Source organism: Bactrocera neohumeralis, unplaced genomic scaffold (assembly GCF_024586455.1).
Source record: "Bactrocera neohumeralis isolate Rockhampton unplaced genomic scaffold, APGP_CSIRO_Bneo_wtdbg2-racon-allhic-juicebox.fasta_v2 cluster09, whole genome shotgun sequence".
NCBI classification, from domain to species: domain Eukaryota; kingdom Metazoa; phylum Arthropoda; class Insecta; order Diptera; family Tephritidae; genus Bactrocera; species Bactrocera neohumeralis.
Genome location: NW_026089622.1, coordinates 4646250 through 4790428, shown reverse-complemented (window position 1 = coordinate 4790428; position 144179 = coordinate 4646250). Strand labels below are relative to the sequence as shown.

At 35.8% G+C, this 144179-nt stretch overlaps 3 protein-coding genes, 3 long non-coding RNA genes and 2 pseudogenes across 13 annotated transcripts; 4 read left to right on the top strand and 4 right to left on the bottom strand.

Annotated features, from left to right (window-relative positions):
- Positions 1-36367: 36367 nt before the first annotated feature.
- LOC126763940 (putative nuclease HARBI1) lies at positions 36368-38975 on the top strand (annotated as a pseudogene).
- Positions 38976-39485: 510 nt separating this feature from the next.
- Positions 39486-48735, bottom strand: LOC126763942 (transcription factor Adf-1-like). Of its 3 annotated transcripts, none has more exons than XM_050481719.1 (3): positions 48317-48735; positions 48060-48216; positions 39486-39936 (listed from the first exon to the last, which is right to left on the bottom strand). In XM_050481719.1, exons 1-3 carry the CDS (start codon positions 48450-48452, stop codon positions 39588-39590), a joined length of 642 nt encoding a protein of 213 aa, XP_050337676.1. In that variant the 5' UTR covers positions 48453-48735; the 3' UTR covers positions 39486-39587. The 3 variants fall into 3 exon arrangements, with proteins under 3 accessions (XP_050337676.1, XP_050337675.1, XP_050337674.1); XM_050481718.1 differs by lacking the exon at positions 48060-48216 and adding an exon at positions 39998-40154; XM_050481717.1 differs by lacking the exon at positions 39486-39936 and adding an exon at positions 47560-48000.
- LOC126763939 (putative nuclease HARBI1) lies at positions 45170-47023 on the top strand. Its single transcript, XM_050481715.1, has 2 exons — positions 45170-46277; positions 46334-47023. The coding sequence occupies exons 1-2, from the start codon at positions 46205-46207 to the stop codon at positions 46912-46914; spliced, it is 654 nt and encodes a 217-aa protein (XP_050337672.1). The 5' UTR covers positions 45170-46204; the 3' UTR covers positions 46915-47023.
- A 13481-nt stretch (positions 48736-62216) lies between the features above and the next one.
- LOC126763882 (uncharacterized) lies at positions 62217-121691 on the top strand. Of its 4 annotated transcripts, none has more exons than XM_050481630.1 (11): positions 62218-62343; positions 62405-62505; positions 62560-62860; positions 75269-75620; positions 75680-77086; positions 77147-77396; positions 111189-112295; positions 112351-112431; positions 112523-112698; positions 121091-121295; positions 121348-121691. In XM_050481630.1, exons 1-11 carry the CDS (start codon positions 62311-62313, stop codon positions 121586-121588), a joined length of 4254 nt encoding a protein of 1417 aa, XP_050337587.1. In that variant the 5' UTR covers positions 62218-62310; the 3' UTR covers positions 121589-121691. The 4 variants fall into 4 exon arrangements, with proteins under 4 accessions (XP_050337589.1, XP_050337588.1, XP_050337587.1 ...); XM_050481629.1 differs by having other exon boundaries at positions 77147-77420; XM_050481632.1 differs by lacking the exons at positions 111189-112295; positions 112351-112431; positions 112523-112698; positions 121348-121691 and having other exon boundaries at positions 62217-62343; positions 77147-77420; positions 121091-121195.
- Positions 102546-103161, bottom strand: LOC126764004 (uncharacterized). The gene is made up of 2 exons (XR_007667762.1): positions 103080-103161; positions 102546-103001 (listed from the first exon to the last, which is right to left on the bottom strand). It is a non-coding gene; the product is annotated as an uncharacterized LOC126764004 (long non-coding RNA).
- On the top strand, positions 103179-106516 carry LOC126763984 (uncharacterized). Of its 3 annotated transcripts, XR_007667736.1 has the most exons (4): positions 104220-104613; positions 105428-105648; positions 105720-106105; positions 106156-106516. It is a non-coding gene; the product is annotated as an uncharacterized LOC126763984 (long non-coding RNA). The 3 variants fall into 3 exon arrangements; XR_007667737.1 differs by lacking the exons at positions 104220-104613; positions 106156-106516 and adding an exon at positions 103179-103193 and having other exon boundaries at positions 105720-106017; XR_007667735.1 differs by lacking the exon at positions 106156-106516 and having other exon boundaries at positions 104444-104616; positions 105720-106017.
- Positions 113433-113635, bottom strand: LOC126764766 (small nucleolar RNA U3; annotated as a pseudogene).
- A 96-nt stretch (positions 121692-121787) lies between the features above and the next one.
- On the bottom strand, positions 121788-136512 carry LOC126763981 (uncharacterized). Its single transcript, XR_007667729.1, has 4 exons — positions 135879-136512; positions 130747-135745; positions 123540-130626; positions 121788-123484 (listed from the first exon to the last, which is right to left on the bottom strand). It is a non-coding gene; the product is annotated as an uncharacterized LOC126763981 (long non-coding RNA).
- Positions 136513-144179: the final 7667 nt, after the last annotated feature.

The window sequence follows — 144179 nt, the reverse complement described above, 5'->3', positions numbered from 1 at the left end:
TGATTACAGAAAACTAAACACAGTTACAACTGCTGACAGATATCCAATACCAGAGATAAGTGAAGTACTATCACAATTAGGAGAAAACCGAATATTTTCAGTAATCGACTTAAAAAGCGGTTTCCATCAAATTCCTCTTAAGGAATCTGACGTGGAGAAAACAGCCTTTTCAGTGAACAATGGAAAGTATGAGTTCACAAGATTACCTTTTGGACTGAAGAACGCCCCATCCATTTTCCAACGTACATTAGACGATATTCTGAGACAATATATAGGAAAAATATGTTATGTCTATATAGACGACATAATAATATTTAGCAAAGATGAAAAATCTCACTCAGAGCATATTGACAAAATTTTTGATACACTCCGTAAAGCTAATATGAAAGTACAAGCAGACAAATACGAATTCTATAAAAACCAAGTAGAATTTTTAGCATTCATAATTTCTTCTGCTGGTATTTCCACAAACCCATCTAAAGTAAAAATTATTGTAGATTTTCCATACCCCAAAACACTTAAAGACCTTAGATCATTTCTAGGACTTTCAGGATACTATAGACGTTTCATAAAAGATTATGCAAACCCCTCACAATTCTACTTCGTGGTGAAGAAGGTAGAATGTCAGAAATGTTTCCAAAAAAATCCAAATCCAATTAAACAATGACGCTAAAGCAGCATTTAATAAAATAAAATCCACATTAACATCGAAAGACGTCATTTTACAATATCCCAATTATAAAAAAGAGTTCGATTTAACAACAGATGCTTCTAAATATGCCATAGGCGCTGTCTTAGAACAGAATGGAAAACCCATAACCTTTATATCTAGGACATTAAGTAAAACCGAAGAAAATTATGCAGTTAATGAAAAACAAATGCTTGCTATTATTTGGGCATTAAATACTTTTAGAAATTATCTCTATGGAACGGCAAAAGTAGTAATCCATACAGACCATCAACCTCTCACATACGCTTTAAGCAATAAAAACAATAATTCTAAATTAAAACGGTGGAAAGGTATACTCGAAGAATATAATTACGAATTAAGATATAAACCTGGTAAAGCCACCATAGTAGCAGATACACTTTCAAGACCACTCGAAATAAATTCTTTATCAGTAGCCACACATTCAGATGACAGCTTTGTATTTAAAATACCATTCCCTACATACCATAGACATGTAATAATTAAACAAACATTTTCCTCAGAAAACCTAATTTCACTTTTTAAACGTTACTTAAACCCTTCGGTGATAAATGGCATATTTACTTCCGAAGAAATAATGGGAATAATTCAACAAATATACCCAATCCATTTTTCCAATTATAAAATTCGATATACTCAGATGAAAGTTGATGAAAGTTGATGACATTACGAACGAGGACATTCAAAACGAAACAATATTAAAAGAACATAAACGCGCACATAGAAACCGAGACGAAAATTCAAACAGGAACATTCCGACTGATACACAAAGTGGACATAGACAAATACCAGAGCGCACTAAACAATTTAAGTAATTCCATTAGAACTAAAGTTGAAGAAGAAAACCCACTCCTTCCTATCCTCATTAATGAACTAAAACTGACACAGACATACTTAAATAGACTAAAACCAAAGAGATTTAGGAAATCAGTTAACGAATTAGGAACAGTCTAGAAATGGATTGCGGGAAATCCTGACCACGACGACTTAATAATACTAGAAAATCATATTAATAATATAATTGAAAATAATAACGAACAAATAACAATCAATAAAGTAATTTTCGACAGAATAAATAAAATTTCTAAAACATCAAATAAAATTTTAAAAGAAGTACAAACAAATGAAGTTGTACAACATAATATTGCGATTGAAATTAAATATAAATTAAATATAATAAAAGATGAGATAATTAATATAGACTATGCAATACATTGGGCAAAAGCCGCCATAGTTAATTCTTATATTTTGTCAAATGAAGAATTAAATATATCACAATATACACTAGGGAAAAATAACTTTACACTAAATAATATTGAAGAATCTTCCGAATTAGCAAATGTTAAACTTGCACCAAATGAAACTATGTTACTATACATTATTGGAATACCGTTATCTAATAAAGATTTTTGTGAATCAATTGTGATAAAACCAATAAAAATAGAAAGGAATATAAATAAGATTCCATTTGAAAATGTAATAGCGTCTAAGAATAATAAAATATTTGGTATAAGGAACAAATGTAAAGAATATAATAGTATAAAAATATGTAATAACAAAAATATTATAGACATAAGCAACACTACCTGTGTCCCTCGTCTACTAAAGAGCAAACCGGCAGAATGCATTTTAATAAATAATCAGCACTTACCATCGGTAGAAAATATATCACCTGGCATTATATTACTAAACCAATATAACGGTACAGTAAAAATTGACAGCCAAAGTATACATCTTTCCGGATCATATGCAGTAGAATACCATAATTCCACGATGTGGATAGAAAACCAAACATACTCATTTAACGAAAAATTTACCAGCAAACCGTTAGCAGCAATTTTACAACCAAATAAACCATCGTTTCAAGAAGAAGAAATTAAGTTTGGAGATGATGAAGGAGCTTCATCTGAACAACACACATCATCTGGAAAAATTAAAAATAGCCCACACTGCAGCTTTAATTACCAATTTTTCGCTCATAATCATCTGCATGATGTGCATAATCGTAATTATCACCATTTTGAGTCTAAAAAATAAATGCAAAGCAAGTATAACAGAGCTATCAAATTACCATGTAAATGTTAATCTGAACGATCATAATGAAGTCAAAACACCTGAAATACCAACACTAGAAGGGTCAATAACTCTGACAGATCAAATGCAGCGAACAAACGGGGACGTTTGTTTTTGACGGCGGAGGAGTTAACACGAAACATATTCAAAATTATAGCTGACACTAATAATTTAATAAAAAATATAGCTGAGCTAATATTTCGCAATCAGAAATAAAGTTATAGCTGACAGCAATATTTTCGTCAACAACAGGAAGCGAACATCCGCCACGAGCCGCAAATGTGCAATTCCACAGAACTGCAAGTTACAGGACAGGTAGATTCAAGTTACTTTTAGCTTAAGAAGGAATATGTAAGTTAGTTGCAATTTAAAGTTTAATAAAGAAGGTCATACGGACCCAATAAAAATAAAAAACCATTTGACTAAAAGTTGACCCAATTTGGGGAATACCAATCGCTGTATCTTGAAGATTCAATTTGCACTTACACTCGCTCGAGTCTTTAAAAAAGAAAAGATGTCTTTTAGAATTTAAAATGTACAATTTATTTAAAATGATCTTTGTCTACAGAACAATAGTTTATTTAGCTTATCGCGTCGAACTGGTGGATCGCTGTCAGTCGGCGCGGGTGGAACGGTGTTGATTGAAGCAAGTGCGGCACCGTGTCGAAAAAAAGCAGAATCCAAAAATGGATGTTGATGTGCGAAATATAAAAAACGAATGTGTCCGCTTTCCCTTTTACCCATCATTTTAGTTGAGTGGGTTGATTGATGTAGAGGTGTGGTGAGTTGTGTTGAGTGGCAATGTATTAATATGGGGTCATCAGATGGTGAATTGAGCTGTCTTTTATTAAAGTGCGCCAGTTGTCCCGGATAGAGTGGGGGCAGGCTGAACTCATTTAAACATCCTGAACCCCCTAGGCGAATATTTTGCCTAGTATTCTGTATTTTGGCGTACTGCTGTTTGAGTAGCCGAGGCGCAGAATACATTCTGACAGCAGAGGTATTTGATGATGGAGTTTTAATATACTCTCGTTTATCCGGGTGTGCACACAACGGATTTTGATTTAAGCACAACACATGTATTTTGGATGCATTTTAATTTGCGTGCTGGTATTTGAGAAAAGCAACTTTATTTTGAGTTTGCGGTTTTGACTCATTATTTTGGCAAACAAAAGTATGCGTTGTTCGCTTTTGTTTATTTCATTAGCGGTTATTTGACAATTGTTTATTATTTGTCTGTTCTTTATTATCGGCTTATGAAGGATAGTAACCCCACGCCTGGCTCAGATATGCCAGAATTGGTACTCCGTAGCTCTGGAGTTAGGACTGTGACAAAGGAGGGATCTTGCGAAAGAGTTGCCGGTAATTGCGAACGGCTTCATTAGAATTATAATTTTTTAAGTGGTATGTGATTCTCACCAACTACCCCTATGAGAAGCGCTAATGTAGGTGCGATAAGACCTACCTTGCTACCTTTGCTTTTGTTAAGTCTAGGTGCGTCACAGTATTGCATTGGGAGTATGGTGATCCCTTAACTTGCTTTTGAGATTTTATTTATTTGAAAATTTAATCCTCTGTGGCGCAATATTGTATAAAAAGTGTCAGTTTTATTTATTTTTTTTTTTTTTGACTTTTTGAGACACTTTTTTTATATGTTTAATTGCGTATGCACTAATTTGACGTTTAGTACCGCGCCACATAGTTTGAGATTTTTTAAGCAGGTTTTTTGTATCATTATTGGCCAAAGCCATCCTAGTCTAGTGGTTGTCGTACGACGTACCGACCATTATATGATCGAGTAGTTGTGGCTTTAGAAAAGTCCTCACAATACTGATCTTCTAGAGTTTGAAATTCCCTTAATTGTGAATTAAGATGTTTGTTTGTATTGTACTCAACTTGAGTTGGTATGGTTGTGACTAGTTCGGTAACTAGTCCATTTTGTATTTCGCTGTGTAGCGTTTGCACTTTTTGTGCCTTTGAGCAACATGGTGTCTCTTGGCTATTTTTATAATTTTGTTTTTCGGGATTTGCTTTTGCAATTAAACCCGTGGTTCTTTTTGTATAAGCGCTTCTTTGGGGTGAGATGGGATATATGCTGTAATGAAGCATTGAATGATGTCCTTTGCGACAATAGATGCAATTGAATTTGCTTTTGCAATTTTTATATGTGTGCGCATGTGACAGGCAATTTGTGCAAAGTCGTTTTGACCTGACAAAATTATTTCGTTCGTTAACTTTTAATTTTTTAAACCTCTCGCAAGTTTTAAGTTTATGCCCTTTAGTTTAAGTATTTTGTGTCGACAGAATCGACAAACAATTAGAAACAGTGGATTGTAGTCTTACAAATTCTTCACTTGTTTCTTTCTTGATTTTAGGCAAGTTTAATAGTGTCGTTACTTGCTTGTCGACCAATATTCTTTTGTTTTCGTAACGTGCTTTTAGAGCTTCCCAAGCCAAATTGAAATTATCGTCATTAAGAGCGAACTGTTTTACTATTATTCCTGCTTGACCTTTAGTTTTGTATCTGAGGTGATAAAATTTTTGCGCTTGTGACAATTGAGGATGGTTTATGTACACGGCCGTAAACATGTCCCGGAAGGATGGCCATTCTTCATAACCTTCGTAAAAGGTTTCTGTTATAACATGCCGGAACTTGCCTTTTAACTGTCTATTTGTGGCAGCTCTACTGTACTGTGGGGAGTAGGTGCAATTGCATTTATTAGCTTTAATTGATCGGAGATCATAGCTTTGGTTTCTTCATACTGGTCTAAGCAGTTTTCGTAAATATCGTAAGCCGATGATTTGAAGTTGTGTGTATCTGAATCGTTAGAATCTAGAATGGCGTCATGAGCCGCTTGGAGGCGAGTCCAAAAGTTTTCAAGATTTTGAATTTTGATTTCTAATAGCGATTCAGAGTTTTAATGAATCGGCGAAGAGGCAAATCTAGTGCAGTATCTTGTTAACCTGTCACTTTGTGAAATGAATTTAACAACCTGTTTTGAGCGTGTAGCTCCTGCAGGTGTATTTTGATTTGTTGCGTTATTATTTTATTTGTAAATAATTAAATTTGTTTTTGTAAATAAGGCAATGGGGTATTGCTTGAAACCGAATACTCTTTTAGGTAAATAGAGTTTTGAACTTCGATTATCTTGCTAAAATAGTGTTAATTTTATTAACGTTTTATTTTTTGGTATTTTTAATAATATTTTAATAATTTATAATTGCGATAGAATTAGTTTTATTTAAATTTTTTCTTTTCTTCAATTAATTTATATTTCTTATGTCCTAATGTTGTGTAATTAGGCACACCCTAATACGTGTACTTGTATTTACATGCGTATGTATGTACTTATGTTTTGTGCGATTGAGAGCTCGCTGAGGAGATCAATGCGCTGTTTACATAAGTATGCACGAATTGTTTGTGTGCTTATGATTATGCTTTTTCTTATATTCTTAAGCAATTGAGAGCTCGTCAGAGAGATCAATTTCCTTTTTGTGTGCAATCCTGCTTGTTTTCGTTTGCCAAAGAACAAGGGGTATTGCCGGATATATTAATAATTTGATATGCCGTACCCAGTGTAGGGTATGCAATCATATGCTGTTTCGTAAATAAACTTATTTTATTTTTGTTTGGTAATTACTTGGCAGATTGTATGCCTTATGCTTGAGTATACTTGTACTTAAGTATATTTCTTCGCACAGGCGAGAGAGAGAGAAAAGGGAATGGAAAAAAGGTTTTCTCCTTTGTTAAAAATTACATATGCACTTTTGTATGTAAGTATGTGCATGAATAAAAATATTATTTTTTGCCATAATATGCAACAATAATAAATGGAAATTGGATACAACTCACTTTATCTTCCCGCAAGGGTTTTTTGGGGGGTATAATACATATGTGTATACATAAATGAGTTTTATCGCCAATCCCTGTTTTCCTCTTCTTCTAGTCTTCCAACTGGCTAGCTTCTTCGTTTCTCCTCCTGTGCTCCAGCTACCTTCTCGTACTTTTTTGTTTGTTTGTATGTATATTTGTTTTAATTGGTCGCGCCCGTTTGATCCGTTTTTGTGGATTTTTGTTGAACTTTATTGTATTTTTAGACTTCGCGCCCGATTTATGTTTCGTGTTTAGGTTTCGCGCCTAATTTGTGTTTAACTTTGTTGTTATTTATGTTTTGTTTTATGGTTTCGCGCCCATATGTCTGTTTGTTTTTTGTTGTACCTGTTGACTGTTTTGTATATTCTGATTTTTCATGTAATTTATTTTTATTTTTGTTATGGTTGGGTCACTGCACTATTTTTTTTTTTTTTGTTTTTTTCACTGCACCCTTTTATGGTGCTGTTTGTTTGTATATATATGTTGTATGTAAGCACATATGGTTCTGTTTTTTTGTGTGTCACTGCATTATGTTCTCGCACTTTGTTTTTTTTATTTTTGTCTTTTTGGTTGTATATAAGTATAAAACTTTTTTTCCTTTTTCGCAGTTTTCACCTAATTTATATATGTAGGTGTATAGGCATGTTTGTTTTGTTTTTGTTTTGGGGCACTGCACTTTTTTTTTTTTTTTTTTTTGTTAAATATTTGTTTTTTGTTTTGTTCGCCACTGCACTTCACCGCACTGCACTTAATTTTGTTTTAATTTATTTTCTTTAAAAAATCCATAGTACCTGTCACTATGGCTCGAAGGACCATGACTAAAAGTTGACCCAATTTGGGGAATACCAATCGCTGTATCTTGAAGATTCAATTTGCACTTACACTCGCTCGAGTCTTTAAAAAAGAAAAGATGTCTTTTAGAATTTAAAATGTACAATTTATTTAAAATGATCTTTGTCTACAGAACAATAGTTTATTTAGCTTATCGCGTCGAACTGGTGGATCGCTGTCAGTCGGCGCGGGTGGAACGGTGTTGATTGAAGCAAGTGCGGCACCGTGTCGAAAAAAAGGAGAATCCAAAAATGGATGTTGATGTGCGAAATATAAAAAACGAATGTGTCCGCTTTCCCTTTTACCCATCATTTTAGTTGAGTGGGTTGATTGATGTAGAGGTGTGGTGAGTTGTGTTGAGTGGTAATGTATTAATATGGGGTCATCAGATGGTGAATTGAGCTGTCTTTTATTAGAGTGCGCCAGTTGTCCCGGATAGAGTGGAGGCAGGCTGAACTCATTTAAACACCATTTTTTCGGAGCTATAACAAAAAGCCCGATAACTTATAGCTTACATGACAGACCTGTATAAATTGTTCAACGACATGAATCTCCAACGGCAAGGCGATAAACTAAATTTAATTAAAACAAAAAACGTCGTTGCTGCTTTCGCAGCTAAACTGATTCTACACAAAAAGAATCTGGGCAGACGTGACTTTCACAATTTTCCGAATTTATCAGTATCATGTAGTAACGACGAATTGTTTGCCTACTGCCAACATTTGGAAAACCTCCACATTTACTTCACCGAACGATACCAGGACATTTTGAACTTGGAAATACCAGACTGGGTGTTGGATCCGTTTTCAAATGTCAACACAGCAATGCCACCTCAGTTGGAAGAAGAACTTATAGAATTGGCGACAAACGAGGAAATAAAAATCAAGTTCAAAAATGGTTACCAAGAGTTTTGGCTACAAAAACCGATCTCGCAATTGTACCCTGGATTGTGGTCAATCGTTCAACGATTCTTGATAGCATTCCCATCGTCATATTTGTGTGAACGTGGATTTAGTGCTGTGACAACACTGCTTACTAAAAATAGAAATCGTTTGTTTGTTACCGAACGTGGCGACTTGCGACTGTTCTTGAGTAAATTGGAACCTGATATTAACAAACCTATTAAACAGCATCAGATTCATCCTTCACATTAGTTTTTATATATGGATCGATTATTTTAGTTTTATTTTTAATAAAAGATTCTGTGTTTTAATACTATAAAGTTGTGTTTCAATAATCATTCTTATTGGCAAGTCGAGCCCGTAAGAATTAACTTGAGACCTAAGCGCCGTTGTATGTTACCTACTGCGCTCAGGTTTCAAGTTGCTGGTTATAGTAAAAGTTTCGTTTAGAATTCTCCGTTAATATACATACATATGTATATAGGTCACAATAATTAATTTGAAGTTCGAGTGGTTTTTAAATCGGTGAAAAAATGGGGGCGCTAAAAAAATATTTATTCTCAAAGTGGGCGGTAGAAAAAATAAGTTTGGGAACCACTGGTGTAGTATGTCAGCATATATATCACTTCCTATGACGACATCGATTCGATCTGATTTATTGAATTTGGGATCAGTTAAAGTATAGTTTTTCCATTGTTCTACATCCCATTTAAACGATTTGTCTGGTTGAGCACTAGCTAATTTCGGCATTGAATGCTTCGTTGCTTAGGAATCTCTGCTTGATTTCAATGCTGATTTTAAATTTGGACACTCCCACTGTGGTATTTCCTAAACCTTGTAGTTCAGTTACTTCTCTTATTTTAGGTAAATTAAGTATTTGAGCTGCTCCTTCGGAAATAGTAGTCTTTTGAGATCCTTGGTCGATTAGAGGTCGCAGTATGACATCTGCTGCCTTTACTCTTATTTATGCTGTTGCTAGTAGTATCGCTGTTTCCGAGTGTGTTGTCATCATTGTGGAGGATTTTTTTGTGATATTTTCTTCATTTCCTTCTTTTCCTTTTTGGAATTAATTGTATGGCAATAAATTATGATGATTTCTTTCACACTTATTGCATTTTTTCTTATTACTACAATTGTCTTCATATACGGGATCAAGGCAAATGTAGCATGGCTTGTTGCTGGTTATGAATTTCCTTCGATTCATCGTAGTCAATGCCTGCAACTTTCTGCATTCAAAAATTTGATGCCCAGGTACCTTGCAGTATACACAATTTTTTTGCGCAGCTGTATAAAATGTAGGTGTTCGCTGTGGCTGCTTTTGATTGTTCCATTTAGCTGTTTTTCTGTCTCGTATTGCTTCTAGAACTTGATATTGCAGCTCCAAAAAACAGAAAACATCATCTATCACTTTTTTTACGTTCATCTCATATAAACGTAGACCTTCTTTGTCTAGTTTTCGAACCACCATCCGAGCTATGATGGCTTGTTCGTCGTCTAAATTTAAATTGAGTCCTTTTAAAGCGTAAATACATTCCTTGGTTGTATCCAACAGCTGTTTCATGCTTGCTGTACTTTCTCCATTTGCTGACGGTTGATCCAGTAGCCTGTCTATTTGTGCTGTAAATTGTAGTCTTCTATTCTCGCATCTATCCTGAAGAATTTGCCAAGCAGCTTCGTAATTTGTTTCTGTTACTGGTAGATGTTGAATTAATCTACCAGCTTCTCCACCTAATGATGTCTTCAATCGGAACATCTTTTCCACTTCAGTAAAGTGCTCCGAATTATGCACCAAACTTTTAAAAAGATCGCGGAATGACGAATGTTTCATTTCACCAAAAAATTTCCTGCAGTTTTATATAAGAACACATTTTTTGTGTTGTATTGTTCCTTTTTAATTTTTCTGTAAGTTTTTCGGGGGTAATTGTATATTTTTCTCGAAATCCCTCTATTTTGTCCTCAATAGAGTTTTCCCTTATTTCTTTTAGTTGGATATTTTGAGTCTCCAAATATGCTTCTTCTACATATTCAATTTGTATTCGAAGCTTGGTCTTGAATTCTCTCATTTGCTCGAGAGAATCCAGTTCGTTTTGCTCAATTTCGTCAAATATATTTTTGAGCTTTTTTGCACGCCGTTGATATCTTTTTTCAACGTTAGAAACAGCATCAGTTGGTTCGAACTGATTAGCTTGTTGCAAAGATCCAATCAGCCTCTTGCTGCTTACTGTTGAAGGACCTTCGGCAACATTTTGAACGTTTAAAATTTGATTGGAATTTTCCGTTATTTGAATTTTATGCTCATAGTAGTTTTTCGCAATGTAATCTTCTGCTTCTTGAGTTTCCTTAGCTATAATCTTGTTATGATTTGCTGTAAACTCTTTCATAATAGTCTGAATATGCTCAATACATTCCAGACATGAAGCTTTTCTAATTTTTCCGCTGCTCATTTGTCGGAAGTGCTGATATCGGACCACTATAATATATCGCTGATACAATACATACATACAAACTGAACGATCGGGATCAAGTTCTTGTATGGAAAACTTTTGCATTTGACAAGATATATTCACATAATTTGGTATAGATTATTTTCTAAGGCAACAATGTAATCTCCGAAGAAAATGTTCAGATCGGCCGACTATAGCATACAGCTGCCATACAAACTGAATGACCGGAATCAAGTACTTCTATGGAAAACTTTTGCATTTGACAAGATATATTTACACAATTTGGTATAGATTATTTTCTAAGGCAACAATGTAATCTCCGAAGAAAATGTTCAGATCGGCCGACTATAGCATACAGCTGCCATACAAACTGAATGACCGGAATCAAGTTTTGTATGGAAAACTTTCACATTCGACAATTTATATTCACGAAATTTGGTATAGATTATTTTCTAAGGCAACAATGTAATCTTCGAAGAAATTGTTCAGATCGGCCGACTTTAGCATATAGCTGCCATACAAACTGAATGATCGGAATCAAGTTCTTGTATGGAAAACTTTCACATTTGAAAAGATATATTCACGAAATTTTGTATAGATTATTTTCTAAGGCCACAATGTAATCTCCGAAAAAAATTTTCAGATCGGATTACTATAGCAAATAGCTTCCATATAAACTGAACACATAGTTACTAAAAGAAATGCACCTGTGAAGGGTATATTAGCTTTGGTGCAGCCGAAGTTAACGTTTTTTCTTGTTTCTTTTTAACACTGTACTTGTTGTTTTAGTCACAAGGACGCCTTTAACAATTTTTCGTTTTTTTTTTATGCTAGTAATGCTCTTTTTATTTTTAGAGGCTTATAATACTTGCATTTAAGCTCTTTCTTTAAAGTTTGATTGACCAAACGTATCCAGTTCAATATCCGGCTCGAAAGACCAAATGTACAGAAAAGCAGTCTTCAAATATCTTCTGTACCGTGAGAGTTCACTTTTATCTCTGATCTTCTTTATTAAAATTTCTTTCCTCTATATATTTCTTAATTCTAATCTCTTAACTATGTACATATGTATGTATATGTGTTTATGCTTAGTGTAGATATATACATAACGCATTTATACACATACGTACACACCATAGATATTCTGTTATTAGTTCCCTGCCAGCCACGGCTACCCACTTTTGTCAAATATTTCAATACAACTACACATTTTTGCTCTATGCACTAACACCAACGCACATTTTCGGGTTATTTTTTGTTTACCTAAAGGCGATGAAAAAAAGTTTTGATGTATTTGAATGAGTGCGAAGGAGAAAACATAATTGTCAATAGTGACAAAAGAAAATCCCAAAAAGGGTAATAAAAAACGATTGAAAGACGCATGTCATTCGTGCTCGTACAACAAGAAGGTAAGTAAGTGATTTTTATGTGATTTTTTTTTAATAATTTGCAAATAATTACTTCATTTGTTTTTATAGCATTGGAAATCAGAACTGAATTGTAAATAGCAGCAGCAGCAATATCATCAGAAGCAGCAAATATAAATTTTTACTTTGAAATTGGACTGCGCAGTCCAATATAATACGCAAAAATAAATACATACATACATATGTATGTATTTTATGCGTTTAAGGCGGCCTGCACAATCCAATATAATATGTGAAAACAAATGTTTGTTTTATATTTTAAATGATCAAATAATATTTATCTTTTCTTTCAGAGGTTATTATTATTTTTATTTCATTATTCTTTCTTTTCAGATTTTATCACTATTTTTATTTAATTAATCTTTGCTCTCAGAGTAAATTCTATTTGTATTTAATATATTTTATTTTTTCAGATAATATTAATCTTCTCTTTCAGATATTAATTATTTTTTTTAAATTAAATATACTTTTAGTTATATAAATTTTAATAAAATGTAGGTAAATATGTATTAGAAACAATAAAATTAAGAATTTAAAAATTAAAAAAGTTTTGTTTGAAATTTTAAAAGTAGGAATCAAGAAATGCAACCCTGCGTCAGCTGTTTAAAAAGAGATAATGCAACCCTGCATCAGCCGTCGGTTAGGGATATTAGAGCAGGACAGATATACTTTGTTATATGACACTGCTGAATGAGCGCAACAGAGATGTATGAACACATGTATATCTACGTGAGGGGAAAAGTGGCTAGAATTTTCACACGGCCTATGGCAATCTCATCACATTTTTAACCACTATACTACCTACTGTTTCACTGGTTTTTAACCGCTCGTGGCTGGCAGGGTTGCTGCTTGTGTACATTAGTATTTGGAGTATGTATGTTTGTATGTATTGTATTGTATTGTATTGTATATACTAATTTATGAGATTTATTCCAAAGGTAATGATTTTCACATTTTTATAAGCAAGTTTCATATTACAATTTTGTTGCTTACCATTGCACTTGACATTTAGTGGACTGTATTTTATTTTTATTTCATTTATTGTTTACATGTGTATATTTATGTATTAATGTACTTGTAATTCTATTTTAAGAAATAAAGTGTCATGTTCATGTATTTATGAACATTACATGTTGAATCCGAAGAGAGCAAATAAACTATATCCATAACAAATACCTCGAAAGCAGTTACACTAGCTACAACTCAAATAAGAGCAAACATAGCAGAAGGAGAAAACATATTGCTACGCGCACTTTTGGATCACGGATCACAAATAACCACTATATCCGAAGAGGCAGCACAGATATTAAAACTGCAGGGGATGAAAACAAAAACAAAACTTCGAGTAGTATGTAATGCATCAGCAAAAATATCTAATGGTAGAAGCCTTAATGATATCATGCCTGTGCCATTCAAAGAGACATATTCGACATCATACTTAAATGGAGGCTTTGGGAAGCCTGTTAACATCGCTGACGTTTAAAAAATGTTCAGGCAAATTAAAATAGCCAAAAAAGATATCACAGGATTGTAAGGCGTGAAAATAATATGCAAAAAATTGATGAATATGAGCTAACAACAGTAACTTACAGAACCGCTTCAGCACCATATCTAGCAGTACGTACATTAATTGAAATCGCTAAAAAGTGTCCAATTGAAAAGTTACAAAAAATATTTAAGAAAGACTTATAAATGGATGACCTTATGACTAGTGCAGATTCCTTAAAATAATGTGAATATATCCAACGAAACATCAGCAAACATCTTCAGTAATTTAGATTTCATCTCGGGAAGTGGTTATAAAATCAAAACAGCATTACTAATAACATGTCTAATACTGGAGACAATGAAGTCATACAAATATAGGAAAATGAAGCTGTAAAAACACTTGAACTGCATTAGAACCCACAATCAATTCCAATTTAAAATTAATTTGAAAAAATCAAAAATTATTACAAAAAGGAGTGTTCTTTCTCAGCTTGCACAAATATTTGACCCATTGGGCTGGCTTTCTCCCACAATTATAATTGCAAAGTTACAATAAATATAGAAATGAAGTGAGAACTTCCGCAATCTCAACCATACCTAAGAAGAAACTTATAAGTATGTTTGCAGTCATGATCTTAGCATTCCTTTACATGGCAACAAGTACTCTTGGTATGAACATACATATACATTCCTCAAGAAAGAAGTGCAACAGTGAGCAAACTTCCTGAATATAGTACAATTTACCTGGACTCACTTGGAAAAATGGATGTAGTCACATCTACCTGGGATTTGCTAAAATATTATGATCAAAGAATAAGATATAAATGGCAGCTATTATCCCCGTTTGAAGAGGCATGCAAATATTTAAAATGCAGAGCGACATCAATCCGACGTTGGAACCGATCGTGACAACTATAAAGGAAATAGCAGAAGACCATATAACTACTCATTAAATAAGTAGAATAGACGACAACGAAGAGCAGAGAAAGCTACGTGAAAGCATTGAAAAGATCAACAACTAATTAAAACTAAGTGAGTTAAATTAAGAAACCATAGCGGACATATATCTTTAGTGTTAGTAGTGATTGTAATATTATGTGTTTTAATACTATATTTCCGTTATAAATGTAAAGTGAATCATGCTCATAGAATTATTGTCAATATTCCCAGAATATAATATTAATAACAAAAAAATACAGTCCACTAATTTTAAATAATAATTTCTTTACCTCGGCAATAAGTGCAAATATCATTGAACATGCTTACTTATTTATTATCAGCAAAACCGAAATACTATTAAAAATAAATTTTTATTTTCAAACATACATATGTACATAAACAGACACATGCATTTACACGCAATGCGCATCCAATAATAATAAAAATGCATGGGAACACAAGTCATAAATTTACAGATGAGATGACATTAAACGCACACACATATCTAGTGCTGAGTGAAGTGGATGTGTTTTTTGAGCTCTTGGATTATTCGTGAAATAATCCTAGTTTTTTCATAGTGAAATCATACTTAATTTGGCTTTTGACTTACCGGAATTCCGGACGATCTAAGTGGATACAAAACCTAAAGAAATTGATAAGTACAATTAAATTTAAATAAAAAATTATTTCCAAATACCTGCCCCTTCGTGGCAAATTTCCAAATTATTTAGTTATGCTTTTTATTATTTCCCCTACTAACAGCGAATCAAACGTGCGCTTATTTTTTTTTAATTTGCCGCTTTGTTTTGATCAATCAGCTGTTCTCCGTTTTCGCTTTTTCGTTTTTTTTCTCCTTTTCGTTTTGCTTTTGGCTTAGGCATTGCCAACCATTGATAATTTAAATTAGGTGTTAGCAGCAGGGACTAAACGTACTCATTGACAGGTGTACCCAACTATTTTCTCACTGAGGTATGGCCTCTGAGAATAGTATGGGGCGTACACCAGAGAATCCTTTTCGGAGGAATTCTAAAATCCTGAGAACGCCCCCTAACGGCCGAAACGAGGAATCCACCGCTGCTGGATCAACATTTAGTGACGAAACTGCTGACCGGGCAAGCAAAAGTGAAGAGAAATCACTAAATAATGAATCGTCCAACTACTTTAAAAAGCTGGGTTGCAAAATAAAAGAGTTGGAAAATTTGATGGCTGGTCAAAGGCACGTAAACCAAGCTATGCGCGATTTATTGAGTACCATAATGAGCTTATATAACAAAGCCGAGAAACCGGAGAAGAAAATTATGACTGAGAAAGCAACACAGATTTCTCATATTTCTAAAGATTTGAATACTCCAAAGCGGATGCGAGAAGCATCGGGAGAAATACCCCGCACAAAAAAGCCAAAAAAGGCTACTGAAAATGTGCAACAAATGACCAGTGAGGTCAAGAAAGTAATAGATATTATGGGTCAACATAACGCATGCGAAAAATGGCCGATTCAAAAGAAAATAAGAGCGAAACCGGACGCCATCATAATATCGAAAAAGGAAGGTGCATCGTATGCTGATATTCTCCGGAAGATAAAAAGCGACAGCGGTCATGAAGAGTTGGGATCAAACGTGTCATATATACGAAAAACGATGAAAGGAGACCTGCTGATTGAGCTAAAAAATCAGGCGGACAAGAAAGCCGAATCATTCCCTCCCCCTTCTTAGAGGGAGCGGTGGGTGAAATGGCGCTGATACAGCCAAAAACTCATAGCGTCACAAATATACACCTGAAGAAATCTGTGAGGCGCTAAAAAAAGAGTGTGGAATCCAAAACCTGGAGAAATCAAGCGTAAAAAATATGAGAAAACCCCGCAGTGGCACACAGACAGCGCTTGTATGCCTACGTGCTCAGGATGCTAAAGCTGCATTAAAACTGGACAAAGTTAAAATAGGGTGGTCGAGCTGTCGCCTTCTCGCCGTACTCGCCTATTCCCAGATGCTATAAGTGTTTCCACCTGGATCACTTGGCGCGTAACTGCTGCAGTTTGATAGACAGATCTTCTCAATGCACACGTTGTGAAACCGCGGGTCATTTAGCAAAGGTATGCACCAACGTTCCGAGCTGCATGCTCTGCAAAGGGGAACACTCAGTATTGAACATGACTTGTCCCAAGTACCTAGAAATGAAGAAGTCTCTAAGAAAATGAGGATATTACAGTTAAATTTAAATCATTGCGCAGCAGCACAGGATTTTCTAGATCAGACAGTTACAGAAGATCGCCATACTAAGTGAGCAATACTCCCGGCGCCCGGAAAGCACATGGATTGCAGACAAATCCGGCAAGGCAGCAATATGGTCCTGCAAAGGACAGCCTTTTAAGACCAGTTACAGAGAAGCTCATAACTATTTCACATGGGCGAATATAGGGGAGATATATTTTGTAAGTTGCTATGCTCCTCCAAGCGCAACAATCACAGAATTTGAAGATTTCCTCTTCCTCCAATTGTAATAGCTGGGGATTTTAATGCATGGGGCAGCAGATATACAAACCATCGCGGGCGCCTAATCCAAGAATTCCTAAGTCAAACAAATTTAACAATAATAAACAGAGGAACGCAAAACACATACCAAAAAGGAAACAAAGGATCCAAAATTGACATTATGTTCGCAAATGATTCACTCAGCAGGCACATTAAGTGGACAGTGTCAAATATATACACAAATAGTGATCATATGGCGATTGTAGCTCAAATTTCGTACACCCCAGAGCCGGAACTCCTCAGCAGATACACTTCCCTTCTAAAGGAACCGATATCAATATCATCGGCATACGCCAGCAGCTGTACACTCTTATAGAAGATGGTACCGTCTCTATTTAGTTCTGCAGCTCGAACTATTTTCGCCAGAAGCAGGTTGAAAAAGTCGCACGATAGGGAGTTGCCTTGTCTGAAACCTCGTTTGGTATCGAACGGCTCGGAGAGGTCCTTCCCGATCCTGACGGAGCTTTTCGTGTTGTTCAACATCAGTTTACACAGCCGTATTAGTTTTGCGGGGATACCAAATTCAGACATCGCGGCATAAAGGCAGCTCTTTTTCGTGCTGTCGAAAGCAGCTTTGAAATCGACGAAGAGGTGGTGTGTTGGTTTCCTTTCACGGGTCTTTTCCAAGATTTGGCGCATGGTGAATATCTGGTCGGTTGTTGATTTGCCAGGTCTAAAGCCACACTGGTAAGATCCAATCAGTTTGTTGACGGTGGGCTTTAATCTTTCACACAATACGCTCGATAGAACCTTATATGCGATGTTGAGAAGGCTAATCCCACGGTAGTTGGCGCAGATTGTGGGGTCTCCTTCTTTATGGATTGGGCAGAGCACACTTAAATTCCAATCGTTAGGCATGCTTTCGACCTACCATATTTTAGAAAAGAAGCTGATGCATGCTCCTTATCAGTTCTTCGCCGCCGTGTTTGAATAGCTCGGCCGGAAATCCGTCGGCCCCAGCCGCTTTGTTGTTCTTCAGGCGGGCAATTGCTATTCGAACTTCTTCATGGTCGGACAAAGGAACGTCTGCTCTATCGTCATCGATTGGGAAATCGGGTTCGCCTTCTCCTGGCGTTGTGCGTTCACTGCCATTCAGCAGGCTGGAGAAGTGTTCCCTCCATAATTTAAGTATGCTCTGGGCATCGGTGAGCAGATCACCTTTGGGGGTTCCACCAGAGTATGCTCCGGTTTTGAAACCTTCTGTAAGCCGCCGCATTTTTTCGTAGAATTTTCGAGCATTACCCCTGTCGGCCAGCTTATCAAGCTCTTCGTACTCACGCATTTCGGCCTCTTTCTTTTTCTGTCTACAAATGCGTCTCGCTTCCCTCTTCAACTCTCGGTATCTATCCCATCCCGCACGTGTTGTGGTCGATCGTAACGTTGCGAGGTAGGCAGCCTGTTTTCTCTCCGCTGCGACACGGCACTCCTCGTCGTACCAGCTGTTCTTTTACACTTTCCGAAAACCAATGGTTTCGGTTGCAGCTGTACGTAAGGAATTTGAAATGCCGTCCCGCAGTTCCCTTATACCGAGTTGTTGACGAGTGCTCTCAGAGAGTAGGAGTGCAAGCCGCGTTGAAAATTGTTCGGCTGTCTGTGGTGATTGCAGCTTCTCGACGTCGAACGTTCCTTGTGTTTGTTGGCGAGCGTTTTTTCCTACACAGAGGCGGGTGCGAATCTTGGCTGCAACAAGATAGTGGTCCGATTCGATGTTAGGACCTCGGAGCGCACGCACATCTAAAACACTGGAGACGTGTCTTCCGTCTATCACAACATGATCGATCTGGTTGGTAGTTTTTCGATCCGGAGACAGCCAGGTGGCTTGATGAATCTTTTTATGCTGGAATCTAGTACTACAGATAACCATATTTCGGGACCCGGCGAAGTCAATCAGCCTCAACCCATTTGGGGAAGTTTCGTCGTGGAGGCTGAATTTATCGACCGTAGCGCCAAAGATACCTTCTTTACCCACCCAGGCCTTAAAGTCGCCAAGCACGATTTTGACATCGTGGCAGGGGCAGCTCTCATAAGCGCACTCCAAGCGCTCATAGAAGGCATCTTTAGTCACCTCGTCCTTCCTTGAATGGCGATCAGAGAACTTTCCTCACTTTCGTAAACTTCTACACATGACTCCATCCTCATAAACATTATAATGAGTTATTTTAAAAATAGAAGGCTAATTTGTGATACGAACGAAGGAGCCAAGAGCTACTCCATCTCAAGTGGAATACCCCAAGGGTCAGTGTTAGGCCCGCTGTTATGGAACCCCATGTATGTCGAGGTGCTAAGAAGGCAACAACCAAAAGATGTGAAACTAATAGCATATGCGGACGATCTCATAGTGGTAGCAGTGGCAAAACAATTAGTCGACTTAAGAAGCAAATGCAATGAGTGCGTAAATGATCTGCGGCACTGGTTCTCTTCTGTGAGTCTGGAACTGGCGGAGCAAAAAGCTGAAGTTTTACTCATAAGCACCAGAAAGGTACAAGAACAAATAGAGCTCACTATAGGGGAGTGCGAGGTTACTTCACAGCCGCAGCTGAAGTAGCTGGGAGTAATATTGGATTCCAAATTAAAATTTAAGGAACACCTGGAGTATTCTTCCAGTAAAGCAACCAAAATTTATAATGCTCTATCAAGAATGATGACCAATACAGGCTGTGTGCGTTCCAGCCGGCGATTCTTAATAGCGAAAGCAATGAGTTCCGTAATACTGCATGCAGCACCAGTATGGATACAGGCAATGAATATAAAAGCGTATGCTAAACAAATAATTGCGGTGGATAGGCTCCTTGCAATTCGAGTAATAAGTGCTTTCCGGACTATATCAATCGACGCTGCTGAAGTATTATCCAGTATGCCACCCATTGACATCCAGGGAGAAGAACTTGAGCGATTATATCAGCTATCAGCGCCTAAACCAGTAGCGGCAATATCAGAGGAGAGAAACAAAAGCACTAAAATGTGGCAAGAGCGGTGGAATTCCTCACCCAAAGGGCGCTGGACCCATCGACTCATACCGGACATCCACACGTGGATACACAGACGACATGGGTACTTAGACTTTTATCTGACCAAAATACTCAGTGGGCATGGTTGCTTTAGAAGCTACCTTTTCAGATTCCACAATGACATTAGTCCGTACTGTCTGACGTGTACAGAGTAGATAGAAGACTCTGAACATGTACTATTTAATTGCCCACGTTTCTCAAATACAAGGGAAAAAGTAAAAACTACACTCGGTGGTAGTTTTACGGTCGAGAATCTAACGACACTCATGTGTCAGTCGACAGATAAATGGAAAGCTGCTACCGAAGCGTCAGCATTCATAATGACATAACTAAGACATTTTCAACAGACAAGTCGTCCGTCAGTCCGCGTAATAGAGGAGACATAAATGTCCTGTCCCTCCCACGAAGTAATACCTAATCGGTGGTTCTGTGGGAGAGTCTTGCGTAGGGAGTGGGTTAGGTTTAGGGATTAAAGTTCCGCACCTCGGCTTTCGATGCTTCCCCCTACTATAAAAAACAAAACATGTATTGAATTGTACACTTGAAAACAACTCTGTCCTGCTCTAATATCACCAATCGACGGCTGATGCGGGGTTGCATTTTAAACAGCTGATGCAGGGTTGCTTTTTTGATTCCTACTTTAAAAATTTCTTAAAACTTCAAACAAAACTTTTTAATTTTTAAAATTTTTATTTTATTTTATTTTTTACATATTTACATAAAATTTCTTATAATTTATGTAAATCAAAATATATCTAATTTAAAAACCAATTAATATCTGAAAAAAATTTATTAAAGAAAAACATTATTGATGATGAACATAAAAGATTGAAAAAAGATTATAAAAGAAAAATATCTGAAAAAAGATTGAAACATAATAAAGGTTATTAATACCTGAAAATAAATAATAATTACATTGAATTTGTAATATCTAAAAGAAAAAGAAAAATTAATTGTATAAAATGATAATAATATCTGAAAAAGAAGATTAATATTATCTGAAAAAATTAAATATATTAAATAGAAATAGAATTTTCTCTGAGAGCAAAGATTAATTAAATAAAAATAGTGATAAAATCTGAAAAGAAAGAATAATGAAATAAAAATAACAATAACATCTGAAAGAAAAGATAAATATTATTTGATCATTTAAAATATAAAACAAACATTTGTTTTCACATATTATATTGGATTGTGCAGGCCGCCTTAAACGCATAAAATACATACATATGTATGTATGTATTTATTTTTGCGTATTATATTGGACTGCGCAGTCCAATTTCAAAGTACACACACTTATTTTCACATACTTATTTAACAATTTATATTTGCTGCTTCTGATGATATTGCTGCTGCTGCTATTTACAATTCAGTTCTGATTTCCAATTCTATAAAAACAAATGAAGTAATTATTTGCAAATTATTAAAAAAAAATCACATAAAAATAACTTACTTACCTTCTTGTTGTACGAGCACGAATGACATGCGTCTTTCAAACGTTTTTTTATTACCCTTTTTGGGATTTTCTTTTGTCACTATTGACATTTATGTTTTCTCCTTCGCACTTATTCAAATAAATCAAGAATTGAAACAAACTTTTTTCATCGCATTTAGGCAAACAAAAAATAACCCGAAAATGTGCGTTGGTGTTAGTGCATAGAGAAAATATGTGTAGTTGTATTGAAATATTTGACAAAAATGGGTAGCCGTGGTTGGCAGGGAACCCCATATCAAGCAGTATAAACAACCCTGCCAGCCACAGCTAACCACATTTCTCAAATATTTCAATACAACTACACATTTACACCAATGCACATTTTCGGGATATTTTTTGTTTACCTAAATGCGATGAAAAAAAGTTTCTTTCATTTCATGAATTATTTGAATAAGTGCGAAGGAGAAAACATAAATGTCAATAGTGCCAAAAGAAAATCCCAAAAAGGGTAATAAAAAAACGATTGAAAGACACATGTCATTCGTGCTCGTTCAACAAGAAGGTAAGTGAATGAATTTTATGTAATCTTTTAACAATATTTTGCAAATAATTACTTCATTTATTTTTATAGCACTGGAAATCAGAAGTGAATTGTAAATAGCAGCTGCAGCAAAATCATCAGAAGCAGCAAATATAAATTGTTAAGTAAGTACTTATGTGAAAATAAGTGTGTGTTGTTTGAAAATGGATTGCGCAGTCAAATATAATACGCAAAAATAATTACATATGTACATAAGTATGTATTTTATGCGTTTAAGGCGGCCTGCACAATCTAATATAATATGTGAAAGCAAATGTTTGTTTTATATTTTAAATAATCAGATAATATTATTCTTTTCTTTCAGATATTATTATGATCTTTATATAAATAATCTTTCTTTCACAGTCAATTATATTTGTATTTAATATATTTTGTTGTTTTTTCAGATAATATTAATCTTTTCTTTCAGATATTAACATTTTTTTTATTGAACATATGTACATATTTTTAATTCTGTAAAAAATCTGTATATTATTCTAAGACAAGGCGCTTATTTCCAGAGATCTACAAAACGTACAGAGACAAGTAATACATAAAATTAAAGTGTGCGATCTGAAACTTTGCACAAATTTTACAGATTTTAAATTCATTGAACCACTTTTGATATATTTGCGTTTAAAGTTCTTCAATTTTTACATTAAGCTAATATAAATAGCGCTTCTACAGAAAAGAGCATATATGTAAGAGAATGAATAATTACAAATGTTTCTGTCATTTGCTTTCGTGACACACATACGCGAAGGCGCAAGTGCGAATTCTAACAACAACAATGTTGTCTGCTCGGTAGCAAAATGACAATAAGCATAGATAACTTGATACGAGACTCTTTGGTTCGAGAGAGAGCTGTCAAAACTCGCATTTTTTATAACATTTGCCAATGATGCCACTGCAGAAAAATATTAACTTGGGTATTTAATAAATTATACAAAACACTAAATTAAACACTTTGAAAATGCATACATACATATATATGTAAATGCTAAAATGCAAAATCATTAATTAATTTACATAAACATTTATTTTGCCAAAATATGTTCGCACAGTTTCATTTCACACTAATTTCGTCAAGTAATTATAGCGCTGCTTTTCTGGCATCCCGCCTTTTTCACTAACTGCTGGTTGACGGCACCCTGATTGTGTTTTGTTGCCAGCTCAGAAAACAGATCAGCTGCAAGCGAGAGAGCAAGAAAAGAGATTCTAATCAAGTTATCTATGACAATAAGAGAATGACGAATATTACAAATTACAAATGTTTGCATGGCATTGGCATGTGCACTGGTACATACATACATATGCATGCGCTAAGACGCTATCTACGATTTGACATGCGCTCTCTTCTATGTTGCACGAATATATATGTACGAGCAAAGGAACACTGCGCTTTGACATGCGCACTCTACTTTGTTTTCACATACATACTTACAAAATCTAACAGAAATATTGTTGTCGGCGTTATTTTGATTAGAAGTGTTGTTGCGTTAGGTAAGCTTTGAGTCAGTTCAGTTTTCTTCCAAAAGTCAAGGCGGCTATTACCAGCGAATACATATATATTACATCGAATTTCAGTTCAGATTCAGATTAATTATTAAAAATAAAATGCCAAACCCAAGGCGAATTAGACGAAAAAGGAGTTTAATAGGTCGAAGAGAAGAGGTGATTGTTATAGATAAAAAGGAATTTTTAATTGTTAATGTATGTATGTATATGAATTGACCTGTTTTATTAGAGCCGTAGTCATACAGGATCTATGGCAAGTTATTTCAAAGCTGCCCTAAACTCCGTAGTTCTTCCGGAGTATAGTTCGCTTGGGGGTTTGACTAATATATGTTTACACTATAAAGCAAAACATTTCGGAAGTGAAAAGGTACCTGTACTTTTCATTGTTTTATATTCGTAATATATGTATATACATACTTATTGTCTTAATATTTGGTTGAAATTGTTACTAGGTAAGAAATGGCTTTACGACATGTTGTCATGGCGGAAAAGTTAAACTTCAAGAATTACGTGTACCTGAGTTTTTGAAAGCTGTGTTAGAAAATGATTTGAGCTCTTGGCGGTTACACTATTTGGAGAATATTCGGCAGCTAAATAGTTCGTTTGCTTTTGCATCATTCGAAGCGAAAATTGCGGAGCCTACAGGGCGCGGACCAAATTGCTTCCGAATACATGGATCAATATATCATAGGGTAGGCCCATTGCATGCAGGTCATCCTTCAGAATCCTCCTACGCCCAGCTGTTTATTCTTGACACGGATCAAGCAACTGATATAAGGGCACAACATAATTCAAACTGCGATAGGTATTTGCTGAGAGAAATCCACGAAATGCTTTCAAATATTAACCCCTTGGCAAATGAGTATAAGCATATGGCGCAGGTTGAACGCGAAGAGGAACAGAGGGCCAAAGAAGAAAATCGCAATGCTCGCCGAATTAGCATGATACTTTTGCTTAGATGGATTATTACGTGATATTCACCAAAATGAAATACCTTTTGGTGGAAAGGTTATTTTATTAGGTGGTGATTTCAGGCAAGTTCTTCCTGTGGTGCCCAATAGCTCACGCGCCGCTATAGTTAGTAATTGTTTGAAACGGTGCTCACTTTGGAAATTTTTTAGGTGTCTCAAACTCTCAACTAATATGCGTTCTAAAGAATCCTTATACAACAGTTTTCTTTTGCGTGTTGGAGAAGGTCGAGAGTTCTCTCCAGAGTCGAAAATCAATATACCAGAAGAGATAATTTTGCTAAATGAAAATTTAGTGGATTGGGTATTTCAGCCTCAGTCTGGTGTTATTAGTCAAAACCATTTGATGGATCGGGCAATTTTGTCTCCAAAAAAAGATCACTGTACGATAATAAATAGCGAAATAGTAAATATGTTGCCCGGTGAAGAAAGGGTATATTATAGCGTGGATACTGTCGTTTCTGAAGATCCTCAAGAGCAGGTCGGATTCCCTACAGAATTTCTAAACTCCCTTAATTTCAGTGGAGTAGCGCCTCATGAGTTAAGGCTTAAGGTTGGAACAGTTGTGATGTTAATCCGCAATCTTAATACATATGAAGGGTTGGTCAATGGGACTCGCTTGATAGTAAAAGCACTACATTGTAATTGTTTGGAGGTCGAAATTTTAACCGGTGAATCACAAGGGAAACAAATTTTATTGCGCCGTATAAATTTACAGCCCAGCGAATCAACACTTCCTTTTATTTTAAAGCGTCGCCAATTTCCAATAATTGTAGCATTCGCAATAACAATAAACAAATCTCAAGGGCAGACTCTAGCTAGAGTTGGTGTTTTCCTCAAGGAGGATTGTTTTACGCATGGCCAGCTGTATGTCGCATTGAGTCGAGTACGATCTTCTCAAGATATCAAAGTTAAGACTTACGACCAAAATAAAACCACTACGAATGTAGTTTTCCATGAAGTACTTGAATAAATTGAGTTTTTATAAAAATTTTTTTTTTACTTTTTTCATTTTAAATAACGGAGTCCCCCGATTATCGGGGGTTATTACTAGTGTTTATTAATAAAGAAAAATTGAAAAACCCTATAATGTATGTACATATAAGTATAAATGATCAGTATGTTGAGGTGAGTCGATTTAGCCATGGCCGTCTGTTCGTCCGTCCGTCCGTCTGTCTGTATATATACGAACTAGTCCCACAGTTTATAAGATATCGTTTTGAAGTTTTGCAAACGGCATTTTCTCTTCAAGAAGCTGTTCATTGGACCACTATAATGTATGGAAAACTTTCGCATTTGACGTGGTATCTTCACGAAATTTGACATGGATTACTGCTTAAGGTAATAATATAATGTCGGAAAAAATTGTTCAGATGGGATTAGCATAAAGCTTCCTTACAAACGGAACACATAGTTACTTAAAAAAATGCACCTGTGAAGGGTATATTCGGTTCAGTGCAGTCGAAGTTAACGTTTTTTCTTGTTAGTTATTTAAGACAATTTCCTAAAATAGTATATAAGAAATGAAAATACCAAATAAAAATCAGAATGAATAAATTCTCAGCTCATATAAGTCCTTTTTTTACCCCCACCAGCGGTAAGTTCTTCTTCTTCTTCTTTATTGGCGTAGACACCGCTTACGCTATTATAGCCGAGTTAACAACAGCGCGCCAGTCGTTTCTTCTTTTCGCTACGTGGTGCCAATCGGAGACTCCAAGCGAAGCCAGGTCTTTCTCCACCTGGTCCTTTCAACGGAGTGAAGGCCTTCCTCTTCCTCTCCTTCCCCCGGCGGGTACTGCGTCGAATACTTTCAGAGCTAGAGTGTTTTCATCCATCCGGACAACATGACCTAGCCAGCGTAGCCGCTGTCTTTTAATTCGCTGAACTATGTCAATGTCGTCGCATCTCTTGTACAGCTCATCGTTCCATCGAATGCGATATTCGCCGTGGGCAACGCGCAAAGGACCGTAAATCTTTCGCAGAATTTTTCTCTCGAAAACTCCTAACGTCGACTCATCAGTTGTTGACATCGTCCAAGCCTCTGCACCATATAGCAGGACGGGAATTATGAGCGATTTATAGAGTTTGGCTTTTGTTCGTCGAGAGAGGACTTTACTTTTCAATTGCCTACTCAGTCCGAAGGAGCACCTGTTGGCAAGAGCAATCCTGCGTTGGATTTCCAGGCTGACATTGTTGGTGGTGTTTACACTGGTACTTAAACAGACTAAACTATCTAAAACTTCAAAGTTATGACTGTCAACAATGACGTGAGTGCCAAGGTGCGAGTGCGACGACTGTTTGTTTGATGACAGAAGATATTTCGTCTTGCCCTCGATCACTGTCAGACCCATTTGCTTTGCTTCCTTGTCCAGTCTGGAGAAAGCAGAACTAACGGCGCGGGTGTTGAGGCCGATGATATCAATATCATCGGCATATGCCAGCAGCTGTACACTTTTATAAAAGATTGTACCTGCTCGAATAAGTTCTGCAGCTTGAATTATTTTCTTCAGCAGCAGATTGAAGAAGTCGCACGATAGGGAGTCGTCTTGTCTGAAACCTCGTTTGGTATCGAACGGTTTGGAGAGGTCCTTCCTGATCCTGACTGAGCTTTCCGTGTTGCTCAACGTCAGTTTACACAGCCGTATTAGTTTTTCGGGGATACCAAATTCAGACCAGTAAAAAAGAAAAATGCTGCAGCTCTAAGTTGTTCCTTCGCATTTTAAAATCCTAAAAATTTACGAAATTATTATATGTATGTGCACCAAATTTAATAGATTTGCAAAATTTCCTATTTTTCTTGGTTGTCTATTTCTTTTTTTTTTCTTGTTCAGCAAAGTGCTTTTCACTTTCTTTGGTGAGTTTTTTTGTTTTTGTTCCTGTGAAGTTTGAGCAAGAATAAACTCACAAAATAAACTTACAACAAGTCTCACAAAATAAATCTCACGGGACAGTTGTGAGGTTTTCACAGAATATAGCTATACATTTCGTATTGTTATTTCACACGTATACATATGTATTTATTAAAGTCATGACGAATTTTTCAACACTGAAGGTACTGAACTTTATCTGCTTCAAAGCAAAATTGCCCACAGTTGTGTACTAAATGTTCATTTGACATTTTCTTATTCAAACGACATAGTTGTATTGAAAGCCGTAGCACCTATGCAAGTTGGTGAAGAAATTTGCATATCTTACTTGGATGGGTGGCAGCTGGAGCGCAGCACACATTCGAGACAAAAAGTATATACATTTGTAGAATTTAACTTTTTAAGCAGTAGGGGATGTTCGAGTCTCAATCACTGCGGCAGTATAGCAAGGCATCATATTCAACGCAAAAATGTTGCAATATAAGTATCAGCTGAGTATCTGCAGAAAAACAACACTGTCGCAATATTGCTGCAGTTATTTGCTTGCTCGAACATCCCCGTAATCAAAACTTTTTTGTATGCCTTTGTAGGTTTAAAAAACAATCTATATTTTTATAAGTCAATGCCCTAAATGTCAATCGCATGTTACCGACCCCGATGAAATAAGCGATGATCAGGATGACGATATGAACATGGACGGTGACGATGAGAATATGTCGGATTAATGAACACATTTGTTTTATACATTTTAATATACATAATTAATACATAATGAATATAATAAATCATTGAATTTCCTTAGGAATTTGGTTGGGAAAGGTTAACAATTGAAATTATGACATTTTGTTTGGTTATCTTAATATAGGGAACCCATCTTAATCATTCCTGCAGAACGGAGGTAGCAGATTGCACAAACACATTGGAGCAATTCTAGCTATTCACCAACACCGTTACATTTTCTGCAATCTTCAATTGAATTTGAGAAAGTGCAAGTAAGAGAGAGAGAGAGAAAAACTATCGACTTTCTGGCTAATCGAAGTATTAATATGTTCAAAGATAAAAGGCGATACACAATTTTTCAAGAAGAGAAATTAATAACAGAAGCAGGAACAAACGCAATTTTAGGGCTTATTTTTGTGTTTCGAAATCCTTATTTCTTCAGTATTTTAATTTCGAATAACTTTTTTTAAATACTACGGATATATACCTATAGATAGAAATCAAGGCGAATTTTTTTAACTAAAACTTTTGAAGGTTAACAAGCTGAGAAAAACTTATAAACGTATATTGATAATTTCTTCGGAGATTGCATCGCTGCCTGCGAATATAATCCATGCAAAATTTTTAGGTAAACAAGTTTTCTATACAAGAAATTGATAAGAATTCGATTTTAATTGGACATCGGTTCGCGATTAATTTGTTGTCCGTTGTCAAATTGTAATTTTCTTTGGCATGCGTCGTTTACTAAATACTTATATTCTTGCTGTCGCATAACAGAACATTTACAGGACCTTATGGTGGATGATGAACTGAAAAATTCTGCTAACAGAACATCCCACGAATCTACTGAAGAATCGAAAGATTTTGATATCCTGTATAATAATAAAGTTAGGCAAAAGAAACATAAAAAAATTATGAAAATACTATTTCACAGTTGCTCCTGCTTGGTCTTTACTAAACCGCTGCCTTAAAAACTGTGCATGATTAAAGAGAAACTTTGCTATATCACCTATGACATTGAGATGGGACAGTGAGTAGCGTGGGAAACAATTGTGCTTGTCACCAATTGTTTTCATCTAACGAATTTTAATAATATAAAATTTTTTCCTTCCTACAGTTACCGTGATGCGTGATAAAGGTTTTGACACGCTATTCCAACCGCATTTAATAAACGTTGAAGAACAAGGCATCATTGGGTCAGTGTTTAACACGAGACAAACGGGCGATATCAATATATGTATGACTGTAATTGTACATGCATATCGTGCGTGTGTGGATAAATTAGCGGAAAGTTGTTGCAAATGATAATATGTAATAGAAAAAAATAAAAAAATTTCAAATTTACAGAAATCTAAAATTCATCTTGAAAGTCCCTTTCAACGAAAATATATGGTCTTTATCGAGGGCGTTGTTTTGGCTGAAATGGCAAAGGATAGCGATGTTGGATGTTATCTATTAATAACTTTGAAAATGAATACTAACAACCCGTATTTATAAAATTAATAATTCCTCAACCACTATGTATACTTATATGTATACATATGTATATATGTATATGGTATTAAATACTTTCATTAGGTTAAGTTAGTTAGTTTTGTACACAATATACTGAATTTGTTAGAAGTAACAAATGGGTAACAAATGTATATTTTATGGGTAACACCTACGTAGGTAGTTTAACGTATACAGAAGTGAACAATAACAAGTCACTTACACGTTCGCTAACAAATAGCCGTCTTGCATGGTTTTGTTTGGTTAGCAAAAATGCTAAGATAACGAAACAAAATGCTACGGGTAGCAAACAAAAGATTTTGCATACAATTTTTTAACAATGAAATCCATCTTGACCACCGTAGATAACATAATCGAATCATTAGCGTTAGCATATCATGTTAAATATTGTAGTCCTCTTTATAACAATTAGGTACTTATATAGTAAAGTATTATAGTTAACGTATTTTTTTTTAATTTAATGTAGATACTTTATCAAATACAAGAAAAATTTCATTCTTTTTATCCATTTTTGATATTTGCGAATTTCGAAAAAAAATTCTCAAGCCGGATCCATTCATTATTATTTTCATATTTAAATTACTTTAAACTAATAGCTCTAAATTAATTAGTTTAAAATATTATTGTTAAATTAGCTTACATACATACATATGTACAAGTATGTGTCTTAGGGCGGGTCGATTTAAAAATCGCCCATTGATCTATGGAAATCATATTCTAGGGATCAAAATAAGAAGCTGTGCCGAAGGAACCATCCTCTAAAACGAATTTTGATGTCCCCCAATTTGGGTCGAACTTTTGGGTAGGGGCAAATTTTTAAAAATCCCACTTTGACCCATTTAGAGTGCTCCAATCGAGTCCAAATGTATGACCAACCCCACTAACTTTGGACGGCCGATCCACCCATGCCAGTGGCACACCCCCTGGAACTCCCCTGGGAGGTTCCCCATACAATCATTTCAAAAAATCACCATTTTTGGCCTTTACATGAAAAAATCAGCTAAATGGCTATGTTTTCTCTTTGTTTTTATTTATTTATTTAGAATAATATCTATTTTTTCTCTTAAGACATTTATTTAGTCAGAACATATGTAAATGAAAAAATTAATTTAAGTGAGTTATAGAAAAGAAACTAAAAAAAATTGTTTGAAGTCTTTTTTACTTTCAAGTCTGGGCAATTTCGCACGGCTCTCTAATGCCGTCGCCATAACAGCCTCTACATTTTCCGGTATAACCCGTTTGGAAACGCTAGCTAGCAATTGAACATGTCGTTCCGTTCCTTGTATGTGTGATGGAATTTTTGGATCATTAAACGGTGGATCATCTTGATTTCAATATTCTTTCAATGTATTATTTTTTTCTGGAGCAGGAGGCATATATTGCAACTAAATTTTCTGAAAGCCGTCCACCACCTAAAAATATATAATAATAAAATAATTAAAAATGGTTGACAATTATAATAAATGAGTGATAGCAATAACTTACCGGAAGAGTTTCACAAGTTTCGATTTGACGGCTCAGTTTTCCGGTTGCCGATCTTGGTCCAGTGCTGGTTGATTTATCCAAAGCTTCAAACAAATGCCGAAACGGAAGTTCGTTGAAGTGTAGAAGGCAAACAAACCAATGCAATGGTCTTTTTTACAGCAATTCGAGTCGTCGTATAATTCCACCGTGTGGGCCAGTGTTTGTTGGCTCACCGTCAGTGCAATTAATGTTTCCAGTGATATATTTTAATCGTTGGAAAAACCATTTAATTTGGTTGTTTTGTATTCAGCGGTTTCATGTTCCAGTCTTACGTAACCAATCAATTCAGAATTGGGTTCTCTCAAAATAACAAGATGAGGTTCTTTTACCATCCTAGTATGATACTTCTCATCAATTTTATCTGTCGTTAAAGTATCATCTTTTCTGCCATCGAATGAAAACGCTAACAAATTGGTATCATCTAACCGTTTGCGAAGCACTTCTTGTCTGCGAACTTTCGATTTATCCATGATGAGAGGTTTCCCATGCTTATCTTTAATTTTAAAATCTTGCCAAAGATCGGTTCCCAATGCTGATGCTACTCTGTCAGGCACACCAAATCTGTCACATACCAAGGCAAAGTTAAAACAATCGTATCTCTCTGTGTATTGTGAACTTGTGCTTCTATCCATATCTTCCTAAACCGGTGGCGGTGCGTATGTTGAATCATCGGGATCTTGGTATGTAGGCATTTATGACATAGACGTTGCTCCTTGCTCTTCAGTTTCCATCATAAATGCATTAATTGTTAGTCTTTTCTGATTATGTTGATCGTGCATGAACTCTTTGAGGCGTTCGGGAACCCAGCCGCATGCACATGGAGCTGCCTTCAAATCGCATTTACATGTTCCAACGTAAAAAATTGTTTCCAGAGATTTTACATACTCTGTAAATTGTTGGGTGGTGTTTCTTCTCTTGATTTGCTCTTGATACTTGTCAAGCAATTTATTCAATTTATTACATACACTTTTTTCAGCATTATTTCCATACCAAGTTTTTCCCAAATTCCAATCAACTTATCTTGTACTTGAATAGTGAATGATTTATGGGAAAACTTTTTTGTTCTGTTTTAGCACGTTCGCATAAGTAAAAATAATATCTCAAGATATCCAGATGGGTTGGTAAATTAAGATCAGTCAAATCAGTAGACACACCAAAAACATTAACATCATGCTTGGGTATATGACTCATTGGGTTTTCGATAGTTGTTGATGTAGTTGCTTCATCTTGCGGTGTAGAGGATGGTGGATTCATTGTAAACTTTTTGATTTGGAATGGTCACTTCACTTATTATTTTTTTGAAATACCATAGTGGTTATTGCTTTAGTTCTCCTCACTTTCAGAGATAATAAGAATGAAATGGTAATTTCAATTCTATTTCAAAATTTGCCCCTACCCAAAAGTTCGACCCAAATTGGGGGACATCAGAATTCGTTTCAGAGGGATGGGAAGCCGCCAGAAACGATTATTTTACATTTGGCTCAAGCAGCTCACGACTTCCGGTTTTAGACCAAGTATCCTCTGGGTAGCTTAAGAACATATGTTCGAAGGCGAGCTAAAGTGAGAAGGCGAAATATCACCGCCGTCCAAGAAATGCGATGGACGGGACAAGGACAGAGACGAGTAGGTCCTTGTGACATTTACTACACTGGCCATATAAAGGAGCGCAAGTTTGGTGTTGGATTCGTGGTGGGAGAGAAACGCCGTCGCCGAGTACTACCGTACCGAGTAACGTCTAGCCACAATCCGCATCAAAGCGAGGTTCTGCAACATATCGCTGATTTGCGCCCACGCCCCGACGGAAGAGAAGGACGATGTGACTAAAGATGTCTTTTATGAGTGATTGGAGCACTTATGAGAGATGCCCCCGCCACGATGTCAAAATCGTGCTTGGCGACTTTAACGCCAGGGTGGGTAAAGAAGGTATCTTTGGCACTACGGTCGGTACATTCAGCCTCCACGACGAAACATCCCCAAATGGGTTGAGGCTGATCGACTTCGCCGGGGCCGAAATAAGGTTATCTGTAGTACTAGATTTCAGCACAAAAAAAATCATCAAGCTACCTGCCTGTCTCCGGATCGAAAAACTACCAACCAGATCGATCATTTTGTGATAGGCGGAAGACACGTCTCCAGTGTTTTAGATGTGCGTGCGCTCCGAGGTCCTAATATGTTGCAGCCAAGATTGATGGTATCCACATCGGCTTTCAAAACTCACAGTAAACGAGCACATGTACTTCAATAGAAAAGGCTACCATAGTATCAAAGCTATGATAGTAAGTTACTATTATAATATATTTCTTGAATATACATGTACATATGTATATTTGTTAAATTTTGTATTGTCAGATATGTGAACACACTTACAAAATTTTGGCTATTAACTGTCAATACGGTGGTGCAGCCCACGACTCATTTGTTTGGAAACACTCGGACCAGAGGGGCCAAGTAAATGCATTTTATAACTTCGTAACTAAATGCATTTTGACCATCACGTAGGAGGTTTACAGAGGACGTCTATCATAGAGCAGGTTCACGTTTCAAATATCGTAACTTTTCGAAGGGGTACTCGGCAGAGATGGAGGAGTCTCACCACAGACCAATTATGAGCTTGTTTCAACACGAAAATAACAGAATTGAGCATTTTCAGTGTTGAGTGGGAAAAATAATGCTAATTCCAATGTAAACAAATTTACTCCTACAGATACGTTTATTTTCTATGCGCAATCGACTCGGCATATAATTTATACATATATGATCCGTATATAAGTATTTGGCATCAAAGCATATACTTAGTACATAAGTATGTACATATGTACATACATATGTTACAATTTGCCTATGTATTTCATGATGATTCCATAAAATCATTAAAAATATATAATAGAGTAAGGTATGTATTATTACCCAAGTAATTAATATAAATAGATTTATGGTGATTAGTTTTAAATTTACACATTTACATTAAAAGTTCTTAAAAGATCAAGCGGTCGCACATGTGCTCATATGTATATAATATATGTATGCGTGCATGTAAACAAATATGACAGACCATACGCATAATGTTTGTAAATTTGCCGAGCTGGCAGTAGTGAAACACTTCCATCTCGACCGAGTTAGCGAAAAATATTTTTACGTTCTTCGCGCCGTGAACCAGGAATAAAGGGATGTTAAACTTATTCCAGTGTGATAGCGCCTCAAAATTAGTGTTTTTTATAACATTTTCCATTATGGCCAGATTGAACAAAATAACAATTTTTGGGCATTTATCAACCCAATACCCAACATTTAGTACGATTAAAAATTACTAAATAGTGGTTATTTATTATATGGAGGAACTATTTAAATCTTTTTAAAGAATATTACAACAACTGCCTTTTGTCCTTTCAATACCCAATAATAGGCTTTAAGCTTGTTAGCTCTCAATCATTAAATGTTTTTAATAATTTTCCATTGAAAATAAAACTATGATGCTTCAAATTACAAAACGTTTCATCAAATATCTTTAAATTTCAGAAATTATTTAATTTTCATTGTTTTACATTTTTTATAAGTGGTCTTGAACGATGCAACAAATCCCTCCGTTTACATATTTTTTGGTAAGATTTCAATCTGGTCGTCCCTCTTTTTCAATTGCTAAACGTCAAAACCTACTGAACTCGATTAGCTGTCAAAGTTCAGTAGGTTTTGACGTTTAGCAATTGTTCTTTCACTTCCAGTGAGAGAGGAGTTGGACATCTCTTTATCTCTGCCGTGAACATTCTCTATGATAGACGTTCTCTGAGGTTTAGCTAGGGATGGTAAACTCGATTCCGATTCTACTCGAGAATCGAGTTTTCTCGTAAAATAATCGATTTGTCGGAATCGATCTTCAGTAGTTGAAGTCGATTAAGAATCGATTTATGACATTCGACTTTACTATTAATTAAGTGACTAGTTTCAAGTTATACATAGTACATACGAGCACAAGAAAACTCGCGATTCTTAATTCTTGACGATAAATTTATTAAAATGGCGCCTAGAGCTGTATGGACTTACTTTAAAAAAATAAACAACGGGTCGAATGTCCAGTGTCACCAATGTGGAAAGCAATTAAAATATAATAATAGTACGTCTAGCTTAATCAAGCATCTCGAAAAATCACATAAACTTTCCTTAACTGCTTCTAATCCTAATCAAAATCGCACATTGAGTGAAAAAGAGAGTGACGATGAAATAATAAATGTCTCACAACCTAAAAAGGTAAATATATAGGTTTATATTTATAACCTTCAAATCTATACTGTTTTTCTTGTATTTTTCTTTATGTATATTTAAATGCCAGTTATTGTAATATCATTTAATTTATAGACCAAAAAATATAATTGTTTTTAATTATTTTTGTGTTCTATTTAATCGATTTGAATTATTCATTCAATTCATGCCTTGTGATTTAATAAATAAATTTTTGTTTTTTTAATTTAAAATCGATTAAAATCGAAAGAATCGATTCTTGCGCTCGATTAATCAATTCTTAAAATCGAAAAATATATAAAAATAATCGGAATCGAGAATTGATTCTGTAAACAATCTTTCCATCCCTAGGTTTAGTTCAGATTAAAGTTTCACACTGACATGGGGTCCAGGCCTACGATGCTTCCTCCTCTTGAAATGGAAAACTCTATTGTAAGTGTAGCAATATTCATTATACGAAAATTTCGAATGTGTAAGAGTGAGACGCACATATTGACAATGAATCCGTTAAAAATTGCCGCAAAAACCAAATTATTGGAAGAAGAAGTATTAAATATTTTTGAAATATTATTGAAATTTAAGCAGCTGCACATATTTTCTCGATAAATCTTATAACTCGCATTAGCAATCATTAACAATTGGGAAATTGCGATCAACACAAATCCGCCACCAATAGTAACAAATTCACAGGCTAATCGTGGATCCTACGAATACCATGCACCAATTCGACATATGTTAATAGATTTACAGTGGGCATTCGGAACCCTGGCGAAAAGGTCGCGTAGAATTTGGGTGAACCTGCTATATCTGCTATATCTAATTGCAGATAGAAATTCTTGCAGTTACATGAAATGTGCGTCGCTTAGCCAATAACAATGCATTAGTAGTGCCTTTGCCAGAATACAATCCAACAACACCATGCTTGCAAGATTATGTTAATTGTTCGTTTAATGGCCATGTATAAACAAACAGTTTTCCAGTCACTTCAATCCAGAATGGGTGAACACTTTGAACAACAATGGACCAACTTTTTGTACAGCAATTGCAATTGCGGTAAGTGTAATGTTCCCGAAAATTGTTGTAACATATTTCCAAGTGTTAAACTCTAGTTATGCATTCTTGACTCAACTCAGCTTCGAAAAAGGTGACTTGTGAAACGTAACTGCAATTATACTAAACACAGCGCGTAGAAATCAGCTGTTTTTGAATGTTGAGAGAGCACACAAATGTGAAACTTTACTTGATATGTGAAGCTTGTGAAAATTTAATCAATATTAAAACAAATTGTTTTGCTGAATATATTAACTTTAATAATGGATAGTGATTTATTCCATGAACTATTATATTTAAATATTCTTCGCCTTCAAAGAAGAAAAGTATTAAGAAGACGTAAACGCCGCTGGTCCGTTCATCCAGCAAATCGGGATAGAAACCCAAATGGTTTCTTCTGGAAGAACTTTTTAAAATTAAAAGAAGACGACCAAAAACTATTTGCTTTAACACGGATAAATCGGCCAGTATACAACCTTCTTTTAAATATCATTAGTCCGTTTTTAAAAAAACCAAAACAACAAATTGGCGTCGAGGAGAGAGTGGTTATAACTTTCTTCTTCTTCTTAATTGGCGTAGACACCGCTTACTTACTCGGCGACGGAGTCTCTGTCCCACCACGAATCCCACACCAAACTTGCGCTCCTTTATATGGCCACTGTAGTAAATGTCATAAGGACCTACTCGTCTCTGTCCTTGTCCCGTCCATCGCATTTCTTGGACGGCGGTGATATCAGCCTTTATTTTCACGAGGACATCAACCAGCTGGGCAGCGGCACCAATTAAGGGACCGGACATTTCAGGTGCATGCCCTGATATCGTTGTCCTTATTTCGTTTGCCATGGTCGTCATCAAAAGAGGGGTTTCTCATCCGAGGCTGTTTGTCGTTTTTCATTGGGGTAGGCTTTTTACGTGGCGGGTCCCAAACCCAGCGCACAACCCTATGCAGGGGATGTTTCGCCTTCTCACTTTAGCTCACCTTCGAACGGATGTTCTTAGGCTACCCAGAGGATACTTGGTCAAAGACCGGAAGTCGTGAGCTGCTTGAGTCATATGTAAAAGAATCGTTTCTGGGCACTCCCAAGTGAATGGCGATCAGAGAACTTTCCTCACTTGCGTGGACTTCTACACATGACCCCATCCTCCTTTAATGTAAGTAAAACAATCCTTGAAGTACATATATTCATTTAATTGTATTCTCATTTATTTTTGAGGTACCTCGCTTATGGAACACCTTTTGAGATCATAGCCTCGATGCATAAATTAGGGAAAACAACAGTGCGGAATATCGTACTTGAAACGTGTGAAATATTTTGGTTACACCTGTGCCCGATATACCTTAGCGAGCCAACTACCGCACAATATAAAGACATTGCTGCAGATTTTTTTAAAACTGTGGAATATACCCAACTGTGTCGGAGCAATTGACGGGAAGCATATAGCTATTATTCGTCCACAAAATTCAGGCTCGTTATTTTATAACTATAAAAAGTTTTATAGTATAGTTTTAATGGCATCCTGCGATGCTAGGTATACGTTCACCTCTGCCAGCATTGGTAGCTATGGCGGACAAAGTGACGGAGGTATTTTAAAAGATTTGCAATATTTCAATATTTACTTATTTTTATTTTATTTCAAGGTGTCTTTCAGCAAACTAAATTTGGTCAAGCACTCTTGGAAAACAAATTCCCACTACCACCAAGAGCTCCATTATGGAATGAATCCTCAACAGATTTTCCACATTTTTTTGTGGCCGACGGAGCGTTTCCATTGAAGGAAAACTTAATGCGACCTTACCCCGGTGCACAGCTGCCACGAGACAAAGCAATTTTCAATTACCGGTTATCCCGAGCTCGAGAGTAATCGAAAATAGCTTTGGTATTTTAACAGCTCGATGGCGTGTTCTACGAAAGCTAATAGACTTTAGCCCAAAGAACTGCGAAAAAATTGTGTTAACCTGCTTGGTTCTTCACAATTTTGTAATGTTGAATGACCATGATCGTTGGTATTGTCCAGATACATTTGTAGACACAGACACCGCAGACCATGGAATATTGGAGGGAGAATGGCGTGAAGATTTAGAGAGTGTTGGAGGTGCATTACATCCAATATGTACAACTCAACGCAATGCATCTAGTTTCGCATTCCGAGTAAGGGATTTTTTGGCAGATTATTTTATAAATCAGGGAGCGGTTTCATTTCAAGAAGATCGTATTTAGTGTATAGCAATGTTTGTGTATTTCATGCATTTGAAATATATATGTACATATTTTTATGTATAAAATTGTAATCTAAGTACCTTTATACTATACTTTTTGTTACGTTAACTTTTTTGTGATATTTTATTAAACCATGGATATATCTATAAATATTGTTTTATTTACTGAAAAAGATGGTAATTATCTGTATTAGGAAGATTACACAGGCATATGGCAAATGAATTCTGTAAAGTAATGCTTCTAACGAAAACATATATATTTTATTTACCGACAATAAATCATGATTATGACGGTATGTAATTAGTAAATAAGGCATAGGCCGTATAATCACAAGTACATACTTTAGGCAAAATAGGATAAGTTTTCCCTATCAAAACGCTATCATTCTTTAAAAATATTTGGTGAATGTTTTTTGCAACTACACAATGACAACAACCTTCCAATCATTAATCACTACCAACATAACCACATAGCACACAATAAATAAAAGACATACAAAATTAAAGAGTTATAAAAACAAATTATTTTATTTTTTCAAAAACATTCTTAAAACCCTTTTGAACATTTTTAAAACTATTTTAAAAAAAATTAATGTTTTGAAAATTTTAAAACTATTTTTGAAAAATGAGATACATTGTTGTTTCTTATGTCTAGGTAACAAGCGTTTTAAACATTTTTACATATTAATTCAATATATGTATAAAACAACAAACAAATGATTTTAAAATAAAAAAAAAATTATTCGGGTTCCGATTTAATAGCAAATAACGAATTTGTTAAAACTTGTATTGCTTTCATTTGCTTTACCTCGCTCATACCGTTCATGATAGAGGTCAACATAACACCAAACGACCTCACCGCCTCGCTGCAATTGCTCCTCTCTGCACACATGCTTTTGTATAGCTCGCACGCTTCTTTGAAACAGCTGTCGTCATCGCTGTTTGTTTTCTTGACTCTTTTCCGGATCGGAGTTGAAGACGACAACTCCGAAGGTGACGATAAAATAGTCGGAGAACTTTCAAAACTAAATGGCTCCAACAGCTCCTGCGAATACATATCTTCTAAAATGTTTGTGGTGCAGCGATTTCTGTAAAACGGAAATAAATATTTAATACGTATAAAATATTAAAAAAAAAAGATTAACTTACTGTCTGGGCTGTATATATAGTTTTAAAAAGCTCATATTATCGAACAATGGCCAGGTTTCGGTGTTACTCGCCCCACTTCCTGATGGTGACTCCATTTTCCTTACGTCCCTACTGAATCTCTCCCTTAGAGTCAGCCACCTCTTCGAACATTGCTCATCTGTAAAATATACCCAAGATAAACTATTAAATTCTATCTATATATATACATATATACAAAATATATTAAAATCTAATAAATAATAATAACAATTAATTACCAGTAGCAACTAGCTCCTTTGCCACGCTTACCCACGCAGCCTTCTTCTTGCTCGGCACCCGGTAGCCTACGCAGGCCTTGTTATACAAAATTTCACGCGCACGCACTTCTTCTATTAATTTTTCATCATTCATTGTGATTATTTCGATTATTTATTTCTGGCAAATTAAATTTAGAAAATTAAAAGAGACGATTAAAATGAAATGAAGCGTGCTATGTAAAAAAGCGAGGGAAAGAACCGAGCTGACACTCTCTGAAATGTCAAAATAAAGGGAGAGAGCAAAGATGCCACTCTCTGAAATGTCAACGTAACATGAAATTCTAAATTCAACAGATTTTCAATTCAAGTCAAGCGTTCGGTAATCAAATACATGCAAGGCTCATTAAACAGATCTTTTATGTGACAGTTCTCAAGTCTAGCTAGGTCAAGTCAAGCATGCATAACTGGAGCTTTAGTCTTTAGTTCATCATCGCGGAGGCTTTAAAGACATTAATAGGTATGAATAGCGCACATAGTCAGGGGTCGAATCGTAACATCCGTGCGTCAATCGTTTGAGGCGATTGGCATTATGACATACGATAGCAAACGGATCGTAATGTGTTTTCAATTCACAACAGTTTTTAAATTCCACATTGCTTTGGATCGTATTTTTAGGTCACAATAGATGTGGAACTGTCAAAACTGTTACAAAATATTCAATAAATTTGTTAGTTTAGATATCAATGGCTTAATATCAAGATGGATCCGAGTTTGTTTTTTTATTTGAGCTCTAGTGAAAGTGATGGGGATGAAAAAATAGTGCGGAGACAACTAAGAGATCTGAGCAATCCTTTGGCACTGCCGAATACAGCGTAGGTATATAAAAAATAAATGATGAAACCTCATTAACGAAGTTTGCTTTGCAGATTTTTAAAACGATTTCGTCTAACTAAAGAGACTTTTGAATATGTCCTAAATAATATATGTTTAACGCAATCTGACGTCAGAGCAGTGCCTCCAGTGCTACAATTGGCAACCACGCTCTCACATTTGGCTACCGGTGGATACCAGCACAGTGTAGGCAGAGACTATTTGATTGGGATTTGTCAAAGCACTGTTTCGAAGCTGACATCCCATGCGCTTAAAGAAATGGAAACGAAGTTGTGCTCACAGTTTATACGGTTTTTACCAGAGGATTCCCTTACGTGTAAAGAGTAGTTTGTGCAGCAATATAAAATTCCTGGAGGCAAATATACACTTTACTAAAATAGTAATATTACTAAATATAAAGAATTTTTAGTTATTGGGTGCGTTGATGGTACCCACATCGGCTTTCAAAACTCACAGTAAACGAGCACATGTACTTCAATAGAAAAGGCTACCATAGTATCAAAGCTATGATAGTAAGTTACTATTATAATATATTTCTTGAATATACATGTACATATGTATATTTGTTAAATTTTGTATTGTCAGATATGTGAACACACTTACAAAATTTTGGCTATTAACTGTCAATACGGTGGTGCAGCCCACGACTCATTTGTTTGGAAACACTCGGACCAGAGGGGCCAAGTAAATGCATTTTATAACTTCGTAACTAAATGCATTTTGACCATCACGTAGGAGGTTTACAGAGAACGTCTATCATAGAGCAGGTTCACGTTTCAAATATCGTAACTTTTCGAAGGGGTACTCGGCAGAGATGGAGGAGTCTCACCACAGACCAATTATAAGCTTGTTTCAACACGAAAATAACAGAATTGAGCATTTTCAGTGTTGAGTGGGAAAAATAATGCTAATTCCAATGTAAACAAATTTACTCCTACAGATACGTTTATTTTCTATGCGCAATCGACTCGGCATATAATTTATACATATATGATCCGTATATAAGTATTTGGCATCAAAGCATATACTTAGTACATAAGTATGTACATATGTACATACATATGTTACAATTTGCCTATGTATTTCATGATGATTCCATAAAATCATTAAAAATATATAATAGAGTAAGGTATGTATTATTACCCAAATAATTAATATATAAATAGATTTATGGTGATTAGTTTTAAATTTACACATTTACATTAAAAGTTCTTAAAAGATCAAGCGGTCGCACATGTGCTCATATGTATATAATATATGTATGCGTGCATGTAAACAAATATGACAGACCATACGCATAATGTTTGTAAATTTGCCGAGCTGGCAGTAGTGAAACACTTCCATCTCGACCGAGTTAGCGAAAAATATTTTTACGTTCTTCGCGCCGTGAACCAGGAATAAAGGGATGTTAAACTTATTCCAGTGTGATAGCGCCTCAAAATTAGTGTTTTTTATAACATTTTCCATTATGGCCAGATTGAACAAAATAACAATTTTTGGGCATTTATCAACCCAATACCCAACATTTAGTACGATTAAAAATTACTAAATAGTGGTTATTTATTATATGGAGGAACTATTTAAATCTTTTTAAAGAATATTACAACAACTGCCTTTTGTCCTTTCAATACCCAATAATAGGCTTTAAGCTTGTTAGCTCTCAATCATTAAATGTTTTTAATAATTTTCCATTGAAAATAAAACTATGATGCTTCAAATTACAAAACGTTTGATCAAATATCTTTAAATTTCAGAAATTATTTAATTTTCATTGTTTTACATTTTTTATAAGTGGTCTTGAACGATGCAACAAATCCCTCCGTTTACATATTTTTTGGTAAGATTTCAATCTGGTCGTCCCTCTTTTTCAATTGCTAAACGTCAAAACCTACTGAACTCGATTAGCTGTCAAAGTTCAGTAGGTTTTGACGTTTAGCAATTGTTCTCTCACTTCCAGTGAGAGAGGAGTTGGACATCTCTTTATCTCTGCCGTGAACATTCTCTATGATAGACGTTCTCTGAGGTTTAGCTAGGGATGGTAAACTCGATTCCGATTCTACTCGAGAATCGAGTTTTCTCGTAAAATAATCGATTTGTCGGAATCGATCTTCAGTAGTTGAAGTCGATTAAGAATCGATTTATGACATTCGACTTTACTATTAATTAAGTGACTAGTTTCAAGTTATACATAGTACATACGAGCACAAGAAAACTCGCGATTCTTAATTCTTGACGATAAATTTATTAAAATGGCGCCTAGAGCTGTATGGACTTACTTTAAAAAAATAAACAACGGGTCGAATGTCCAGTGTCACCAATGTGGAAAGCAATTAAAATATAATAATAGTACGTCTAGCTTAATCAAGCATCTCGAAAAATCACATAAACTTTCCTTAACTGCTTCTAATCCTAATCAAAATCGCACATTGAGTGAAAAAGAGAGTGACGATGAAATAATAAATGTCTCACAACCTAAAAAGGTAAATATATAGGTTTATATTTATAACCTTCAAATCTATACTGTTTTTCTTGTATTTTTCTTTATGTATATTTAAATGCCAGTTATTGTAATATCATTTAATTTATAGACCAAAAAATATAATTGTTTTTAATTATTTTTGTGTTCTATTTAATCGATTTGAATTATTCATTCAATTAATGCCTTGTGATTTAATAAATAAATTTTTGTTTTTTTAATTTAAAATCGATTAAAATCGAAAGAATCGATTCTTGCGCTCGATTAATCAATTCTTAAAATCGAAAAATATATAAAAATAATCGGAATCGAGAATTGATTCTGTAAACAATCTTTCCATCCCTAGGTTTAGTTCAGATTAAAGTTTCACACTGACATGGGGTCCAGGCCTACGATGCTTCCTCCTCTTGAAATGGAAAACTCTATTGTAAGTGTAGCAATATTCATTATACGAAAATTTCGAATGTGTAAGAGTGAGACGCACATATTGACAATGAATCCGTTAAAAATTGCCGCAAAAACCAAATTATTGGAAGAAGAAGTATTAAATATTTTTGAAATATTATTGAAATTTAAGCAGCTGCACATATTTTCTCGATAAATCTTATAACTCGCATTAGCAATCATTAACAATTGGGAAATTGCGATCAACACAAATCCGCCACCAATAGTAACAAATTCACAGGCTAATCGTGGATCCTACGAATACCATGCACCAATTCGACATATGTTAATAGATTTACAGTGGGCATTCGGAACCCTGGCGCCACCAATAGTAACAAATTCAAAAGGCACCAATTCGCGTAGATTTACAGTGGGCATTGAACCTGCTGAACCTGCTATATCTGCTATATCTAATTGCAGATAGAAATTCTTGCAGTTACATGAAATGTGCGTCGCTTAGCCAATAACAATGCATTAGTAGTGCCTTTGCCAGAATACAATCCAACAACACCATGCTTGCAAGATTATGTTAATTGTTCGTTTAATGGCCATGTATAAACAAACAGTTTTCCAGTCACTTCAATCCAGAATGGGTGAACACTTTGAACAACAATGGACCAACTTTTTGTACAGCAATTGCAATTGCGGTAAGTGTAATGTTCCCGAAAATTGTTGTAACATATTTCCAAGTGTTAAACTCTAGTTATGCATTCTTGACTCAACTCAGCTTCGAAAAAGGTGACTTGTGAAACGTAACTGCAATTATACTAAACACAGCGCGTAGAAATCAGCTGTTTTTGAATGTTGAGAGAGCACACAAATGTGAAACTTTACTTGATATGTGAAGCTTGTGAAAATTTAATCAATATTAAAACAAATTGTTTTGCTGAATATATTAACTTTAATAATGGATAGTGATTTATTCCATGAACTATTATATTTAAATATTCTTCGCCTTCAAAGAAGAAAAGTATTAAGAAGACGTAAACGCCGCTGGTCCGTTCATCCAGCAAATCGGGATAGAAACCCAAATGGTTTCTTCTGGAAGAACAAGGGTTTTTTAAAATTAAAAGAAGACGACCAAAAACTATTTGCTTTAACACGGATAAATCGGCCAGTATACAACCTTCTTTTAAATATCATTAGTCCGTTTTTAAAAAAACCAAAACAACAAATTGGCGTCGAGGAGAGAGTGGTTATAACTTTCTTCTTCTTCTTAATTGGCGTAGACACCGCTTACTTACTCGGCGACGGAGTCTCTGTCCCACCACGAATCCCACACCAAACTTGCGCTCCTTTATATGGCCACTGTAGTAAATGTCATAAGGACCTACTCGTCTCTGTCCTTGTCCCGTCCATCGCATTTCTTGGACGGCGGTGATATCAGCCTTTATTTTCACGAGGACATCAACCAGCTGGGCAGCGGCACCAATTAAGGGACCGGACATTTCAGGTGCATGCCCTGATATCGTTGTCCTTATTTCGTTTGCCATGGTCGTCATCAAAAGAGGGGTTTCTCATCCGAGGCTGTTTGTCGTTTTTCATTGGGGTAGGCTTTTTACGTGGCGGGTCCCAAACCCAGCGCACAACCCTATGCAGGGGATGTTTCGCCTTCTCACTTTAGCTCACCTTCGAACGGATGTTCTTAGGCTACCCAGAGGATACTTGGTCAAAGACCGGAAGTCGTGAGCTGCTTGAGTCATATGTAAAAGAATCGTTTCTGGGCACTCCCAAGTGAATGGCGATCAGAGAACTTTCCTCACTTGCGTGGACTTCTACACATGACCCCATCCTCCTTTAATGTAAGTAAAACAATCCTTGAAGTACATATATTCATTTAATTGTATTCTCATTTATTTTTGAGGTACCTCGCTTATGGAACACCTTTTGAGATCATAGCCTCGATGCATAAATTAGGGAAAACAACAGTGCGGAATATCGTACTTGAAACGTGTGAAATATTTTGGTTACACCTGTGCCCGATATACCTTAGCGAGCCAACTACCGCACAATATAAAGACATTGCTGCAGATTTTTTTAAAACTGTGGAATATACCCAACTGTGTCGGAGCAATTGACGGGAAGCATATAGCTATTATTCGTCCACAAAATTCAGGCTCGTTATTTTATAACTATAAAAAGTTTTATAGTATAGTTTTAATGGCATCCTGCGATGCTAGGTATACGTTCACCTCTGCCAGCATTGGTAGCTATGGCGGACAAAGTGACGGAGGTATTTTAAAAGATTTGCAATATTTCAATATTTACTTATTTTTATTTTATTTCAAGGTGTCTTTCAGCAAACTAAATTTGGTCAAGCACTCTTGGAAAACAAATTCCCACTACCACCAAGAGCTCCATTATGGAATGAATCCTCAACAGATTTGCCACATTTTTTTGTGGCCGACGCAGCGTTTCCATTGAAGGAAAACTTAATGCGACCTTACCCCGGTGCACAGCTGCCACGAAACAAAGCAATTTTCAATTACCGGTTATCCCGAGCTCGTAGAGTAATCGAAAATAGCTTTGGTATTTTAACTGCTCGATGGCGTGTTCTACGAAAGCTAATAGACTTTAGCCCAAAGAACTGCGAAAAAATTGTGTTAACCTGCTTGGTTCTTCACAATTTTGTAATGTTGAATGACCATGATCGTTGGTATTGTCCAGATACATTTGTAGACACAGACACCGCAGACCATGGAATATTGGAGGGAGAATGGCGTGAAGATTTAGAGAGTGTTGGAGGTGCATTACATCCAATATGTACAACTCGACGCAATGCATCTAGTTTCGCATTCCGAGTAAGGGATTTTTTGGCAGATTATTTTATAAATCAGGGAGCGGTTTCATTTCAAGAAGATCGTATTTAGTGTATAGCAATGTTTGTGTATTTCATGCATTTGAAATATGTATATACATATTTTTATGTATAAAATTGTAATCTAAGTACCTTTATACTATACTTTTTGTTACGTTAACTTTTTTGTGATATTTTATTAAACCATGGATATATCTATAAATATTGTTTTATTTACTGAAAAAGATGGTAATTATCTGTATTAGGAAGATTACACAGGCATATGGCAAATGAATTCTGTAAAGTAATGCTTCTAACGAAAACATATATATTTTATTTACCGACAATAAATCATGATTATGACGGTATGTAATTAGTAAATAAGGCATAGGCCGTATAATCACAAGTACATACTTTAGGCAAAATAGGATAAGTTTTCCCTATCAAAACGCTATCATTCTTTAAAAATATTTGGTGAATGTTTTTTGCAACTACACAATGACAACAACCTTCCAATCATTAATCACTACCAACATAACCACATAGCACACAATAAATAAAAGACATACAAAATTAAAGAGTTATAAAAACAAATTATTTTATTTTTTCAAAAACATTCTTAAAACCCTTTTGAACATTTTTAAAACTATTTTAAAAAAAATTAATGTTTTGAAAATTTTAAAACTATTTTTGAAAAATGAGATACATTGTTGTTTCTTATGTCTAGGTAACAAGCGTTTTAAACATTTTTACATATTAATTCAATATATGTATAAAACAACAAACAAATGATTTTAAAATAAAAAAAAATTATTCGGGTTCCGATTTAATAGCAAATAACGAATTTGTTAAAACTTGTATTGCTTTCATTTGCTTTACCTCGCTCATACCGTTCATGATAGAGGTCAACATAACACCAAACGACCTCACCGCCTCGCTGCAATTGCTCCTCTCTGCACACATGCTTTTGTATAGCTCGCACGCTTCTTTGAAACAGCTGTCGTCATCGCTGTTTGTTTTCTTGACTCTTTTCCGGATCGGAGTTGAAGACGACAACTCCGAAGGTGACGATAAAATAGTCGGAGAACTTTCAAAACTAAATGGCTCCAACAGCTCCTGCGAATACATATCTTCTAAAATGTTTGTGGTGCAGCGATTTCTGTAAAACGGAAATAAATATTTAATACGTATAAAATATTAAAAAAAAGATTAACTTACTGTCTGGGCTGTATATATAGTTTTAAAAAGCTCATATTATCGAACAATGGCCAGGTTTCGGTGTTACTCGCCCCACTTCCTGATGGTGACTCCATTTTCCTTACGTCCCTACTGAATCTCTCCCTTAGAGTCAGCCACCTCTTCGAACATTGCTCATCTGTAAAATATACCCAAGATAAACTATTAAATTCTATCTATATATATACATATATACAAAATATATTAAAATCTAATAAATAATAATAACAATTAATTACCAGTAGCACCTAGCTCCTTTGCCACGCTTACCCACGCAGCCTTCTTCTTGCTCGGCACCCGGTAGCCTACGCAGGCCTTGTTATACAAAATTTCACGCGAGTTAAGGAATGTATTCCTTATAATAGTAACAAACATCAAAACAACCTTTTGTTTCAGTAAACAGAATGCAGAAACAACCTTGAGTTAGAACAATTGAAGTGCACTGTCACTACAACAAATAATCCTAAACAAACAAGTATCAAAACAACATTGAGTTTGAATACCACAACCTTATCTTAGAACAAAGCAATTGTATCTAAGCAAGCAATATATATATAAACAAACCTAAACAAATAATATAATCTGTATCTTAACAAACTATCAACTAGTAATAAGTAAACATATTAGTTAGTATAAATAGAAGTAAGAACCATGTAATAAGTCACTTAAGAGTATAAATAACACATTTCGGTGCAGCTCAAAATATATTCTTTTGACTCATTTTTACTTATGGTAAAAATTAACTCGCGCACGCACTTCTTCTATTAATTTTTCATCATTCATTGTGATTATTTCGATTATTTATTTCTGGCAAATTAAATTTAGAAAATTAAAAGAGACGATTAAAATGAAATGAAGCGTGCTATGTAAAAAAGCGAGGGAAAGAACCGAGCTGACACTCTCTGAAATGTCAAAATAAAGGGAGAGAGCAAAGATGCCACTCTCTGAAATGTCAACGTAACATGAAATTCTAAATTCAACAGATTTTCAATTCAAGTCAAGCGTTCGGTAATCAAATACATGCAAGGCTCATTAAACAGATCTTTTATGTGACAGTTCTCAAGTCTAGCTAGGTCAAGTCAAGCATGCATAACTGGAGCTTTAGTCTTTAGTTCATCATCGCGGAGGCTTTAAAGACATTAATGGGTATGAATAGCGCACATAGTCAGGGGTCGAATCGTAACATCCGTGCGTCAATCGTTTGAGGCGATTGGCATTATGACATACGATAGCAAACGGATCGTAATGTGTTTTCAATTCACAACAGTTTTTAAATTCCACATTGCTTTGGATCGTATTTTTAGGTCACAATAGATGTGGAACTGTCAAAACTGTTACAAAATATTCAATAAATTTGTTAGTTTAGATATCAATGGCTTAATATCAAGATGGATCCGAGTTTGTTTTTTTATTTGAGCTCTAGTGAAAGTGATGGGGATGAAAAAATAGTGCGGAGACAACTAAGAGATCTGAGCAATCCTTTGGCACTGCCGAATACAGCGTAGGTATATAAAAAATAAATGATGAAACCTCATTAACGAAGTTTGCTTTGCAGATTTTTAAAACGATTTCGTCTAACTAAAGAGACTTTTGAATATGTCCTAAATAATATATGTTTAACGCAATCTGACGTCAGAGCAGTGTCTCCAGTGCTACAATTGGCAACCACGCTCTCACATTTGGCTACCGGTGGATACCAGCACAGTGTAGGCAGAGACTATTTGATTGGGATTTGTCAAAGCACTGTTTCGAAGCTGACATCCCATGCGCTTAAAGAAATGGAAACGAAGTTGTGCTCACAGTTTATACGGTTTTTACCAGAGGGTTCCCTTACGTGTAAAGAGTAGTTTGTGCAGCAATATAAAATTCCTGGAGGCAAATATACACTTTACTAAAATAGTAATATTACTAAATATAAAGAATTTTTAGTTATTGACTTTCAAAAACTCACAGTAAACGAGCACATGTGTATATATGTATATGTATATTTGTAAAATTTTGTATTGTCAGATATGTGATCACACCTACAAAATTTTGGCTATTAATTGTCAATACGGTGGTGCAGCCCACGACTCATTTGTTTGGAAACACTCGGACCAGAGAAGAGTTTAGGAAGAACGATTTCAGCACAACAGGAATGAAAATTCATGGCTTTTAGGTATATTTTCTTTTTGTTCGTTTGACCACATTGATTTAATTTATATTTTAACAGGGGATTCTGACTACCTATTGGAACCATGGTGCATAACTCCTTACAGAAACGCTTCGGATGGTGCAAGTGAAGCTATGTTCAATGAAATTCATTCCAAGGCAAGATGTATCGTCAAACGAACCATCGGAATTTAAAATAAATTATGATCCTCCGAATTGCGATTCTGATCAAACAATGGATATCGACACCGAGGCAGCGAACCGCCTCACCGCAATCGGCCAATCAATAAGAGATCAAATAAAGTACTCTTTAATAAATTGAAGTTGAAATTGTCTATGTCTTTACCCTTGTAAATATTTTTATTTTTTATTGTCAACTAAAATACAAAAATTTTGTTAATATAAATAATTTTTTTAAATTCTTAATGAGATATTCCATTCATTGGTTTCTTATTTATGTTCTTTATTACTAAAAATTAAAAAAAAAACATAAAATTTAAAAAAATTCGCTCACGTTTCTATAAATTTGTCTATTACGATTGGTAATTTGCGTTCGAACGACGATTCGAACGAACGGATACGTTTATATACTCGTTCCCGTATGTCATCATGCCAGACTACGATAGAAGCGTTACGAACACGTATGTCATAATACGAAATACAGGCTTTTACGTGACGAGTGATAAGTTCACGGATGTAACGATTCGACCACAGGACATTGCCGCGAGTACGTTAACGGAATGGGTGTAAAAAGTGAGCCATTTACCAATGCCTGAAGGTGATAAGACAAAACTTGATGAAATTTACAATAAAGTGGGAGAATGTAAGTTAACAATTTAAAGTTAAAAACAATTTAAAATTAGTTAATATTTAAATTACGTTTTTTTATTTCACACGTATACGTAAGTATTATTTAAAGTCGCGGGCGAATTTCTCAACATTGAGGGTGCTGGACTTTATCTACTTCAAAACAAGATAAACCATAGTTGTGTACCGAACGCTCATTCGACATTTACTTATTCAAACGTCATAGTTATGTTGAAAGCGGTAGCACCTATACAAGTTGGTGAAGAAATTTGCATATCTTACTTGCGTTTGTGAGAGTTGGAGTGTATCTAATAGTAAGTATTAGTAATTATAGTATTTATTTTTAAAATTGAATGTAGATGCATTAACAAATACAAACAAAAAATAGTTTAATTATTTCTATTTATTTTATATATTTGCAAATTTCGGAGGAAAAATCTCAAGTCGGACCCAATAACTAATTTTATTAGATTTAAATTACTAAATAGTAATTGTTTTAAATTAAGTAATTTAAAATGTTATTGTTTATTTAGCTTACATACGTAAAAATTAAGAATTAGTGAATTAATGTAGTTAGTATTGTAAATTATACGAAGTATAATTTTTCTATCAAAAAAATAATGTCAATATAGTAAATACCATACATAAATGTTCCAACAAAATTTCAGTTTAAAAGAAAATTCTGTTTGTAATAAGATATAAATTGTAATATTTAAAAGCTTATCCTAAATAGTTATTAGAAATTTGAAAAAAAAGGAATGAAAACTTGTAAACTTCCATAAATTTTCAAAGAATTTAATAAAATGAAGTAAAATAAAAATTTCAATTGTTTTATTTATAAGAAAGATGACTGTTACGATAAGCAGTGTTAACCAATGAATAACGAAACAAATGACCCATAGCAAGTGTCGCGATGGCCATTGCACCAGTTTCCAGTGACCAATGAATAACCAAACAATGACCTTTGGACCAGTTTTCTGTAACTCATGGGTGACCATAACAATATTCTTTTACATATGGCTGAAGCCGGCTTCCGGTTTTTGACCAAGTATCCTCTGGGTAGTCTATGCACATCCGTTTGAAAGCGAGCTAAATTGAGAAGGCGAAACATTCCCTACACAGGGTTATGCGCCACGTAAAAAAGATACCCAATGAAAATTGGTAAACAGCCTCGGATAAGAGACCCCCTTTTGATGACCACAGCAAACGAGGATTATGATTTGAGGGCATGCACCTGGAATACCCGGTCCCTTAATTAGGAATGTGCCGCTGTTTAGCTGTTTGATATTCCCGTAAGGAGCGAGTCAAACTCCCTACGTACAGCTGCATACGTAAACATTGGTTTTCGGAAAATGAAAAGAACAGCTGGCTGGTGTCGTGTCGCAGCGGAGAGAAAACAGCCTGCCTACCTCGCAACGTTACGATCGACCACAACACGTGCGGGATGGGATAGATACCGAGAGTTAAAGAGGAAATCGAGACGCATATTCAGATAGAAAAAGAAAGAGGCCGAAATGCATGAGTATGAAGAGTTTGACAAGCTGGCCGACTTCTATGAAAAATACGGCGGCGAACAGAAGGTTTCAAGACCAGAGCATACTCTTGCAGAATCCCCAAAGGTGATCTAGTGACCGATGCCCAAAGCCTACTAAAGGTATGGAGGGAGAACTTCTCCCGCCTGCTGAATGGCAGTGCAAGTATAACGCCAGGAGAAGGCGAACCCAATTCCTCAATCGATGACGATGGAGCAGACGTTTCATTACCCGACCATGAAGAAGTTCGAACAGCAATTACCCGTCTGAAGAACAACAAAGCGGGGGGGCCGATGGATTGCAGGCTGAGCAGTCTCCGAGCCGTTCGATACTAAACGAGGTTTCAGACAAGGCGACTGCCTATCGTGCGACTTCTTCAATCTGTTTCTGGAGAAAATAATTCGAGCTGCAGAACTTAATCTTAACTTAATCAGTTACAATCTTTTATAGGAGTGTACAGCTGCTAGTGTATGCCGATGATATTGATATCACCCTAGTTCAGCTTACTCCAGACTAGACAAGGAAACAAAGCAAATGGGTCTGGCAGTGAACGAGGCAAGACGAAATATCTCTTGTCATCAAAAAACAGTCGTCGCACTCGCGGCTTGCCTCTCACCACTGTTGATGGTCACAACTTTGAAGTCGTATATAATTCCGTCTATCTTGCAACCAGTGTAAACACTACCAATAATGACAGCCTGGATATCCAACAGAGGATATCTCTTGCCAACAGGTGCTACTTCGGACTGAGTAGCCAAACGAGAAGTAAAGTCCTCTCTCAACGAATAAAAACCAAACTGTATAAGTCACTCATAATTCCCGTCCTGACAACATCTGATGAGTCGACGTTGCGAGTTTACGACAGAAAAGCTCTGCGAAAGAATATCGCATTCGATGGAACGATGAGCTGTATGAGATATACGACGACATTGACTTAGTTCAGCGAATTAAAAGACAACAGCTACGCTAGCGAGGTCATGTTGTCCGAATGGACGATAACACTCCAGCTCTGAAAGTATTCGACGCAGTACCTGCCCGGTTAAGCATATAAAGAGTAAAAACCCCCACTCCATTGGATCAGGTGGAGAAGGACCTGGCTTCGCTTGGAATCTCCAATTGGTGCCACGTAGTGAAAAGAAGAAACGACAGGAGCGCTGTTGTTAACTCGGCTAAAATCGCGTAAGCGGTGTCTACGCCAGTAAAGAAGAAGAAGAACAACAAAAATAACCTAACAACAAAGGCAATAATTACTGATAACCTATCGATGACCAGTTTCTTAACTACATCTTACCCGTCTTCTAGGAGAATGCATGCTAACGAATAATCAGTGTTACTATATCTAATATTGTGCAAAAGAAATAAAGAAAACAAATAACACCCCAATAGAAGGATATAAATAACACATTATTATTTTAGACGTTAAATTTATCTCTACATTAGGGACCCTCGGCCTCGCTTTAAAAAATTGATTTTGGCTAATCGAACATCGGAATTAATCAAGATAAAGGAAATTATGAAATATTTTACGTTTCTCATCGGATAATAATGAATTTTGTTTTTACGTTATAATCTTTTTATTATTTATTTTTAATTCGTCTACAAATTATGGTGGCACTTATTTTTCCATGGCACAATTCCGATTAAAATATATATATCGTTATAGGTATCTCAAACGATTAGTTTACGAGATATTCGACTTAACTTCGAAGTTTAAAAATTCCCAAAATCCGAACATTTCAACAAGCAATTTCACTACATTTAACACACTTAGGCAAATATGTATGAGCAACTCGCTGAAATTTCTCTTTTTCGCTATAATTTCTTTCTTTATTTAGCAATCTTAGTTCTAATGAAAACAAGTGTCTATAAATTATATTTCAAATTAAAATGATTATAAACAATCTTTCTATGCATATGAATATTTGCTTATTTAAATTTAATAAACAACTAAGTAATATTAAATAATAATATAACGTAATAAAATACTTAGAGTTTTAAAGGAGTACTACACGAAAGTAATTCAGTCACCCAGGGTATTGCCTCGACCAGGGTTAAGCGTGGCCGAAGGCCGCAGTCACCTCGATATGATATAAATTTTATAATATTTTCATATAGTTTTATTTATTTGTGTATATTAAATATATATCACATATTATACATATGCATACATACATGTGTATAAAGAAAGTGTTCACAACTCAATTATAGCTTGAAAAATGTCGGAAAGTATTTCTTATTATAGTTAGTATAGAAAAAATAATCACCCGGGAATACAAACAAAGAAAAATCGTTGAAAATCCTACATTTTGGTGTTTAAGATGTAGAAACACTTGTTTTCTTCATGACTCTAAACAATCTAACCTTTTCAACAATGAGTGTGCTAATTGATTTTTAAATTAATAAATATAGCTAAACTATAACTAAATAAAAGTGAACTATGAACTTATTTTAAAGCTTGGACTGTATATTTAAATATACAAAGTGAAAAATGTGAAAAAAATTAGCGAAACATTGTGAAATACTAAGTGTTATTAACACAAAAGTTGGAATTTTTAATCGGGAATATTTTAAAAATTTAAGTGCTATCAACTTTTTTTTCCATATTCCTCCTCTGGAGAAGCTCCCCTAACCGTACATTCTGCATTTATATGGAAATTCGTGTCTTTTACTCGACCGCCAAAGCAATCGGAAGCGTGCTTTTCCATGTTTGCATCCATTGTAAGATTAAATAGATTTCAATGAAATTTAAATATGAATGAAACCCATGTTTATTTTCGTGCAATGACACATAAAAAAATAATTGCAACCCTGTGCTAGCTGTTATTTTACTTAAATACATATTTTGAAGTAAAACTGTTGAGGAAGGTAAATTTTAAATAGATTTTATAATTTCTGTTTAAACTATAAAAGATTGTTACAGTTTTTTAATGCAGAAGGTGCGCCGATTCACATCAGCCATGCACAATGGTCATTTGCAATAAATTGACCGAATCCATTTTCTAATTGTATGAATAATTGGATTTCAACTAAAGTTTAATATGGAATTAAAGTTATTTATATATATATGTTATATTTTTAAATAGTTAGAAACGAATAAGTGAACTGTTAGTGGATATAAAAGTTAAAAATTTAAGTATAAAATTAATCATAAATCGGAGAAACACGAGTTTTAAATAATTGAATTTTTGAACTTTAAATGAAAATATCTCAAAAACCATATATATATATATATATATATATTTTTTTTTTCTTGATCTGTATTACTTCCTCCATCCCTACATACCCATTTTAACCCCGAAATCGGGTGATTTATTTATATTCTAAAATTTACCGTTAAATTGTTTAACTCTATCCGTACATACCTATTTTAACTGCAGAAATTTATCCGAATTTTAACCCGAAATCGGGGGATGCTATTCTAAAATGTACCCGTTGAATTTTTGAACTCTAGAGAATTTTCTCTATCCGTACATAACTTTTTTAACTGCAGAAAATTATCCGACACAGGACCGTGCAAGACGAAGGTAACAGATTGCACAAACACATTGAAACACTTTCAGCTGTTCACTAACACTGTTACATTTTCTGGAATTTTCAAATGAATGGGAGAATACGTAAGTAAGATAGAGAGAAACTATCGACATTCTAAACATATTTTAATATTAACTTGCTAGAATATAGAGACGAATGCCCAATTTTTCAAGAAGAAGAAAACGAAAACGCTCTAATTTTTTTTATATAGAGTAAACGAAAAAGCTTAACAACGAGAAAAAGGTAAGCATTGTGAATTGAATGTCGTGTGTGTAATTAAAACTTTTAATATTACAGAAATCATTTGGAGCATCTGGATGCGTATAACAAAGACGCATCATGCAATTAGCCGCATCACCGGTGGAGGACGAGCATTACGTGGAGCTCGCTATTATTTTAAGTAAATATTTGATTATTTTGATGCTATTATTAAATAAAGCGAAATAATTAAAAAAAACTGAATTTCATTTAAAAGAATTGTGTTTTCTAGAAGTAACAAATAATCTTGTTACTGCTTATTCCTACTAACATGTTTATATGTTATAGGTAACAAACTGTTAACCACAATCAAAACACTAACAGAAATTCGGGTAACAAATACTTTTTGTTATCCATAACACATAGGTAAGCTATGCGCTAACAAAAGAATTTGTTACCCGTAACATACTGTGGAGAGATTTGCTAACATATGTGTGAATTCTGTTAAAACAAGGCAGCATGCGATATTTGCTATTGGTTAGAGCGGGATAACCATTGAACATTAAATAGCTATGTGTTACTTTTTTGCCACTCTCTGAACAAAAGTAACAAATATTTTAACTTTAAAAGTGAACAATAACAAGTCGCTTACACGTTTGCTAACAGCTACCCGCAGAGATAAAGAGATCTTTAACTGCTCTCTCACTGGAAGTGAGAGAGCAATTGCTAAACGTCAAAACCACCTAAACTTTGACAGTTCATCGAGTTCAGGAGGTTTTGACGTTTAGCAATTGGAAACGAGCGATGGCCAGATTGAAATCCCGCCAAATTAATATTCGAATGGAGACATTTTTCATTTTTTTGTCTCCATTTGTAACGGCCATTAGTTCGAAGAATAGCGAAAGCAAAACAGCACATAATTTGGAAGATGTGAGTATATTTTAACTTTTATTAAATAAATTTGCATTTATTTAATACTTTTTTATTTTATTTTACAGATAAAATGCCGAAAACAACCAGCAGTTGGAGGAAATGTGTTGCTGGCTGCAGCGAGGGAGGGAGAATATTCAGTTTTCCGAACAGTGGAACGGATCTCGAACGGTGAGTAAAAAACGCTAAATAGTGCAAAAAGTGTTTGTGACTTTTACTTTCCATGAAATAAGTGTTTCAATTGTGCAAGTAAAATAGATTGGATAATGAAATTGAAATTCCGGGTATTTTTAAGTGTGATATGCTGAACAAGTAGATCGCGACAGACTGCAAGCGACATCTGTCAAATATTAAAATGCACACGTTCTTATGGACACAGTTATGTAGTCGTGCAGCTGCCTCAATAACTATGTCTTTAAGAACGTGTGTATTTTAATATTTGACAAATGTCGCTTGCAGTCTGTCGCGCTCTACGTATTAAGAGCTTAATTGTCAATTTGTTTCCATTACCGTTAATTAACTAAATAAATTATTTTAAAGTAACGATTTATCTTTGAATATTTATGATATTTATAAAAAAAAATCGTACTTTAAAATATTCATTAAATATGCACTTTTTACACTATTATTATTATTATACACATTTTATGATTATATATAACATTTCGTATTTTCTTTTAATAGGCGTAAATGTTGGCTCAAACGTTTAGGTGTTTTTGAAGATCAAAATGAAAAAACACCTAAACATATTTTTGCGTGTGAGCGGCATTTTTCTGAAGAAATGCGTAACGCAAAAAAATTGCGTCCGAGAGCCGTTCCGGATATAAATTTAATTATTGAGCCAATGTTTAACGCCCCAAATTCTTTTTTTGAAAACCCTATTGAAATGGGCGTTGAAGATTTTTTTCCCCAAATGGAAGAATCTGCCTCAAATGCAAACGGTGCATCGAGGCAGCTGCTTCCTCTTTTAGAAAGGGAAGACCGCGGGAATATTTTAGAGCCTCTGCCACTTCTTGAGGACGAACTACTAAATAGTAATGAAAAAGCCGCGCAAACATGTAGGGGTCTGACAGCAGGGACAGATAGGAAAAAAAAATTGAGGGAAGAGAATAGGATTTTAAAAATAAAATTAGATGAAAAAGAACAGGAGAATAGGAGTTTAAAAGCTCAGTTGGTCCAAATGGCAACTGAATTAGAAAGATGTAGGGAAATGTTAAGAAGTAGTTCATTTAGGGAAAAGTCAGATCCTCTTGAGATAGTTTGCAGCAAAGTTCCTCCTCAGTTAGGTGCTTGTATTAGAAGTAGTTTTGTTAATAGTAATCGCCAAAGTCAAGGTCGGCGATATGATAGTTTTCTTAAAACTTTAGCTTTGGGTGTATTTTTTTTGTCGCCAATCGCTTACCGCTACCTAAAGCACCAACTTAGTTTTCCCTCGGAAATTACGTTACATAATTTTGTCGCAGATTGGCCTCGTTTCCCAGGTTGCACCCAAAGCAGTATAAAGTCTTTACAAATTAGGAGTAAGGGATTTTCTTTCGAACAAAAGTTCATATCAGTTTCTTGTGATGAAATGTCACTGAAATGTCATCTGCAGTATGATAGGAAATTTGATAGGGTGATAGGTCTGGAAGATTATGGCGATGAAAATCGCACATCTAGAATAGCCACAACTGCAATGACCATAATGGTGCAAGGTATAGGTGGGGAACCTTGGTCCCACCCGTTAGCTTATTTCTTTATTAGAGGCTCATGTAAAGGGGATGTCCTCAAGAAATATATTCTTGAAGCCATTACCCAACTTCAAAATATAGGGCTAGTTCCTTGCCATTTTGTTTGTGACCAGGGTACCAATTTTCAAAATTTAGCCAATTTGCTAGGTGTTTCAATGTCACGGACTTTTTTCAATGTTAATGGTAAGGAAATATGTTTTTTTTACGATAGCCCCCATTTATTAAAATGTAGTCGAAACTGCTTACAAAATTTGAAAAATAAAGTCGATTTTAAAAATAGTCGCGTATGTTGGTCAGATATAGTCCATTTTTATAAACAGGACTCTAAGTCGAGTTATCGGTGTGCGCATAAATTAACCGATGCTCATATATACCCCAATACATTTCAAAAAATGAAAGTTAAATTCGCGTCTCAAGTGTTAAGTAATACGGTCGCTTCAGGTATGCTTTCTCTTTACAGCTCGGGAGCCTTAAGCTCAAATAGTATGAGTTTTATTAATACCGCGGATTTCGTTTCTTTTTTTAATAAATTATTCGATATCTTTAATAGTAGTTTCACTGAGCCCATTGTATCCACTAAAAAAGTTTTTATAAGTTCCCCGGAGCAAAACCAGTTTTTAGATGAGGCAGAAAAAGTTTTAAAAACAATTCGGGTCGTAGATGAGTTAGGAAACAACACAACAAATAATTTCAATTTTATTAAGGGGTGGTTAATTAATATTAATAGTTTAAGACGATTGTGGCGATTGCTGTCACACTCAGGATTTCCTTACCTAAAAACAAGACGACTATGTCAGGACAGCTTAGAGCATTTTTTTGGTCAGATTAGAAGTAGGGGAGGTACTAGAGTTACACCTTTCATGTTCTCTAGTTTATTTAGGAAGTCGTGGGGTTTACGTTACGTAAATATCGTAACAAAAGGTAACTGTGAGCTGCCTTTAGAACCCGAAGCCACAGTTATATCAGAACATAGCCATAATGTTCTTCTTAATGTGTGCAATGATTCCGTTTTAAGTGACCTTTCTTGGCAGGATTTCCAGGGTTTACCACGGCCCGAACACTCCATTGTTAGATCCATTACTTTAGATAGTAGTTTAGAAATTAACTTTTTAAAGGAAAATGCTTTTAACTATTTTTGCGGCTACCTTTATTTGAAAATTTTTAAAATGCACACATGCCTCCTGCCATTACCTTATTTAGGAGATGAAATTCCTTCTGATGAATTCATCTTCATACACCAAAACCAGATCGATAAATGCAACTTAGTGAAGCCGCCTCAAGAATTTGTTGCATTTATTAATAATTTAGAAACAAAATTTGTTGAGGAATTTGACAGAAATTGTCATAAAATAGGATTAGGAGAAATTCTTTTTACTAAATTAAAAGATATTAGGCCCTTCTTGTGTTGTGAAGACTGTGACCCAAAGGTAGTTATTGCTCTATTTATTAGAATTAGAATTTATTTTGTGACTAAATTTTTAAATAAAGATTTATCTCTACCCAATTTTAAGAATAAAATTTTGTGTGTTTCTCATTTGTAATTTTTATCTTCCTTTTTTAGTGGTTGCAATGAGCTAAATATTTTATACTAAAATAATATTTTTTAAGCAGATTCGCATTAAGAGACTCTAAAGTTAGAACGATAAAGAATAGAAAGTTTTTAATTACAAATTAGAATTTGGGGCTTAAATATTGGCATTTGTATATATAGTACGTTTATTTTTATAGTTTTAAGTATCATACTCGTATAGTATTATTATGTGATATCAAGTGATATTGTTTTTGTTACTTTTTTTATACTTTTTATACTCGTATATGAATTGTTATCGTTATGTTTTTTTCATTTTTTTATGTAAATAAATTTTTAATGGGTGATATAGGCCTACTGGGGAACCGAGCACCCAAAAATAACTTCGGTAACGCGCCATTTTGCATACCTCATAGGTGGTGTGGAAAATGCGAATTGGGTGTTTTACATATTTAAAATGCCCAAAAAATAGCTTTTTTCTGATCTGGCCACAATGGAAAATGTTATAAAAAACGCTTATTTTGAGGCGCTCTCACACTGGAATAAGTTTAACATCCCCTTATTCCTGGCTACCCGTCTTGTAGGGGATGTCACACCACTGTGAACACATCGAGCGAAACGAGAAGAATCTGAGCATCAAAAGTTTCCTCGTCTGAATGCGGTCCGAGTTGTTTTTTTGGAAGTGTGCACATTAGTTTATCTTTCGGGGCATCTGGACAGGCAAAAAATTATGGGACAATAACTGTCAAATCTATTGCTATTGCCATTGCCAAATCTGTATGTGGGCATTTGTTATTATAACAAAATAATTTGCGAAAAGGTGTCGTGAAGGTAGGTTCAACCTGATGTGGCACATGTTTTCAGTTCTTGAACTGTTTAAATCTTTTATGTGGGAAAAAAGGAGAAAGATACTTTTTTTTACAAATGTATTTCAGGGAAAAATAAAAATTCATATTTTTAAACTACTATATAATAATTTTGGCATTAATTTTATATACCAATTAAAATAATAAATTTAAAATGAGCAATGATATTTTGATTTATGCTTGAATAAGTTTATTAAATTTAAGACTTCGCTCATTCCGAACCCATTTTGCATGATTTGAGCTGTTTAAATTTTTATATAGATAAAAAAAATTTATGTGGAAAATAAAAAATAAATAAATAAACTCTTTTCTACAAATGTAATTCTTGAAAAAAAAAAAGATTTCATATTTTTTGACTATGGTAATTGTAGCATAAATTTTATATATTATTTAAAATAACAAATTTAATGTGAGCAGTGATATTTTGATTTATGCTTGTATAAGTTTATTAAATTTAAGATCGGCAATCCACTTTGTATAATTTTTCCGCAAATTAACAATATTAAACCAAATATAAATTTTTTGAAAAAATATATTCAATTATTTAGAAAATGTACTTTATTTTTATAATTTCACACAATCGTCTTAATAATCACTCTACTTAACTTAATATTACCGAAATGAAACTGCCGTCGGTATGTGAAAAGGGGATGCGTTTCGTTTTCGAAATTTTGATAGAAATGAAAACATATTTGTCAAACTGCTGAAGTGACAGTTTATTGCTTTCAATATATGGCATACTAATTAGTATTCCATATATTGTATTCCATAAGCAATATGGAGTCTCCGCAGGCAATACAGACAGGAATACAGTTAGTAACAATAAATTGTTGCCTGTGGAGATGCCCCGTTAGTATCTTGCTATTGGTTCAACGTCTATCACTTTGGGAAGTCAGCGGGAAATTTAAATTTTTATTTACTGGTAAAACATTCAATCAAAAATCTTTGCGAAACGACAAAATGGATTTGGAGAAAAGAGAAAGGCGAAGCTCAGTGAGAAAAGATTTAAAATATTAATTTTATGTAAATGGCACTATGAAAAGATTTGTTTTAGCTCAAGCACGGTGATTCAGTTGGAATTAAAAGATTGGGCGGTGATGTTGATCGTGTTAAACCAAAGCGCCGTATAAGCTTTTGTGGTAGAAAGTCTGTGAGGTATTTGTTTTTGTCAATCTTATTTAATTTAGAAAATAATAAGATCCATTTCAGAGAATTTCACGCCGAAGAAAAACCTAAAAGTTGGAATAACTCATATGAAATTTCAGATCACCTTAATATATCGGGAAATAGTTCATTAGGTGGCAAGAGTACGATGATAATTGGAAGTTCAAGTACTGATCATAAGGAAAATGTAACAAATGTTGAAAGTAATATTAGTGTATCCAAAAATTGTCATCAAATAAGAAATCGGAGTAAAGTTTTAAGACAAACTAACCCGGAGATATCAAACGGTGCGAAAAAGGACTTTATTAATTATGGAAAAAATCTAAACTGTGGAAACAAAAATGAGGTAAATGTTGTTTTTAAAATGTTCTTTATATTAAAGCCAGTACTCAAAAATTAAAATAAGTATAGTTATTATAAATAATACGGTAAACTTCAACTATTTATATATTTGCTTGAAATAAGCACTTAATTTTTCACACAAATTTCACTACGTGCACATAAGTGTTTCGTGTTGTCAAATAATACGTGTTACCATACAAGTAAGAGTGGGAGCAAGCTATGCTGCCTGTTTGAGTTCATGGGGACCGTGGGGGTCCTCTGTTGGCCACTGTTGTTGTTTTAACAGAATATCTAATCCCCGTTAGGGTGGTAAGGGTCACTTGTGTTGTCGTCGACGTCATCTTACGGAAGGCCGAAGAAACGTGCTGTTGCTAGGGGGTCGGACCAGAGGGAGGGGGGTGTTGGCACTATCCCGATTACTTTGGGAAAAAAACCGAATTTCCGTATAAATGGGGTATGTGCGGATAGGGGAGCTTCTCCAGAGAAGAAATATCCAAAAATAATATAAAAATAACTTTTCTTTTTTTAAATATTCACGATTAAAAGTTCAAAAATTTGCACTAAGAAAACATGTTATTTCTCTATGTTTCACAAAATTTTTTCACATTTTTTACTTTGTATATTTAAATACACACTCCAAGCTTTAAAATAAGCTCACATTTCACTTTTATTTTGCTATATTTTATCTAAATTCATTAATTTAAAAATCACTTAGCACACTCATCGTTGAAAAGGTTAGATTGTTTACAATTATGAGGAAATCGAGCCTTGCCACATCTTAAACAGCAAATATGTAGGATTTTTAACAATTTTTCTTTGTGTGCGTTTTCGCGTGATTCTTTTTTCTATATTAACTATAAAAAAAAATCTTCCTTCATATGTATACATATGTGTAATATGTGATTTATGTGACTGAAGTACTTTCGCGTAGTACTAGTAAAAATATATTGAGTTTCGTTATAAAGTGGTTATATATTTTGGTTATCTTGCACTGATATTGAAACAAAATTTGAGTTTCCGTTATAAAATGGTTAAATTTTGGTTATTATATCTGTCAGCGCTTTCCATTTATTTTTGATAATACGTTTTTTTTTTGTATATTAGGTGACAATATATATAATATTATATAATATTACTTATTTGATTATTAAATTAAATAAAGAACATATCCACATGAATGGGTAGAGAAATTTTTGGGAAAAAAGGCATTTCAGCGAATTTCCTTATTAGGGCAGCGCTCCATTTCGTCGTAATTTTTAGCACTCACATGGTGTTCACTACGAGTGTAAAATGTAATTTTTAAAATAAAGATTTCTTCGGTAAAATGACTGTTAAAAGTGTAAAATGTGTATTTATTTAAAAGTTTATAGTTTAATTTAATTAATTTAAAATGAAAAATGTGAGTAAAGTGTGTTTAATGTGATAAAATAGCTTGTTGAAATGTTCGAATTTTGGGAATTTTTGAACTTTAAGGTCGAATATCTCGTAAACTAAGCGTTTGCGGTACCTATATTTATTAATCAGGAGGACTTCCTCTTTGCAACGGTACCTTCAAATCGCGGCGCCAAAGATATCGGAATTGTGGCCACAGCCGTATAGGCTAGTATTGTACTCATAACAGTGTATCTTTATGCCAAAAATTGATAAATTTTAGCGAAAATTTGACTTACCCCCCATATAACTAATATCAGGATTTTCGAACATCTCACTGACTTTACTCTATATGATTAGTTTTTTTAGTAAGTGACATGTTAATAGTATGTGGTATTGGGAAAAATAGATAAAATCTGGTCGGGATTACCACAACTTTCATATTTGCTTTCATACAAAATTTTCGTTTTTCTAACAAACCTTATGTCAAATATGTGTCTGTCAGTATACAAGTAGTATATGTACATATGTATATATAAAATTGCTTAGATTCCGATCATTTGTTCTGTATTTACAGCTTAAGGTATTTCCCTGGCGTTGATTCCTGCAAGTTGCAAGAGTATAAAATGTTCGTTTGTACTTTTGTGTACTCTTCTACTCGAGTCTTCCTTCATTATGATTTTTGTTTAGCCAAAAATTATGCAATAACTATTATGCTGTCCCTGCTTTTTCACAATTAGACTGTTCACACTGGAAAATATCCAAAATATGGATTAGACTATTGCAGAAGACTTTAAATATTAAAAAAAAATCATTGTAGATAGAACCTTATCGGAAACGAAAGGAAAAATAACAAATATTAAGGGAAACATATTTACGGAAGATCTGAGGTTTGGAAGTGGGAAGGTCTTTGCTGAATTTTTAATGGTTAGGAATGGTTTATCTCGAAAACTACGAATTCTGTCTACAGAAGATATATGGCAATGTTGTAGGTTATAAAATTTCTAGGGGATCCGGCCACGCGTTGCCGTGGTATACATTTTGTACTATTATTCATATAATAAACTATACAGTGAAAATTTTATTTACGAATAAAAGCGAAAACAAAAAAGAAGGGATTGTGCTTGAATCCAATTAGTTTTGAATATGTTCATACAAATAAATTTCATTGGAAAAAATGAATTTAATTTAATCATTGGAGTGAAATCACCACCCATAGCAGACGAAGAGCTCCAGCTGTCGCGAGAAACGCCAGTGACCCTAGCGCAATTTTGTTCTGGATATTGTAGCAGGTTAAACTCCTACTTATCCAGAATAGACCCTGACATACCAAATGTATGTCCTGCATGCAACGAGCCTCCGCATGATACTGACCACCTCTTTGCATGCCCAACGAACCCTACTCATCTAACACCCTCCTCCCTCTGGTTCGCCCCGTCGAAACAGCACGTTTCTTGGGCCTACCGTTAGGTGACGTCGACGACAACACAAGTGACCCTTACCATCCTAACGGGGATTAGATATTCCGTTAAAACAACAACAACGAATTTAAGGCTGATTTCTCAATGCTTGGTTACCAGCCTTTCTGTCCAGTTAATAAAGTCGTCCGCTTAATAGATTGTACTTAATAAACATTAACAATGAGCTTGGATAATGGAGATGTCCGCTTAATAGAGCGTCCATTTAATAGATCTTTCACAGTATTTTTTATTTATGATTGGTTTTTACTAACCTATCTTCTAAGTTGGGTCGAACTGAACTCAGTGTACTCTGTGCTGTAGCTTAGGAGACCATTGCGGACAAACAATGTGACACGCACTTTTTATATATAAAGATCTATAACAAAATTCAAAATACTTTGGAATATGACCACTACGGTATTGTTCATTCCGCAACAGTTTTGAAGAAAAGCTGCGTACCCGGAAAGAAATGAAAACAAAAATGACTGCAAAGTACTGTAAACCGACAATCAAGAGAATTGTGTTGTATTGAAAAAAGTTATTCGATTGTAATGACAAATAAAAAATTTTGGGTGAAGCTGACGGAACAGCTTCTACCTAAAAATCTTATTGCAAACGTGAAACACGACAGTGGTGCAAAGTATGGAGCTGCATGCCGGCAATCGGTGTGGGGAAAAATGAACTACTTGAAAACAAATATAGAGCACTGTGTTTATTTGCAGGTTCCGCCAAGGAATTTTCAGGGCTCAGAAAGTTTGGTCTTGGTAGTGCCACGTATTTTCAACCAGACAACATCCCAAATCACACGTCCTATACTGTTATGGAGAGTTTACTGGAGCAGTTCTATTCGCTATCGCAATTATCTGAACCTAAACCGATAAAACATTTGGGAGAATGAATTAAAATCTCGCATACATGAAAAATATACGGCCATAAACAAAACCTAAAGGATGGTTTGGTGTATGAGTGGAACCAAATAACGGATCTATTACGGGTTTCGATTCCACTCACTTTAATTGAAATTGAAACCATTTAACTTGGGAGTCAACCAAACTTATTCTTGGTATTACAAACTTCAACTAATTTTAACTTGAGGCTGGCACAACCACCGATGTGTATGGTTGTTAAGGAGTTTCAAAATATTATGACCACCGTATTTGTACGCAGTGGATTCAAACACAAATTTTTGAAGGAGAACAAAATGCTGCAACGTTTTAGTTTTGCGGGGTTTTCCTCCACAAGCTATTTTCCTGGTATATTAACTTTTTATACTCCCGCAAAAAGTTGCTACAGAGTATTATAGTTTTGTTCACCTAACGATTTTATGTTTCACATAAAACTAAACGAGAGAGATATAGGGTTATGTATATAAAAATTGTTCAAATCCAACCAAAACTGTCCAAGACCCTCGGTGCCGAATAAGATCACAGTACCTATAATTGACCTTTGTTCGAAAATATCGGTCAATGTGGGAGATATCCAATAGAAATTCAGATAGAATCCTTTTCCTGCAGTAGTAATTCTGTGTATCCACAATAGGTTGAATCGGGTCAATACATCCCTGAACCCCCATATACCTAATATAAAGGTTTTCTAACTTCTTGCTGACTTTATGCTGGATATATCGGGCAATATTTGAATTATCTCAATGAAAAATTCAGAACGTATTTTACTAATAACAGTTTATCATTGTGCCTAAAATGGATACAATTGAGCGAAAACTTGACCTATCCCCCATATAACCATTACCAGGATTTTCGAATATCCGGCTGATTTTGTATAATGACTATGTATAATGATTTTGGTTTTTTTAACAAATCTTATGTGAAATATATATGTATGTAGGTCAGTGTATAAGTTATATACCTGTATGGTGTATGTATATATAAAATTTCCGATCCTCTGGTTGACGTTTTATATCGTACGGTATTTCCCTGGCTTTGATTCCTGCAAGTTGCAAGAGTATAAAATGTTCGGTTGCACCCGAACGTACTTGTTTACTTGTGCAACTTGTTGCTACAGGATACAGTAGTTTTATTCACCTAACGGTTATATACATATATCACCTAAAACTAATCCAGATAGACATAGAGTTGTATACCCTAGTCAGGCGAGTTGGAATTTGAGTGACTCTGTCTTTTCGTCCGTGCAAGCTAAAACTTGAGTAAAAATTGAGATATCTTGATGAAACTTGGTAAAATATAAGGCGAAGTTCGTAAATGGGCGTAATCAGACCACGTTATTAACCGAAAACGTGTAAAGTACCATAACTAAGCACTAAATTAAGATATAAAACTCCACTTTGACACAGAGGATCGCAGTTGGGCGTAGCCCCGACCTCCAATAAGTTTAATGGATATATCTCCTACTGTGTGAAATGGACTGAATCGGATGATAACCCCGCTCGCTCCCCATATAACAGTACTGTTAAAACTACTAAAAGCGCGATAAATCAATAATAGATAGAGGCATTAAATTTTACCCTCGAGATGGTATAAGAGGGCTTTAAATGAGCCGGGGCCAAAACAGGACGATCGGCGTACCACCCCCAATTTTTAAGTAAAATCACAAATTTCGGGACCTACCTCGACAGATTTCAATCAATTTCGGCACATATCATTTTTATGTAACAGTGTGAAAATCAGAGAAATCGGATTTTAAATTTCATTTGAAACTCTCTTCAGTGTACAAATTAAGTTGTTCAATCTTGGGTATCGAGAAGTGGACTCTTAGACCTAAGTTAATTTTTTTACCGAAAACGGTCAATGTGTAAGATTTATGATTGAAAGTCAGGCATAATCTTTTACTGATAATAGTATATCGAACGTCAAAAATTTGTTGAATCCGACCAATACTCCCCTTAGTTACCAATTTATTTATTTATTTATTTAACAAATTAACGCCAATCGGCAATATACAACAGTATAAGTAAAAGAATAAAGAGAAAAAAAATATAATAATATAGGCAATTGTATTACAGTGATCAAATTAATGGTATGGAAGTAGTTTGTCCTTTATATCATTGATGAATGAACTGAGGGAGCCTCCATAGAAATCGATGTTCTGGTGAAGTGAATTTACATGGTTAGCAATCCTGTTGTGAGGTCCGTGGAAGACGTAGTTTTTCTGTGTCTTTGTTGTTTTAAGTTTCCGTGAATGTCTCTGCGAGAATGCCGTAGGAGCAAACTCAAAACTACCAAGAATCTCTGGGGCATCAATTAGGTTGTTAGCAACCTTAAAGTAAAAGACTAGGTCAGCGACTTGACGACGTGTAGCTAGGCTGTTGATTTTATAGCGTGAACGAATATCATCAGTGGAGAGTACCTGCGACCTCAAGGTTGTATGAAAGGATAGAGACTTACAGAATTTATTTTGGACCTTCTCCAATCTGTTGATTGAGACATCAGTGTGAGGAGACCAGACTACAGTGCCGTACTCAAGTATGGGTAGAACCAGTTGGCGATATAGACATATCAATGTGTAGGGATTGCGAAACTATTTGCCTGTTCTCGTGATTAATCCAAGAACCTTGAATGCTTGGAGTGTGATCTTGTCTATATGCTTCGAGTAAGTGAGTTTGTCGTCTATGATGATGCCCAGGTCTTTGATGTCGGGAACTTCTTGCAAGTTGTGACCGTTTAGATTATAACTGGTGGCAATATTGCTGTGAGAGCGCGAGTACGAGACTACTGCTCATTTATTTGCATTAAGGTCAAGCTTGTTTTTAGTACACCAGTCCGAGAGTTTGTCAATGTCATCTTGAAGCAGCTGGACATCAGTCTCATTTTTGATGGTTCTGTAGATCTTTAGGTCATCCGCGTAGAGTAGGTATTCTGACAGGAGATTTTTGCCAATATCATTGACAAAGATGTTGAAAAGCAGAGGTCCTAAGTGGGATCCCTGTGGCACTCCAGATGTAACTATAAATATATATAGGCCTGTAGTTGGAAACATCAGTTCTCTGGCCACTTTTGAAGATTGGACTGACATACGACAGCTTCCATGCGCTAAGGAAGGTGCCAAGCTGCAAAGATCTATTGAATATGTGAGTGATAGGCTCATAGAGCACAGTAGCGCAGTTTCCAAGGAAAACATTAGGTATATCGTCAGGTCCAGCGCCTTTGTTAGGGTTCAGCTTGAGTAATTGATTGAGAACATCTTCGCATTTGATTTCCAGATCGATGTTGATTTTTGGGCCATTGATCACTGTATTTTTGTTAATTCGATCATTATTGCTATCATCAGTGAATGTTGTTTTGAAGTATGAGGCAAACAGGTTACTGATTGATTCACCAGTGGTAGCAGATTGATCGAGCCATGACATCTCGGATGGAATGTTCACACTATTGTACTTCTTATCCTTGATGAACTTCCAGAACGCACTTGTGTCAGACTGAACCATGTTCTCTATTTTGTCAACATATTTTCTGTAGCATTCAATACTTAAAGTTTTGCAATCACGCCTTAACATGCTGAAGCGAGCGTAATCCCGTTGATTATTAGAGTTCTTGTATTGTGAGTGAGCCGCATTTTTGAGCTTAATTCTGTTGATAAGCTCAAAAGAGAACCAATTAGGGTAATTACTGACATAATTCTTATGTACAGGCACATATAGGGTAATGCCTTCCTATAGCTTGTTATAAAACCAAGCAATTTCATTGTCGATAGTGTCTGTTTCATACATTCCTACCCAGTTAACCTGGTGATAAAAAACGTTGAGATTATGATAATCGGCTTTCTTGAAGGAGTGTGTAGGTGAACTCGGTGATGTAAGATTAGGTCGAAAATTAAGACTGATAGAGAGAGCCGGATTTGTCCTCTTCAACAAGTGATAGTGTTTTATCAACACTAGTTTCAATATTGCTGTAACAGAGATCCAGAAAAGTGTTGTCACAGTTGCTTGTGTTGTTTACTTGAGTGCAATCAAGTAAGGCTAAACCATCTTGGAGAATCCTTTCACAGTCCGCACGGGGGACACTACTAGGTAAATTGAAGTCGCCTACAAGTAATAGTTTAGCATTTTTAAATTTATCATTTATAAAAGAGAGCAGAGTGAGTAGATTAGTATAGGAATCAAAGTTTGAGAGAGGTGGCATGTACACACAGCCAACAATGATATCATGAGAAGCACCTTTTACGTTGACAAAGACGAGCTCTAGGTTATGTTGATCAATTTGTATTAGTTCAGCTTGAAAGTGGCGTTTGACTGCGATGAATACTCCACCACCTCGTTCTAGACCGGACAAAACTGGATCCCTATCATGCCTAAAAATTGTGAAAGTGCTGTCGATTAGTTCGCCATCATGAATCTATGGGTGTAGCAATGATTCAGTAATACAAATGAGGTCGATATTACTGACGGCAGACGCTGTGCAAAATTTATTTAGTTTTGTTCGGAGCCCCGCGTGTTTTGATAGTACACTTGAAGAGCTTCGGGTTTCTTCCTTTTCACTGAGCGGGCGAAAGTTTTTGTTAACTATCTGCGGTATGCCATGGATATACTTGATTCTTGTTGAGAGTGTTTAATTTAGAGCGTAAATCATTAAGGTGAGTCTGTTGTGCAGGGTTTAGATCTGGTTTGAATCTAACCTGAGAGCTCTCACTCTGGTGTAGTTTAAAGATTTCTCTGGCATCAGCAACTGACTGGGTCTCTATAAGCAGAGGACGTGTACGATTAGGTGTCTGACGTCCAAGTCTTCGGATTTTGAATCCAGTTAACTTAGCAGATAATTCATCCGATAATACAGTTGAGAGTGATACTTTATCATCTTCCAGTTCGTCGATGCCAGTAGCTTTGGTTGACTCTGAAATTCCAAGAGCGATGACGTTTGACTCACGCTTCTTACGATCATTAATTTCTTTTATGATGTCCTCAGTAGAAGATGGTGATGATGATGAGATTTTGTAGGAGCATAAATTCTTTTCAATAGTTGTAATACGGTCACTCAGACTCGTGCATTTTTTATCGGTGATGGCATGTTGCTTGGCGAACGCTTTCACTTCTTTTTTTAACCCGGTGATACTTTCACTAATAGATGATTTAAAGTTTTCAAGATTGTCATAAAATTTTTTGGCAAATTCTTCAAATTGTTTATTTAGGACTTTTTCAAGTCTATCAACGTTGTCATTCTCACTTTCATCCTCCGAGTCATTAGAATGTCTTATACTAACCTCCAAATCATTGCATTCCAGACACCTCCATAAGATACGATTTACGTTGATGTTTGTCGCTATTGCGTCAAATTCAGCATTACTGAGGTTCAGACATCTGGAATGAAACCACTTCTGGCACAGAGATCATCTCAATCCTTTGGTGTTTCTTCTCACGTTTTCAGAACAGCTACCACATGTGTTGTTTACAATTAGCTTTTTAGGTGGCATGTTGATAATCAGATTGATTAAAAAAATGTATGTATACACAACACGATATTTTACTCTATTAATTTAGTCAGTCAGAGTTAATTAATTTACAAAAATTATTTTAATAATAATAAAATATCACGAGCGAAAAAAACCATACTTAACACACACAAAGTTGCCAATTTAATATAAAGATTTTCTAATTTCCGGGTGACTGTATACCGCATTTGTCGGCCAATATGTGAGTTATCTCCATGAAAATGAGGAATCCTGTTTCTTAAAAACAGTATATTTTTGTGCCTAAAATTGATGAAATGGGCGAAAACTTGACCTAGCCTCTATATAACTAATATCAGGTTTTTCGACTTCAAGTCGTCCAGCTGACTTGACCGTATATGAGGCACCTTAATGAAACTCAGGGAACATATTAATAGTACGATAACTTTGCGGCAGCCTTGTATAGTATGTGTATATATGGTATTAGAGTGGATTGTTTTATTTTCTTTATAAAATAGCCATGCGTATTTTTTCCGAATTCTTAAGTTTTTATTAAAGAGTAATGGTTATCTACTCTCGGTTAGGATTGTAACGATTAGATAAGCTGTCATCGAGGTAATCCAACGGTAGGCACGGGGAACGTGCTGTTTCGACGGGGTCGGCCCATAGGGACAGGGGTGTCAGATATGTAGGGTTAGCAGGGCATTCAAAGGGCTGGTTAGTGTACGCCATTCACTGGAAGGTAGTCGGTGAAGGTGTTGATGACTCCACTGTGAATGGCGGTCAGTGCTTGTCGGAAGTTTGTTGCGTCTGAAGTCTGGTTGGCGTACTGTCGAATGTCGTCGACGTAGTTAGTTAGGCAAAGGTGATTTCTACGAAAGCAACCTGGCAGGAACTGCCCGTTGTTGTCCAGAGTGCAGTGTTTTGACAGGTCTGAAGCTTCTGCTTTTCATCCAGGCATAGGTGCGGCGTAATTTAGGACCGGCAGGCGGATTGCCTTGTAAGTTGCCAACAACATTTCTTTGTCCTTTCCCCATGTGATGCCGGCTAGCGACTTGAGGACTTTGTTGTGGCTCTGTACTTTGGCAATAATCGCGGTTGTATAAGGAGTGAAGGAGCATAGACCGTCAAAAGTTACATCTAAAATCTTAGGATTATATACAGTCGGAATCTTGACGCCATGCAATATTAAGGTCTGTTCTCCTTCATCCATATTGTAAATATGGTCGCAGTGGATTTAGTGGGGGATATTGTTAAATTCCGTGTAGTGAGGAAGTGAAAAAGATCGGAGAGATAGCAGTTTACCTTTGAACACATGCCATCGACTCCATTGACCGACGTCAATATCGTGCAATCATCAGTGTACGAGGTGATGGAAACTCCTTCTGGTGGCTGTGGTAGTTTAGAATGTAGAAGTTAAACAGTAGCAGGAGAGGACACCAACCTGCGGAACCCCCCTTTTAATTCTTCTCAATTTAATTTTTGGCTTGAAAGAGTACGTATGATTGACGACCGCACATTTTAAAGGATGACCATGAACTGGTTCGCCTCTTTAGTCCTGGAGTTTAGTTTTTTCGTTGCCCTCAAGTAGTGTTGTGTGATTGACATTGTCAAAAGCTTTTGACAAGTCCAACCGAATGGGAGTCATGCTACTTGTTTGAGCTCATATGGACCGTAGCGGTCCTTTGTTAGCCACTTGGGTTGAGTGGCGGCGCAGTGCGCAAAATTTGTGAAGATTGCACTCCCGTCGAGGCTAAGATCGAAGTCGTGCGTTGGCAGCGTAGCCTGTTGCCAGGCGTTGCTCCAGTGATGACAAACTTAATCTAAAACTTATCGATCAAAACGAGGTTAGACTTGAGCCCTTGGCCGGATAAAATCCAGGACAATTCCGGTAACGTAGAACCGGCTGCCGTGGGAGTTGAAAGCATCGTTTGTTTATTCGTATGTGAAATAAGAACTGGCCAGAAAGTGCTTTGATGCTAAAAGAAAAAGCTAAAACCCTGTATTCAAAATTAAAGGAAAATAAAGCTAACTTTTAGGCTAGGCATGGATGACTTTAAAATTTCAAAAAAGATGCGGCATTCGACTTCAAATATCGAGGTAACCCTTTTATAGAAAAACTTAGAGCTAAAATGACCAAAGTGCACCTGCTCAGCGATCAGGTATATAATGCTGACGAGTCTGGTTTATGCAGGGAACTTCTGCCAGAAAAAACGTTTGTCTCCAGTTTAGAAAAAATAGCTTTAGGCGTAAAGTAGGAAAAGCACTGAATCACTTTTTGGTATTGCTCTTTTTTTTTAATTTTCAGTGTCCCATTGAGTACAAGAACTCAAAACCCACCTGGGTGACGCCCGCAGGTACAAGTTCCTTTGAATTTTGTCAAAATTTTTCTAAAGTTTAGAGTTTTTAAGGTGAAAAAATTTTTAAAGGGGAGAAACTTGTTAATTAAAGGTCTTCTGTTCGACAACGCTCATTCAATCGATGGATCAGAATGCAATAAAAATCACGAAGCTGCACTGCAGAACCAGTTAATGAAACAGTCTGTGAAGAAACCCTAGCTAATTGCTGGAAGAATACGATAACGATGATGATCCTGAAGATAGTATTCCGTTGGGGGTTTTAAAAGAAACCAAGGAAAGCCAAACGTTGCTCCTTGATGAGCAAAACAATCGATCTTCTTCATAGGTTAAATTCTGAGCTTACGTTACCAACCATTCATGAATGGAACGAAGATATTGCGGTAGATATTGTAGATGACGATATTGAACCAAAAGACGGATCAGAAAAAGTTTGAGTATGAAAAACACCGGAAAAATCAAACCAAAATTAATCAGTGGAAATTTTCAATAAAGCGCAACAGTGGGCTAGTCATGGTGGCGTCGATGAAAACGATGTGAGTGTACTGGGACGCCTAAGGGAGAAAGCTTTATTTCAATTATTAAAAAAGCAGAAAATGCAGAAAATTATATTTGAATTTAAATGTGTAAACATACATATATTAACTTATTATTTTTGGGTATTCGAAAACGTGATCATATTGAAAATGCGAATTGTCTTGGTTTTAATTAGTTCACGTTTTCGACCACGCGCTGTATTTCTAAAGAGCACTGATTTTTAATATCAACGATTGAATAGCTTAATTTTATCGCACAATTTAATTTTAAGTGACACAAGTTTTTTCGCTTAACATTTTACGTTGTAAATATAATTTGATGTTTTTTAAGATTAATGATTTTGAAATAAATCCTATAACTACGGAGGACATTTACTACGGAAATGAAGACATTTTGACGGATGACAAATTTGTTAGCATGGTTAACCATAACAGGAGTGTTATGCAGGTGATGGAAATGGATATATCGAAAGTACGTGAGAATGAGGCTTATCAAACATATAAACTTGTAAATGTTAATAATGACGTGGAAATCAAAGACATCACTAAACTCTTCAACGATCAGCATACATTTGATTCCTTACAATCAATAAAGAATGCGGGAAGGAGATTATCAATTACAACTGAGGGACCTATGGATATTTCTATGCATTTGAATGAGTGTATGCAAAAAAATTGGGAAAGTAAGTGCATACATTTTACATAATTTAATTCATTATAATTTTGAATCACTTCATTTCAGACAATCAATCTTATTTAAATTCTAAAGGAGATTTACAAATAACTGTAACAACAGAAACTAATGTTTCGAAAATGGATGTCTTAAGAAAAGTGTGCTCCTCATCTGAAAATATATTTTCGGGTACCTTAACGGAAATAAAGAATTGCCGTCTTCCATTCGAGAATTTAATAGTTGAATCAGACCCAGATGATAAGCCTACGAATAATAACTCCTTTTTGAGCACAGAAGCTAAATTGGATATTAAAAATTGTGAGAACACTTCATTACGTAGCGTTAGTTACGACTCGCCTTTGTTTCCGCCAATTAAAAGTAAGAAGCTCAATCTTCGTCAGTTGAATGCTGAAATTTGTGATGGAAAAATAATCGTGTTTCCTAACAAAATTAAACAATGCTTCTTAACTAATCCTAATATTAATTCTTCATGTAAAACGATTTTAAAAGATGGTATTAATGATATCTCATACGATATAAATACTAAGAATTACTCATCAAAATTTTCGGATTATGAAGATATGACATCAGACAGCACAAGTTTTCTTGTGAAAGAAAAAGTAGGTGATGAGACCGGTTTGGGAAATGTGTCAAAACTGTCCAAAAATGGACAGTGTAGCTCCGAAATCGATACGTCAGCTGTGCTAACAGCTTCATTTATAAAAGATAAAAATGTTGAAAGTATAAACACAGATTTTCACAACTTTCAAAATACCAACGAATTAAAATCTGCTAATTATATATTAAATAGCGAAGAATCGAATGAATCATCCAAAGAACTTATGAGGTCAATACATGATATCTTAGATATGAGCTTGAATTTAACAAATATTCAAACCGTAACGAATGTTACACCCAAAAGTATAAAATCAGTAGCTTCTGCAACTTATGATGAAACTAAACATGTCTTTAAACTTGATGTAACTCCACAAAATAACAATAATCTTTGTAAAAGGAGGCATACTATATACTTTAATCAAGATATAGCGCCATTAAAAGCTCACATACACTCCGAGTCAGGGTTCGAGAGCTATAAAATTGAACCAAAACAATCACAGGATATACATTTGATAGAAGATAATTATAATAATGAGTTTAAATATACTCCGGTTTCGAATGTTTCAAAATGCAATAAAACGGTTATGATGCGGAAGAAGTCCCTTGATTTTAGTGACGGTAGTAGCGATTCGTTGATATTAAATTTAAAAGAAGCAAGGGCTGCATTATCTTCTAATTGTAAACGTAGAATTGAAGGTACTCCACATCGTTCATTCTTAGAGTTTGTACATTTGGAAAAAGAAGTGGAAAAGGATGATGAAATATCTTTTGATAAAAGTGTCCTCGATGATCTCAAACTAAAATCGCTGGAGGGACAGACTCTTCAGAATTTAGGAGAAACTGAGGAACAAAAGCGAAGTAAAATATAATCTTTTAATAATTTTTCAAATACTAACTCGTCATGTTTAAACCTTATAGGAACTGATAACCGCCACAGATCATTGATATCAAGTCCCATTTCGGATTTAATATTTTATAAACGGCCTACAGCAAATTTGACCCCAAATTTACCATTTCCCAAAAAAAGACAAACACTCCTTTTCAACGACTGCCCGATGGATCAATCTATAAACAGTTTCAAAACTGAGCCTAAAAATATAAGTTGTGATAGTATCAATGAATATAGCCTTAAAAAATACGCAGTTACTGAATTAAAGGACAAAAAAGTGTACGTACAGAATCTTAATGCCATGTAAGTATTCAATCAAAATAATAAGTTCATATTTTTTATTATATCTTATATATAAAAGTTAAACGCTATGTTTTTAGTTATACAATATTTTTAATAATCCTCTATATATATTCAAGGGGTTCAATGCGAGCGAAGCTGCGGGAAAAGCTAGTACTATATAATTACATAATAGTTTTCTTCACCTAAAACTTGTAGAGATTGATATAGATTTACCATATACATATAAGGTCTAGTAATAAGAAATACACTATTTTCTTATTAAATAGAAGGTTTTATTTAGCATACAGTGGCTCACAGTGAAAATGGTCCACATGTAAACAAGTGCTTTTAACTGCAAGCAAATCTGAAAAATCATTATAAAAACCAAAAATTTTGCTGAATTTGATGAGTGCAATTTATTCCAATTATAAATATAACAAAACATTATTTAATTCAATTACATTTTTCATAAAAATAAGAATTTAACAAAATAAGAGAAAAATTCATGTCACAGTGAAAATGGTCCATTACAGCAACTATTAAATAAAGTGCTATTAAACTTATTACTAATATTTTGTTGGATATCCTTTTTGACGAATGATAGACTTCAAACGATTTGGGATAGATTCCACTAGCTTTTTGGTATATTCCGGACTTATTTTATCCCATTCTTCTAAAAGGGCTTTTTTTAAATCATTTTTGCTCGATATACTGTGTTTCCTTATTTCAGTTTCCAATTTATGCCACAGATTTTCAATTACGTTTATATCTGGTGAATGTGGAGGCGTTTTGAACACTCTGGGGCAATGATATAGGAGCCACTCTTTAACGATTCCAGCCGTATGTTTTGGATCATTATCTTGGTAGAAATGATACGTGTCCTTTATACCAAGTTTTTCGGCACTTTGTTCAAGATTATTTTTCAAAATATTTAAATATTGATATTTGTCCATATTCCCTTCGATAAAGTGCAGTTTACCAACACCAGAAGCTGAACAAGCACCCCATACCATCACATGGCCGCCACCGTGCTTAACCGTCGGCCGCAAACATCTAGGATCCATCTCTTGATTTGGTTTTCTCCACACGTTCACTCTGCCATCTGATCCAAAAATGTTGTATTTGCTTTCATCCGTGAAAATGACGTTCTTCCAGAATGAAAAATCTTTCCCAATGTAATTGTGAGCAAACTGCAATCGCAAGTTTTTATTTTTCTTGCTAACAAAGGGTTTATTTCGTGCAATTCTGCCATTTCTACCATCCCTTCGAAGGACTCTTGTAATAGTCTCGGCGTTACAATTTATTTTAAATTGTTTCTCTACCATGTCACGCAGTTTTGGTGCACTCAGCCGAGGATCAATCTGGCTTTGTTTGACAATCCACCTCTCTTGACGGTCGCTGAATAACTTTCTTGGGCTAACTTTCGGCTTATTTATCACCCGATTTTCCTTTTTAAACCGACAAATGATGTTTTCAACTGTTGTTCGGGCTTTTTTAACAATTTTGGCAATTTCTCTTTGAGACTTTCCATTCTTATAATGTTCAATAATTAATTTTCGCAACTCAATTGTAGTTTGGCGGCCCATCTTGAATTTAAAAACTAAATAATTTTATTAATATATTAAGCACGTGCTCATTTCAGCGCAAGAATGTAAATGAAGTAAACAGACCAAAATAACATAAGATTAAGAAAAAGTTCCGTTATTTATCGCAGGTCTGCTAGGGTGGACCATTTTCACTGTGACATGAATTTTTATCCTATTTTGTTAAAAGCTTATTTTATTAAATATAGTTAATGAAATAAAAAAATGTTTTTTTGAATTTGTAATTTGAATAAACTGAACTGATCCAATTCACAAGAACTTTTGGTATATGTATTAATTTGTTAGGTTTTTTTACAGTTAAAGGGGTTTTGTTACAGGTGGACCATTTTCACTGTGAGCCACTGTAGATAGAATGGTTACATTAGGTACCATTTTGTAGGCAATTTCATAATGTTACTGTCCTAGAAACCCTACACCAATAAGAATTTTCAAACTTCCGGCTGACTTTATACCATATAATGACATTCAAAAAACATCTTTTCCTGGTAATAATGAGTTCGATGTCAAAAATGATAAAAAAGGTGTAACATAAACATTCCGTGGGCTCGTATATTTACATAATATCTAACTTATTAAAATTTTCAAAATACAGTTCAAAAATTTCCCTAATCCCTAAAAAACGATAAACCAAATAACAAGTAACGATTTTATTTATTTTAGACAATACGATATACTATTAACTTGCCACATACTAATTAAATGGTCTTTGGATTTCATTAAGGTACCCCGTATAGCATAAAGAATACATTTCGAGTTTCCCTACTTTTATGTTATCTTTTCCTCATTCGACATTTATTTTTTGAAAATTATCTTTCAAATGTTTGCTCCGGCTATGTGTCATATGATTCACCCCTTGAGTTCAATTTTCGGTGACTCGTTCGAGCATTTCGACATTTAACTGGCGAATGTGAAATTATTTGCTCACTCAAATCTATTAATTGATATGATGTGTGGGAAGTGGCGCCGTTTTGTTGAAATCAAATGTCGACGAGATCACGAGCATCTATTTCAGGCATCAAATAGTCGGTTATAATGGCGCGATAACCGTTGTTGTTGTTTGTTGTTGTTTTAACGGAATTCTAATCCCCGTTGGGATGGTAAATGTCATTTGTGTTGACATCGTCGATGTCATCTAACGGTAGGCCCAAGAAACGTGCTGCTTCGACGGGGTCGGACCAAAGGGAGGAAGGTGTTAGATGGGTAGGGTTTGTAGGGCATGCAAAGAGGTGGTCAGTGTCATGCGGAGACTCGTTGCATGCAGGACATACATTGGGTATGTCAGGGTTTATTCTGGATAAGTAGGAGTTTAACCTGCTACAGTATGCAGAACGAAGTTGCGCAAGGGTCACACGCGTTTCTCGCGGCAGCTGGAGCTCTTCGTCTGCGATGGGTGGTGGTTTGACTCCAAGAACGCCATTCACGGGAAGGGAGTCGGTGAAGGTGTTAGTACCTGTCGAAAGTTAGTTGCGTCCGAAGTCCGGTCGGCGTACTGTACGACGTCGTCGACGTAATCCAGGAATGACCTTTTGATGCTCCTAGGAGGCGGTTCCGCTCCAAGCAGATGACTGCAGGGGTGATTTCTGCGAAAGCATCCCAGCAGGAACTGCTTGGAGAGGAGTTCATAATGCTCCTTAACTGGGAGCATAAGCGCCTCACTGTGGAGGTGTTCAATGGGAGACATCAAAAGACATCCTTTAGTGGTCCGGAGTGCAGTGTTTTGACAGGTCTGTAGTTTCCTCATCTGCGTTCCACTGCATCCAGGCGACCATATGGGGGCTGCGTAATTGAGGACCGGCCGGCCGATTGCCTTGTATGTTGCCAACAACGTTTCTTTGTCTTTCCCCATGTGCTGCCGGCTAGCGACTTGAGGATTTTGTTGCGGCTCTGTATCTTGGCGATAATCGCGGTCGTATGAGGAGAGAAGGAGCATAGACTGTCGAATGTTACACCTAAAATCTTAGGATTATTGACAGTCCGAATTTTGACGCCGTCGACTGCAATGTTAAGCTCAAGTCTATACTCCTTCGTCCAGTTTGTGAATATGGTCGCTGTGGATTTGGTGGGGGAAAGTGTGAGATTTCGTGCAGTGAGGAAACGAGAAAGGTCGGAGAGGTAGCTGTTTACCTTCGAACACATGCCATCGATTCCATTGCCCGACGCCAATATCGTGCAGTCATCAGCGTACGAGGTTATGGAAACTCTTTCTGGTGGTTGTGGGGAGAGGACACCACCCTGCGGAACCCCCTGTTTAATTCTTCTCAGTTTAGATGTTTTACCTCGAAATAGTACGGATGACTGGCGACCGCTCAGATAGTTCATGGTCCACCTCTTTAACCCTGGAGGGAGCGTAGTTGTTTCGATGTCCTGCAGTAGCGTTGTGTGATTGACCGTGCCAAAAGCTTTTGACAGGTCCAACGCTACGAGGATCGTTCTTTCGCAGGGTGATTTCTGGTTGAGGCCACGAACTATCTGGGCGTTTATGACGCTAAGTGCTGTGGTGGTGCTGTGCACTTTTCGCAATCCATGCTGGTCGCTGGCTAGGCTCAGGTGGTGAGTGAAGATCGGGAGTAGCAAGTCCTCAAGTGTCTTCACTACTGGGGAGAGGAGAGTTATCGGTCGATAAGATTCCCCTTTGTTGGCGGGTTTCGCAGGTTTCAGTAGTGGGACCACTCTTCCGACTTTCCACACATCGGGTATTTGAAGAGTCGTCAGCGACGGATTGAGGACCTTGGTGAAATATCCTACTCCCGTCGAGCCTAGATGCTTTAGCATTAGTATGTTGATGCCATCAGGGCCAATGGATTTGGATGATTTTGCTTTGTTGATGACACCATGAACCTCCTCATCGGTGAAAGTAAGTGGCGCGCCGTCGTTTGGCATTTTGCGTCGTTTAGCTTTGTCTACCGAAGGGTGCAGTGTGAACTGCCGGCTAAAATAGCTCGCGCAATTCTTCGGGTCCGAAGAGGCATGACCATTGAATTGAACTTTAACTCGGTCGTCATGTCTCATCGGGTTAGACAGAGATTTGACAGTAGCCCAAAGCTTACTCACACCGGTGGAGAGGTTACAGGACTTCAGGTGCTCTATCCATTTCGTCCGCTTATGTTGGTTTACCATACGCCGAATCTCCAAATTGAGATCCCTTATTATTCGGGGATCTCCGGGATCGGCATGGCGTAAGGTGTCGCACTCATTAGCTAAAACGGCAGCTTCGGCTGGGAAATTGGGGCGGATTTCCGCTATTCTTCCAGCCGGGATGAAGCGAGCGGTAGCTGCTGCGATCACCTTGCGGAATTGACGTTCGCCAACGCATACGTCCATAGAAATAGGTAGAGCGTTCAAGGTGCTCTCAGTAAATTCTGTGAAGCCGAGCTTTGTTAAAGTTAAAGTAGGTGCGGTTGTCCACGGAAACAAAATCAGGAGGCTTCTCGATCGAAATAATTATGGGCAGATGATCTGATGCGAGAGTTAGCATAGGTCGCCAGGTTATGCTGTTTATCGGACCACCGCTAGCAATGGTAATATCCGGCGAGCTATTACAGGTGCCCATAACTCTGGTGGGGGCTTCGTCATTCATTGTGCAGAATGTCGAATCGTCAATCTGTTCCGCCAGCTCCATCCCCCTACGATCGTTTGACAGGCAGGAATGCCAAAGATCGTGGTGCGCGTTAAAGTCGCCTAGTACCAAACGGTTTTCACCACGAAGTAGCGCACCTATATTCGGGTGATATCCTGTTGGGCAACATGTAACTTGGGGGATGTATATATTAAATATTTCGAGCTCGACATCGCCTGACCGGATAGCTATACCCTGACATTCTAGGGTAGTATCCCTGGGGTCGATGTCTTCATCGATTAGGCGATACTGCGCGGTGTTGTGCAATATGAAGGCTAGGCCACCACCATTATCTCAGAAGGGGAGCTATGTTGCCTGGTTGAGCTCCTGGGGACCGTAGAGGTCTTCTGTTGGCCACTCGGATTGAGTGGCGGCGCGGCGCGCGAACTATGTGCGGATTGCACAGCCGTAGAGGCTTGGGTCGCAGTAATGCCCAGGCAACATGGGGCCACGTAACGCTTGGTCCACTTCCTATGAGTCTTAAGGCCTGAGCAGGTCTTAAGATGGCTCCATCAATTGCATGTGTTACACCTGACCGAGTTGGAGTTTGGATGGAGCCGTTTTGCGCATACGCAGCAGAAAAATTCCTCCGGGCCCGGGTTGGACTCAATGCCAGCGCGAGTCAGGAGGATACGGAGCAACCCTGCTGCAAGGCATTGCTCCAGTGACGACAAACACAAATTAACACTCACCGATCCAAACGGGGTTAGATCGCCGAAAGAACAGACCTTGGTCGGATGAAATCCGAGTCAATTCCGGTGCGTAGAACCGGCTGTCGTGGGAATTGGCGCGATAACCGCCGCTATTGACGGTTACGTTCTCACGTTTGAAGAAATATGAACCCATGATTCCACCGGCACACAAACCACACCGAACTGTTTTTTTTTACGATGAAATGGCAGCTCTTGAATATCTTCAGGTTGGTCTTCAACCCAATTGCGCAATTTTGCTTACCCATTGTAGAATGTTGCGATCTAAATCCAAATTGATGAATTGGTATAAGGTCCTTTTCTTCAATTATGTTCTGAAGTCTTTTTATAATTACAACTTCAAGTAGTTTGGACAAAATATGCAACAGTGAGATTAGACGATATGATGATGCTTCCTGTGCGCTTTTCCCGGGTTTTTGTACCATAATGATTTCAGATACCTTCCATGACAATGGAATGTATCTGAGATTTAAGCAAGCGTTTATTATCGATGTAAGTTTTTCTAATACTTTCCGCGTTAGATTTTTCAGTACCTCAGCTGTCACCAAGTCGAAACCGGGAGCTTTTCTTGATTTAAATCTACTTTTAATTATATTTTCCACTTCTTTAATTGTTGCTGGTTGGATTTCTTCTACGCATTGCGATCCTTCCATCTGAGGTAAAGTTCCATGGAACAGAATAGGGCTAAACGTTTTAATGAGTTTCTCTGAAAAAACTTCCGCTTTTTCTTCTTCGCTTTTGGCCCAGGATCCGTTTGGCTTTTTGAGGGGTGCATTTGACAATATTGGTTTCCTAGCATTTTTTTACTGCTTTCCAAAGAGAATAATGGGAATGTTTGTTTGGCGTTAATTTCTCAATATACTATAATTAGAAATATTTTGATTCGTGAATAACTTTATTTTAGTACTGAGAACCTTGGTTAAATTGTTCAGTTCTGTTTTATATCGCGTGATTTGCCATTTTTTGCGTAGTTTTCTCTCTTTCTTTGTGAGATTTAAAATGTCCAATGAATGTTTAATATAAAAGTTTTTTTGTTTAGGAACAGGAATACTTTTCCAGGCCGATTCCTGAATAGCCTTTGTAAATGTATGAACTTCATCTAAGATATCTTGAGTTATATTTACTTCAAAATCAATATTTTTGTCGAGCATCACTTTGAAATACTCCCAATCCGTATGTCTATTAGAAAGATAAGGCGGTATGTCGATTTCTTTTAGATGACCATTTAGGATTAGATATATTGGCGAGTGGTCCGAATTTAAGTCCAATCCATTTTCAATAGTAATGAATGTCTTGGATATTTGTCGAGTGATGAAAAAATCGATCAAGTCAGGTAATTTCCTTGTGTCGGAAGGCCAGTAAGTGGGCTTGCCAGTAGACATGAAGTCGCATCCAGTAGCCGTAACAGCTTTAAATAGCTCTCTCCTCTTCGGTGTCATAACTCTTGAACCCCATTGGTAGTGCTTTGCGTTAAAATCAGCAACAATGAGGAATTTCGCGTGATGTTTTAGTATAAGTTCTGTGTACAAGTCCATTTTGATATTGTGTCTAGGTGGGCTATATATTGCGGTAATACTTATTTTTCCGAAACTAGATTCAACCGATATGATCATGGTTTGGAATTCTGGGATAATTATATTAATTTCTTCGTAGTGGGGAATGTTATCTCTGAGAATTATGGCACTTCCCCTCTCGCATTGTTATTTGGGTGGTTCGAGCAATACGTCTTGTAGTTTTTGAATCTAACAAAAGTCTCGTTTGTAAAATGAGTTTCTGGTATAAGACAAATATCAATTTTTTCAACATTAGTAATGTCTCTATTTCTTTACTACGTTTGAGCAAGCCATTTGCATTCCAGGTCATAATTTTCATCGGTTTCATTTTGCGCCTTATTTTCGCTGTGTTGTCTCTCAAGTTTAGTAAGACGTTCGTGGGTAAGTCTATTTTGCTCTTCTAGCTTATTAAGCTTGTTGAGAATTAACGAAAAATTACCAGTAATATCACCAGTGGCATTTGTATTGCTTTGATGGTTCAGACAGATGTTGTTGAGCTTTATTAGCACCTTTAGTTATGCTGGCAAATGAGGGCTTTCCAGATTGATGATTTACATTAGTGTCTTCTTTCTGAGGAGCAGTGGAAGTGGTTGTACTTAAGCGTTTTGGTTCATATTTATGCTCTTTATTTTTTCCAGTCGCGTTTTTAATTTTGATGGGCTCGAGTTTAACGACAGAATTTAGAATATGTTTGATTTCGTAAATTTTCCTAATGTTCTCTGTAGGTTCAAAACATACAATAAACATATTTAACGGGTTTTTTGTTTTATATTGAAGTTTGTTTAAGACTTTCGTAACTTTAAACCCTTGCTTTTGAAGGTCTGTGATAATACTTTCAGGCTCACATGAGTGATGAAGGTCTTTTACCATTACGCGTATATCACGCCATTGTTTGTCTTCGTACGAGTACCAAGGAATTTTCGAGTCGTTTAATTTCCTTGTAAGTATTCTGTAGTAGGAACTATCTGAAAGATTTATTTTACAGGAACTTGGGTCAGTGAGCTTGAGTGTGTAAGATTTTTTTACATCTGCGTTAATCAAGGAACGCATCAAGGGTTGGTTAAAATTTTCCGATATTATAATTGGCGGAGGGCGATGGCTTACTTTTGTATCTGTTTTATCTTCTGATTTTCCAGCCGGAATCGGAGACTTCAATGTTAGATTCGGTGAAGAATCTGCTTTGCGTCTCTTACTTTCCCTACTTTTTTTCCTTTTTAATAGCCAATTTGTTTCTTTTTCAAGCTCTTCTTCGTCTGTTTCGGCTGCAAAGGTCGATTTCGATGGAGAAGAAGACGTTTCATTTGCATATTTGGTTAGCGATTTCTTTAAGTCTTCATTTTGAAGTTTAAGTGCCGCATTTCCGTTTTTCAATTCATTATTCAACGTTTCTTTTTTTTTAATGCGTTCGAGCAACATACCTATTTGGTTACATTGTGTACCCCCACCGTGAGGCGGAGTTTGTATGTCATCTCGATCTTATTGAATTGTGGTTTCGTTAAGTAAAAGAAACTGCCTTATCAACTGCTTTACCGACTGCACGTGCAGATAATGTAGGGTCCCTGGCCACCTACAACTCTGCGTAGACAGCTGGTTTGCCGTGCCACAGAAACAGCTGATACCCACTTTTGATGTTCGGAGGACAATTTTTGCGCGAAAATTAATTGAGTGTTTTTAATTTGGTATTATTTTTTGTTATTGCTTTAAATTTCCAAAAGTAATATGATAAATCACTTATGTTTATACCCTGAACAGGGTATATTAAGTTTGTCACGAGGTTTGTTACAGCCAGAAGGAATCGTCGGAGACCCTATAAAGTATATATATATATATATAAATAATCAGTATGTCGAGCTGAGTCGATTTAGCCATGTCCGTCTGTCTGTGCGTCCGTTTGTCTGTCTGTATATATACGAACTAGTCCCTCAGTTTTTAAGATATCGTTTCGAAATTTTGCAAACGTCATTTTCTCTTCAAGAAGCTGCTCATCGGATATCGATATCGGACCACTATAACATATAGCTGCCATACAAACTGAACGATCGGAATCAAATGCTTGTATGGAAAACTTTCACATTTGACAAGATATATTTACGAAATTTGGTATATATTATTTCCTAAAGCAACAATGTAATCTCCGAAGAAATTGATCAGATCGGTTGACTATAGCATATAGCTGCCATACAAACTGCACGATCGGGATCAAGTTCTTGTATGGACAACTTTCACATTTGACAAGATATATTCACGAAATTTGGTATATATTATTTCCTAAAGCAACAATGTAATCTCCGAAGAAATTGATCAGATCGGTTAACTATAGCATATAGCTGCCGTACAAACTGAACGATCGGTATCAAGTTCTTGTATGGACAACTTTCACATTTGACAAGATATATTCACGAAATTTGGTATATATTATTTTCTAAAGCAACTATGTAATCTCCGAAGAAAATGTTCAGATCGGATTACTATAGCATATAGCTGCCATACAAACTGAACGATCGGTATCAAGTTCTTGTATGGACAACTTTCACATTTGACAAGATATATTCAATTTGGTATATATTATTTCCTAAAGCAACAATGTAATCTCCGAAGAAATTGATCAGATCGGTTAACTATAGCATATATGTAGCTGCCATACAAACTGAACGATCGGTATCAAGTTCTTGTATGGACAACTTTCACATTTGACAAGATATATTCACGAAATGTGGTATATATTATTTTCTAAAGCAACAATGTAATCTTCGAAGAAATTGATCAGATCGGTTGACTATAGTTTCCATACAAACTGAACACATAGTTACTAACAGAAATGCACCTGTGAAGGGTATTTAGCTTCGGTGCATCCGAAGTTAATGTTTTTTCTTGTTTTAATTATTTTTGTAAAAATTTCGAGTAAATTGATATTCCTCGTGGTGCCAACGATGTTAAGGTCCTCCGGTGAATCTGCTTACGAATTTCCCCAGCCGGGATTTCACGTATATTACAAGAAATTGAAGAGCACACTTTACTGTTGACCGTACGCGCGAATGTCTCGAAGTATATTTCCTTTGTTTGATGACAGGAGATATTTCGTCTTGCCCTCGTTCACTGCCAGACCCATTTGCTTTGCTTCCTTGTCCAGTCTGGAGAAAGCAGAACTAACGCCGCGGATGTTGAGGCCGATGATATCAATATCATCAGCATACACCAGCAGCTGTACACTTTTATAAAAGATTGTACTTGCTCGATTAAGTTCTTCAGCTCGAATTATTTTTTCCAGCAGCAGGTTGAAGAAGTCACACGATAGGGAGTCGCCTTGCCTGATGCCTCGTTTGGTATCGAACGGCTCAGAGAGGTCCTTCCCTTTTCGTGTTACTCAACGTCAGTTTACACAGCCGTATTAGTTTTGCGGGGATACCAAATTCAGACATCGCGGCATAAAGGCAGCTCCTTTTCGTGCTGTCGAAAGCAGCTTTGAAATCGACGAAGAGGTGGTGTGTTGGTTTCCTTTCACGGGTCTTTTCCAAGATTTGGCGCATGGTGAATATCTGGTCGGTTGTTGATTTGCCAGGTCTAAAGCCACACTGGTAAGATCCAATCAGTTTGTTGACGGTGGGCTTTAATCTTTCACACAATACGCTCGATATAACCTTATATGCGATGTTGGGAGGCTTATCCCACGGTAGTTGGCGCAGATTGTGTGGTTCTCCTGTTTTATGGATTGGACAGAGCACACTTAAATTCCAATCGTTGGGCATGCTTTCGTCCGACCATATTTTACAAAGAAGCTGATGCATGCTCCTTATCAGTTCTTCGCCGCCGTGTTTGAATAGCTCGGCCGGCAATCCATCGACCCCCGCCGCTTTGTTGTTCTTCAGGCGGGTAATTGCTATTCGAACTCCTTCATGGTCGGGCAATGGAACATCTGCTCCATCGTCATCGATTGGGGAATCGGGTTCGCCTTCTCCTGGCATTGTGCGTTCACTGCCATTCAGCAGGCTGGAGAAGTGTTCCCTCCAAAATTTAGGTATGGTCTGGGCACTAGATCATCTCTGGGGGTTTTACAAGAATATGCTCCGGTCTTGAAACCTTCTCTAAGCCGCCGCATTTTTTCGTAGAATTTTCGAGCATTACCCCTGTCGGCCAGCTTATCAAGCTCTTCGTACTCACGCATTTCGACCTCTTTCTTTTTCTGTCTGCAAATGCGTCTCGCTTCCCTCTTCAACTCTCGGTATCTATCCCATCCCGCACGATCTGTGGTCGATCGTAACGTTGCGAGGTAGGCAGTCTGTTTTCTCTCCGCTGCGACACGGCACTCCTCGTCCAGCTGTTCTTTTGCACTTTCCGAAAACCAATAGTTTCGGTTGCAGCTGTACGTAAGGAGTTTGAAATGCCGTCCCACAGTTCCCTTATACCGAGTTGTTGACGAGTGCTCTCAGAGAACAGGAGTGCAAGCCGAGTAGTAAATCGTTCGGCTGTCTGTTGTGATTGCAGCTTCTCGACGTCGAACCTTCCTTGTGTTTGTTGACGTGCGTTTTTTGCTGCACAGAGGCGGGTTCGAATCTTGGCTGCAACAAGATAGTGATCCGAGTCGATGTTAGGACCTCGGAGCGTACGCACGTCTAGACCACTGGACACGTGTCTTCCGTCTATCACAACATGATCGATCTGATTGGTGGCTTTTCGATCCGGAGACTGCCAAGTAGCTTGATGTATTTTCTTGTGCTAGAATCTAGTACCACAGATAACCTTATTTCGGGCCCCGACGAAGTCGATCAGCCTCAACCCATTAGGGGATGTTTCGTCGTGGAGGCTGAATTTACCGACCGTAGTGCCAAAGATACCTTCTTTGCCCACCCTGGCGTTAAAGTCGCCAAGCACGATTTTGACATCATGGCTGGGGCAGCTCTCATAGGCGCGCTCCAAGCGCTCATAGAAGGCATCTTTGGTCACATCGTCCTTCTCTTCCGTCGGGGCGTGGGCGCAATCGTCCAAATTGCAAACCAATTCTGACTATCAATGGTGTCACAGAACCTGATTTAAGATTTTAAGAGATAACATTTATCGAATGAATAAAGACGCATTTGGGTGTTAAGTTATGTTTATTGCGTTTTGTAAATCTTCTTTAAGGGGGGAGCCTGCTTTAAAAGCTTCAAAAAATTTATATTTTTTTTTGCTTAAATCTCTTTAAAAATTATCTAAGAATATGTCCCTAAAGTTATAGATGGGAATTCGAAATATTGTCAAAGCTAGAAGGGAAATAGTGGCCGAGAGTCTGACAGATATAGGAGCACTTGGGAGAAAGCGAAAACTTTATTTAAACTAAAAAAAAACTAAGAAAAGTTAAGTTTGAACATATATTTAAACAACATTAAGTAAATTTTTTTTGTCAAAAACCACTTTTCAAATTTTAAAAAATTTTAAAATTTTACACGTTTTTAAACTTTTTTTTTACTTAAACATAAGTTATTAACAAATATGAATCTCTTTGAATTTTTTTTTTCCGATAGAAATTGCGACCTGCATACTGCCCGCCTTCTGACAAATGCACACGCGAAATGCATCGGGCAATTGCTTCCCTAAGGCAGAATATCAAAGAATTCGTATCCAAAAAATTTTTGGGTGATGTTTAAATATATAGCTACACCCAACTCTTTTTTTACACGGTAGATACGTTCCTCAGAAATCCGTGTGAAAAAGAGGCGTTTCCTATAGTAAAATGGGGGATACGTTCCATGTTATCTGAAAACCGTGTAAGATGAAATAAAGAACTACATATATTTACTTCGAAAAACCGTGTACAAAATGTTGAACAGTAAACCTTCAAATACACAATTCATACAGGTAAAAAATTGGTAGAGCAAGCAAAAAACAAAAGAAATCTGTTAATCCAGAATTAAGAAAAATTATAATTGAAATAAAGAAAAAATATTGAGCTACATAATTATGCGTCGCTACTTGATAACTAGCGCAATTGTTTGCGACGAACTGGACTAAAGTCGGTATCATCAAATTATCCAATGGTGAATTTCAACAGATATTTCATTCTCATTTTTCTTAATGGTCCTGATAGTAGCTTCGTTTAAGCCAAAATCCTTGCCTGCAGATGTTGAACCTTCACCTCTTGCCAGACAGTTCAAGAATTTTAATTTTACTTCCAAAGAAATGGCTTGCCTTTTATGAATCTTTGAAATTTTGGACATTTTGTTCACTGTATTAAGGGCAAAAATTTTATTTTTAAAGCTTAACTAAAAATTTATAGATAAAATACTTTTTTCACTTATTAAGGTCAGAAATGTTCAAATCTAATTGATAGCACGAACATTTGATAAAATATTGCCAGCTAATAAACTTTAAACACATTAATTAAGCAATATCTTATATAAATATCATGCGAACAAAATGTGTAGGTAAGAGTTATCGAATAAGAGGATTTCCCAGTTACTACTATGTACATTAGAGTGATTAAAAAAAAATTTTTTTTTTCGTTTCTTACTCGGAAAAATAGGTTCTTAGACACCTCTAAGAAAGCCTCTCCAAACATGAGTTTTTAATTGTAACGGGAAGGTCCTCCTACATACAGTTTTCTATTTTTTCTTATTATCAGATAGAAAAATTTATATCTCGCTTCCAACTGCCTGAAAAAATATCTTGTTCCTTAGATTTTGTAGGAAATTGAATGCTCTACAAAAAAGGTCTATTATGATTTTTTCGTAAACCCAACCGTTTAAAAGATATTAACGGTTAAAGTTTGATTATTTTTGGGAAAATTTTTTATTTCTTATGAATTTTATAACTCAATGAAAAAAAATTTATTATCAGCAATGGTGCCAAGTGTGGTAAAAACAAACATAATTCACAAGACAGTGAATTTGAAAACGTAACAGATTAAAAATTTTTTCAAAGTTTTTTTTTCAACCGTGTAACTTCAAATCTGTGTAAAAAGAAACCGTGTAAAAAATGAGTTGGGTGTATAAACCCTAGAAATTTCGCTTTAATCATCAAAAAAATCGATTTTGTAAGCCTCTAAAGCAGGCTCCCTTCTTAAATATCCGCATTTTTTTCCAAAACTCCATAATTAAGACATTTCGTGTTTTATTCTTATGTTTTCTCCTATAGAAATAAAGATAAATCAATTCGTAACAATAAAATAACTTGATTTCTTATCTTACAATTCTGACAGCAAAACCGATAAAATTTGTTTCCGTGACACCCAAAACCGATACAAATTCTTTTTCGAATATCAAACCAATAATGTCTGAATTCATGATACCTACTGCTTTTTTTGATCGATTTCAATTCTGATTTACACAACTATCAGATTCCACAACACCCCTGAATGATCTCTAAATATACACTAGGCATCAAATGAAAGTATACATTTCACAGATGTTATTTCAATGCTGTTTTATTAAAACAAACTATTAATAATTCATACATTAATATTACATTTACATAGGTATTTAAGTAAAAAATTATAAATTAATATATTTTTTCCCCGGAAAAAGTTTTGTTCCACCTTAAAAAAGGAATACTTAAACAAAAGTGGTCAAATGAAAGTATAAATTTTGAAAAAATACAAAACGTTTGGTTTAAAAGTAAATTTACTAATTAATATTGCCTTATTTATTGTGAATTACTACACGAAGACGTTTTAGCATGACTTCGTCTCTAAGAAAAATTATTTCAAGTTTGTACGGCTGCTTTTTGGTATTTTGGAATCAAAAATTAACCACAAATGCTGAATTTGGCTTAAATCCCGTGACTGGGTCGTTATCTTATTGGAAGATAAACGACCAAAAGTTCACTTTTTCCGCATTTATTTTCAAATTTTCGATAAGAGTATCAACATATGAAGCACCCGTCGTTAGTTCATCGAATTTAACTACACCAAATTTTTAGAAATAGCCCCAAACCATGAAAGAACATCCTCCATGCTTCACTGATGATTGTATGCACTGTGGTTTTAAGCGATCAGAAGGTGTACACCATACTCGCTTACGTGTTTTTTAATTCCTTAGCTCGAATTTTAATTCATCGGACCAAAATACTTTATTTCAAAATGTGGTTGATATTTAAATATTGTTTTGCACACTCTAGTCATTTTTTCCTACTCGAAATGCGACATAGTTTTTAAAACCAGGTGTTCGTAGTTTCCTTTGCATTGTACTAATGGAAACATCCAAACCAAAACTGTCGATCAACTCTCGCTATAAAATTTCAGGGTTTTCAGGAAGTTTCTGTGGGATATCCACAATAATTTTAGATTTATTTAAATATAAAATACTGATACAAAGTTGATGATTGAAAATGAAAATGAAATGGAGAGCGAAAATGATGAAGCGTGCTAGCAGTCGGGATGATGCGCCAAGAAGAAGGAAAAATGGCGGTTCGTCAAGCTGACAGCTTATCCAGTTTTTGGGTTGCCATATCTATGCTTTTTGCAGAGTTGCATTTGGGGTTGCTACATTACTTTGGGGTTGCCACATTTCTTTAGTACAAGTCGATCAGCGTGTATAGAAATTTTGTACTTTTGACCTCCACCGTATAGAGTCTTGCATCTCTTCCTTCTCTTGAAGTATTCAAACATATTTCTTGCCTCTCCAATCGAAATGGAATATATTCATATATTTTTTGATACGTTTTATCCCTCTTTCCTTCTTCTACAATTAAGATCCGATCAGTTAGAACAGAACAAAAAAATTTTCATCATAACAAAAATTCATTAATAAATACAAATTTGTTAAATCTGTAGTAAAATTCAGTTTCACCTTGAAAGAAATGAACCAAAATTAAATTATACTTTCATTTGACGCGCACTCATAGGCTCACCATAGATATTTTATAGAAATTTTTTTTGTAATAACAGTATTCTTGTTTGTTAAAAATGGGTAGAATCGGATCAATAACATTTACCTAATGCAAAGATTTTCGAGCTTCCAGTTGAACATACCGTAAATATCTGCAAATGTGTGAGCACGTTTTGGTAATAAAGATGCACTTTGTGTCTAAAATGGATAATATTGGGTGAAAAATTGGAAAATCTGGTTGGTAAAAATGTGTGATATTTAAATAAATTTAAGTTGACAGGCTTTCTATGAATTATGTGATTTAGCGCTGAATATGAATGGTATTGGTTTAGACCTTGGCCTCATATATCAATTCCGATCCTGTGGTTCACGTGCTGCTCATCAATTAAATATATTAAAATTATCCTTTTCGGTCGAGTTTTCAAGTATAACAGATATTATTATAGTTAGTTATATTATATTTTGCTTCCCGTCAGCAAAAATTATTATATATAAAATAATATTATAAAAGGGAGCTAACGTGCGAAAACTAGTTTTCTGGGAAAAGCTGTTAAAAATAATCGTCAATTTCTCGTTATCTCATTAATTGTTCTCCTTTTTTTTAACACCTAAGCCCCCTTTCCGTGGACCAGGTCACATATTAAAATCATCATTCCCGTAGCCCCGCTCTCTAACAAGTTTAATATACAAATCTCCTAAACCACTTAAGCCACAACAACCAAATTTGCTGAGCTCAAATCTTATAAGAACTTCTACCGATGGTGAGAAAATGGATGAAATCGGAGGATAACCCCGCTCACTCCCCATATAACGGTACTGTTAAAAACTACTGAAAGCGCGATAAATCAATAACTAAATACGCCAGAGACATTATATTTTACCGCCGAGATGGTATGAAAGAGCTTTATGAGAGCCGGTGTGAAAATTGGACAACAGGCGTGGCACCGCCTACTTTTTGGTGAAAATGGACAAAATCGGACAACAACACGCCTACTTCCCATATAACACAATTTTAGATTCCACTTGATTCGCTCAGTTTCCAGTACATAAATCAAGAAGCAGTTAATATATCAGGTTACAACTGTGCACGAATAATGTCTTTGGAGTGTGCCACCTTATAACCAAAAATTGTTCAAAATCCAATAGAAACTGTTCAAGCTCCTAGGTACCGAATACTTAGACCCCGGTACCTATAGTTGACTTTTGATCGAAAACGACGGTCAATGTGTGGTATATATAACTGAAATTAAGAGATAATTCTTCTGTTATAACGTTATGTCTGTATGTCAAAAATCGGTTGAATCGGACCAATACTTCCCTCAGCCCCATATACTTAATATAAAGATTTTATATGATTGGTTTTACACCTTATAGTATTTCCCTAGCTTTGATTCTTGCAAGTTGCAAGAGTATAAAATGTTCGGTTGCACCCGAACTTATCCCTTCCTTACTTGTTTTTCATATTTCTATGTCACATTGTGAAAATGAGCGAAATCTGATAATAACCACGCCTACTTGCCATATAGCACAACTTCAAATTCCACTTCATTCGTTTAGTTTCCAGTACACAAATCAAGAAGCAATTAATAGTATAACGGGAAAAACTTTGCACTAATAATGTCTTTAGTGTGTGCCACCTTATGATCAAAAATTATTTAAATCCAATAAAAACTGTTCAAGCCCCTAGGTACCTAATATTTAGACCCCGGTACCTATAGTTGACTTTTCGGAAATGTCAGTCAATGTACATATGTATGATATATGTATGTATATAACTGAAATTAAGGAATAATCCTTCTCTTATAATGGTATGTCTGTAAGTCAAAAACGAGTTGAAGCGGACCAATACTTCCCGTAGCCCCCATACACTTAAAATAAAGATTTTTGAATTTGCGGGTGACTTTTTAACGCATATATTGGCCAATATGTAAGTTATCTCAATGGAAATAAGAAAGCGTGTTTTACATATAACAGTGTATCTTTTGTGCCAAAAATAGATAAATTTAGGCAAAAACTTGGCCTAGCCCCCAAATAATTAATATCAGGATTTTCGAACATGAGGTTGACTTTACTCTATATGATTGGTTTTACACCTTAAAGTATTTCCCCGTCTTTGATTTTTACGAGTTGCGAGAGTATAAAATGTTCGTTTGCACCCAAAGGTTATCTATCACCTTCGTCGGCTTCATCTAGTATGTAGGAGAGAGTGTCGCCGCTGTGACCTCAATTTGCGTTGAACTGCACCATTTCGATACACTTATCGTAAGACCTTTAAATATTGCTATCTCGTTTCATTGTGGTGTTCAAACCATTTGTGACCTTAAAGAAACCTTTTTGTAGATGGACATTTTAGGTTTGGTTGGTACCTTATGGGTTCCAAGAGCTCTACATCGGGATTGTGATAAAACTGGACACTCGCAGAGAATGTGTATAATCGTTTCCTTACTTCCCTCGTGTTTGCAGCTACGGCAAATATTGTTGTGAAGCATTCCCATTTTTAGCGCGTGTTTTCCAAATGGCCAATGCCCCGTTATGGTTGCTTTGAGTCTATATATGCTTTTCCTTTTTTTTTTCTTTTCATATTTTGGCCTATATTTTCTTTTTCGCTATCTAGCATTTGGTTATAGAGTTCTGAGCTATTAATTTAAATTGGGTTTAGCTTCCGCCTCAGACTCATCTATTGAACTTCCAATCGATTTCCACCTGTGGATCATGATGGCTGATATGATGGATCGTCGTTATCTTCAACTCGATGTGAAAGGTAACGTCATCATCATCATTGGCACTCTAATCGACATTCATAAATTTTACAAATCGATCCTGGATTTATATTGTTTATATCGGTGAGTTATCTTAATGAAACTTGAAAGCGGTTTGATTCATTAAAGGTACAAAAATATTCGGTTATTAGAAAGAAAATGTCGTTGATGGGGATATTATTACCCAGTAAGTCTCAATTTGCCGGAGCCAATTTATGGTCATGTTATCACTTTAAATTAATTTTTCCGTAATGACATGTTGCCAGCATTGGCCAAAAGAGTACTGGGTCCTTATGAAGATTTCTTAAAGACAAAATACGCTGCTGTAAACACTCAGTAACATAAATTTTCTGAATTATACTTCCTTAGCCAATAAATGTTTCACTTTAAAAGCCGTACTGGTAAACAGCCTGCCAAACATATGTTGATTATCAAAGCAATTTGGTGTTGCACTGCGTACTTTCTGTACATATGACGGTGAAATTGCACTTTTTTGGTGACATCTCATACCATAGTCCATGATTTCGTTCCAAATAGTTCACCATTTTTTTTACTGTAATCGACGATTCAAATCTATTTTCTACCACTACAGACCTCTCGTTTTGAAGATAAAGAGTCATTATAATTTAAGTATGAATGTCACTGACGATATTTAGTTTTACAACGATAACGCAATGGACATGCTTTTAAACTCTTAATAAAAACAAGAAAAAACAACCTTCTCTTTCCCCCTAGGCAATAATGCTCTCTACAAATAAAACATTTTTTATAGTTTACATACACCTAGTTCTATTAAATTACGACACGTTTATTTGTTTTAAATGAATACGAGTAAATATAGCATATCAAAATATTTTTTTTTACACAAATAAAAAAAATTAATGCTAAACCTTAAAATGCGCCTAATTCATATCAAAAAAGTTTACGTACACCAATGATTATTTATGTAAATCAAAAGTAATTACAACAGTTTTAGCGGTTTTTGGCCTACATTTTGTTGCGATTATTGTCCCTAGACGTCAACGCATGCTTCCCATTCGATTTCTAGTATTATTTCTGGATATTTTGATCCACTAAGTTGAGGTTTTTTCTATAATTGTTTTATTAAATTTTAAAGATGTAAGTTGCCTGTGGAAATGTATTAAAATAATAATACGCACTTTAGAAAGGGAACACATATTTTTAAAAAAATAAAAAATCATCAAGTAAAAATATATTTGCACGCATTAATTCACTGTTACGCGAATTGATTAAAAAATTATTTTCTTTACTCGTGGATTATACTCTTTATGAATGACAAATGTTCCATACTAAGCTGTGGTTTATATACAAGGTGTGTTCCAAAGTAAACAGGACTTAAAAAAACTGAACAAATGGGTTTTTCGGCAAAATCAATTTATTTTATTCAAAATACTCTCCTTCTGTTCCAATATAGCTTTTTGCGCGATCCAAAAGCATATCGAACGAGTTTTTAGCTCGTTTGCCGGTATGACCGCCAGTACTGGGTTTAGCTGGTACTCTTTTTCTCTCTGTACTCTTTCATGTTGATACGGGTGTTAAAGGGTATTTATATACCCCGAGTTTCTATGTGCGGGGTCACATATAATTATGTATGTATCCTTAATTCTATTATTCTTTGTTGGTTATTATTTTCTATTATTTCATTTAGGTGGGTCTTTATTTCTACGTAGGTTGCTATATATATTTCTGGCCTAATAATGTAAATAGGCATATTTATCAACGAAAATGTTTTTTTTTTTTTTGTCGATTGCTGTTTTGTTTCGGGCTCATACGCATAGATCCATGATTCGTCACCTGTGATGATCTTATAAACGTCTTTTGAAGCACCGCGATCGTATTTTTTCAGCATTTCTTTACACCAATCCACACGAGCCTTTCTTTGAGCGATTGTCAAATTGTGCGGGATCCATCGAGAACAAACCATTTTTACGGCCAGGTGCTCATGCATTATCGAATGTCTGCTGGTGGGAGAAATGCATAGGCATGCCTCTATCTGAAGGTATGTTACATAACGGTCTTGCATTATCAGTTCACGTACGGCATCGATGTTTTCTGGCACAACGGCTGTTTTTGGACGACCTTCACGGAATTCGTCTTTGAGCGAGCGTCGGCCACGATTGAATTCGTTGTACCAGTTTTTCACAGTGCTATAGGATGGTGCTTCATAGCCATACAAAGATTTTAGTTTATCGATGCACTCTTGTCGTGATAATCCACGTCGAAAGTTGTGAAAAATGATCGCACGAAAATGTTCACGAGTTAATTCCATTTTTTGGCCGAAATGAATTTTTTAATTCCCTGTAAATAAAACAATTCACGATTAAATGACAAAACGTTCTGACTGATGTTATGCTAAAAAATGTCAAACTTTCCAATGGAAATGTCAGATCGCACCTGGCAACACTTAGTGGTGCCCTAGGCCATAATATATATAGCAGCCATCGTATTAGGTTGTCGTGGTATGGAATTCCTGTTATAAATTTAATTATAGTCCCTAAGAAGTTAGTAGATCTTTTTTGTATTGAATGAGAAATAGTTTGTTCAAATAAATTTGTTATCCTGTTTTCATTTATTACATCTAGTTGTGTTCTGCTCTATATTCGATTTCTCTATATCTTTTCATTATGGTTGTGAAATTAAATAAATTATATAAAAATTTGGACATGAGGACACCTCATGATGATAAAATGATTTTTTTATATTTTAGATTGTTCAGTATATAACCTTCGATATTTAGTATTGAATTCAATAGGAGTGTTGCGAGTATTATCCTTGTGTAAGACCTATTGTCTTCCTCCTCTCTCTACTAAAACTGTGTCCTCAAGTGCGGAACACAATGCTCGCGACAGACCGCAAACGACATCTGTCAAATATTAAAATACACACGTTCTTATGGACACTGTTATTTTGACAGCTGCACGACTACACGACTGCAGGCCGACAGTTGTCGCTCTCGCTAACTTCAACATATTCTTATATTTGCCAACGGTAGGACGACAGTAGAGTTGACAGTAGAATGGAAGATAGAGAGAGGAGGTAGAGTGGTGATGCCACTAATATGTAAAATGTAAAATTATTCAAAGCTCTAACAAACTTGACGTTATTTTACAAATAAAAGCATAAAATCGCATTATTATATCATTTGTAATAACAATTGATAATTTAAAACAAATAAATATACCTATTTACTTATTTTTTGCGTACAAAATTTCAGTTTGAACAAAATATTAAAATTTCATTGAAGTGCAAGGTATTAGTATGGCCACAATGAAATTGTGTACATGCAAAATGGGCACGATTCCGATTACTTTGGCGGAGGGGTAAAAAACCGAATTTCCGAATAAATGGGGCATGTACGGATAGGGAGATTCTCCAGAGGAGGAATATCCAAAAATAATGTAAAAATTACTAATATTTTTTAAAATATTCACGATTAAAAGTTCAAAAATTTGCACTAAGAAAACATGTTATTTCTCTATGTTTCACAAAATTTTTTCACATTTTTTACTTTGTATATTTAAATACACACTCTAAGCTTTGAAATAAGCTTACATTTCACTTTTATTTTGCTATATTTTACATAAATTTATTAATTTAAAAATCACTTAGCACACTCATCGTTGAAAAGGTTAGATTGTTTACAATTATGAGGAAAACGAGCCTTGCCACATCTTAAACAGTAAATATGTAGGATTTTTAACAATTTTTCTTTGTTTGTTTTATCGCGTGATTCTTTTTTCTACAGCGTGGGCCCGAATAACTGTCGCACTTTTTCGAAGCTACGTTATGTTCGCGTAGCTGTACACCGTTATATTTTTGTGTTCCTTATTTTATTGTGAAACTAATTGAGTACTTTTTTGACCTGATCAGTCGTTCTTAAAATTTGTGAGTGATGGAAGCAAAAAGAGACTTAGTGCAAAAATTACATTTGCAAGGCAAAACGACAGGCGAAATTGTTAAATTGCTGAAATACATTGATGTAAACCGGAGATTTGTCCAACGCACTGTGGCTCGATTTAAGAGAACTGGAAGTGTTAAAATATCCAAAAAACCTGGACGAAAAAGAAGTATAAGAACACCTGAGCTGGTGAAGAATGTGCGTGAAAGGATAAGGCGAAATTGTGCTAGATCAGCTCGAAATCTGAAGGTGAGCCGGAAAACCATCCGAAATGTTTTAAAAGAGAACTTGGGACATAAACCTTACAAAAGGAAGAGGATTCATGGCCTTACGGAGCGTCAGAAGAAAATGCGACGGGAAAGAAGTGGTTTATTGCTTCAGCGGCATGCAAGTTGCAATATTGTGTTCTCTGATGAAAAGCTATTCATATTGCAAAAAAGTCACAATCCCCAGAATGATCGCGTGTATGCAACAAGTATGCAGGATATTCCAACAGATAAATTAGCGGTTCAGAGATATCAAAACACAACGTCTGTCATGGTATGGGGGGCCATATCCAAAAAAGGCAAGCTTCCGCTCCTTTTTATTGAGAAAGGTGTCAAAATCAATGCACAATATTATTTGGATGAAGTGCTTGTCAATCATGTTTACCCTCATGCATCTGAGCTCTTCGGTAACGAACCATATTGCTTCCAGCAAGACTGCTCCGGCTCATAAAGCAAGAATTGTTCAGCGCTGGTGCAAGGATAATTTGCCATGTTTTATTCCGATTGATGAATGGGCTCCATCTTCTCCGGATCTGAATCCATTGGATTTCAGTATATGGGGATACATGCTTGATAAATTAAAAAATTTGAAAAACATAAGATTGGATCAATTCAAGCGTCTTTTAATCAAAATTTGGGACGAAATTCCAGATAAAGTGGTGCATGCCGCCTGCAATAGTTTTCAGAAACGTTTGAAGCTGGTAAAAAAATCAAAGGTGAACGATTTGAACTTAAGCAGTCCTAATGTAAGCCAACAGTCTTTATAATAAATAAAATTGTTCAATTGCTCAAAATATCAAAAAATAAACTTTTTCTACAAAAAATAAAGCGCGACAGTTATTTGGGCCCACCCTGTATATTAACTATAAAAAAAATACTTTCTACATACATATGTATATGTGTAATACGTAATTTATGTGTCTGAAGTACTTTCGCGAAGTACTCCTTTCTGCGTTGGCGGCCTTCGGCCGCGCTTTAAAAAAATAACCCTGACTGAGCGAATACCCGGGGTCACTGAAGTACTATCGCGTACTACTCTTTCTGCGTTGGCGGACTTCGGCCGCGCTCTAAAAAAATAACTCCGGCCGAGCGAATACCCGGGGTGACTGAAGTACTTTCGCGTAGTACTCCTTTCTGCGTTGGCGGCATTCGGCCGCGCTCTAAAAAAATAACTCTGGCCGAGCGAATACCCGGGGTGACTGAAGTAATATCGCGTAGTACTCCTCTATGCGTTGCCGGCCTTCGGCCGCGCTCTCAAAAAATAACCCTGGCCGAGCGAATACCCGGGGTGACTGAAGTACTTTCGCGTAGTACTCCTTTCTGCGTTAAAAATAAAAAAATATATTGACTTTTTGTTATAAAGTGGTGAAAGTGGTTATATTCGTTGGTTATTATGCACTCATATTCAAACAAAATTTAAGCTTTCGTTATAAAATTGATAAATTTTGATTATTATTTCTGTCAGCGATTTCAATTTATTTTTTACGATACATTGGTTTGTATTTTAGGTGACGATATATATATATTTAAAATATGAGTTTTGGATATAAAGTGGTTATATTTTACGGTTATCATGCACTCATATTGAAACAAAATTTGAGTTTGCGTACTGTACTGTAACCTTACACTTTATTACGTAACATTGATATATAATATTACTTATATATATGTATATATAATAATATTATATAATATTACTAATACATGTATATAATATTACTTATTTGCTTAATAAATTTAAAAAAGAAAATATCCATATGCATGAATAGAGGAATTTTTGCGAAAAGGAGGAATTTCAGCGAATTGCCTTGTCATCACATGGCAGCGCTCCATTTCTTCGTAATTTTTGGTAACCAAATGAGGTTCAATCGAGTGTAAAATGTAATTTTTAAAATAAAGATTTTTTAAATAAAAAACTTGCTAAAAGTGTAAAATGTGGATTTATTTAAAAGATTACAGTGTAGTTTAATTAATTTGAACAGAAAAATGTGAGTAAAGTGGGTTTAACGTGGTGAAATAGCTTCTTGAAATGTTCGAATTTTGCGAATTTTTGAACTTTAAGGTCGAATATCTCGTAAACTAAGTACCTATAACCCTATATATTTTTTAATCAGGAGGACTTCCTCTTTCCAACGGTACCTTCAAATCGCGGCGCCAAAGAAATCGGAATTGTGCCGCAAAATGGACAGTTGTGTTGTCTTGTGTACATGCCGGCCATTGTTAAGTTGCTGCCTTCTCACCAATGTTCATGTAGTATGCTTCACGACGCCATTTTCAGTTCACTGTCGTACTGCCATGTCGTGTCGCGAGCATTGTGTTCAGTACTTCACGGTCTTCTATCACTGTGTAGCTAATGTATTTTTGTTCAGTTTTCGCTCTGTGTTTAGATAATGCGTATATTATTTGTTTAGGCTTATGTCTTTTTTGAATTCTTGCTTTATTATTATCTCAATACCTTGTCTTTATTTTTCCAATTGATTGTTTTAAATCAGGGTATTTTGAATGAGCTGTTGGCGTTCGATTGTGTACTATTTGTAGTCGTTGATAAAGTGACATACATGTTGCTGATGTAAATATACTCTCATTGTCTGTTTGTAAGTGTTTATACTCTCGCAACAAAGTTGCTAAGGAGAGTATTATAGTTTTGTACACATAACGGTTGTTTGTAAGTCCTAAAACTAAAAGACTCAGATATAGGGATATATACCAAAGTGATCAGGGTGACGAGTAGAGTTGAAATCCGGATGTCTGTCTGTCTGTCCGTCCGTCCGTCCGTGCAAGCTGTAACTTCAGTAAAAATTGAGATATGATGAAACTTGGTACACGTATTTCTTGGCTCCATAAGAAGGTTAAGTTCGAAGATGGGCGCACTGCCACGCCCACAAAATGGCGAAAACCGAAAACCTATAAAGTGTCATAACTAAGCATAAATAAAGATATTCAAGTGAAATTTGGCACAAAGGATCGCATTAGGGAGGGACATATTTGGACGTAATTTTTTTGGAAAAGTGGGGGTGGCCCCGCCCCTACTAAGTTTTTTGTACATATCTCGGAAACTACTATAGCTATGTCAACAAAACAGAGTCGTTTCCTTCAGGCATTTCCATATACAGTTCAGTGGAAGAAATCGTATAATAACCACGCCCACCTCCCATACAAAGGCTATGTTGAAAATCACGAAAGTGCGTTAACCGACTGACAAAAAACGTCAGAAACACTAAATTTTACGGAAGAAATGGCAGAAGGAAGCTGCACCCTTGCTTTTTTTTTAAATTGAAAATGGGCGTGGCGTCGCCCACTTATGGACCAAAAACCATATCTCAGAAACTACTAATATAATTAATTTTACAGCAAAATAAAAAAAATATATAAATGACAGATAATGAAATCTCGATTATCACTTTATCATGCGAGAGTATAAAATGTTCGGTGACACCCGAACTTAGCCCTTCCTTGTTACAATATGGGTATGTGAGTGTGAAAATTTCTTCTAGTTTGTCTACAGTGTTTATTTTGTCAGCTATTTCTTTCATTGATAAGTAATTTGAGTATTTACATACACTAGTTATATACGTTTGATTTCATATGTGAAATTCATCCATACTTATAGATTCTCCTGGTAAATTTGTTGCTGGTGTTCTCCCTATCAGTTGTTTTGTGGGTCTATGTTCATACTTTGATTCATAGCAAATTGTACAGTTTCTCGCAAAGTGTCTAATTTGTTTTGACATATCCGGCCAAAAGTATTGATGTTTTATTTCTATTAAATTGTTTTTCTCATTTCTATGTGCTCTATTATATATGTTTGTTATAATTTCTATTTGTTTATTTGTGTCTGTTATGTCTGCTGTTAAATTTTGTGCTATAAAAAGTTTGTAACTTAAAAAATTTTTAGTCAGTAGTGTTTTTATTTTAAACAGTTGTTGTTCATCTACTTTAATTGCATTATTGTAACTTGGAACTAGAATCTCCTTTAAAGTTTTTGTCAGGTAGTCTGTATCTTTATATTCAATAGTGTGTCTGTGGTATTTTGGAAAAATTGTTGGTGTTTCCTTTTTATTTTGTTTAGTTTTTGTTAAAAGAATTTGATTTTTAAATGAATTAAATGAATCTTTTGCATTTGAACTATGTGTTGAATGCATTGATTCTAATGTATAAGTGTTAATTTTCTGTCTTGATAGTGCGTCTGCTACTACATTTTGATTTCCTGGTTTATATACTATTTTTGCCCCTGATTCCTGTATAAAGTTTTCCACCTTTTTAGTTTTACATTTGGATTTTTGTCTGAGATAGAAAATATTTGTGCTTGGTTATCATTATGTATAGTTAAATCTGCTATACCATAAATATAATTCCTAAGTTTGCCTATCGCTCAAACTATGGCTAATAGATCTTTTTCTGTTGTATAGTAATTTTCTTCTGTTTTATTTAAAGTTCGTGATATAAAGAATATAGGTTTCTTTTCTTGTGATAAAACTCCTTCTATGGCGAAGTTGAAATAGTTCAACTTGTTCTTTTAATTGAGTTTTAATTATTCATTTAGCTTTTATAGCTTCATTATCTAATTTAATGTCTTTTATTGCTGACATTCTCTTTCTTGTAGTTCCATTATCTCCTTGTAAATGTATACTAAGCGGTTTAGTTATTTTACTGTATCTTTGTATACATTTTCTATAATATTCTGCCATACCTAAAAATTACCTTAATTCTTTTAAGGTTTGAGGTATAGGGTATTTGTCTAAAGTTTCCTTTTTCTTTGTGTCTACTGTTATTCTATTATATGTTATTATGTGTCCTATGTAGGTATTCAACTTGATTTTTCGTCTGAGATTTTCTTATTAGCTTTATGCTTTATGGCGTTGACTACAGTTTGGATATGTTTGGATATGTTTAATGTGTACTTCGGGTGTGAAGAATAAATTAACACGTCGTCGATGTATACAAACGCAAATTTATTTATATAATCTCTCAGAATATCGTCAACACATCTTTGGAAGATAGAGGGTGCATTTTTTAATCCAAAAGTAATTCTAATGAATTCATATTTAGCTCATATTTGGTGAAATCTTGATTCTAAATATTTTGGTTTACCTAGTGCCTGTATTGTCACCATTTACGTCTGGGATAGGATATCTGTCTGATGTCGAATCATTACATCCGTGCATGGATCGGCAAACATACGAAAGAAAATTACGTGATACGTCAATCGTATGCGGTGATTGGCATTATGACATACGATAGCAAACGGATCGTAATGTATTTTCAATTCACAATAGTTCTTAAATTCCACGTTGCTTTGGATCGTATTTTTAGGTCACAATAGATGTGGAACTGTCAAAATTGTTGAGAAATTTTCAATAAACTAAGAAAAGCTATTTAAATATCAAAATAGATCCAACTTTGTTTTTTTATTTGAGCTCTAGTGAAGGTTATGGGGATAAAAAAATAGTGCAGAGATAGCTAACAGATTGTAGCAATAGCGTAAGTATAAAAAAAATTATGAATCCTGATTAACAAAATTATCTTTGTAGATGTATCGTTGAAGAAAGCATAGTAATCTTAAAAATACGGTGGAGAATTTTAAGATATGGCAAGAGAGGAAGACATCACCCCACAAAAGTGGAAGCTTTGCTACCGGTTGTGAGGCATTACATAAAATCTGCATAAAATTTACAATAAGTTACGAACCTCAAAATTGCGATTCTTATAACACACAAGAAATGGACACCGGGGTAGCGAACCGTCTCACCGCAATCGTCCAAACGATAAGAGACCAAATAATGTATTCTTTAATAAATTTAATTCAAAAATGTACATACATATATGCCCTTTACCTTGTACATAATTTTATTTTTAATGTCAACTAAAATACAAAAATTTTGTTAATATAAATACATTTTTTTAAATTTTTAATGAGATATTCCATTCATTGGTTTGTTATTTATGTTTTTTATTACTGAAAATTATAAAAAACATAAAATTTAAAAAAAAATTTGCTCGCATTTCCATAAATTTGTCTATTACAATTGGTAATTTGCGTTTATATACTCGTTCACTTATGTCATCACGCCAGATTACGATAGAAGCGTTACGATCATGTCATAATACGAAATACAGGCTTTTACGTGACAAGTGATACGTTCACGGATGTAACGATTCGACCCCTGTTATTGGCTTTGAATTTAATTTCTGGAAGTCTATTACTAATCTTTTTTTTGGTCTTCCATTTTCATCTATTCCATTTTTTGGTACTGTCCATGCTGGTGATTTATATCGGCTTCTACTAGTTTGTATTATATTATTTCTTAATAACTTCTATTTCTAAGTTGACGAAATCGTTATCTGCATGTGGATATTGGTATTGTTTCGTCCAAACAGGTTCTTTTGTCTCTGTGCTTATAGTCGCTTCTATAGTTGTAGTAAAGGGTCAATTCTCAGTTTGATTATAGTTTTTAGTTATTCCTTTAATTTCTTTTTTATAATCCTTGTCATCGTTCGTATAATTAATTCTATTCTTTTAATTTTTTGCTTATTTGTATACTAAATTTCAGTCGTAATGAAGTGAAATCTATTGTTGCGTTTAACCTTTTTAGTCCAAAAAATCCTATTATCATATCAAAATCCTTAATGTCCTCTAATTCAAAAAATGGTAAGTCGGGACATAATAAATGTATAATGTTTTACTTGTCCTTACTGAGTGTCCGTGTATTGATTTAGTCCATACGGGATCTATTGGTATATTCTTACCTATCTTACATTTGTTTGATATATAATTTTTCGTTGCTCCGGAATCAATCATTATGTTAACTTCTTGTTGAGTTGGACCGTCCTTAAGTGTTAAGCCAGGCCGTCCATTCCTTAGCCTAAAAAGTTACTTGATGTGTCGTCTAATTCTTCCATATGTTTGAATGTTTGTTCTGGTTGATATTCAGGTTATTGATGTGTATTTATTCGTTGTGTTTTTTGTGGTATTATATTTCTGTCTGAATTTGGTGTCTCGGTTGTTGGAAGTTTAAGTCGTTATAGTTTCTTGTTCGATGTAACTATTATTTATATCCGTTTTTAACATTTCCTCTGTATTTTTTTAATAACTTTCTATGTAGTGTTGAAGTATATTGATAATATGAATCTGGGTTTTCTGATGGTTGTTGAGTTAGATTCCTCATGTGTTCTTGGAGTTCGTATAATATAGTTCGATCGTTATAAAATTCCATGACCTTTCTCCTTTCTTCGTCCAATTTTGTGAGTTGATTTTGGAGGAACGACATCGTGGAGTTTTCTGGTGTGTAAAGAGTAGATGCGAAAAGAGTCGAATTCTCGTTTGGCATTGTACGTTTCACCGGTTGATTGATTTTTGAGTTTGTCTTCGTTGATGAAGATTTGAGTAATGTGGCTGTCTTTACGAAGGATTTCAGTGTGAAGGATTCAGATGTTAAGTTGTGCAGTTATATCCATCTAAAGGATTGGTTGAGTCCCCAATTAATTTGCTGTTACGCGAATTGATCAAACAAATATATTCTTTACTCGTGAGTTATGCTCTTTATTCAGTAAATCTACATACTCTCATGACAAATATTCCATACTAAGCTGTGGTTTATATACAAGGTGTGTTCCAAAGTAAACTGAACAAATGGTTTTTTCGGCAAAATCAATTTATTTGATTGAAAATAGTCTCCTGCTCCAATACAGCTTTTTGCGCGATCCAAAAGCATGTCGAACGAATTTTTAGCCCGTTTGCCGGTATGGCCGCCAGTACTGGTTTTAGCTGGTACTCTTTTTCTCTCTGTACTCTTTCATGTTGATACGGGTGTTAACTCGCGATATGACATTATTAATTGAGAGTGGGTAAGCACAAAATACAAACGCTAATAGGTGTGTGCTCATTTGTACATACATATATGTTTGAAGAAACAGTGGTTCATAAACTGAAGTTATTATAATTTAAATGTGCAGAAATGTTAGCATGTGAAAACAGTGTCCAAAATTTAAAAAGAAAAATTAATTTATTAAATGTGGAATGGGAAGAAAAGAATTTATGTCAATAAAGCTCTGTCAGCATACAAAATCTGCTATTTAAAAAACATGTTCAGATAAAGAAATACAATATTCAAAGGCTTTATGAAGCGCAACACGAATAATATGATTGGTATACACGTGAATCCCGTACCTATTTTTTTATGAAATTATGACAACATTAAAGCAGAGGTTTGTAAGTTATTAAGTAGTCCCAAATATGCTTTTATCTGTAATATTGTACTTTTAGGAGTGTTCTCCGATTGCACTTAAAATGATAACCACTCATTTTTCGATGGAGATTTCATTAAAGAAGCAGCTGGAATTTTAACCAAAGAACATCTTCAGAAATATTTATTATACTTTTTATTGTTTGTCTAACATTTTATAAATTTATGGTAGTTATAAAGAAACTTAAAATTTTTAGACAATTTTAAAATTGTTACCCACAGTGCTACTACCCATATACACGCGCTGTCATTTGTAAACAAGGAGTGGTAAAATACGTTGCTCTCAATTCCCTCTTCATGTTTGCCCGCGATGATCCCCTCATCTAGCCCTAAAAATGTGCACGCGTGCCCGAACGGTGCAAATGCCACTGAAGGCTAATAATTGGTCTACGCTATTTGGGGGTTATTTTAGACCTTTATTCTGCAATTTAATAATAGTTTGCCTCCATTACTACTAAAACGAGATAAGCGTAGACTTTTGGCGTATGAATTTCTTTAGTGCGGTAACAAAAGTCCCGTTATCTATGGCGTCGCCTGTCTTTCTGGCATGATTAGTAAAGTGAATAATTAAATTAATTTTCAATAATTTTAGATCTGTATGAATGTATATAATCATTTCTTGATGTGTATAAAGTGAGTTTCCCCTGAAAGTGGGTTTTCTCCAAATTGAATGTAATCCGAACCAAAAGTATTGAATTTTGACTCACGCCATACAACGTTTTCTCAAAACGAGTCAGGTTCAGCAATATTGGTTTTTGCAAATGCAAGCCTGGTTTCTTGATTCGTGCAGCGATTTTTACGATCACATTTTGAATCGTTTTCGATGCACGCCTTGTGCTGCATAATATCTGCATTTTTCGTGGTGGTTTCTCTCGAAAATCTCCAGCATATTGATATGTTCCAGTTATTGTCTGCACACTCGATAACGATTTGTTAATAATTTCGTTACCGCTCGTTACCGTATAAATATGAGTCTAAGAAAATTTTCACAGTGTAAAATGGATTTTTATGACACCGCAGCTATCTACAGCAAAAAAGTAATTTAACCTATTGAATACGCAAAAGCGGCAATATTACGATTCTTTTGGCGCCGCGATTTGATGGTACGGATGAATGGAGGAGTTCCTCAGTATTAAAAAATGTGCACACATATACCCTCCTCAGACTCATAGTTTTCGAGATATTTCTATTTAAAGTTAAAAAATTTGTAAAAGTAATGCTCGTTATTTCACTATGTTGAACCCACTTTTCCCCACATTTTTTAATTAATATATATTTAATTACACTGTACATATTCAAATATATCCAAAATTTACACTAATTGTGTATTTTTTAAGAAAATAAATATACTTTAAAAACTATTTTGCACATTCAAACTTTCAAGAGATTTGTATGTTTACATGTATGTTCAGTCAAATAGCAGTGTTGCCATACTTTGTGTCCTGAAAAAATAATCAAAAATTTATTTAACTTTTTAACGATTTTCAACTTAAATAGCATTGACAATATATGTATATATATTTATACTATATATGTAGAAACATCATAATAAATAGAAAAAAGTTATTATAGATTACAAAGTTTTTCAGTATTTCTCTCCTTTTGTTTAATATAGGTTGTCGATCGATGAGGGTTATTTATTTTTGAAGCGCGGCCAAAGGCCCCATGTATAGAAAGTAGTTCGACACAAAAGAACTATGAACACCCCGGTGTTGGTCCGACAATGATTATTTTGTATCCTTATTTATCAAATCACATAAGATACAAAACCATTTGTACTATTTTCTCTATATATGTAAAACAGAAAATTTTTTCAACACACAATGTGTGGCAACACTGGTATTTGTCATATCATGTAAATAAAAATAAAATGAGAGTGAATTGCATATAAAATTGTGGAACTTTAAATACAAATATCTCGTAAACTATAAGTCTGAGAAGGGTATACTATATGTGTATACATTTTTTAATCCAGAGTTCATCCTCTTTCAGATTATACCATCAAATCGCGGCGCCAAAAGAATCGTAATCGTGCCGCAAAAACAAAAGCGTGGAATGTACGTAACTTTTTTTGTTGTAATTGTTATTATTGTTATTATTATTATTATTTTTTGCTTTTTTGACAATATTGAATTCATGAAAGAAGTGAAGGGTTTTACTAAGCCTCATATTAAATCTTAATCGTACCATTGAACATTATGAAAATATTTTTGCGGTTACAGTTTGCTTTAGTTGGATGTTTGAGCAATTTGTGTACGTAAACTTTTTTGCTCACTGCGTACAGCAATTATTGAAGAAACATTATCCTTTTTTTTTTTTAGAAAAACGGATAAGTCAACCAATTGCAATACATCTTTAAAAGATATCTCATTAAAGGAAGATACTCTAAGACAAGCACAAATGAAAATTGAAGCTTCTGAAGGTCTTAAAGTTCAGAATGAAACGAGTCCCCGCATATATACCTTCCAGTCTCGTTTTCCTATTACCTCCAATTGCAGTATAAAGGAGCGAAAATCAAATTCAGTTAACTCGGCAGTCACAAGCAAAGGAGTTGATTCTACAATGATAGATGTTTCTTTAGATACAATTCAACTTCCCAGGAAAGCGGCAACAAAACTCGACAGTCAGAATTCAATTTTGAAAGTCCCATTTCCTTCCATAACATCAGATCGCCTTGTAATTGAAAATGAAAGTTTTAAGAACGTTAAGTCCGTATTTGAAAACAACCCAATTACTATATCGGATGTATCTGTATATTATTTAGCCCAACAGAAGTCGTATGTTATTAATGGACTTGAAGAAGACATTAGAAATGAATACTTAACAGACTCAAACAAAACAGCTGTTTTTAATAAACAATTCATTAACTTAGAGCGGGAAAATTCTTCTTTATGTATTTCCGAAATTGACGATATTGAAAAAACTCGTTTAAGTCTCGTTGAAACGTTTGCTTCTGAAAATGTTGAAGATTGCGAAAAAAATGAGCGCTCCGACAACCAACCCATTGAAGAGTTGATAGTAGAACATAATTGTGTCACTAATCGACATATACCTATGGAAAAAAGTTCTCTATTACTAAAAGAAAAAGATGCTCAAATAAATACAGTTAGGAATAAAAATCGCGTAATAATTTGTCGTCGATGTAAGCATAACCAGGAATCGTTTTCCTCTGGAAGTATGTCAATAACTAGTGAGTCATTTGCATTGCCACCATCGCCGCCATCACCCTCTCTTGGTTTGGAACATTTAATGAGATTCCGCAATCTTCCAAAATTGAAAAATGTCCATGAATATTGGCGAAGAAGGTCGTTGGAAAAAAATGGTTCAAATTTATCGCTTTCGCTGGGCTTAACCTTTGACTCAGATTGTAAAAAAACTTCGGTTTCTTTTAATGAAATCCTACATAAAGATAATTACGTATTTAAAAAGTAAGATTTGTGACGAAATATCATGTTTAATATTTTTAAATATATACATTTTTAGAATAGAGAAACAGATCAATGAACTGCAGCTTGAAGCATTAAGAACTGACATTGCTTTTAAGAATCTGAATAGAGTGATCAGGTAAAAACTAAATTTTTTATACTTGTATAGCGTACTTATGTATAAAATTGTTTTCTTAAATATATCTATGTACTATTGTTAATATTTGCAGCGAAACATTCCCGAATTGGGTGTTTAACTATCAAACGAGAGCAAGGAATATAATTACACTTGTTCATAAAAAAATTGTTTCTTTTTCTATCGAAATTATTTACTCCGACGACGTACAGCTTGGAAATTATATTTCAATACAAGACGTTTGTTTACGTAGCGGTCGAGTGTCATCAAGTAAGTAAATCTTTTATATGCAAATTAATGTTTATGGGCAAAATAAAAAACATCAAAGTTTGGAGGGGGTTTGTAGTTTAAGAAGAAACAAAAATTTAACAAACCTTTAAGAGGGTTAACATACATATCTTATAAACCTATATCAAATAAACATGCTGTGAATATGTCTTTTCGTACCCGTACCCGGAAATTATGGTTTAAATTCCCCGGGTAAATGATATTAAAAACAAGGTGCGTGGAGTCCCTACGCGCGGATGAAGTTATACTTCTTAGTGATATTCCAAGAAATGCATATCATTTTGTATGAAAGAAAACTAGAAAAGTTAAATTCACATTTTATAAATTTATTATAATTTATTATCTCCCCGAGCATGCCTTTGCCAACAAGTCGTCTTTTCGCGACGATGGCAAAGGCTAAAAATCATAAATTGCACAACTTTCTGGTGCTTCTCGCAATGTATTCACGATCATACGTATACATACATACATATTTACGCATGTTTGTAGGCGAAGCTGCTACAGCGGCAAGGGGTGACAATCGGCGGCCATTACTTTACTTATGCCATAGAAATTCTATTGCTACGAATATGGAAATGACAACGAAATAATGCAAATATGCATATTTCTAAAGTCCATTAATTTCTAATTTCTTTGAAGAAATGAGAAGTATAGTCTTAACTTTTCAACGGCCAACGCAGAGCATTTCAACCAAAAGGAATTCATTCATTAAAATCACCACTCAGAAGTCGTTTTATCCGTTGTAAGCGAACGATTTTCGAAGAAACATCATTTCTAATATGCCACAAGACAAAATTAGAAATGAACTTCTTAAACCTCACGCTGTCAGATAAAACGATATACCTCGTCATCGCGGGTCGATTTCCAAAAAATGTAAATGAAGACTAACTACAGAAATAATCCTGTAAAGTATAGCCTTAATTTTTCAACGGCCAACGCAGGGTATTTCAATAAAAAGGCACATAAAATAGTTGAGAATTCGCAGAAATTAAAGACAAAGGAAAGAAAAAGGAGTATAACTTCAATAACGAACAAGCATACAAACATACATATGCGCAGCAGCAGCAAGGAAAGAGGTAACAATCGGCGATCCATTGTATATTTCTTTCATGCATAACCAATCCATAATTAGGACAACGCAATTCAAGTGTCAATGGTGGTGTTGGTGGTAAGCGCTTCAAAAGTGACGATGAGCACGTAGGTTCGAATCCCAACAGAATTTATTTTAAATTGAATATGTCACTAACCAAAAATTGAAACATTGTTCTACAAAAACAACAACAGCATAAGCATGGCAACATTGTGTTGTTGGTAGAAAAGCCGAGCTGTGCCGAAAGAAACGAACAAGCGATCGCCGATTGTCACCGTTTCGCTTGCTGCTCGAACATCTTCGCAGACAAGATTGCGTAGATTCATATTGAGCAAGGTTGCGTAGATTCATATTGAGTAAAGTTGCGCAACCTTCAGCAAGGTTGCGTAGATTCATATTGAGCAAGGTTGCGCAACCTGAATCTATCGCAACCTTTTCCGAACACGTATAAGAAGTATAACTTTAAAAAAATGTGTTTTTTGCTAAGTTTGTACGACTGTCTTTAATTACTATGACAGTTTTTATAGAGCAGCTGCCGGTCGGTACACCTCAATAGTGCGTTGCGATTTTTACAATAGATAAAAATATCGTATAAAGATTTTTTCTAAAATTTTGTATTTTTAACCAAATTTCGTGTGTGGAATGGTTGGTAAAGGCTTGCGGTTATTCAGTTTTATCAAAAACACAAGCCTACAAGTGGTACAAAGCCTTCAAAGACGATCAATAGATCAGATAGATCTTCAACTGTTGAAAATATTGGAAAAGTGCACCATGAAATTCGTCAGGCAAGTGTTAGAGAGCTCTACATCTCTCGCTAGCACCTTCGAATGAGTTTGGTGGATATTTTGAGTATGAAACGCGTTATTGCTCGATTCGTCTCGATAAAGCAGATTTTTTCTTTCAAAAAGAGTACCGTAAACAGGTCTCTTTGGATATTATTGGTCGTGCAAACAAGTCAACAATAATCGAAATAGAAGGAAAAACGAGCCGAAACAAAAAAAAAAAACAAGCCAAAACCGCTCAAAAATCAAGTTGATGCTCATGGTTTTTTTAAATATTCGTAATATGTTACATCATTAAGTTGTTCCGGAGCGACAGACGGTCAATAAGGAGTTCTATGTGGTCATGAGAAGAAAAATTCATGGGTTTTACACGATGATAATGCACCATCGCATAGAACCACGAATGTGATGGAATTTAATGCATAAACAAAATGAATACCTTCGATCAATTACCGTATTCACCAGATTTGACTCCGTGTGATTTTTTTACTTCCCCAAACTGGAACCCGTTTTCAGTCAATCGAAGAGATATAACAAAATTCGCCGAAAGAGCTGAAGGCCATCCCAAAAAATGCTTTTGAAAAGTGTTTCGAGGACTGGAAAAATCGTTGGATATAAGTGTATTATTTCTGGATGGGGATACTTTGAAGGCGACAAAATGAATATTAATGAATAATTAAATAATTTGCGTTTTATTTACAATTTCCGGGTACTTTTTTGTCACAATATATAACACTTATGTACATAGGTGGTCTGTTGAAAACTATTAAAGGTGTGATAACTCACCAAATATGTCAGAAGAATTTAATTTCCGAGCCAAGATGGTATGGAAGAGTTTCATAAAAATCGATATAAACTTTGTACAATGAATGTGGATAAATCCTAATATAAGCAAACGTTAATATATGAAACGGATTAAAAGCACTTGTAACATTCGTCCTGTGTAGCAGATTGTTCCAAAAGGTGCCAATGCTGAGCATATGACAGATGCAATCGTATTCAGTTTGCAAAACGACACACTATTTGGGGTGGATATGAAAAAAAATGGTCTAAATCCTTCAAACGCCGTGGCGAAAACTTATAGAAAATCGTTAAGGGGAAGATTGGGCCTGTTCAACCAGAAAATAAGGCGGAACTAAGAAAAGAATCAAAAGATCTGCTATTCTGCTCCACATAGTTTTTGCCGTATCTAATTCGGTCTATGTTTAGAAGATGTGCATCTGTATTAAACTTTAAAGGGAACTTTAAAATTACTCCATTTTATTTGTCCTCTGAATTTTGTAATTTGTATTTTACTTTTGTTTTTGCAATATTTAAATCAAATTCATATTTTTATTAAAAATAAAATAAATAGTAATATGATTGATTCTATAACCTGAAGCACCAATAACGATATCGGAGTTAAACTTTGCTCATGTTGTGCAATAAATGTATATCACCTCGTATCTAGAAATGATCGAAATCGAACCATATTTTTCAAGCCCCCATATACCGAATGTGTAAACCTGGCTGACTTTTTCATTTTTTGTTTCCTATAAATGTAACTCAACAGTTTCCGAGTTGTAGTTTTTTCGTATATCATAATATTTAAATATTGAACTATACTTTGCTTTATATATAGTGTTCTAATAAAGCCTTCGTACAGCACCTAATAAAAAGTTCTTCGATAAAAATCAGTAACATACTTCAATGTTTTTTTTTTAATTTTAATGCGTATTTGTTTATGACATATTTCATTTTATACTAAATGAAAAATAAATAAAATGCATTACATTGTTTCACAGCTATACATAAAAATTGGAACAATTTCACTATTTATACTCCAATAAAGTGTTCGTGCATTATATCTTTTTTTAAATTTTTTTTTACTAATCCAAACGGGGTTATATCACCGAAATAACAGCTCTTAAACCGGCTGTTCTGGGAATTTTATAAATATATCTAAATGTGTATGCTTTTAATATTTTGTGGAGTAACCCGTGTTTTTAATGACGGCTTTAAGGCACTGTAGGTTATTTTTAAATAATTGACTTTCATGCCTTTGGAAAACATACTTAAAAGTCACAAAATTAAAAAGTACAGTCTTCTGATTTAATTCGGTTGTTTATTTTCACTGTCATTGTATACAGAGTGGCCGAACTTTATTGGCATATTTCAAAGAATAGTATACGAAGATACAGAATTGTCAATCTTGCTGCACTGGATACTATTCAATAACTTGAAATGCGTAACGAAAACTACGCAATTGCTATGAATTACTTAGATTCAATAATCGACGTTTGATTATTTAGGTACACATTCAAGAGCTAAATCGGGGGAGTTGTGGTCGCAAGTAGACAAATTAGTATCGCATGTTCGAGCCTTGCATTCGTTAGGTACGTTCGAACAAATTGCCGATTGCTTGCTTCAGTACATCGCTGCACAGAAATTGGATCCTGAAACACATGCATTGAGGGAAGAAAAGGTTTCGATTGAGGAATCGTCCGCGTGGACAGCCATGGCTACGTTCTTCGTTGGCACTAAAAGCGATCTCAGCATATGAGGTTAAATCGCTTTTAGTATAGGAGTGCATAGGAAGGCTGAACCGCCTATCAGTGGGTACACCTAATCTGGGTGCCGGGACATAAAGGGGTAGCCGGAAATAAGCTAGCCGACGAACTAGCTCGCTCTACGGTAGCGTCCAAGATGATGGAACACTGCATTACGGTGGGGTCCCACACTCTTGAGGAGCTGCTCCGCACGGATGAAAGAGTGAAAAGAGAACAGCACTGGCAGCAGGCAGCAGGAATGCGCCATGCCAAGCAGGAAGCACTTGTCCAACATGGACATAGTCTCTTGCGCAAACTGCCGGTTCTGCGGCTTGAAACAGGAGCCAGCACACCTGATTCTGGATTGTCCAGCAATTTGCAGAAGCAGGCTTAAGGCCCTGGGTTCCATCTACATGGACAGAGATCATATCACCTCAGTAGCGCCCAGCAGGCTCCTGGAATTATTCACGATGCTGGACTTTGGTGACAATATGTGATATAGGAGAGGGCATAATAGACCCTAGGTCGCAGTGCAATACCTCAGTATTAAATATCCATCTATATACGTTCTTGCAGAGGAGACGTCAAACATTAGAAAAAGTGACTCATACTATGAAGATGAGCAATACAAAGTATTCTAAAACTACTACAAAAAGTTGTGCGATTTGTCAAAAACATGTGTGCTACTTGCAACTTCTATTGTTTTCGTTCGCAACAGTGTCGGATCGGCAATAGCATGTGGCGCGATTCTCGACTTTGTTTCTCAACTCAACTTTATGGTGACAGATTAGCAATTACAAATTAAAAAAATCTAAATCGTCTTTAGCAGTCTCCGGTATCGGAATTTATGGTTAATTCTAGCGTTAACATTTCAATTCATTTTGTACATAGTAGCTTCAGTGCAAACTTAGAATCTGCCGTAACTCCAACAATCACCGATTATCAGCAGAATTATCCACTTGAAATCAGTGATTTGGATATTCCCGTGAATATCAACCTTGCTGATCGCATCAGGTGGGCAAAGCACGAAGACTATCATAGTATACAACAATAATAACAATCCCGCTTGAGTGTGACACAGATCATCGAATATTCGTTTCGCTCTAAAGTCCTGTATTAGCCTTCTTGGTGATTCCTCCGAACAAGCGTTACGACGGTATCTAACTCTCGAGTGGCGTCTCGAACGTAATAATAAAATTACAATGCGTATCGCTTATGAGGGAAAAGCTCGAACTTCAACATATGTCTCCCGTATCGAAGCCAAAGCCATCGGTGCCCACATATTTTCTCCCACATCATTACGTGTTCAAAAACGATAGCACAACAACAAAGCTTACGGTCGTATTCGACGGGTCAGCACCGACCACAACTGGTTATTCATTGAGCTATACATTGATGGCAAGTCCAACGATTCAAGCAAAGTTAGCCGACACTCTTCTTCATTTTAGTGCTAATTCAGTCGCCCTAACAGAAGACATTTGCAAAATGAATCGGTGCAGCCGAGTCACCGCTCCTGATAATTACTTGCAGTGCATACTTTAGAGAGACGATCCAAAGGATGCCAAAAATATTCAAACTCCATGCGATAACGTATGGGACAAAGTCTGCACCATTTTTAGCTATTCGCACCATGTATCAAGTTGCGTCCGATGAAGCATTTTTTTTACCCTATTGGCTCCAAAATAGTTCAACGCGATTTTTATCGACGACTTAATCACCGATGTTCACATCATTGAAGAAGTAAAAGAAATAAAATTCGAAAATTGTGTTCAAAAATTATAAAAAAAATATTTAAATATGTACGTGAATTTGTTTGTATTAAAGTAAATAAACCAGAAGTAATTAGCAATGTGCCGGATACAGATAGGAAGAAATTAATGAAATTCGATGATGGAAGTGTTTTGATAAAGACGCTTGGATTTCAATGGAATCCCGATGCTAATATTTTCATATTTTCGTTTATTTCTCGGTTATAGCTCAACTTTATGATCCATTGGGATTAATTAGACCCGTAGTGTGCAAGGCAAAACATTCTTTCAGAGACTGTGGGAGGAGAAGATCGATCGACGAAAGTCTACCAATGACTTATCAAACAGCGTAGCGTGGCTTCAACTTTACGATGAATTTAGAGTATAGAACTTTTCCACGATATGTTGACTAATCAAATTCTAGTTTGGAGTTACATGGATTTTGCGATGGCGCCTGTCAGCTTACGGCACCTGCACCTACGTTGTGTCTCGTATAGATGGGCATGCATATTCCACGTTGCTTTGTTCGAAAGGGTCGCCCCATTAAAAGCGGTTCTTAAACCAAAGTTATTTGCAGCTACGCTTCTGGCTCAAGTAATTCAGTCTATATACAATTTACGAATATTTAACTGTCGGTTCTTTTGTTGGTCGGATTCTACCACGGTTTTGTCATGGATCAAGGAGCAGCCTTCATATTTTAATATTTTTGTCGCCAATCGTATTACAAGTATACAACATTTAACAAATAGCATGGAGTGGCGGTATGTACCAACACATCTGACATACATGACATGCATCGAGAGATGCATCGCCCATAGAGTTATCAAACTCTTCACTTTGGAAATTTGGGCCCCCATTTCTGCTTGATTCGAAAATAAATTGGTCTAAATGTAAGTATTCGCATTGGAAATTTACCTGAACAGTGGAGAAATGCATTACTTTCGTCAACTTCAGTAACTCATATTTCGTGTCATTGTAAATATATAAACTCTCACAGTAATGCAGGGCATATATGGTTACGTACACAGTTTCATCAAAACACATATTAAACAATGAACATGGTATTTACCTCGCATGGTGCAAAGAGTGAATTTTTCTTCTGAATACAAGGATCTTAAAAGTTCTCTGCCAAAAAGTACTTCGAGCAAAATAGCGTTCTTGTCACCATTGTTAACTCATTTGGAATTATCTGAGTAGGTGTCGTTTAGAAAATGCATTATTGGATTTCCTTTCACGATATTCAATCATTCTACTCAAGGGACATTCCTGATCAGAATTTATTATAACACATTTTCAACATCAAAATCTACATGCCGGACCTCAAGCATTACTCACTGCAATACGACAGCGCTAAGTGCCCCTGGCAGACAAAAATGTGGTGAGTCGCATAGTGAACAAGTGCCGGCAATGTTTCAGACTAAGGCCCAAGATTTGGGGACAGATTATGGGAAATTTACTAGAAAACCACGTCCGTCAAAGTCGGCCCTTTCTAATCATCGGAGTTGACTATTGTGGACCGTTCTACTACCAATCTGAAATAAGAGAAGCAGATCATCAAAGAAATATTACATAAGTCTCTTCATATGTTTTACTTCGACGGCGGTTCATACGGAAGTTGTAAGGGATCCATCAAGTCAATCCTTTGTAGCAGCATTGCGTCGTTTTTATTGTATTCGTGGAAAACCAAAAATCATTAGGTCTGATTACGCAACAAACTTTGTTGGAGCAAAAAATGAAATGTCAGAATTACAGCAACAATTTCTTAAACAGCAACATCTTGAAGCAGTTTATCGGCAGTGTCTTGTAGAAGGGATTGACCTCGGTCTCCTCATTACGGAGGCCTTTGGGAGGCCTCAATTAATGTAACGAGATTCCATTTCTAGCGAATTGTTCTATGTTCAGAGCGCCACCTGATAATTAAGTGGCATCACTTACTACTTTTTGTAAATTTTGGCACACTGCAATCCTGTCATACATTAGATGTAACAATTGCTTAAATAAATTACATTCGCTTTTATAACGTGAACAAAACAACACAAATTCGGCCTTTTTGTTCTATTTTAATTTTCATCGCTATGCGTTCGAGCGCAAAAATTCTTGCATGACGGCACACTGGTTTGGGTTTGTTTTATTTGCAAAAAGTTATTTGTTTTCTGATTATTTTAATGCATTATTTATGTATATGCATATGGTTTCTTAGATGTATAATATTAATTTTTGTTGCAGAATTTTGGAAGCCGATTGATCACATCTTAGATTTCAATCTCAAGATTAATTTGCCAGTTGATTTAAAATTGCTTTCACATGCTTATAATAATGAAGATCCTATACTTAAGCTATTGCAACACATGGATGAAGTTTGCACTAACATACTTGGAGATGCTCGCAGCCTGTGGATACTAGTTTGCAGAGAGGAAGCTTCTTTGATTAGGTATTTCTAAACATTTTATTTTGTTAAATATAATAACTTGGTATTTTTTCAGATACTCAAATCGAGTGATTGTGCGAAAGTTTACACGCGCGTTTGAAGGAATCAGAGATAATAATCCGTTACTTAAAAAAATTGAGTTCCAGATAGAAATAAATAATATTCGAACTTTGTCAGTTAAAGATATTATATCTCCCCCGCTTTATGCATTTTCTGATGAGTTACAATTTTTACCCAGTGGTATAGATTTTCTCAAAGAATTTCTAATGTCTCCCTGCCGATATTTAAAACAGTAATTAGTTTTAATTTTCCAACAATGATTCTATAACACTAATTAATTTATAATTATTTGATATACACATTTTATAAGAGAAAAATATTATTTTAACTCAAAATCTATACGACATTGACTTTTTTCCTTATTCTCTCTACGCCCTATGTCTGACGATGTTGTTGTTGTTCTAACGAGTACCTAGTCCCCGTTAGAAAGGTAAGGGTTAGCCAAGTTGTTGTCGACGTCATCTAACGGAAGGCCCAAAAAACGTGATGTGTTGACGGGGTCAGACCAAAGGGAGAGGTGTACTAAATAAGTTGGATTGGTGTGGCATGCAAAGAGGTGGCCAGTGTCATGCGGAGGCAGTGCACGCAGGACATATATTGGATATGTCGGCTCATCTATTCTGGAGAAGTCGGAGTTTAACCTGCTACAGTATCCAGAACAAAGCTGCGCAAGGGTTACTCTCGTTTCTCGTGGCAACTCGAGCTTTTAGTCTGCGATGGGTGGTGGTTTGACTCCGAGTACGCCATTCACTGGAAGGGAGTCGGTGAAGGTGTTCATGGCTCCGCTGAGAATGGCGTTCAGTCCTTGTCGAAGGTTTGTTGCGTCTGAAGTCTGGTTGGCGTACTGTCTAATGTCTTCAACGTACTTGAGGAATGACGTCTTGATGTTCCTAGGAGGCGGTTCCACTCCAAGCTGGTGACTGCAGGGGTGATTTCGGCGAAAGCATCTCAGCAGGAACTGCTTGGAGAGGAGTTCATTATGTTCCTTAACTGGGAGCATACGGGCCCCACTATGTAGGTGTTCTATAGGAGACATCCTGTCGTAGTCCGGAGTGCAGTGTTCAAGTCTGAAGATTCTTCGTCTGCGTTTCACTGCATCTACGCGACCATATTGGTGCGGCGTATTGAGGATTGGCCGGTCGACTGCCTTGTAAGTTGGCAACAACGTTTTATTTGTCCTTTCCACATGTGCTGCCGGCTAGCGACTTGATAATATTTTCTCGGCTCTGTACTTTGGCAATAATCGCGGTTGTACAAGGAGTGAAGGAGCATAGACCGTCAAAAGATACATCTAAAATCTTAGGATTATATACAGTCGGAATCTTGACGCTATCGACTGCAATATTAAGGTCTGTACTCCTTCATCCATTGTAAATATGGTCGCAGTGGATTTGGTGAGGGATATTGTTGAATTCCGTGCAGAGAAAATATGAGAAAGGTCGGAGAGATATCCGTTTACTTTTGAACACATGTCATCGATTCCATACCCAACCAGAAGAATTCAGTTGAGGAGGGCGAACGATTGCATGGAGTAGGAAAGGCTGCAACTCCATTCAACTCAGCAAATAAAAAAACATTGGACAGTAGGAGAAAACTTTGCATAAATCATATACTCTTCGAAAAGAAGCTTTGGACTTGAAAGAAAGGAAAATGAAGATCTATGAAAGAAAGACAAGCGATGCGCATGAACTCCATGCGCTTAAAATTGAGGTTCAGCTCCCCAAAATTGCCAGATTAAAATCTTCACAATGATTTTAATTTTTTTTTTAGATTATTTACCGCACGAAGTGATATTCTCTATTATTTTATAAATAAGACTGAATAAATTATTCATTATAAAGAATAAATGAAGTGTAATATCTTAATTATTTTGAGGGAAGCCATAATATTTTTGCGAATTATTTCGAGCCAAATATTGTGCAATGCGTAACAAGCATTAACAATTTGCGTAGCCTTTTCAGGTGTGTTATGTAAACCAAGATCGAAATCTACTTCTTCGAGTACAACAATTGTGTGCTCTACAATATTCCGGGCCTTTGAGAGTACAGTGTTGTAGTGTGCTTGTGGTGGAAAAGCTGCCGCCAAGCGAAAAGGCATCAATAAAAATTTGTGCAGAGGATAGCCAGCATCGCCTAAGAAATTACATTGCTCCAATTATTTTGCAATAAACACGATAAAAAGTCTTACCCAAGATCAAAATGTCATAACTAACATTGTAAACGAATGAGTCATGATTTGCACCTGTATGCCTATCATCCTCAGTCATTTGAATTTTAATCCACTGGGCAAAAATACGTTGTTCAATTATATTTAGAACTTTATTAACTAAAGATATCGTAGGAGATTCCAAACCTGTTGGCCCAGATGGAATAAACTTGCTGATGCTAAAACACTTTCCATAGCTCTAAGGCAGTTAGCTTCCTAACCAAGATCCTCTACCTGTCGCTGATCACTCTTCAGATATAGTAGGAGATCCCACCATAGTAAGACCATCACCCATCGTATTACGGGATGAAAATATTTTTTATATAAAATTTGTTAAATTAAAATATTAATTTCGAGGAGGTTGCCTGGAAATTGTGATGCTAAGTGTAAATAATTAATAATTAAAAAAAGATTTTTTTTTTAACATTACACCCACTCTCTTACGCAATAAGCAGTAGACTAATCGAAAGCATATAGCTTGTAGAATATGCAAACACTGGGTTGCCTTCTTTTTCCCGGTGCAATTATTGGGTTGCCAGGTACATACAGGTAACTTAAAAATAGTGATTTGCACCTATCGACTTACGCGATAAACCTTATACCAAAATAAAGATAATTTTATTGCGAGTATAATGATATAAGGTTGCCTGCGAAAAATTGGTGCTGAATCCCGGTTGTCGAGTATTAAAAAACGAAATATTCGTGCGGCTGAATACGTGCGAAAGATACGTCCGAGGAACGTATTCTGTGCCATTTGTTATAAATACAATAACATAGTGATTAAAAATTATTCAAAATCTGATTCATCCAAAGAAAAACTGGCATCTTCAAGTTCTGAACATTCGTCGTCACTATTTTCTTTTTCTGTCATTTCAGCAATATCTTGTACTGTTAAAGGCGTTTGGTCCCCAATGAATCCTGTTGGTTTTAGATAATCATCAACAAACCAAAAGCAGGTTTCAGGCTGTAGTTTAACACATTCAGGATCCGTTGCATGAAGCCACATAGAATTCACAAAAATTGTTCTTAAAGTTTTTTGTTTAAGTGATATCCAGCACGGTGGTATAGTATTTGAGTCAAAACTTTTAATTTTTTTTAAAGAATTTTTCGTTGTCTTCTTTTGAAGAATAACTTTTCACAAAATTTCGATATTACGCTTCATTCACCCTATTGCAGTTTTTTATACCATACATATTAGCTGTGAACTCTTGAGCTGTGTCCATTTTTTCGTTGATAAAAACACCAGCTTCATCTGTCAATGATGAAAAAACTGTCTGATACTTTTCGTTTTTGGAAAATAATTTATATACATGGTTTCACTTTTCCTTTATTGTAGAATGCAGCCGTATAATCACATCCTGTAAATGCATGGAAAGCTGGAATACTTAGGCATAACTTGTAATGTAAAAGTGCAATTAATGCACTCCAAATGTTGATAATTTTTATTTTTTGTCGCTGAATTGGCTAGGCAAATTTCAGAATGCTGAATTTTGTGAATATTTCCCAGCAAAATAACCAGAACATCGGTATCAGAGGCATTAATTAAAATTTTCGACTCAGGTGGCGCTTTATATGCATCTTCATGATGACACATAATCAACTTCTTCACTTTTTTTATGGAATTTTGTTGGACTTCGTAAGAGAAACACTGGTGGTCAACAGTTAAAAAAATCTTTTTATTTCCGATGATCGCTACCAAATTTTGGTTTTCCCAATACTCAGCTAAAAAATGTACCAAGGCTGTTTTTTTTTCGACGAAGGAGCGACACACAACTGCAATGCTGCGTCCTTTTCTTTGGCACTGAATACATTCCTCGGACGTATCTTTCGCACGTATTCAGCCGCACGAATATTTCGTTTTTTAATACTCGACAACCGGGATTCAGCACCAATTCGCAGGCAACCTTATATCATTATACTCGCAATAAAATTATCTTTATTTTGGTATAAGGTTTATCGCGTAAGTCGATAGGTGCAAATCACTATTTTTAAGTTACCTGTATGTACCTGGCAACCCAATAATTGCACCGGGAAAAAGAAGGCAACCCAGTGTTTGCATATTCTACAAGCTATATGCTTTCGATTAGTCTACTGCTTATTGCGTAGGAGAGTGGGTGTAATGTTAAAAAAAAAATCTTTTTTTAATTATTAATTATTTACACTTAGCATCACAATTTCCAGGCAACCTCCTCGAAATTAATATTTTAATTTAACAAATTTTATATAAAAAATATTTTCATCCCGTAATACGATGGGTGATGGTCGTGCTATGGTGGGATCTTAGACTAATACCAATGTGTAGAAAGTCGGTAGAGCGATCCCCCTACTGAGATCTAGGAATCTCGCCCAAAAAAACGGAGACTATTGTCCAACAGATCTCCTTTCCCCAGTAGTGAAAATATTTGAGGCTACGACATTCATTAACCATCTGACCACCAGCATGGCTTCTGCAAAGTGCACAAATGATCCTCGTAGCGGTGGACTTGTCAAAAGTCTTTTACACATGCAACCACACAGCGCTACTTGAGGACAGGAAATCGATGCTCTGTCCATGGTTGAAGAGGTGTACTATAAACTACATAAGTGGATGGTGGTAAAAACTACGTACGCCGATGATTGCACGATATTGACGTCAGTCAATGTTCAGAGTGCTTTACGTGAGTACCTGCCGGCGACGGTCTAACCTCACGGTGCTTTCTAGAAGCACATAGATCACAACAGTGCGTTGATCAGCGCCCCAAAGTATAAATGCAATTAGCACGTACACTTTGGTTCCAATTGGTTCAGGTGGATAGGGACACCTTAGTTACCTTGGCCGGGTACGAGGCCGACCTAAAACCTCTGCCGTACTTTGGGTCCGGCACTCGGCCGCAATGCGACTGCACATTGGACTGACATTTTTCAATCCTGCCTGCCTTTAGGTTCAAACTGCAGCCACCACGAATCCCCAACGGGCCAAACCGAATGAGCAGATTGGAGTAAACTCCAAGGGCTAACTGCTTCTCGTGGTACCAGGTTAAAGTCTCTGGTGACACCTTGTAGCTTTTGCTACTACCAGTTGAGCCCCCAAAACTCAATGACTGGTGACATTTGTCGTTTGAACAATAAATGTCTTATATTAGGAATAAATATAAAACCTATAATATCATTTCAAGCTGAGTATTGTAGCACTATTTCTGACATAGACTATGCTGACATTTTAAGGTAGCATATAATGAAAGATATAGTGCATATGGATTTTAGTCGCCTCTTACGACAGGCATGCCTTACCACGGGTATATTCTTAACCCTACCCGCAGGGGTAATTGACGTCTGGCAGTAAAAAGTGACGGTAGAACGAGATGCTGTTGCAAGGGTTGCCACAAATTCGCGTAGAACGTGATACTTTGAGAAATTTGTAACGCTGCTGTCGTGATTGCCATCTCGAACGCACCCAACCTCTCTTTAGCACCATTATTTGCCTTGACTTGTGATCGATTCAAGTGATTTGGGTGCCTTTTTCAAAATTTTTCTTTTTTTAAAATCGCAAATAACCTTATTGTTACACATTTTATTATTTCGACCGTACTCCAACTAATTACGCAAGAAGTTGTATATAACTTTTGGACTACTGCCAATTTTTTTCTTGAGATTTCAATTACTGTGAACCATGGATAAAGAGATATCCAACTTATTCCAGTGGGAGAGCACTTCAAAATTAGGGTTTTTTATAAAATTTTTCATTATGGCCAGATTGGACAAAATAATTTTTGGGCATTTAAATTAAAACAACTAACATTTAGTACGAAAAAACATATTACTATATAGTGGTTAATTAATATATAGAGAAAGTATTTAAATCTTTTTATGGTATCTTAAAATAACTGACTTTTGACCTTTTGGGTATTAACCCAATAAAAGAATTTAAGTTTGTTAGCTCTCAATCAATAAATGTTTTTAATAATGCTATGATGCTGGAGATTACAACACGTTTCATCAAATACAATGAAATTTCACAAATTCATTCATTGTTTTACATTTTTTATAAGTGGTCTTGAACAATGCAACAAATCCCTCCGTTTACAGATTTGTTTGATAAGATTTCAATATGGCTATTTCTCGTTTCCAATAGTTAACGTCAAAACCTCCTGAACTCGATCAGATCATGTTTGTCGATTAAATATATACAAGTAACAAGAGACGGTATATATTGTATATTCCCTTTTTTTCGGCTCTAATTGTAGGGACCTGTTTAGGCAGCTTCACCTGCAATATCACTGTGTCTTTGAACACATTTCAGGTTTATCGTGAAATCGGCTATTGGATTCACTATTTTTGTTTCTTTTACTATCTTCGATTTTTCGATACTTTAGTGATTTCAAATTCATTTAGCTATCTATGAACATAAATATATTTATTGCTGTATCGACAGAAAAAAGTTGAGGCTTGCATCGCAACATAACTCTACTCTGCTCCCCTCTGTCACACACTATGTGAGATCCAACATCTGATAAATTCCAAGATCCTGCTGGACGCTATTAATGATATGTGATCACCAATCGGATTCATCTTCTAAGCAGCTGCAAGCTTGTCAACCAGTTTATTCCAGGCTATTCCTAGGAACATGATACTGGAGATGAAGTGTACTCCAACGCGATCTGATATGCTGTTTAACCGGGCTGTATCTCCTGCACCAAAAGCGAAGCAATCAAGTAAGCTCAGATCACTTTAAGAGCCGCTTGACTATCGCTGAGTATGGCAATACTTTCATTGCAATCGTTGTGTTAGATTCATTTCTATAGACCGACTTATAGCAAAGACTTCAGCGAAGAAATGTTAAGAAAACGTTCCATATCCATAGGTATGGAAAGGATGATACAATTGCACCAATGCCTTCCGACGTTTTCGAACCATCTGTGGCCTTACTGCCGAAGGTAACCATAAACTTCTTTGTAAAGTTTACCATTTTGGTAATGCTGTCTCACGGGAGAGGAGTCAGTGGAGTTTCATCACTGAAAGCCTTCATTTGTTGGAACGAAATAACCTTCCCTCTCCCATACCCTTCTGCTGTTATGTAAAGTATAGTATGTTTTGGAGTTTGATTGATTACCAGGTGGAGCGATATGAGTTCCAGTATGACCTCTAGTGTTGCTGTTGGGCACGTACCCGCTATGCTTTCAATGTCCTTGTCACTGGTCTGAGCATCGTGGTGTTCATCCATTTGATAAACCTTGGCTTGTAACCCATTGGTTTACCGGCCAAACGAAATCATAATCATCATAAATGCTTTGTGACGTTAACCATGGTTAGAATCGCATGCTTCCACCGAAGACCTGAATGCAAAGTGAGACTCAGATATTTGGCTTCATTTGTCATCTCTAACTCTCTGGCGCTATGGGTTAGTGTCCTCAGGCCCGGCAGAGACCTTCTTGGTGCTCGATTTTGGTCGATGGTTGTTTTGATAATTAGTATAACCGTATTATACCATCCATTTCCTAGGTCTAAAGCCCATCGCAGAGAGTGTTCTCGAATTAACCTCTATAATACAATGATGTCGGCAGTGTATCCTTGAGAACGGATCACATTGCTGGTTAGCAATGACCTCATCCACCTCTAGGCTCCATAATAAAGGGACAAAGCTTAGATTATTGTATAGTGATCTCTGATATTCAAATGCGCAGTACAAGTTTTATATCACTTGCGTGGGACGCATTGTCAAAACCACTATCGACGTCTAAGAATGTGCATAATTACAGCTCTTCATTGCCCAGAGAAATTTGGATAAGGTAAGGTAAGGCAGGTAAGGGTGCCACCTTCAGCGCATTCGACCTTATTTCGTTTATAAGTATAATCTTTTTCATTCTTTTTATTATGAGGAAAGTGAGACTAATTGATCTGAAGATTTTTTTCAATGAATAGACCTTCTTCCCTACCGTAGGTATGAAGATTAACTTTACCATTGTTCTAGTATATATGTAAGCCTTCGCAAGGCTATCTCTCATCAGCCCAACAAGGTGGTGCAGTAAAACTTGCCTTCCTTTTTGCAGAAATGCTGGAATGATATTATCTGCCTCCGGTGACTTATATTTCAAGAAGAAAGCCAGAGCCCACTTGATTGACTCTGCAGTAAATAACTGTATTGTGACTACCTAATCTGGACTATGTGTGACATCGATTGAATTTGGTCGTCCAGTAGTGTCTTCGAGAAATGCGTATACAGGAGTGCCCTTTAGGAGACGATTTCGCGGAATTTTCCAAAGCTGTTATGTTTCGCAGACGTAATATTTTTGTTGTAAATACTTAAGTGAAGTTTGTATTCCTGACAGTTTCCTTCACATTTGGCTTAATTAAATTGCCTACGAACTGATTTCCTAAGCTCTGATAGTTTACTACGCAATGATACGAATCCATAATAAACTGCTCTCTAGTCCGGAAGCTGAAGAATCGCTGCCTAGCTGCCCCACTCTACTAATATTTATCAATACAGCATAGCTCGGCATTATACGAACTGCGACTGTGTAAGTGTACGATCTCTACACCGTTGTGGTGTCTTGGTTCCTGTAGTAATATCATAAAGATTTCAAGTTTTTTTTTGTAACCATTAAACGTGCCCTAATATAACCTTCGCAGTTTACCATGTATAAATTGAAGTTCGGTGTCATCAGTTCGCAAATACGCTACGGGTATTTATTTGGAGAAGAAGCAGGGACGGTTACGGGCCTCGCATTAAAAGTGTTCGACAGGAGACATTAAGAGGCATCCTGTTGATAGTCCGGAGTGTAGTGTTCTGGCACGTCTGAAAATTCTTCGTCTGCCTTTTAGTGCATCCGGGTGACGATACCGCTGCGAAGTAGTTTAAGACCGGCCGGCCACCGATTGCCTTGTGTGCTGCAAACAACGTTTCTCTGTCTTTTCCGTTAGAGCTGCCGGCTAGAGTCTTGAGGATTTTGTTCTGGCTCTGTACTTTGGCAGTTATCGTGGTTGTTTGAGGATTATAGTACAGGTTGTCAAATGTTACGCATACAATTTTTAGATTATTAACAGACGGAATTTAAACGTCATCGATTGCTGTGTTAACGTCCAGTCCGCACTGAAAGAAAGATAGCTGTTTACTTTTTAGCACATGCCATTGATTCTATTGCCCGCCTTCAATATCGTGCAATCATCGGCGGAACCACCTGTTTAATTGTTCTCAATTTGGGGTTTTTACCTCGAAACAGTTTGGATGATTCCTGACCGCTCAGGTAGGTCCTAGTCCACCTCTTCAACTATGGAGAAAGCGTTCAATGTCCTCAAGTAGTGTTGTGTGGATCGTCCTCTTACACGGTGGCACGTTTATGACGCTAAGTTCTGAGGTGCTGTTGTGGACTTTGCAGAAACCATGCTGGTAGTCAGGTGGTGAGTGTATGTCGGGAGCAGCAAGGCTTTTCACTACTGGGGAAAGAAGAGTTACCGGGCGATAAGACCACCTTTTGTTGGCAGGATCACAGGGTTTAAGTAGTGGGACCACTCTTCCAACTTTACACACATCGCATATTTTAAGAGAGCATGTTTATTCCATCTGAGCCAGCATATTTGGAAGATTTTGCTTGTTTGAAAGTCGCCAGGCAAGCTATTAAAATTGCCTATAATTCTAGTGCGGGCTTCGTCATTCGTTATGGAGAATGTCAAATCGTCTATCTGTTACGCCAGCTCAATTCTCATACAATCGTTTGCCTCAACGGTTTTCACTACAAAGTGCCCTAACAATATTCGGCTGTTATCCTCCATTAAACGCATATATTGCACCTAAGCGAAGTGGAGTTTGGATGGAGCCTTCTAAACCAAATGCAGCAGCGAAATTTCTCCGGACTCGGATTGCGGAAAAACCGTGCTGCTGTAAATTGCTTCAGTCAGAACAAATTTACCGATCCAAACAAGGTTAGATACCTTGGCTGGATAAAATCCGGGCCAATTACGGTAACAGAACGTAGCATGAGCTACATAAAGAAATATTGTTGAACATATTGTGAATTTTCGTAAGAAAGTTGAGCGATTTGTAAACATAGTTCGGGCGTAAGTCTTCCCATGATGCAATATCAAAGAATACTGAACAAAAATAACATGCCAGCTTGACACGACTCACGCGAGATCTGTCAAAAAAAGGCTATTAAAAAAGTATCTCTACTTGAATCACCTGTTATAAATTTGTTACTAAGATTTTAGAAAAGATTCGGATGAAGATACTGAGATATCTTTTTATTTTTGGAAACATCACCGCAAACTTGTTTTATGACAAAAGAAGCAAAGAGAAAATGTAGACTCTTATTTTGTTAGCAACTCCTCTTTCTCCTCTTTAAAGTAACCCCATTTTAGAGTGGGAAGAATTAAAAGTCCACTACCCATCGATCAGATTGCTCGAAATTTATTTTGCTAGTGGCGACGTCAGTTTTTTGAAAGTGTATATTTTCATAAACAGGGTCTATAAGATCTACCAAAAAATGTCACTTTTCACTTTAATACATTAACAATCTTCTTTTTTTTTAATACGCTTTTAGTTGCTAAAAGTTTCAACTATTGTTGGTGACATTTGAATTGCATATGTGTTTATCCTTAAAGAAAGTATATTTATCGGGAAATTTTAAATGCAAAAGCGTACACAACAAAAACTGTGGTAATGGAAAACACATGACTTTCAGGTAATACAATTTTTTTTTGCAATTGCAAAGCTATGCTTATGATAAAATTTTTGTAGTAAAAATTCAGATGCCTACCATCAAAACATCTACATTAAACATCGAAAAATAACTGCTATGAAAACTCTTCTTTTTTGTTCTAAACTTATTATCTAAATTATTTTTTACTTTATAGCTTGAAGTTTTTTAAGTGTAAGTTTTTTTTAACTAGCTATTACATAAAGCAAAATTCATTCAACAGTAGTTCCAAGAGAAATAATAATTATGTATTTCCCCTATGTATAACTATTAATTTTTATATTAAATTATACCCGTAGTAAACGAATAAGCGGATGCCATTGCGTGCTCGCTTTAATAATGTAACGGATTTCTCGATAAATCGTCTACCTTGTAATTCACTCTTTAGTTCAATCACTGGATTGATAAATTAAAGACCCAATTTAATACATATACACTTATCTTTATTTCTTATTTCAACAACTTAACACCTTATTACTCATTATCTCAACTAACTAATTAGAACTGTGTCTATTGCACAATCCGACATCTGTGTTTAAAAAAGCAGGGGGCTTACTCTATAAAGCGATGCGAAAGACAATGCGATTCGAAAGCCCAATGCGATGCGATTGGCAATTGATACTCTGTATTGCTTACGCATCACTAACAATGTTGTTCACCTTTGCTTTTTTTTCTTTTTTTGTAATAGTTGGCATTACTTCCAAAAATGTCAAAGTATAAACGAGCAAAATAAAGAAAATAATAATAATTTGTTCGTTAAAACTGTGTTGAATAATTTAAAAATGAATTCTGTGGCATTGTGGAATTATTATTATTCTCAGGAATGAATTAATAGAAGAATTATTTTATATAATTCGGACATTATGTCTCTAAGCGATGAAAGGTTAGTAAAAAATTGCGGTTTTAAAATAAGACCCTAATTAAAAGTCGCTCAAAGGACCTCATCAATTCCAGAAATTGTAAAACTGTTAACAACCTTGAAGTTCCTCGCACAGGGCGGGTATCAACACTCGGTCGGCCAAGATAGGCATTCAGGGCTAGCCCAACAATCGGTTTCCCGATGCATCTTGGAAGTGTGCGATGCCATCGAGAAAACTCTGTGCCCAAAGCATTGACCATTGAGGAAAAAATTGAAGCAAATAGAACCTTTTACTTGACGTCCGGAATTCCAGGTGTAATTGGAGTGATTGATGGGACGCACATCCAGTTGATACGACAATCACGGAATGAACACTTATTTTTTAATCGTAAACTAAAACACAGCATAAATGCAATGGTGGTAAGAACATTCATAAATACAATAATATACACGTACATACATACTTATGTATATTGATTCCAGTGCAATGACCTACAACTTTTTTTAGATATGTGATCACAAAATGCAGATAAGGGCAGTAAATGGTAGATTTGGAGGCGCATCGCATGACTCCCACGTATGGAACCTCTCAGGAGAACGTGAAAGTTTGAGGACGAACTACGAAAATGATAAGATAAAATTGTTATATATTATTACATTATATTGATGTTTTAAAAGAAATTATCAACATCTCTAAGCAACACTTATGTATATGATTTTGTTATTATTATTATAGGAGACTCCGGATATCCTCTTGAACCTTGGCTGCTAACACCATATAGGAATGCGCCAGAACGTTCTGACGAACTCTATTTCAACCAACAGTTTACAAAAGGCCGATCACTAATTGAACGCGTGTTTGGTGTATTGAAGGAGATTTCGATGCTTGTTATCTGCAAGAGAGCTACATTACGCGCCTGAAAAATTCGTTAAAATTTTGAACGTAAGCTGCGCTCTACACAATATATGCATTTTGTACAAGGTAGAAGTACCAATTAATATTACACTTGAGCCAGAAGAATTTTCCACCACTAATATAGATTTACCTAATAGTGGTAATTTTATTACTATTGCTAGAAACATTAGGGACGATATTAAAACAAATATGATAAATGCTCGTAACTCAACTGCAAATTTGCAAATTAATAAATCCAGTCTTTTATTTCATTGTAATTAAGAAAATTAAATTTAAATAATTACAGATTAAATTTGGACGCAATTTTTTTGGAAAAGTGGGCGTGGCCCCGCCCCCTACTAAGTTTTTTGTACATATCTCGGAAACTACTATAGCTATGTCAGCCAAACTCTACCGAGTCGTTTTCTTCAGGCGTTTCCATATACAGTTCAAAAATGGAAGAAATCGGATAATAACCTCGCCCAACTCCCATACAAAGGTTATGTTGAAAATCACTAAAAGTGCGTTAACCGACTAAAAAAAAAAAGTCAGAAACACTAGATTTTACGGAAGAAATGGCAGAAGGAAGGTGCACCCAGGCTTTTTTTAAAAATTGAAAATAGTTGTGGCGTCGCCCACTTATGGACCAAAACCCATATCTCGGGAACTACTCCACCGATTTCAATGAAATTCGGTATATAATAGTTTCTTAGCACCCTGATGGCATGTACGAAATATGGGTGAAATCGGTTCACAACCACGCCTTCTTCCAATATAACGCTATTTTGAATTCCATCTGATGCCTTCTCTGTATAATACATGTATATGTACATTAGGAATCAATGATGATAGCGGAATAAAACTTTACAAAATTACGGTATTTGAAAAATATGTAATATTTTTGAAATCTCGATTATCACTTTATCATGCGAGAGTATAAAATGTTCGGTGACACCCGAACTTAGCCCTTCCTTACTTGTTTTTATTTAGGATTTCTTTTCCTTATACATATATTTTTCATATATGATTTTTCCTTTATGCTAGCTTTTTGTAACCTTTTTGTAACATGAATTTCAAGTCTACTTGGGTTTCTTTATTAAATAAATTATGTATTTTGTATTGTATTATTAAATTGTTGAGCCGCTCTAATAATTGCTTCATAATAATTAAACAATATTCCTGTTCTTGAAATTTCAATTAATGTCGAATGAATGCTTTCTATTTGCCCATTACTAGTGCTATGACGTGGTGTACAGTAATAAATTTGTAATACATATTTAGTCGTTCCATTAAGGATTTGAATTGAATTGTACTTAATCCTGGTGTATTGTTAATAACTATTCTTTTTACATCTGGGAATGATTATAAAAGTTCTTGAATTTTTTCTTCTAAATTTGATTTGTCTTCAATATATTATATCGTTAAAAATTTGGAATAAGAATCAATGCACGTACGAAATTTTAATTTCTGTACGAAAAAAATATTGATGTGAAATTGTTCTCCCTCTTTTTGTGATATATGTAGGTTCTTTCCCTATTGGAATTAGTTTTGGATGTCTTTCATATTTATTTGTGTTACATATGCTGTAATTTTTCGCATATTGTTTAAATTGCTTTATCATTAAAGGCCAATAATATTGTTGCCTTATTTGTGCCAAATTTTCCATATAATTTCTATGCGCTCTGTGGAGATTTGTACCTGTAGGAGAGAGTGACAATACACTCGTATAATTCAGCAAGAATAAATGTTTTATGTAACGTGTCTGGAAATAGGAAAATTTATATTAGAAATATATTTGACGCCGACCGTGCCAAACGGGAAGCTTGATATCTGTTATAAACATTGATTTTTCCATGAAAATTTTGTTTGTACTATATATTTTGAATGAAATATACATTTTTTCTTTTAATGTTATAGACGTGACACATTTAAGTTAGCACTGTCAGCAATCACGCCGTTATTGCGAACGTAAGTGATCTAAGCAAATAAGTAAATAACAACAACCGAAAATTGTAACTTAGCTAGCAATGTAAGCTTTTCGCTGTAATTTTATAACTTAAGAACTGGCTCATCTATCCAAACCAAATCATTAGGCTTTGTTTCGACTATTTAGTAAACGCTACGTGGAGTGTGCACAAAATTGGCTGAACTGTTCTTCAGTTATCACATTTATGGTTAGAAATGAATTCAATATACATTGATGCCATCAACATAAATAAAAAGTAATACAACTTTTCGTTGTAATTTTATAGTTTAAGGACAGCCTCAATTATCCAAATCAAATCTTTAGGCTTTGTTTCCACTGTTTAGTACTTGGTGTTTGTGCAGTTTGCACAAATTTCTTTGGCGCCGCGATTTGAAGGTACCGTTGGAAAGAGGAAGTCCTCCTGATTAAAAAATATATAGGGTTATAGGTACTTAGTTTACGAGATATTCGACCTTAAAGTTCAAAAATTCGCAAAATTCGAACATTTCAAGAAGCTATTTCACCACGTTAAACCCACTTTATTCACATTTTTCTCTTCAAATTAATTAAATTACACTATAATTTTTTAAATAAATGCACATTTTACACTCTTAGCAGGTTTTTTATTTAAAAAATCTTTATTTTAAAAATTACATTTTACACTCGTTTGAACCTCATTTGTTTACCAAAAATTACGAGGGAATGGAGCGCTGCCATGTGATGACAAGGCAATTCGCTGAAATTCCTCTTTTTCGCAAAAATTCCTCTATTCATGCATATGGATATTTTCTTTTTTAAATTTATTAAGCAAATAAGTAATATTATATACATGTATTAGTAATATTATATAACAATTTTATATATACATATGTATAAGTAATATTATATAATAATGTTACGTAATAAAGTGTAAGGTTACAGTACAGTACGAAAACTCAAATTTTGTTTCAACATGTATGAGTGCATCATAACCGTAAAATATAACCACTTTATATCCAAAACTCATATTTTGAATATAATTATATATATATCGTCACCTAAAATACAAACCAATGTATCATAAAAAACAAATTGAAATCGCTGACAGATATAATAACCAAAATGTATAAATTTTATAACGAAAACTTTAATTTTGTTTGAATATTGGATATAAAGTGGTTATATTTTTTGGTTATCATGCACTCATATTGAAACAAAATTTAAGTTTTGGATATAAAGTAGTTATATATTTTGGTTATTATGCACTCAAACTCATATTTTAAATATAATATATATATATATATATATATATATATATCGTCACCTAATATACAAACCAATGTATCATAAAAAATAAATGGAAATCGCTGACAGAAATAATAATCAAAATTTATCCATTTTATAACGAAAACTTAAATTTTATTTGAATATGAGTGCATAATAACAAAAAGTCAATATATTATTTTATTTTTAATGCAGAAAGGAGTACTACGCGAAAGTACTTCAGTCACCCCGGGTATTCGCTCGGCCAGAGTTATTTTTTTAGAGCGTGGCCGAATGCCGCCAACGCAGAAAGGAGTACTACGCGAAAGTACTTCAGTCACCCCGGGTATTCGCTCGGCCAGAGTTATTTTTTTAGAGCGCGGCCGAAGGCCGCCAACGCAGAAAGGAGTACTTCGCGAAAATACTTCAGTCACATAAATTACGTATTACACATATATATATGTAGAAAGTATTTTTTTATAGTTAATATAGAAAAAAGAATCACGCGATAATACAAACAAAGAAAAACTTTTAAAAATCCTACATATTTACTGTTTAAGATGTGTCAAGGCTCGTTTTTCTCATAATTGTAAACAATCTAACCTTTTCAACGATGAGTGTGCTAAGTGATTTTTAAATTAATAAATTTAGGTAAAATATAGCAAAATAAAAGTGAAATGTAAGCTTATTTCAAAGCTTAGAGTGTGTATTCAAATATACAAAGTAAAAAATGTGAAAAAATTTTGTGAAACATAGAGAAATAACATGTTTTCTTAGTGCAAATTTTTGAACTTTTAATCGTGAATATTTTAAAAAATATTAGTAGTTTTTACATTATTTTTGGATATTCGTCCTCTGGAGAAGCTCCCCTATCCGTACATACCCCATTTATACGGAAATTCGGTTTTTTTACCCCTCCGCCAAAGTAATCGGAATCGTGCCATGTATTATATATTTATAAAGTAAATCCACTTTTTGTTGTAATTTTATAACTTGAAGACTGGCTTACCTATTCACGCCAAACCTTTATGCTTAGTTTCGACTATTTATTAGATGGTGTATGTGAAGTGTGCACAAAATCGGCTGAGCGATTCTTCAGTTCACTTATCCAAACCAAATCGTTAGGTTTCGTGTCGACTGTTTAGTAGATCGTGTATGTGAAGTTTGCCCAAAATCGGCTGAACGGTTGCAGTTATCACATTTATTGTTAAAAATGAATTTAGTATACGTAGATGTTATCAACATATATAAAAAGTAATGCCGATTTTCGTTGTAATTTTATAACTTAAGAACTAGCTCACCTATCCTAATCAAATCATCAGGATTTGTTTCGACTACTTTGCAGATTGCTTTTGTGTATTTTGCACGAAATTTTATTTCTTTCTATTTTATATTTTTCTATTATATTTTCCAATAATGAGAAATTTGTTAAATGGTATATTGATCCGTAATTTTCAAAAATTGCTGCATCTTCTTCCTCTACAAGTATGTAATTTTCTCTTGTGTATTTAATTATGTCTGATGTAATATTGTTGATAGGAGGAGGATGGAGTCATGTGTAGAAGTTCACGCAAGTGAGGAAAGTTCTCTGATCGCCATTCACTTTAGAGTGGCCAGAAACGATTCTTTTACACATGGCTCAAGCAGCTCACAACTTCCGGTCTTTGACCAAATATCCTCTGTGTACCCTAAGAACATCCGTTCGAAGGCGAGCTAAAGCAAGAAGGCGAAACATCCCCTGGGTTTGGGACCCGCCACGTAAAAAAAAGAAGGTATATTTGGCACTACGGTCGGTAAATTCAGCCTCCACGACGAAACATCCCCAAATGGGTTGAACCTGATCGACTTCGCCGGGGCCCGAAATATGGTTATTTGTGGTACTAGATTCCAGCACAAGAAGAAACATCAAGCTACCTGGCTGTCTCCGGATCGAAAAGCCACCAACCAAATCGATCATGTTGTGATAGACGGAAGACACGTCTCCAGTGTTCTAGACGAGCGTACGCTCCGAGGTCGTAACATCGACTTGGACCACTATCTTGTTGGAGCCAAGATTCGCACTCGCGTCTGTGCAGCAAAAAACGCACGTCAACAAACACAAGGAAGGTTGGACGTCGAGAAGCTGCAATCACAACAGACAGCCGCACGATTTTCTACCCGGCTTGCACTCCTGCTCTCTGAGAGCACTCGTCAACAACTCGGTATAATGGAACTGTGGGACGGCATTTCAAACTCCTTACGTACAGCTGCAACCGAAACTATTGGTTTTCGGAAAGTGCAAAAGAACAGCTGGACGAGGAGTGCCGTGTCGCAGCGGAGAGAAAACAGGTTGCCTACCTCGCAACGTTACGATCGACCACAACACGTGCGGGATGAAATGGATACCGAGAGTTGAAGAGGGAAGCGAGACGCATTTGCAGACAGAAAAAGAAAGATTCCGAAATGCGTGATTACGAAAAGCTTGATAAGCTGGCCGGCAGGGGTAATGCTCGAAAATTTTACGAACAAATGCGGCGGCTTACAGAAGGTTTCAAAACCGAAGCATACTCTTGTAGAACCCCCAAAGGTGATCTAGTCATCGATGCCCAGAGCATACTTAAATTATGGAGGGAACACTTCTCCAGCCTGCTGAATGGCAGTGAAAGCACAAAGCCAGGAGAAGGCGAACCCAATTCCCCAATCGATGACGATGGAGCAGACTTTCCATTGTCCGACCATGAAGAAGTTCGAATAGCAATTACCCGTCTGAAGAACAACAAAGCGGTGGGGGCCGAAGGATTACCGGCCGAGCTATTCAAACATGGCGGCGAAGAGCTGATAAGGAGCATGCATCTGCTCCTTTGTAAAATATGGTCGGACGAAAGCATGCCCAACGATCGGAATTTAAGTGTGCTCTGCTCAACATCGCATATAAGGTTTTATCGAGCGTATTGCGTGAAAGATTAAAGCGCACTGTCAACAAACTGATTCGTCCTTATCAGTGTGGCTTTATACCTGACAAATCAACAACCGACCAGATATTCACCATGCGCCAAATCTTGGAAAAGACCCGTGAAAGGAGAATCGACACACCACCTCTTCGTCGATTTCAAAGCTGCTTTCAACAGCACGAAAAGGAACTGCCTTCATTCCGCGATGTCTAAATTTGGTATTCCCGCAAAACTAATACGGCTGTGTAAACTGAGGTTGAGCAACACGAAAACCTCCGTCAGGATCGGGAAGGACCTCTCCGAGCCGTTCGATACCAAACGAGGTTTCCGAAAAGGCGATTCCCTATCGTGCGACTTTTTCAACCTGCTTCTGGAGAAAATAGTTCGAGCTGCAGAACTAAATAGAGAAGGTACCATCTTCTATAAGAGTGTACAGCTGCTGGCGTATGCCGATGATATTGATATCATCGGCCTCAACACCCGCGCCGTTAGTTCTGCTTTCTCCAGGCTGGACAAAGAAGCACAGAAAATGGGTCTGGCAGTGAACGAGGGCAAGACGAAATATCTCCTGTCATCAAACAAACAGTCGTTGCACTCGCGACTTAGCTCTCACATCACTGTTGACAGTCATAACTTTGAAGTTGTAGATAATTTCGTCTATTTAGGAACCAGTATTAACACCACCAACAACGTCAGCCTGGAAATCCAACGCAGGATTGCTCTTGCCAACTGGTGCTACTAAGGACTGAGTAGGCAATTGAAAAGTAAAGTCCTCTCTCTACGAACAAAAGCTAAACTCTATAAGTCGCTCATAATTCCCGTTCTGCTATATGATACAGAGGCTTGGGCGATGACAGCAACCGATGAGTCGACGTTACGAGTTTTCGAGAGAAAGGTTCTGCGAAAGATTTATGGTCCTTTGCGCATTGGCCACGGCGAATATCGCATTCGATAGAACGATGAGCTGTACGAGATATACGACGACATTGATATAGCTCAGCGAATTAAAAACAGCGGCTACGCTGGCTAGGTCATGCTGTCCGAATGGACGAAAACACTCCAGCTTTGAAAGTATTCGACGCAGTACCCGCCGGGGAAAGCACAGGAAGAGGAAGACCTCCACTCCGTTGGAAGGACCAAGTGGAGAAGGACCTGGCTTCGCTTGGAATAACCAATTGGCGCCACGTAGCGAAAAGAAGAAACGACTGGCGCGCTGTTAACTCGGCTATAATCACGTAAGCGGTGTCTGCGCCAATTAAAAAGAAGAAGACTTATTCGCCTTCCACGAGTCCTGAGTTAGACACGTCATTGCGTCTTATATATCTTCGACTAATATAGACATCTCAGTAATCTGTGATATGGAGAGCGTTTTCGGTATCCAAGTCGGCACTAGTCATATGGATCTGCGTTGTTTTCTTGGGAAAGCCTTGATAGTGAATCCGCAATATTTTCTTTACCTGGTTTATATATCACTCGGAAACGATGTGATTGGAATCTTAACAACCATCTCTCGATTCACGCTAGGGGTCATAAGGTTGGCTTAAATATAGTTTTAATATAATTGCCTTATCAAATTGCACTAATGGGGCACCCAGGGCCACCGGACTAGCATCTGCAATTAAACATGTTTTGCCCTGTGGGTTAAAGTAGGAGAGTTTCGATACCGCGGCGATTTTCGCCTTTATTCCTTGAAATGCTTCGTCCTGCTCTTTGCCCCAAACAAATTTCTCCTTGCTTCTCATTAGTTTCCTTATAGGCTCGGTGCTATCTGTCAAGTCAACTACCAACTTACCCACATATGCAGCTAAATCAAGAAAACTACGCAGTTCTTATTATTCTTATTCTTTCTTATTTTTCGGCGCTCTTGTCATGTTCTTCAAGGTTGCTTCCAAAATATCTCTGGGGCCGAATTCACCTCAAACATTAAACGTTTATAATGAAATAAGCCCCAGTGCGTAATAAATGTAGTAATTTCTCTGCTGGACTCAGCCAACTCCAACTGATGATAGGCGATTTTTAAATCAAGTAGAGATAAATACTTTGCTCCCCTTAGTTTGATCATAAATTTGTCAAAAATCGGTAAAGGATAGTTTTCTCTCGATTATTGCTTTATTTTCATCCTATCCAGGCACTTAAGCCAGTTACTGGTACGTTGATGTCCAACTTTAAAGCCTCTTCCAGTTTCTCAGTTATTTTTCCCTTCAACGCCGTCGGCACACGTCTCATGTGTTATTGCACGGGAACCACAGATTCGTTAATAGACAGCTTGACAGAAACATCCCGCCATTTGGCAAACGGTTCAGCTTCCTCAACTTTATTCTTCAACCGTTAAATTGGATAGCTGTGTCCCGTCCTAAAAGAGATTGTGTATCATTTTCGATTATATAAAATGTAGTAATCAGTTCCGGATCGTTTTGTATCGAAATTGGAGCCTCAAAAACTTGTAATACCTTGAGTAGACAATCTGAATCATATGTCCGAAATTGATTTGCAGATGTGTTAAACATAACACCCTTTCCCTCTCATAATCGTTGCCAATCTGATTTGCTGATCAAGTTCAATTTACAACCCGAATCAATGATCATAGTAATTCTGAAACCTTCTATTTTACACGGAACCTCTCCCTATTAATAACCCAGTTCCCTTCGAACCGTCGAGTACATTTCCAATTTCGCTACTTAAAGATTGGACCACCGTATCTGTTCACCGCCAGCGTTTCCTATCCGGATCATCCACTTTGAAGTTGGGCTTCCGTAATCTTGTACGACCTTTCCGATAAAAATGTCCAATTCTATTGCATTTCTTGAGTTTCATATTTCTGACGAGACACTCCATACTATTTTCACGATGTCCCCTTTTACCACATCTTCCATACTCGGATTACCTTAAGTTGTCATAGACTGTGTTTGTTTGTTGACTTGTTCATCAATACCACATGCTTTGATGACCTCATCCAAAGTTAGTTCATTTTCAAGTAACCTTTTTTTTAAACCTAACGGTGCCCAGACATCGATGATTTTATTTTTTAAACATATTTCTTAAAACATTTTATTTTATAAAATAAATAATATAAATTAATTTCAATTACATTTGGAAAACTATACGTTTTCTTATCTTTCATTCATTGAAAAAAACACATCAGCTAGAATTTTCTTCATAACATTAATATTACACATAAAGAAAATCAAATGAACCACTTTACCCTTGTTTCCAGCGCTATTAAATATGGAATATAGTTTCTCAATAAATACCTAATTACATTTCGTCCTTTTCTTTATTTCATTTAAAATATATATGTTCTGCTTATAAGAAATCTCAATCATCCAATTCTCTCATCATTTGTCTCATTCCGCTTGGAATAGACTTTTTACTTATTTTTCTTTTCGTTTCTTTTTCTAGATTTCTAGAATCATTTTAAAATTTACCAAATTTTATTTTAATGTCTCAATCCATTTGCATTTGTCACATTCCATTTGAAATAGACCCTTTACTTATTTTTTTTTTATTCGTTTTTTGAAATCATTTTTCCATTTTTTTAAATTTCTCGATTCATCTTCAGATTTTCAAATTTTCCAATTTTTTTTTAACCATTTGCAAATTTCCAATTTTCCCCTTCTTTTTTAATTAATTTCTGAATTCATTTTAAAATTTTAATTAATTTTTAATTAATTTTAAAATTTTTATTTTCCTCTTGAAATTTCCAATTTATTTAATTCCGTTATTCAGATAACGCTGAAAAAAGTTTTCCTCTTGTTACATTTCACTACACGCATACTCAACCAAATACCTGTATGAATCTGTACGTGGGTGTGTGCGCTTAGCGTTGCTATTCCCGCTTCAATTCAAAATTGTGTACGGCCTTTCTGATTTTATTTAAAATACTTCCCGGTTACCCTGGTTGCCAATGTAATATCCTTCAATCACGCTTTATTATAATTCATATAACTAAAAATTATTATAATTCAAAATATTAACAGCTATCAAGCTTCCCGTCCGGCACGGTTGGCGTCAAATATATTTCTAATATATGTATGTGACCTGGTCTACGAAAAGGGAGC

Excerpts from the sequence above, each read along its gene's own strand:
- LOC126763939 (XM_050481715.1), top strand. The coding sequence starts at position 46,205 with ATGGCATCCTGCGATGCTAGGTATACGTTCACCTCTGCCAGCATTGGT. Across the intron at positions 46,278-46,333 it reads TGGCGGACAAAGTGACGGAG|GTGTCTTTCAGCAAACTAAA; the intron begins GTATTTTAAAAG and ends TTTTATTTCAAG.
- LOC126763942 (XM_050481719.1), bottom strand. The coding sequence starts at position 48,452 with ATGTTTGTTACTATTATAAGGAATACATTCCTTAACTCGCGTGAAATT. Across the intron at positions 48,217-48,316 it reads AAAGGAGCTAGGTGCTACTG|ATGAGCAATGTTCGAAGAGG; the intron begins GTAATTAATTGT and ends TATATTTTACAG. Across the intron at positions 39,937-48,059 it reads CTATATATACAGCCCAGACA|AAATCGCTGCACCACAAACA; the intron begins GTAAGTTAATCT and ends TCCGTTTTACAG.
- LOC126763882 (XM_050481629.1), top strand. The coding sequence starts at position 62,311 with ATGGATTTGGAGAAAAGAGAAAGGCGAAGCTCA. Across the intron at positions 62,506-62,559 it reads TGTGGTAGAAAGTCTGTGAG|AGAATTTCACGCCGAAGAAA; the intron begins GTATTTGTTTTT and ends GATCCATTTCAG. Across the intron at positions 112,699-121,090 it reads TAGCGGTCGAGTGTCATCAA|AATTTTGGAAGCCGATTGAT; the intron begins GTAAGTAAATCT and ends TTTTTGTTGCAG.